The sequence below is a fragment of the Euleptes europaea genome, chromosome 19 (assembly GCF_029931775.1).
Source record: "Euleptes europaea isolate rEulEur1 chromosome 19, rEulEur1.hap1, whole genome shotgun sequence".
NCBI lineage: Eukaryota > Metazoa > Chordata > Lepidosauria > Squamata > Sphaerodactylidae > Euleptes > Euleptes europaea.
In genome coordinates this window covers 17,081,940-17,188,187 of record NC_079330.1, presented here as the reverse complement: position 1 = coordinate 17,188,187, position 106,248 = coordinate 17,081,940, and the positions used below count along the sequence as shown (strand labels likewise).

The following is a 106,248-nucleotide window of genomic DNA, read 5'->3' as shown; positions in this document are numbered from 1 at the left end:
AAGACCTCTGCCTGAGACCCTGGATAGCGACGGAGAGGGGCTGTGGCTCAGTGGCAGAACCTCTGCTTGGCATGCAGAAGGTCCCAGGTTCAATCCCCAGCATCTCCAGGTAAAGGGCCTAGGCAGGTAGGTCATGTGAAAGACTCCCCCTGCCTGAGACCCTGGAGAGCGGCTGCCGGTCTAAGTAGACAATACTGACCTTGATAGACCAATAGTCTGACTCAGAATAAGGTGTGTTCATGTGAGGCTTCACTCAGGCAAAGCAGGGGCTGTCCCGCTGAACCTCATCTTCCTCCCCCCCCCCAAACCTATCCTAGAATCATAGAGTTGGAAGGGACCACCAGGGTCATCTAGTCCAACCCCCTGCACGATGCAGGAAATTCACAACCTCCCCCCCCCACACACACACCCAGTGACCCCTGCTCCATGCCCACAAGATGGGCAACATACCCTCCCTCTCATGAACTGCCTAAGGTCATAGAATCAGCAAGTCCGCCCAGCTGAGCACTGACAGGTGGAGGGGCTTAAGCAGACACACACACACCGCCTGGGATTGAACCCGCGACCTTCTGCATGCCCAGCAGAGGCTGTCTCACTGAGCCTCTTCCCCACCCCAACCTATCCTAATAGGGTCCACCCAGCAGAGCACTGACAGGTGCAGGGGCTTAAGCAGAGATCTGCCTGGGATTGAACCTGGGACCTTCTGCATGCAATGCAGGAGGCTGCACCCGAGTGTGCCTGGTAAGGGTCTTTCTGACACGCCCCAACCCTCACAGTTGGGACTCCCGCCGGGCTCAAACAGGTGACCTCCTGCGTGCAAAGCATAGACCCCACCCCCCAGCTATCCGCGCCCTCATCCTCCAGAAGCTTCCTTGGACATAATGGCAGAGGAGCCTTGCAGAAAGGGCGCCGGGCTGTCCACTCCCGCAGAGAGATGTTGGGGCTGTTCTGACGCCCTCCATTTGCCGAGGGCGTTCATGCCTTTATTTCATCACACGCTTCCGGCATCAGGAGCCCGGGATGCAGAGTTGCCAACCTCCAGGTGAGGCCTGGCGATATCCCAGAATTACAGCACATCTCCAGGAAACAGAGAACAGCTCCCCTGGAGAAAATGGGTGGAGTCTATGGCATGCCCCACAGAGGTCCCTCCCCTCCCGAAATTCCACCTCCAAATCTCCAGGAATTTCCCAAACTGGGGTTAGCAACTCAATCAGGACGGCATGCATGAGTCTCTGCCCTTCCCTTTGAGCCTCACAACAACTCGACAAGATAAGGGTTGGGGGGGGGATAGAGGCTGGTTGGTGATTTCAGGAAGACCTTCCTAGCAACCCTTTAAGGAAGATCAGGACTGTTATCTCCACATTACAGATGGGAAACTGAGGCCCAGAGAAAAATGGCTTGCCTTAGGCCAGTGTTAGGCACAACTAGGACTGCACGCTTACATTAATGTAAGCCCCATTGAATCCAGTGGGTCATACTGCTGCGAAAACATGTGCAAAATCAAGCTCCCCCCCCCCCCAAAAAGCCCCATTCAACTGAGTTGAAATAATTTGCTGGATTGTTCCTACAGCAAGTCTGTGACTCGGGTGAGATTTTAACACCAGATCGGCTTGGCAAAAGCAAGCAGTAATTAGGAAGAGAGAAATAGGCACTTTGTGCATGCTCAGAAAAACTTTTTTTTTTTAATTGCTCCCTGTGTTCTGGAGGAGCTGAGCCCTGGAGGGAGAAGGGCCTTCTGGCAGGATGGGATGACCCTACAGGCCCTTTCAGTGCCCAGAAATTCAGTCCCAAAAAGAGCCATGCAATAATGCATAAATGGTTTGCTTGGGGTGCCATCGGGTACAATTCTAGGTAGAGGCAACCACCTCGACAGGTGCTCATTTCTGCTTGGAGCTGCTTCTCCGGACCCAAAGAATAAGAAGTTGCAGAGAAACAGTATATATAAATGTATATTATCAAAAGTGAATACAAACGAACACTTACATAAAATGCAAAAACAAACTAGGAATGCATGATCAACAAAAGATCTCATACATACATAAAACATCAAAACTGATCAGCAATGCATGACCAGATGCGTTTCGACCATGTCTTCTTCAGCGGTCATCAAACATAGGCCAATATACCAGAAGGAAACATTACAAGGATACAAGAAATATGTACTGAAGTCAAGAGGCAGGGCTGCTCTGCATAGCAATTTGAAAACCTCAAAAAATAATATTTCCCCCAAAAAAATTGTATTTACCAACTAAATACACAGCCAAATAAACAAGCAAATAAAACAAACCAGAATTTAATCAATTACCTCATCTCGGAAGCAATGTCAATATAACAAGTTGCTTCCACTGTGGGGGTGGGGGCAGTTCTTGTTATAACATCCCAAAAATGAGTGTAAAACAATTTAAATAAAATAATTTAATAAAAAATGAAAACCATTAATTAGTTTGATTTTAAAAATTGGTTTTGATTTTTGTTGCAGTTGTTCCTTTTTTTTCTCCCCCTTCAGTGCTGCTTCTCCAAAGACAGACAGTTCTGCTGATGAGCTTTGATCTGGAATGGAAAACGCCGCCCTCCGCCGCCCTCCCACTTTCTCGTTCACAAACTAGGGCAACAAAATTATGATTTGTTAACGTCTGCGGCGCTCACAGAGCTTTCGCTTGGAAGGCCAGATGAGTAGGCTGCCGTTAGTCAGTGGGGAGGAGAAAGCGGTCTGCGTATGCTCAGGGGGCCGTTCCGTTCATCCACTAATGCTCCAGTGTCTGTCCTTGTAGGTGTGAAGTGCCGTTCAGTCACAGCCGACTTATGGCCACCCAGTAGGGTTTTCAAGGCAAGAGACTTAACAGAAGAAGAAGAGTTGGTTTTCATATGCCGACTTTCTCTACCACTTAAGGAAGAATCAAACCGGCTTACAAGCACCTTCCCTTCCCTCCTCACAATAACCCTGTGAGGTAGGTGGGGCTGAGAGCTCTAAGAGTTGTGACTAGCCCAAGGTCACCCAGCAGGCTTCATGTGGAGGAGTGGGGAAACCACAGTGGCAGCCAGATGCCCCAGAAGCTAGGCACAGAAGCCAAAACCTCCCTGTGTAACCTCCAGCAATTGGTATTCAGAGGTATACTGCCTCTGAACCTGGAGGTTCCATTTAGCCATCACGGCATGGTTAGCTGTCTCCTCCACAAATTTGTCTAACCCCTCTTCAAAAGTAGAAAAGAGCAAGGCTCACGAAAGCTCATACCCTACCAGAAATTTCAGTAGTCTTTAAGCTGCTACTAGACTCTTCCTCTTGTCTACTGCTACAGACAAACATGGCTATTCACCGTGATCCGCCTCTTCAAAAGCCATTTTAACTGGTGGCTGTGGCTACATCCTGCGACAAAGGCCATTTATGCACGGGAGGTTTTGCCTTGGTTTTGCCACTCAATAGATGCACATTTTCCTCATCCGAGTTCTCAAAACTCAAGAATAAGCCGCAATGCAGTTTTGAGAATTCGGATGGGGAAAATGTGCATTTAGAGAGCAGCAAATCCAAGGCAAAACCTCCCATGCATAAAAAAAAGATTCCTACAAGACAATTAGGCCTTGTGCAATCCAGCACTTTTGTCTTCTTTCTATTGCCTATCAACAGTGTTGACTGCTTTATTGCAGCCTCCCAGGTGTTCACAACCTTCGCAAACCCCCCCCCCCCATAGTTCTATCATGCCTTTAGGGAACTGCCAGATCCAGTTAGAGGGCTGGGGTCGGCTTGGCGGACAACCCTTCACATAGGCTTACTTTCCTTGTGAACCAAAGGACTGCCTTCCATGTAGGGTGCGCTTGAAGGTTGAGATCTGCACAGAAAGGACATCTCCCAATGCCCCTGGCTTTGGAGAAGAGGCAGGGAACAACCGAGGAGATGGGCGTTTGAGTTGTGGTGACCCATACAGGCAGAAGAGTTGGTTTCTATATGCAGACTTTCTCTACCACTTAAGGAAGAATCAAAACTGGCTTACAATCACCTTCCCCTCCCCACAACAGACACGTTGTGAGGTAGGTGGGGCTGAGAGGGAGTGACTAGCCCAAGGTCACCCAGCTGGCTTCATGTGTAGGAGTGCGGAAACAAATCCAGTTCACCAGATTAGCCTCTGCTGCTCATGTGGTGGAGTGGGGAATCAAACCCAGTTCTCCAGATCAGAGTCCACTGCTCTAGACCACCGCTCTTGGGGAGGGGCCATGGCTCAGTGGTAAAGCACCGGATCGGCATGCAGAAGGTCCCAGGATCGATCCCTGGCCTCTCCAGTTAAAGGGACTAGGCAAGTAGGTGATGTGAAAGACTTTCTCTGCCTGAGAGCCGCTGCCGGTCTGAGTAGACAGTACTGACTTTAATGGACCAAGGGTCTGATTCAGTATAAGGCAGTTTCATATGTTTATGTTCTCTTAACCACTACACTACGCTGGCGATCGCTTCCCTTAACAGATCCAAGATCCATTGCTGTCTTTTCTGAACCAGGAACTCCCCCTGAACTCCAAAGTTGTTGTTGTTAATGGCTGATCGAATCACAGAATCTTAGAGTTGGAAGGGGTCATACAGGTCATCTAGTCCAACCCCCTGCTCAGTGCAGGATCAGCCTAGATTGCTATTGGTTTCCTTGTGCTGCTCCTGGTTTCTAATCATGATTTATTTGTGTTTATTTACTTACTTCATTTATACCCCACTTTTCTCCCCAGTGGAGACCCAAAGTTGTTTACAACCTTCTCCCCTTTTCCATTTAACCCTCACAACAACCCTGTGAGGTAGCTTAGGTTGAGAGTGTGTGACTGGCCAAACTCACCCAGCAAATTTCCATGGCAGAGCAGGGAGTTGAGCCTGGGCATCCCAAATACCATCAAACACTCCAGCCACTAAACCACACTGGCTCAGTGTTTCTTTTCATTGTTAGAACATAAGAAAAGCCCTGCTGGATCAGACCAAGGCACATCAAGTCCAGCAGTCTGTTCACACAGTGGCCAACCAGGAGCCTCTAGGAAGCCCCCAAACAAGACTGCAGCGGCATTATCCTGCCTTAGTTCTACAGCACCTAATATAATAGGCATGCTCCTCTGATCCTGGAGAGAACAGGTATGCATCATGACTAGTATTCATTTTGACTAGTAGCCATGGATAGCCCTATCCTCCATGAACATGTCCACTCCCCTCTTAAAGCCTTCCAAGTTGGCAGCCATAAAAAAAAGCCCTGCTGGATCAGACCAAGGCCTATCAAGTCCAGCAGTCTGTTCACACAGTGGCCAACCAGGTGCCTCTAGGAAGCCCACAAACAAGACGACTGCGGCAGCAACTTCCTGCCTGTGTTCCACGGCACCTAGTACAATGGGCATGCTCCTCTGATACTAGAGAGAATAGTGCTGTTTTATTTCATTGCTTCAAATTGATGTTGGAATTTTTAAAATTTGGAAGTTCTTGTTGGGGTATTGTTGTTGAAGTGAAAATGTGCCCTCTTCAATCATTTAAGTTCTCAAACAACAAGGTTATCATCTTTTCCCTTTGCCAGCTGCTCTGCTTTTAATAGGTGCCCAACACGGTGAAAATTAGCAAGACAGCTTCTTCTCATTTTCTCTCTGACCTAGAAATGGGTGAATATGTATGCCCGTTAGAGTTGCAAACTGATCAGGAGAGAGAGAGAAAAAACACCTGGGCAGATCCTGGGATTTAAGAGCTGCCTTCTGAAACACACATTTTTAGCAGGTGATGCTTTTCCAGCCATGAAGATAAAGCAATAGAAAAAAAGTTCTTATCTGTGTGTCAAGCTGCTGATACAAGGCCCAGGAGCAGGGCCAGATTAATAAAGGTGGCAACCCACCCCACTGCAGTTTCATGGCCAAGGGGACTTCAGTCAGGAGAATCACAAGACCAAAGCCGCAAGGAATACTAGGCCAACGGAAGGAGCTGGCAGTTAGATGCTGCCATAAGTAGGTCATGCTATTTCTAAATGCACATGCAGAGGGGTTGCTTTGAAAACATGACACTTCCTTCCCTCCCCCCAGCTCAACAAAGAAGAAGGGGGGGGAGGCTTTAAATCTGGCATGCAGCATTTGAAAGAGCATACATCACCAGAGCTTTACCTACTTCAGAGAGATTTAATTGCCAATTGGAAGTTTACAGATAGCACCACGATGGGTGTTGTAAAACCAAAATGCCCTGCACTGTAAGGACAGCCATTGCCTTATGACATTTGAACAATAGTGCCAGGCCCGCATGATGCCAACAAAACACCTTGACGGCAGTGTGCTAAAACAGATGACTTGCAGAGAGAAAGCCAAAAAGAGAGAGAGAGAGAGAAGGCACTTGGCCACACCGGAGAGAAAGATCCAGGCTGCTTTCGGGCCCACACACAACTTGTGTGACCCACAGAGCCGAGCGCAGCTTCCCAGCCACGTACTTTGGCCCGCCGAGGACTTGACAACCTGTCCCCCTTCTCACACCATCCCAGGCTGGATGCAAAAACGGAGTTTCTGCACAGAGCTAGGGGTTGCATTCAATTTCAGCTGGGCAAGGAAGATGACTGAGGAAGACACTGGCAAGTGGCAAACCACCCCGTAAACAAAGTCTGCCTAGTAAACGTCGGGATGTGACGTCACCCCATGGGTCAGGAATGACCCGCTGCTTGCACAGGGGGCCTTTACCTTTTTCCTTGTGGGTCGGGGTGCAGTTAGGGTGACCGGATGCTGATGAAGACAGGGGGGAAGGGCGAAGGAGGGTGTCAGCAAATGCAGCTTATCGTACCAAGGAAAGAGCAGCTTGCTAGTCAAAAGACCATCTCCTGTGCTTCTTGGAAGCCTCATGGTCCTCCTTAGCACCCGGAGGGGAATTTCCCACCCATCTCCTACCAATAATCCCCATTCTCTCACCTTGGCAGGTATATTGAGAAAGTCAGCTAGCAATCGCCAGACTAGCGACTGTCTTTAGCAAACACCCCAAGTAATCAAATCAAACAGAGATTACTGCATCCTTCAAGTATGCAGCTTGGCTCTTTTGACTGAGGGCTGCGCCGGCAGAGTCTGGAGGAGGTGTCAAAAGCAGGGCCTGTCGAAGCAACACTAAGTTCCACCAAAGGAAGCCGCTACCTGCAAGTCAAAAGACCTTGCAAAAATCATGCTTCAGATGTACGTATTTGGAGGCTGCGCTGCCCAAAAGACCTCTGTGTCCCCCTCTTCCCAAAACGGATTCTTATTTTTACTCTCAATTAATGTCCCTTATTTTTGTTACAATGGTTTTCACATTGTCTGGCTTCATACTCCTATTTTGGAGTGGCAGATTCTCTCGCTGTCAGCCCCGTTCTCATGAGCGGCCAATGAGGCGGAATAAACGGTTGTAGGGATGTACCATTTCAGAGCACGGGGAGAGGCTCGTGCCTTTATGCCTTATCGACTCCATATAAGCCACCGTTCAGTGCTGGAGCATCTGCCTTCTGAAACACACATTTTTAGCAAGTGATGCTTTTCCAGCCATGAAGATAAAGCAATATATAAAAAAGGCTCTTATCTGTGTGTCAAGCAGCTGTTAAAGGCCCAAGAGCAGGGCCAGATTAATAAAGGTGGCAACCCAGCCCACCGCATCTGCCTGTCATGCAAAAAGTCCCAGGTTCAATCTCCAGTTAAAAGGATTAGGTAGTAGGAGACAACAAAAGACCTTGGCCCGAGACCCTGCTGAGCCACTGCCAAACAACGTAGACAACACGGACCTTGATGGGTCAGTGTTTGGGTTCAGTAGAAGGTGGCTTCATGTGTTCCCTTGCATATGGAAACTACACATTCAGGGAGTATTCTAGCCCAGTACGCTCCCTGGCTTGCTAGCTTTCTGTACGCAAGGAATTCTTTTCTAGGGAACTGGATTCACTCCATCTCCTCAAGTAGTTTTTAAAGACTTCCTCCACTACTTAAGACTACTGATAGATCCAGTTTGAAGAATGTGCCTTTAATATTATAGGATGTGTTTGGGCTTTGATCTAAAAACGATCCTAGCCATTATTCACTAATATTTATGGTTGGCACACAGTCCTGGGCAGCTAAAGGGAGAAGGATGCTTCTCCTTTGCAAACACATTGGCGTGATGTCCGAAAATGAGAAATGTTTGCTGGACAGGGAGGTAGCTAATTTAACAATGTGGAGGTTCTTCTGCCCCATACATGCCAAGGTAGCTCTCCAACATGGAGGGAGGACAGAAGGAAGCGCAGCCTTTGCCTGTCTGAAGAGAAGCGAAGAGTGGCCACAGAGTTACCAGGCTGTCAGCAGAAAGGATTTGTAGTCCCTTTCAGCACTGACTTTCTCAAGGTGGCTCTTGGGAACTGTCCCCGTTTCTTCTCCCCTCTCTTGAAATAGAAGCATGCAATCAGGTCTTCCTCAACGACAGCCTAAGCTAGCCATCTGGAGACAGAAATAGAGAGCGGGCAGGGAAGGGCTTTGGGGCGGATCTAAGCACCCCATGGGAAAGGGGAAATGACTGGGAGAGCTGAACCAGCATCAAAGGCTGGGGTTGGAGCCTCTCCTCTCTCACAGCCTCAATTTGAGCCCTTGGCAATGACCCTCCTAGCCTCGCTGTGTTGTTTGTAAAGTGGAAACAAACGTCATATGCCTACCCACCCCCTGACTAGAGCAACTGCCCTATGAGGAGCGGTTAAAACACTTAGGGCTGTTTAGCTTGGAAAAAAGGCGGCTAAGGGGAGACATGATAGAAGTCTATAAAATTATGCATGGTTTGGAGAGAGTAGACAGGGAGAGGCTTTTCTCCCTCTCTCATAATACTAGAACGCGGGGTCATCTGCTGAAGCTGGAGAGTGATTAAAAACTGATAAAAGGAAGTATTTCTTCATGCAACGCATAGTTAAATTGAGGAACTCCCTGCCCCTGGATGTGGTGGTGACTGCCAACTTAGAAGGGTTTAAGAGGGAAGTGGACATGTTCATGGAGGAGAGGGGTATTCATGGATACTAGTCATGCTGCACACCTATTCTCTCCAGGATCAGAGGAGCATGCCCATTATATTAGGCGCTGTGGCACACAGACATGGTTAAATTGAGGAACTCCCTGCCCCATGATGTGGTGATGGCTACCAACTTGGAAGGCTTGAAGAGGGGAGTGGGCATGTTCATGGAGGAGAGGGGTGTTTATGGCTACTAGTTAAAATGGATACTAGCCATGATGCATACCTATTCTCTCCAGGATCAGAGGAGCATGCCAAATATATTAGGTACTGTGGAACACAGGCAGGATAATGCTGCTGCAGTCGTCTTGTTTGTGGGCTTCCTAGAGGCCCTGGTTGGCCACTGTGCGAACAGACTGCGGGACTTGATGGGCCTTGGCCTGATCCAGCAGGGCTTTTCTTATGTTCTTATGCCTGGACTCTTGCTGAAGTCACATAAAATTCGGAAAGCGCTCAGCAACTCGGGAGTTTTGCATAAATTGCGCTGGTGAACAACCATAATTTGAATCGAAACTGGAACAGATTGGGTACCTTGAGAGCTTGTACAGATGGAGAAAGAGCAAGTCTCCCAAGGGGGGCTGTGCACATGACCACACCAAGACACAGAGCTGCACTGCCCCCTGGTGGCAGTTTGAAATAAGCCTCCAGAGGCAAAAGGCACACACACATTTCTCCCCTCCCCACCAGATCAACCATCAACCCTTATTCTGTTCCCACTCAAACTCTTAGTGCATTATTCAGCATGTGTGAAAGCGCTCTTTCAGTTAACTTTCAATGCACTTTAACGACCGTTTGCAAGTGGATTTTGCTGTTTCACACAGTAAAATCCAGCTGCAAAGTGGATTGAAAGTGCATTCTGAATGTGTTAAGGGTGTTTTCACACATTCTGAATAGTGTTTTAATTAAGTAAATAAGGGTGTTTTCACACATTCAAACAACTCTCTACTGCCCCTTTGTCCCCCAACCTAGATTCCCCAAACCTTTTAGCACCTCTGCACATGGCAGCCCCTACTGAGTGCTAGGATCAGCCTCCCATTGGTGTTCATCTCATGGCCAGTTAGAACTACAGAGGCTAGCCTGCAGAACCGTCAGCCTCTCAGGGTCTCCCAAAGAGCAAGGCGGGGTATCATGCAGAGACCTATTTAAACCTTTTGGGGCCACAGTGTTTGTCTTGCATTTTTTATTTCATACACAGATCTCAGAAGCTAAGCAGGGTATTTGAATGGGAAGCCACCGAGGAAGGCTCTGCAGAGGAAAGCAATGGCAAACCACTTCTGCTTCTCACTTGGGAGAGTCAAGTAAAGCGAGCCCCGTGGCGCGGAGTGGTAAGCTGCAGTACTGCAGTCAAAGCTCTGCTCCCAACTTGAGTTCGATCCCAACGGAAGTTGGCTCAAGGTTGACTCAGCCTTCCATCCTTCCGAAATCGGTACAATGAGTACCCTTGCTGGGAGTAAAGTGTAGACGACGGGAAGGCCGTGGCAAACCACCCTGTAAACATAGTCTGCCTAGTAAACATCAGGATGTGACGTGACCCCATGGTAATTATAGTCCACAGGCTGAGCAGAACCCCCAAACCTTCCAGCGCTAAGTCACGCAGAAGGTAGAAAAACCTGTTAAGAGCAAAAAGCAGATTGCAGTTTTCTGATCCCGTAACACAATTTATTTAAAATATTTATAGAACTTGCTTCTCATCCATTCCCTTGGGAGTTGCTCCTGCTTACAGGCTCTCAAGGAAATCCCTGTCCAGCTCAGCTACCAAGATAGTGATGAGGTCACCCTTTTGAGTCCTTCTCATTCATACCGAGTCCCATTCATAAAATGATCCCCATTTCCGCTCCGTAATGCTAGGGCAGCTCTATGCAACCGTCTCTATGGAAATGGAGGTCTGTGAGGCGCAAGCGTCTTCCTTAGGTCTTGATGGCTGTGTCACGAGACTTGTAGGCCACCCCGCGGCTCTTCAGCTCTCGCACAATTCCTGTAGCAAAGAAAAACAAAACGTTTGTAAGGGGAGGGAAGGAGGGATGAGTGCTGCTGTTAGCCTGTTGCGTGAACAAGAAACAGTTACTTCCAAAGCTTGCCACACTAAGCTCTCGCACTGGTCCAGGATAGCAGTGTGGGCAAGCCAGCACTATGCTGGGTCAGACTAAAAGGTCCCCCTAGTCTAGCACTGTTTCCAGCAGCAGCTCGCCAGCTGGGGAGGGGCCGTGGCTCAGTGGTAGAGCATCCGCTTGGCAGGCAGAAGGTCCCAAGTTCAACCCCTGGCATCTCTAGTTAAAGGGACTAGGCAAGTAGGTGATGTGAAAGACCCCTGCCTGAGACCCTGGAGAGCCAATGCCAGTCTGAGTTGACAATGCTGACTTTGATGGACCAAGTGTCTGATTCAGTGGAAGGCAGCTTCAGGTGTTCAGGTGCCTCCTGGAAGTCCACGAGCGTGGCAAGAAAGCAACAGCCCTCAGCGGATGATTTCCTTCGGCACAAGGTGTCCAGTGGGCTGCTGCCTATGAATAGTGAAGTCCCACTGAAGTATAATGGCTAATAGCCATTGCCAGACCTGTCCCTCCTCCATGAATTCAACACAACCCCTTTTACGGCCATCTAAGGCCATGGCTATCTTGTGCCATAAAATTCTGTATTTTGTTGATCATTGCTACATGTGCTTCCTTTTCCTAAATTGTCATACTGCTTCCCTGCACCCTAAAATACACCCACACTCTACCCTTTCAGGAGTTATACCCCAGCCTTGCCCTGGATCTGTAGCAAATTGGGCCCTGAATGTCCAAGGCCTCTGCTTGTTTATTTGACAGCCAGGCAAGATTTCCCACTCCCTGGCCCTTCCAAAGACAGCCACACAGAATACCTTGGGGCAGACGGCCAGTCACAGACACTGCGTAGACGCCAGGCTTGAAGTTACCTGAGAAGGGAGGACATTTTGAGTTACGGCTGTGAAGCAGGGAGCAACATAACTAGACGGATTGGGTTTTGAAAAGGGCAATCCAGCCATCCGACCCAGCCATGAAGCACCAGAGGCAATCTAACTCACAGGGATGCTGTTATGATAAACGAGAAGCTAAACTTCTTAGAAACAAAAAAAGGCTGCAGAAATGAATAAAGGCAGATAGCCCCCCACACTGAATGGTGTGAAACAGACACAAAGAGGCTGTTTCAAATGCAAACATGAAGCCAAAGATGTAAAAATCAACTCTAAGGTTTAGCAAATACAGGTTGAGTATTGATTATCCAAAATGCTTGGGACCAGAAGTGTTTCAGATTTTTTAATATTTGCATATACATAATGAGGTATCTTAGGGATGGGACCCAAGTCTAAACACAAAATTCATTTATGTTTTATATATGCCTTCTACACATACAGTAAGGTAAAGATCCCCTGTGCAAGCACTGGGTCATTCCTGACCCATGGGGTGACGTCACATCCCGATTTTCAAAGGCAGACTTTGTTTGCGGGGTGGTTTGCCAGTGCCTTCCCCAGTCGTCTTCCCTTTACCCCCAGCAAGCTGGGTACTCATTTCACCGACCTCGGAAGGATGGAAGGCTGAGTCAACCTTGAGCCAACTACCTGAAACCGACTTCCGTCGGGATAGAACTCAGGTCGTGAGCAGAGCTTTTGACTGCAGTACTGCAGCTTAACACTCTGCGCCACGGGGCTCCTTCTACACATAGCCTGAAGGTAATTTTATACAATATTTTAAATAATTTTGTGCATGTGGGGCATTGTGGGGAACCTGCCATTGGGGCAACCAGCTGGCACACGTGCCATTTCATTACCTTTTGTGGGTGCTGAAAAAGTTTTGGATTTTGGATGTCAGATTTTTGAATAAGGGATATTCAGCTTGTCTCTATTAACACAGCATTTCAACAATCACAAGTCCTGCATATGACAAAACGTGCTCAGAAATATGACAGTGTGCATGCATATATACAAACATCTGAGTCCGTGTGTTTCCGTGAAATTTACAAGGAAGTTATGCAGTCACAGGAGCAAGGTGAGCAAGCTGTGAATGCTGAATAAACCTTTTTGATAAAGCAGAAGGAAGACTTGCCACCGAGGAGAGGAACTGCAGAATACTTTCCCAGACAACTACTGAGGCATCCAGAACCGGCCACGATGCCACAAGTTAATACAACCCCTTTGCTCACAAGGGCAAGTGATATGTATTAGGAAAGGCTTGGCTTCCTTCTTAAGAGAACTTCCCAAATAGATAGATAAAAATGGATCCTGAACATAAATTAAAGAGGGGAGGGGACTTACTGATTCGCTGCCATTTGGAGACCCAGCTGTCCTCGGGGCTCATCATCGCAATGATGCTGCAGGAGGACAAAGGACATTCAGGAATGAACATGGGAAATGGTGAATGCGCCCCGATAGTGGCATAATGGTTAGCACTCATGGCTGGAATAAGGACAGTAATCAGTAAATCCTGCCCTTTAGGTCCAGCACTAGCAAAAGACACAAGACCCCTGACTGCGCACTGTAATGCAGACTACGCCAAATATGCTAATGGCCAAGTTGCTCCGGGCACACTTACCCATCGAAGGATGAGCTGGTGCAGTCGTAAACCATCTCACGGTTCCCTTTCATCTGTAGGTAAGAGTCGCAGTTATCACAGCCATCAAACTCAAACTGGTCGATGGTCTGGAGAAGAGGAAGGCAGTGAAGAAGATCAGAAAAGGGAACCAAAATGATAATTAGTTTCTGCTCCCTGCCCATACAGCACAGCAACTGAAAGAAAGAAGACAGCCAAGGAGCAGCCAATCCTATCCCTGCCACACACAACAACTTGAACTGGGCCTGTTCAAAAGTGATAGTTAGTTCTGTTCCTCTCAAAAGGAACTAACCCACTTAATCACACAAGTGTGAAACCAACCCATGGCTTGCACAAGGCTCTCTCTCAGCTCACCATATGCAATGTAAAGCAGATCTTTTAATAAGGGCATTTGAGGGTGGATAGTGGCAGGGTTTATTATTAGTTATTTTATAAGTAACTATTCAATCCTAAGCCTACAGTCTCCTATGACAATAACAATACTAGAAAAACTGTAATTAACATTCCCTGGGTCAAAAATACTTAGTCATATCTTCACTAACTTATATCTTATTTAACAGTAACATCAAAAATGCATGCAACCTAAATGTAAGTCAATATCGTAATTTTAACCCCTTCCTCTGGCTTTCCAATAATTTATAAACAGTCTCCATCTTTACACAAATAAACTCTAAGAATCTGCTTGGTTTTTACAAACAAATTCTGTACCAGCCGTTCCTTAGTCACACTTCTGTAATATCTTTGTTTACATCTTTTCCCTCCTGAAATCAACCAGGCCATTACTATAATGTACCTAACTAACCATGTTTCTAACCTATGCTTTTCCTATTTGGCCAAACAAAATTAACATTTATTTTACATGATACATTGCTCCGCCCAGTCACAATTAAGATATCACTAATCTTTCTGCCAAAAAGGCTTCACAACAGGGCAGCTCCACCACACCTGGTGATAATGTGCAGCTACTGCATTATCATTGTTTTGAAGTCTATTCTGACACTCTTGGTCTCATGGTAGGAGAAAACAGGATTGGAAACATTTTAAATGAATAAATACTTCGAAAGTAGCTCAGGGCAGGAATTCCCCATCCTCATAAGTACATAAGAAAGGCCATGCTGGATCAGACCCAGGCCCATCAAGTCCAGCAGTCTGTTCGCACAGGAGCCAACCAGGTGCCTCTAGGAAGCCCCCAAACAAGATGACTGCAGCAGCGCCATCCTGCCTGCGTTCCACCGCACCCAAAATAATAGGCATGCTCCTCTGATTCTGGGCAGAACAGGTAGGCATCATGACTAGTATTCATTTTTACTAGCAGCCATGGATAACCCTCTCCTCCGTGAACATGTCCACTCCCCTCTTAAAGCCTTCCAAGTTGGCAGCCATAAGAAAAGCCCTGCTGGATCAGACCAAGGCCCATCAAGTCCAGCAGTCTGTTCACACAGTGGCCAACCAGATGCCTCTAGGAAGCCCACAAACAAGAAAGCTGCAGTAGCATTGTCCTGCCTGTGTTCCACAGCACCTAATATAATGGGCATGCTCCTCTGATGCTGGAGGGAATAGGTATGCATTGTGACTACTATCCATTTTTACTAGTAGCCATGGATAGCCATCCTCCATGAACATGTCCACTCCCCTCTTAGAACCTTCCAAGTTGGCAGCCATAAGAAGAGCCATACTGGATCAGACCAAGGCCCATCAGGTCCATCAGTCTATTCACACAGTGGCCAACCAGGTGCCTCTACGAAGCCCCCAAACAAGATGACTGCCTAGGTTCCACAGCACCTAATATAATAGGTGTGCTCCTCTGATCCTGGAGAGAATAGGTTTACATCATGACTAGTATCCATTTTGACTAGTAGCCATGAATACGTCCACTCCCCTCTTAAAGCCCAAGCCAGCAGCAATCACCACATCCTGGGGCAGGGAGTTTCCCCAATTTAACTATGCATTAAGTTTCTTTTTTTTATATAACATTTTTTATTGTTTTTTATATTACAGAAGTTTCCATCATTCATTAAGATAACTATATGATATAAAAATATTTCTGTTCTATACAACTAATTAATTCAAATATTTACGTTGACTTCCCCTCTCTCCTCCTCCATCTTTTTGATAACTTTATTGTCAACTTTGCATTTAATTTCTAATTCAATACTTCATATATAAATCGGATTACAATTCTTAAAATCTAAATCATTAATATTTCTACCTTAATCAATTGAATTAGAGCAAAACATAACCTTCAATACTTCCCAATTTAAATTCATTTTGACAATACGTTGTCCATGCCGCCCATTCTCCCACAAATTCTGTATTCTCCTTTTGATTTACTAACGCCGTAAGTGTAGCCATTTCTGCTAGTTCCAACGTTTTATTTATGCGTTAAGTTTCGCCCTAACAACCACCCTGCAAGATAGTCGCAGCCTCAGAAAGACAGAAGCACTGAGCCTCTCAGGAGTCGGGCGCCTCTTCCATCTCCTCTCGTTGAAGCTCGCTCAACAGCCAGCGCGGTGCCAGACGCTGTACAAACAGGCCCGCCTCGGCCCGTCAGCCACCCTTCCTCCCCTACCTTGACAAGGGAGCAAAGCAAGCAGGCCCGCAAGTGCCGCAGGTCTTTGGGCACGGTCTCCAACGCCATGGCGATCGCGCACCGGCGACACACGACGAGGAGAAAACGCTGCTTTTAAAATAATAATAAAAAAAAAACCCAAAACAACCACCACCACCCTTCCCCTAACGATCACTTCCGGTTCCTTCCCCTGCGACCCAGATTACATCCGGTTCAAAAGCAGCCGCTCGGCCCTTCGCGCCCCTTGCGTCGCTCGCTTCTTCCGCGCTCGTTCGAGCGCCCCGCGCTCAACGCGCATGCGCGCGCCTTCTGGCTCGTGTAGGCCTGCCGGGCGATAAAAGGAGCCTGTTGCCTAGCAACGGCGTGGGATTGTCTGGCGCGGGGGTGTTGCAGGCTCCGCCTCTCCGCAGTTGTTGTTTTTTGGGGGTGGGGGGTTATAATGGGAGTACTTCGCGCCCCCCCCCAAAAAAGAATGAAATCTGGATTAACCTCAGGGTTAAACCGTCGCTTTCCTTCATCAAAAAGCAACGACAACAAAAAGATGGGTCTAAAAAACAAATCAGCGGGTTATAGATCAAATCAAGACTGAACTGACCCTAGAAGCTAAAATGACTAAACTGGGACTGTCGTATTTTGGTCATGTCATGAGACGACAAGAGTCACTGGAAAAGACAGTCATGCTAGGAAAAGTGGAGAGCAGCAGGAAAAGAGGAAGACCCAACAAGAGATGGACTGACTCAATAAAGGAAGCCACAGCCCTCAATTTGCAACATCTGAGCAAGGCTGTCAAAGATAGGACATTTTGGAGGACTTTCATTCATAGGGTCGCCATGAGTTGGAAGCGACTTGATGGCACTTACACACACACAGCAAAAAAAAAAAAATTGGGGGAAAGTGGAAGACCCAACAAGAGATGGATGGACTCAATAAAGGAAGCCACAGCCTTCAATTTGCAAGATCTGAGCAAGGCTGTCAAAGATAGGACATTTTGGAGGACTTTCATTCATAGGGTCGCCATGAGTTGGAAGCCACTTGAAGGCACTTAACACACATAACACACACACAAATTGGGGGAAGACATTTCCAGAATTTAAAAATTATGTTAAACCATTTAAACTTCTTTTTTCTTCTTTTAAACTTCTTTTGTTTTTCTTTTAAAACAAACATCCCCGTTGGTTCAAATTTATACTTTAAAGATCGATTGATAATTGGGGGAGGGGGGGTCCATATGTTTAAATTCTATTTTTATGTCCAAAAGGTTAAAATTGAAACAAAATAGTCGATTCTTCACAATGCAATATGAGTTTCTTCCTGCCCCACCACTGCAGCACTGCAAAGAATCCTGGGATACCCCTCTTGCCCTGTGGGCAACAAAACCATTTGGGGTCAGCCTAGCCTTGGAAGCATTGCAAATCGGAGACTGGCTTTTGGAGGTCGAGCTAAGGTGTTATGTCACTGAGTTAAGATTTGACCATTTGAAATGTTCTGAGCAGATGGTAAACGTATTTGGAATCTTAATCGTTGTGATAATGGTGTGGTGTGAAATGAAATCCTAGTCCTCCCTCAGTAGTAACACTTAACTCCCATTTTATCCTTCCCATTTATTTTTAAAAAAATATCTTCCAGGTTCAAGATGAGAAGGGTCAATCCATCCATTCTTCTGATAAGTAGTCGGCCCACCATAAAGCAAAGGCACATGAGGCTGGGTTTTTGAGTGAACGGTAGCAGCAATAGAGACCAATCCATGTGGTACGATAAGAGGGAAAGGTCTTGTGTGCAAACCTCATTGAGATGGGGAGGGGTGTGTCTATGTAACACTAATAGCAGCCTAATCGTCCAGCCTAGCCTGATCTTGTCCAAGCTTGGAAGCTAAGCTGGTGAGCCATGGTCAGTACTTGGATGGGAGACCACCAAGGATAACTGGGGTTGCTATGCAGAGGAAAGCTATGGCAAACCACCTCTGCTCATCTCTTGCCTTGAAAACCCATGGTAGTGGGGCTGCCAGGAGTTGGTTGCGACTTCATGGCACATCGTAATAATAATAATAATAACTACATAATAATGACATAATAATAATTGCATAATAATATTATTATTACTACATAAGTATTATTATGTAACTCTCCTCCTGCCTTCGAAACCATAAAAAGAGAAGAGACTAGCAACAGGTTGGGGGCGTTCATAGCACTGAAACCCAGGCATCTGGAGAAGGAAACTCCTGTCAATTCTGCCCCACCCCCTAAACCCTAACCCAGCTCCCCTTGACTCCTTTCTCACCTTACCAGCCAATGTACAGAGATTAAAAATAATTTATTTCTGATGAATGAGGAAGAAGCATCTCTTGAGCCTGGGCAGCCAATAACTTTGTACAGAAAACAAAACAGCCACCTTTACACATGGATAAATATATTAGCAAAATAAATAGGTTTTTGAGCATGTGCTCACATTCGGACAATCTCCGTCTCTCAGATATAAATATAGTTTTGCATATGTATATACATAAAGATTATTCTCTTTTTTTTTTAGTTTTCCTTTTTTTTTTTTTGGTTTACAAAAGTACCTAAGTGCCGCCAAAGTAGACTCAGGAAATAAAAAGTACAAAAATAAAATCCTTGTTCACATTTCAAAGGGTTGTCAGGAAGAAGGAGCAGAGAGAGAGAGAGAGAGAGAGAGAGAGAGAGAGAGAGAGAGAGGCACCAGTTGAAGGCATTTGATGGAAAGATGCCAAAGGAAGCAGAGCTGTTACTCATACATTAACATTCAAGCCTTTGACCAAAATGGTTTGCTTGTTGGTCACAAATGTTGCCATTTGGAATAATTTTGGTTGGAACGTAAGTGAATGCATTTGGGGTACTTGGTTCTTGATCCAAGCGCCTTCATTTTCTCCTCTTTTAGTATGAGTTTGTCTGTTTGGACTCCAAGGGAAACAAAGCTGACGCCAGACTCACGCTGTACATTTTCTTTTGAGAGATGATTTTTAAAAAATTGTACTGAGCTCTGCTTTTTTATATTGGCACATATCCCCCTCCTGAAATATTTTCCAGTGCTAGAACTCTGAAAGAAATCAGAACAAGGACATCCTTGCTCTAAATCCCACGCCATTCAACAGATACTACCAGCAGAGCAGAAACTGAAGACACCGTTCCCCGCAGAACCCCTCTACGAAGGCATTGGTTGCACCACGGAAAACATGCCCCATAATTCTAATGCATCCCTTATCTTTGAAATGTCTATCTGGCCACTCTTTTCTCGTCCCGTAACCAAGAGGGCTGGAAGCTTCTGCCAAAATCCATTCAAGGCTTCGTCCCAAGATGTGATGCTTTGACATCTGTCTACTGGAACTGGAAGTACTCCACAGGACTGGGTTCAAAAAGGGCTAGGGCAGTTCTTGTGAAACTGGTCAAAGGCGTGCTTTCTATGTATCTGCAGTTTCAGAATAAGCCGCCACCTAGGAAACCTCATGCCGCACACGATAATGCGCTTTGGGCCAGTACACGCAGTCCATTTCCCCACAATGTTAGCCTGAATAAGGACTGCACGTAGACAGCAGCTATTTTTTATGTCAGCAAATACTTTTTTCCAGCTGCCGCAATCACAGGAATACCAGCAGTTCTCACATATGGTCCAGTTCTTACTGTTTCCCCAGGTTGCTCTGTAATGTCCAAAAGGTCAGGCAGGGGGTATGAGATGTCTAAATTCCAGAGGTGGTCCTAATTCTCACATCTAAGCCTTGCATTATTAAGATATATCTTCGGTCACTCATGGAACGCTTTCTCTGCTTTTTTAAAACATGTACGTGTGTCGGAGTGGGGGAAGAAAACCCTGGGAGCCAGCGTGGTGTAGTGGTTAAGAGTGGCGGACTCTAATCTGGAGAGCTGGGTTTGATTCCCCACTCTTCCACATGAAGCCTGCTGGGTGATTTTGGGCTAGTCACAGTTCTCTCAGAACTCTCTCAGTCCCACCTACCTCACAAGATGTCTGTTATGGGGAGGGGAAGGGAAGGCGATTGTAAGCCAGTTTGAGTCTCCTTAAAAAGGTAGAGAAAACTGGGGTATAAAAACCAACTCTTCTTCTTCAGACTGCTTTTGATTTTCTTTTAATCTGATGCTTGCTCACATGCTTAAGTTGGATCTTTACCTCCTGATTATAGCCCTAAGAAAACTGCATATTTAGGGTTGGATCCAGACTAAATTTGCCATCTACAGAATGGAAACTTTCCGCCCCTTCCTTCTAATGGCTGCCCTCCATGAAATGCTGCTCTTCGGAGATCGGAAACTGTGACGAACAACATGACAGGGTTTGTGGCGGGGGGTGGGGATCAGTCGAAATTGATAATTTTGTTCAGAATCCAGCCCTCCCTTTTTTCACAAGAAACTTTCACCGGTGGGATTAAAGTCCCTGCAATTCTTCAGTGATTAATATTCATTATAGGATCCCCGTGGCGCAGAGCGGTATACTGCAGTCGAAGCTCTGCTCACAACCTAAATTCAATCCTGAGTCGGTTTCAGGTCGCCGGCTCAAGGTTGACTCAGCCTTCCATCCTTCCTAGGTTGGTAAAATGAGTACTTGTCTTGTAGACCACTAGGGAAGGCAATAGCAAACCACCCCATAAATATAGTCTGCCTAGTAAATGTCGTGATGTGACATCATCCCATGGGTCAGTAATGACCCGGTGCTTGCCCAGGTGACTACCTTAACTATGTTCATATTCATTATATATAGGATGAAATTGAAGCCATAGCTACACTACCAGTTTATGAGCATTCTATTGCTATGACTTTCTCCTTCCCAGGGTATCCTGAGAAGACAATTTGGTAAGGGGACTGAGAATTCTGTTCAAAAGCCCAAGCTTCCTCCCCTAACAGACCCACAACCCCCAGGATGACAAAAGAGAACTCAGCATAGACCCATCTGTCCACATGACCTCAACTACACAGGTCATATCTTGTCTACTTTTAGTGGCAGTTTCTCCCAAACTTCTCCTTTAGTGGTCAGGGATACAAGGAACAGCCAGAAGCAGTGCTAGGGTTGACATGACGTTGCGAAGGGAGGAGAAATGGGCTGGCCCGGACGCACTGCATTTCTACCCCTTCTGGAAAAGTTGAACAGTGTTGCTCCTTCCTCCAGGAACAAGAGTAGCAAGCCCCTTGCACCCCAAAAACTGGAACCACCTTCAAGACAACGACTCCTGACAACTGGCAAACAATACTGGCAGCTTGTGTTTGGCACACGAATTACGGGCTGGGCAGGCTGGAAGAGCTCAACGCAGCCATGATGTAACGGCAAGTTTGTGAGGATGAGGCAGGGGTCGACCGGACAGGGTACTTCTTAAGACTGCCTGCCGCCCCATTGGAACAGGATTCATCGATAACTTGCAAGAAAGTCCTTTCTCGTGGGATTTCCAAAGGGCATGAGTCTCTCTCCTGGTCCCAAAGTTCGCTTCCTGTTAAACCGAATGTTCGTATATATCTGGGACAGCCTCTTTCGATCCTGCAATTAGAAGAAGGACAGTTGGTTTTTATAGGCTGACTTTCTCTACCACTTTAGGGAGACTCAAACCAGCTTGCAATCACCTTCCCTTCCCCGCCCCACAACAGACACCCTGTGAGGTAGGTGAGGCTGAGAGAGTGTGACTTGCTCAAGGTCACCCAGCTGGCTCCGTGTGTAGGAGTGGGGAAACAAATCCAGTTCACCAGATTAGCCTCGACCACTCATGTGGAGGAGTGGGGAATCAAACCCGGTTCTCCAGATCAGAGTCCACTGCTCCAAACCACCGTTCTTAACCACTACACCACTACACTCCTTAGAAAAGTAAAGTGAGCAGCCAGGTTTCTATATGAACAGAGGTTTCCGCAATGAGAAGCCATCCTCATCTTTTATAGATCATGTATAAATAGAGTTGCCATGCCCCTCTTTGCCACCGGTGGGAGGTTTTGGGGTCAGAGCCTGAGGAGGGTGGGGTTGAGGAGGGGAGGGACTTCAATGCCATAGAGTCCAATTGCCAAAGCGCCCATTTTCTCCAGGTGAATTGATCTCTATCGGCTGGAGATCAACTGTAGTAACAGGAGATCTCCAACTAGTACCTGGAGGTTGGAAACCCTATGGATAAAACTGCAATGGGGTCATGTTGTCTGCCTTGCAGTTGCCCTGGCGAGGAACCTGACTTTTGTACAATAATGGAGCTATATTATAGAGAATCAAAAAAACAAATCAATGGGTTATAGATCAAATCAATCCTGAACTGACCCTAGAAGCTAAAATAACTAAACGGAGGCTATCGAATTTTGGTCACATTATGAGAAGACGAGTCACTGGAAAAGACAGTCATGCTAGGAAAAGTTGAGGGCAGCAGGAAAAGAGGAAGACCCAACAAGAGATGGATGGACTCAATAAAGGAAGCCACAGCCTTTAGTTTGCAAGATCTGAGCAAGGCTGTCAAAGATAGGACATTTTGGAGGACTTTCATTCATAGGGTCACCATGAGTCGGAAGCGACTTGAAGGCACTTAACACACACACACACACACACATTATAGAGAATAATATTGTTCTCGCTTTAAGAATGGAAAACTGAAGTTGTCGTGACTTGACCAAAGCCAGTCAGTGGGTCTGTACAGAGGTCGGAGCTGAAATCTGATCTCTCAGATCCAAGGCCAACTTTCAATCCACCAGAACCCACATCTATAATTTATATTTAGAGTGAAAGTCCCACTCAATGGCTGCTTTAGATGTTTTTCTGCCCAGTATATCCCAGGAGAAATTTCTTTCCAACTTCAATTAATTTGAGCCACTTCCTGTGTAACAATTGTGTCTCTACTGCAGTTGAACACACATGAACACATGAGGCTGCCTTATATTGAATCAGACCCTGGGTCCATCAAAGTCGGTATTGTCTACTCAGACCAGCAGCAGCTCTCCAGGGTCTCAGGCAGGGGTCTTTCACATCACCTACTCGCCTAGTCCCTTTAACTGGAGATGCCGGGGATCGAACCTGGGACCTTCTGCATGCCAAGCAGATGTCTGCCACTGGAGCAACAGCCCCTTCCCATTGGGCCACATCTTCTTGTAAACATTTGAACGGAATTTGCAAGTTTGAAACCATGCAGTTAGTATGGACCCTGGTGCCAGCTTTCAAATGCACAAATGCTCTGATGTGCTCTGAACAGATCGGAGATGTTCCGCCAGGCCTATGGTTGAGGGCGGCAACGGTATTACATCTTGCCTCCCTACCCATTTACCCCTTATTGCTTTCGTCCCCTTTACCTTTAGCCCTTCTGTCCTCCCTTTTTCCTGGTTGTGTTTTCCTGTCCCTATATCAGTCTGTCTACATCCTTTCTTTTCCCGCACAGATTGCAGTGACATCAACGGTAGGCACCGATACACACCCATCCTCTTTTATGACATCCTTCCGAGGTGAAGTGCTTAGGTGCCATCTGTATAGGCTTATTAAAGTGCTGTTTTTAGATTGGTCAGATCAGGGGTGTCAAACATACGGCCCACGGGCCAAATCCGGCCCCTCGAGAGCTCTTATCCGGCCCACAAGCCAGCCGAGGCAGCCACCACTACCCTGCTCCTGATCTGGGTTGGCGAGCCCACTGCAAGCTCGCCAGCTGAGGCACCACCCCCCCGTCTCGATCTGAGCTGGCGAGCCCACTGCAGCCTCACTAGCTGAGGCAGCCACCCCCACCCCCAGTATTGATCCAGGATGGTGAGTCTGCTGTGGGCTCTCTGAGGCAGCCCCCACCATTACGAGATGTCAATTATCAAAGACTGTTAAAAAAAAAAGAAAATACTGTAAGAGTGTAATAGTTTTAAGCATGTTTGTATTTTCAAGTAAAAATAATATCATTAATTGGCTTTGCCTGTGTCTTATATAAAATTTGTCTCGCCGGTATCTAGCATTAAATGTTGTGGTACACATGGCCCTGCCCGACCAAGTAACATTTATGTCATATCTGGCCCTCATAACAAATGGGTTTGATACACCTGGGTTAAAAGGTAAAGGTAGTCCCCTGTGCAAATGTTATTACTGACCCATAGGGTGACGTCGCATCCCGACGTTTACTAGGCAGACTATGTTTACGGGGTGGTTTGCCAGTGCCTTCCCCAGTCGTCTACACTTTACCCCCAAGCAAGCTAGGTACTCATTTGACCAACCTCAGGAAGGCTGAGTCAACCTTGAGCCAGCTACCTGAAACTGACGTCCGTCGCGATCGAACTCAGATTGTGAGTAGAGCTTGGACTGCAGTACTGCAGCTTAACACACTGCGCCACGGGGTTCTATACCCCGGGTTACATTGTTTTAATTTGTATTTTGTATTTATGTGTATAATCAATTATTGTAAGCCGCCCTGCGCCCAGTTCACCAGGGGAGGGTGGTGTATAAACGAAAATAGTAATAATAATAATCATCATCTTACAGAAAAGACGTGAGCAATGGTGAATGGGAAATGTGTTTTTGCTGTAGAATGACACATACCTGAGATCAAGAACATGAAGCATAACTAAGCCAAATCTCTGAATCTTTTCGAAAGAGCTAATGCACTATAAAACCACTAACGGTTCTTGGTACGGATATGCCCCCAAGCCTCCCCCAAAGTCTACACCATGCGCACACGTGACCAGAGGAAGCCATAAAGATTCACATTAGATTGTCAATGGACCCTAGCAGCTGAGGCTTACCCTGATGGTGTTGTGGAATTTGGCAGCTGAGGTAAAAACTGAGATGGTTCCTTGCGGTGTTGGTCCCCGAACCTTCCGCCAGAAGCGTAGATCCGCAGTCCTGTTCCCCCGTCCTGTTCCCCTGCTCCTGAGGCTCGCCACCGGAATGTGGAGCGAAGCTCTTTGAAACCTGCTGACAACCTGGAAAACGATGTGCGGAGGAACTGCTGGCCACTAGAGGCTGAATCTTTGAGGGGCAGCCGTTCTCAGAGCCGGGGCCACAGCGAGTGGGAGCGCCGCAGTCTGGGGGCACGCTGGGATTCTCTGGCAAAGGGGACTGGGAGGAGACAAGCGGGTGTTTCCATTTCCTCCTGCCGGGATGAAGCTGCAAGCAGGGTTGCTGAGAGGTCTGCGGCCCGCCGGCTCCTGCTTGCCCGCCGGCCGCTGCAGCGAAGTCCAACCTGTCGGGCAAAGAGGGCATGTGTCCTTGAGGCAAACAAGAAGGCTGCCCGAGCAGAGTCGCCTCCTGGGAGTCTGAGCCGCTCTCTGGCAGGCGTACCGTCTCAGTTCTTTTGTGCGCCTGGGCGCTAAGCAACCCGACCTTGGCCCTGGGGTATTTGGCCTTGCGTTGAACGGGCTCGTGGCTCGGCCTGCCCCTCAGACAGTCCGGGGGGCTCCGTCCATAATGGTGGTGCCTGTGATGGTGGTGGTGGTAGTGGACATGGTTACTGGCCAGCTGCTCCCTGCCCTCCCCCGCCGTGTCCGCCAACTGGGGCCTGGGCCGCGGGTCCCTCCAAGAAGGAGGCAGCTCCTGCCCATTCTCCATGGCCGGCGTCTCCGTACCGCAGAAGGCGAAAGGGTCGTAATCGCTGCTCAAGGAGCTGCGGAAAGTGGAGCAGCTGCCATGGATGGCCTGAAGGCTGACATCAGTGCAATTCAACATGGAGTCGCTGGACGAGCCGTGGCAAGGACCCGAACTGGTGTCGCTGCCGGGGCCGTCGGGAAGGTACCCGCTGGGCTCCGTGAGGTAACTCTCCCCTGAGCCACTGCTGTGGTGATGATGCCTCCCATGGCGGATCCCTCTGTGGGGAGGAACGGCACGATTGAGCCTGTCGGAGAGGGGAGGCCTCAGCCCTCCTCGGCAGGGGGGCTGGCGTTGAAGCAGGCAGGGCCTGTGAGGGGCAGGGGCCTGCTCACACAGCAGAGCCTCGTGGGGTTGGGAAACCAATAGTCTTTGGGCGAGAGGTGACTGGTGAGCGCACCAAGGCTCCGAGCCCGTCGGCCCGTAGCGCAGGTAATGCATCGTCCCGAAACCTGACTGGGAAAGACGTGGGGAGTGGAAGAAAGGGTGTTCGTGACAGTTCCTGGGGGGCACCGGGGGTAGAGTCTGTGGGAAGTGGTACAAGGCACGCCCCGGGTGTTGCCGGAAGAAACGGGGCCTTTGCCCAGGCCCTGGCTGACGGACGTCCTCTCGGGAACGCAGGGGTAAAGCAGAGGGATCTTGATCTAGAAAAAAGGAAGAACCCGCTTTGATCAGAGACCCATTAATACTATTCCATGAATATAGTTTCAGGTGAGTATCTGTGTTAGTCTGTAGCAGCAGAAAGAAAAACAAACAAACAAAAATGAGTCCAGTAGCACCTTAGAGACTGACAAAATTTTCCAGGGTATAAGCTTTCGTCAGTCAAAGTTCACTTTGTCAGTCAATCCAAGGTCCGACCTAGACAAGACGTTGTCCGCAAGTTGGGTCAGGGTTCTTCTGACATGACTTGCCTCCCCTACAGTCAGGCGGCAGCTACAAGGAACTTATTTCCCCAAGCACTGCAGGGCCCAATTCAGCTTGGGAACGTGGTATGGGGTGAAGGACGCAGAGGTCTCTTTCCTCCACACACACACTATGGTCCTCATCTGAATTGGTCAGTTCCCCTGGAGAAAGTGGCCATTTTGGCGGGTGGGCTGTGTGGAATTATACCCTGCTGAGGTCCCTCCCCTCCCCAAACCCCTCCCTCCCCAGGCTCCACCCCTCAGTTCTTCAGGTATTTCCCAACCCAGAGCTGGCAACCCTACCTCAGCTGGCAACCCTGAGGCCCAATGGAGAGCCAAGTGCCGTTGCCCACTGGGCCCATGGCAGGCCATCTCCCAGCCTCTCCTCAAAAAAGCTCCTGGGGAAAACAAAATGACAGTCATAAAGGCTGCCCTTCCTGCTGCCCCATTCTTACCCATAGGGCTGCCAGGTCCCCCCTCTCCATTAGCGGGAGTCTTTTTGGGGGCAGAGCCTGAGGAGGGTGGGGTTTGGGGAGGGGAGGGACTTCAATGCCATAGAGTCCAATTGCCAAAATGGCCATTTTCTCCAGGTAAACCAATCTCTATTGGCTGGAGATCAGTTGTAATAACAGGAGCTCTCCAGCTTGGAAGACTTGGAAGCTTGAAAAAATCGTTCTGAAATGGGAATTTTACCGGAAGCCCATTGCATCTTTATTATTCCGTTGCTTTTGTAATACTAAACGCTTTGCGTTTATTATACATTGTGATAATTGACCTGTTGGTCTTGTACCCATTTTTTGTCAACTGTGGTTGTTTACCTCATGGTTGTTTCAATACACTTTGTTAGCAATTTCTCATTTGAGTATTTATGTGCCTTAGTTTGGCTTTTTGTTTTTGTGCTACTTTGTTTGAATTCAACCTCCTATTTAGCACTTGTAGCTTCTCTTGATTAATTACCTGGAGGTTGGCAACCCTACTTACCCATGATGTTGAACATGCACAGAGGACACGTTTGGTGCTGCTGGAGCCAGGGATCGACGCACCACCGATGGAACTCATGGAAGCAGGTGATGATCCGCAGTTCCTGGAAGGAAAGGCAAGATGGTGGGAGGTGGTGGGGCGGATTCAAGCGTGACAGATGCGGGACGGTTCCAATTTTATTTCTTTATTGACTGATTTATTTATACACCACTTTTCTTCCCAATGGGGACTCCAAGCGGTTTACAACATTTCCCCCCATCCTCCGTTATACCCTCACAACCCCATGAAGTAGGTGAGTCTGACAGAGACAGTGACCGGGTCAAGGCGGTGCATTCTCCCCTCTTCCGTGTTATCTCCACAATAACCCTGCGAGGTAGGCCAGACTGAGAGATGGGTTGTTTTTGCATGGGTACTTTCACTCATGTTCGCCCCTGGTCTGTCTCAGTTGTTCCTTGGAGTTATGCATGAGTTTTCCACCATTAGAAATAACCTTGCGGCCAGCCCGCACAAATACTGGGACTTCCTGTTCCTCTATTAACCTAATTCTTTGATCTCTCCTGAGATCATCCCGGGTGAAATCACCATGCAAAAAGCAAAGCGCAGGACACGAAAGCTTGAGGGAGTGACGTTTCTCTCACAGAAAGCACTACAGCCAATTACAAAGCAGTGTGTCAAGGGGCGGGGATTCAAATGCTTCCTGCTTCCTGGGAGTTCTTTCTGAGCAGAAGAAAGGGTTTAAAAAAACAAGGCTTGGGTCCCCCCCCTGTTTCTTTTAGAGAGCTCTGTTTTTTTAAATGTTTTTTTTTTCATGGCACTTGGGTTTCCTCCAGGCGGGGATTTTTCTCGCACGGTAAGCACTACAGCCAATTACAAAGCAGCGTTTCAAGGGGCAGGGAGTCAAATGCCACTGACGGGAGGTTTTTGGGATGGAGCCTGAGGAGGGTGGGGTTTGGGGAGGGACTTCAATGCCATAGAGTCCAATTGCCAAAGTGGCCATTTTCTCCAGGGGAACTGATCTCTATTGGCTGGAGATCAGTTGCAATAGCAGGAGATCTCCAGCTAGAACCTGGAGGTTGGCAACCCTGGTATGCACACATCAGGTTTTAACTGTAGTCGCTTTTCAAAAGGTGCGTATATGCAGGTGATATTTCCCCTCCCCAGGTGAACTGGTTCTGCTTTCTGATTTAAGGAGGCTCGGACATGGAGGAACCAAATCGAAAGGGATTCGTGCTTGGAGCGGGTGAACCGCCAGGATCTGACTCCTACTAAATTGTCTGTCTGCACACGTGCTTGGCCTAGCCAAAGGAAGCCACTAGGTGGGGTTTCTCCGCAGGCAGAAATGCCGAAACCAGTTTGTCACTGATGGAGATCCGGGCCTCCTGTTCCCCCCACCACCACTCCGATGCAATCAGATGGGAGAGCTCACAAGGAGCCCGCAGGCCAATCCGGCATGGTCCTTCATTGCAAGCAGAAGGCATGCTTACCTGGCCCTCACTGAACTCCTCCAGGCAGATGGCGCAGACCGGGGCAGAGCTGCAGGTGCTGGCAGAATCCCCCGTGGGGGCTTGCCGACAGCGGGCATGATACCTCCGGGTGGCCAACCGGTTGATTGCTCGCAGGGTCTCTTCCTGTACATTAGTCTGCGGAAAGGCGGGAAAGTTAAAGGGCCTACAGTGGAGGCAGGGAAGGGGCTGTGGCTCAGTGGTAGAGCATCTGCTTGGCATGCAGAAGGTCCCAGGTTCGATCTCCGGCATCTCCAGTTAAAGGGACTAGGCAGGTAGGTGATGTGAAAGACCCCTGCCTGAGACCCTGGAGGGCCGCTGCCAGTCTGAGTAGACAATACCGACTTTGATGGACCGTGGGTTCAGTTCAGTTCAGTTTATTTACAGTCATTTGACCAGCAAGTATCACTACAAAATTTAAAATTTTAAAACCCTTACTGAGGACTTCCGTATCTTACTGGCTACATAACAGAACTTTGCCACTGAATAAGAGATAAAAGCATCTTTATCTTCTAATTAAAATTTAACAATAAAATCATCCGAATGGCTAACATTTCTAGACAACACAGGTAAAACCAGCTTATTTCTAACCTCCCGATAAAATTTACAGTGTAATAAAATATGTATAATTGACTCAACTGAATTAAAATTACAGGGACATAATCTGTCCTCTACAGGTATATGCTGAAATCTCCCCCTGATGAGGACCTTGATCACATTATATCTCTCCCCTTTTAGCATATAAATCTAATGCCTCTGTCTCTGACATAATGCCTTTTTTTACTAAGTGACAGGGATCCCAAGGCTACATTGTCAGTGGCGAGATTTATTTCAGTCCTTATACCCCTCAAACATTAGATTTACGCTGCTCAAGATCAGTGGATCAAGGAGCTTCTAAGGAAAGGAAAGGAAATCTCCCGCTGAGCATAGCTGACGGAAAGGCGTTAAATTGGGCTCTTGAAAAGGCCCGTCAAAAACTAGAGAATGTAATGGATGTTAAATAAGGATCACTGGACAAACCTTCCCAGCTCTTTAATGATTTATAATGTCTCAGGAGAAAAGTCAACTCATTTTGAAATTTGTGGGTCTGATTCAGTATAAGGCAGCTTCATGTGTTCAGTTGTTGCCAGGCTGCACGGCTGACTTCAGGGCCCGTGGATTTTGCATTTCCTTCAGCACACCAGGGTTGGAAGAAGCAGCCGGCCAACCCTTGCCTAGTTGCTGCTAGTATTTGGAACAGCCCACCCTTCGTCGTCCCATCCCGTCTCACATTGTGCCCAGAATGCCAGGATTTATGCAAAAATTAGTATCTCAGGCTGCTTCCGCATGTCCGGCATCTTTTGAGAACTTCCACACGACTCCATACTCTTTCCAAGTAGGGGAGTGGACTCAGTGGTAGAACATCTGCTTGGCATGCAGAAGGGCCCCGGTTCAATCCCCTGGCATCTCCAGTGAAAAGGACCAGGCAACAGGGGATGTGAAAGACCTCTGCCTGAGACCCCCAGAGAGCCGCTGCCAGTCTGAGTAGACAATACTGACTGATGGGCTAAAGGTCTGATTCAATAGAAGACAGCCTCATGCATTCATAATCACTTTCCCAGGGTTTTCCCCAGGGACTGTGGCTCAGTGGCCAAGCATCTGCTCGGCATGCAGAAGGGAGGGGCTGTGGCTCAGTGGTAGAGCATCTGCTTGGCATGCAGAAGGTCCCAGGTTCAATCCCCGGCATCTCCAGTTAAAGGGAATAGGCAAGTAGGTGATGTGAAAGACCTCTGCCGTCGGAGAAGGGAAGTTAAAGTGACCGGGAGCAAGCTGGCAGTGATGCAGGGCCTGCTTGGCTGCGACGGCACTGGCACTGTCCAGGAGGAGCCACTCTCACGCTGCTCCCATTGCTCATGGCTACTGGGACTGTCCCTATGAGCTGATGGTTAAGGCTTATGGTTCAGGCTAGCAATAGTTCTCCCTATAAATACTGGCCTCCCTAGTTTTTCTCCCCTCCCCCACTGCTGAGCCCTTCCCCCCATTCTGGGGGGGGGGATGGTTAGCTCCATCAAGCCGCAGACAGCTATTTCTGTGATTTTAGCGTCATCGGGGGAGTATTATTCCCCCTATTTATTGAACCGATTGGGTTATTTTTAAAATGTATTTAAATTATACTTTAATGCTTTATTGATTTTATTATTCTGGATTTCTGTCATATAGAGAAGGGCTGTCATATAGAGGAGGGTGCCGAGTTGTTTTCTGCTGCTCCAGAAGGTCGGACCAGAACCAACGGGTTGAAATTAAATCAAAAGGGTTTCCGTCTAGACATTAGGAAGAACTTTCTAACTGTTCGAGCAGTTTCTTAGTGGAACAGGCTTCCTCGGGAGGTGGTGGGCAGTGGAGATTTTTAAGCAGAGGCTAGATGGCCACCTGTCGGCAATGCTGATGCTTTGACCTTAAGCCGATGATGAGAGTTAGGGCATCTTGGCCATCTTCTGGGCATGGAGTAGGGGTCACTGAGGTTGTGTGGGGGAGGTAGTTGTGAATTTCCTGCACTGTGCAGGGGGTTGGACTAGATGACTCTGGTGGTCCCTTCCAACTTTAAGATTCTATGGTTTTGAAAGCTGCCCTGAGCCCGGCCTTTGGGCTGGAGAGGGTGGGGTAAAAATGAAATAAAATAAATACAAATAAAATAAATTAATGGGCCAGTCTGCCGCTGGAACTATCGATGTAAGGAAGGGCTACTGAGATGAGGCCGAGGCCGTATGGAACTGAAGGGTCCTCTGATAATTTCCTACCTGAACATTGCTCGGCTTGCACCAAGAGCGCACGATGAAGATCGAAACAATGACCATGACGGTGCTCACCACAGTGAGGAGTATCCAGACATCATAGTTCGGCTGTTGGAGAGAGACAAGAGGTTAGGAGACAAAAAAATGCTTGAAGCCGCCGTTTTTTGGGGGGGGAGGGGACGTCCCCCATCTGGGACGACATAGTTCTGACCCAGTTTTTTTTGCGTTCCTTTCATTACATTGTAGGACTTTGTTCATTATTAATCACAGGTGGGATTTAGCAACAAGCTGAGCAGAAAAAGACAAAGCCGAGATATATTTTTTGTTTAGACACCAGAAGGAGGGAAACACAGCTCAGCAATATTCAAATGGCAAAGGAGGAGGAAAAGGAAGGTTACATTTAGGTAGAATAGCTAGGGCCATTTATGCAGGGCAGTTTCCCCATGGTCACCCCCGTCAACTGCTTGGGGGCTTCCTTTTGATAACGCATGCCTTTCCCGACCGTCAGAGGTCGCCTTGTGCTCCCCTTGCGTTTCCACGGGCCAGAACCAACGGGTTGAAATTAAATCAAAAGAGTTTCCGTCTAGACATTAGGAAGAATTTTCTAATAGTTAGAGCAGTTCCTCAGTGGGACAGGCTACCTCGGGAGGTGGTAAGCCTGGAGGTTTTGAAGAAGAGATTAGATGGCCATCTGTCAGCAATGCTGATTCTATGACATTAGGCAGATGATGAGAGGGAGGGCATCTTGGCCATCTTCTGGGCATGGAGTAGGGGTCACTGGGAGTGTGTGTGTGGGGGGGAGGAAGTTTGGAATTTCCTGCATTGTGCAGGGGGTTGAACTTAGGGTTGCCATGTCCCTCTTCGCTATCGGTGGGAGGTTTTGGGGCAGAGCCTGAGGAGGGTGGGGTTTGGGGAGGGGAGGGACTTCAATGCCATAGAGTCCAATTGCCAAAGCAGCCATTTTCTCCAGGTGAACTGATCTCTCTCGTCTGGAGATCAGTTGTAATAGCGGGAGATCTCCAGCTACTACCTCGAGGTCGTAGTCAAAAGCAGGCTATTAGTGCTACTGGAAAGTTTTGGCAATTCAAAATAAAAGCACCAGCAAAATTACACACATAGGTAACAATAAAGCCCTAGTTGAAGTAGATGACCCTGGTGGTCCCTTCCAACTCTATGATCCTATTATTTACAGGTATAAATAGTAGACAAACCAAAACTTGGAGGATATCAACAGAAAATGGAAAAGATGGAGGAGGGAAAAAACACCTATGAAGAGTAACTTGAACAAAAAAAAAGTTTGTTTCCTAGGGTAGCAAAGTCAGTCTGCAGTAGACCAGCTAGATTTGAGTCTAAGTAAAGTAAAGGTCCCCTGTGCAAGCACCGGGTCACTCCTGACGCATGGAGTGACGTCACATCTTGACGTTTACTAGGCAGACTTTATTTATGGGGTGGTTTGCCAGTGCCTTCCCCAGTCATCTTCCCTTTACCCCCGACCTCGGAAGGATGGAAGGCGGAGTCAACCTTGAGCCGGCTACCTGAAAACAACTTCCATCGGGATTGAACTCAGGTCGTGAGCAGAGCTTAGACTGAAGTACTGCAGCTTACCACTCTGCACCACGGGGCTCATTTGAGTCTAGTAGAACCTTAAAGACCAACGAGGTTTTTGGGGTATGAGTTTTTGAGAGTCAAAGTGCTGATGAGGGGAACTTTGACTCTCGAAAGCTCATCCCCCCCGCCCCAAATCTTGTTGGTCTCTAAGATGCTACTGGACTCAAATCTAGTTGTAGAAAATGTACACTGAGACAGGATCATCCTCGAGAAAGAACAGGGCAAATGGTTCAGTGAGCAAAAGAACAACTGAAAGTCCATTTTAAAAAAGACAGAGCAAAATAAGAATGGGGTGATTTTAGCTTTAAGAAGATCCTGGGAGATCCAAGCGAGCACAATTTCTGTCGTGAAACAGGTGAAAGGCAGTTTGATAAGAATCTAAGAATTAGATGTCAGGACCTTAAGTCTGCCAGAGGGCCTGACGCTTAAAGCAAGACGGAAGGAGAGGAAGGGGGTGATAATGAGAGGGTAGAACCATTTTCAAAATAACTGCAGAATCGCCCATTTAAATTAGGGTTGCCATCATCCAGGAGGTGGCTGGAGATCTCCCGCTATGACAACTGATCTCCAAGTGATAGAGATCAGTTCCCCTGGAGAAAATGGCCGTTTCGGCCATTGGACTCTATGGCATTGAAGTCCCTCCCCTCTCCAAACCCCCCCTCCTCAGGCTCCACTCCCAAAATCTCCAGGCTATTTTCAACCCAGAGCTGGCAACCCTCGTTTAAATAGAGAAGGAAAGGGGCCAGCAGAAAGGGAGAGATTAAAGGCATCAGTAAGCCCATGAAGCAAGAGATGAAAAGCCAAGCGGAAACTGGATCCAGAGCACAAGTCAAAGCATTAAAGAACTTTATCAAAGAGGCTCCGCTACATGTTCTGTTTTATTTAAAAAAAAAAACATTTTCTTTCTTTGTAAATGCAGCCTACCCTCCCAGATTGTTTACCGAGAAGGAGAATGGCATGAAGAGAGAGAGCTGCTAACCCTTTCCTCCCCTGCTGTTTTCTCACTGACAAAGGATCCCCCCCCCCCACTGCTTTTAGCCCCTTTGGAGAAAACTTAGACATGTATTTTCTCCCCCAGCTAGGGTTGCCAACCTCCAGGTAGTGCAAACACAAGCAATGGATTGGCCTGCTCTAAGGGGAAGTCTAGCAAAATAACAGCAGAAATGGCTCACAAATCACAATATAGCAAGTTATACTTCCAGAGTCTATTGACTGCAAACTAATGTGATCATACAGGTAACATACAAAACATACAATTCATCAATTTTGTGCAAATGTATGCATCAGTCAACTACCATTGGTACAATTGGTATATTCCCAAACATCATATGCTGGGATTATTATGTCCAAATCCATACACACAGTTCCTTGAGACAGACGGGTGAGTAATTCCCGATCTCCACATAGTGTAATCCATGGTGCAGGACTTCAACAATGGACGAAAACGTGGTTTATGAACCCATCGAAAGGACAGGGATCCGGTATTCATCCTGTTTCGGAAATATCTTCTTTGGGGTTCACTACCAAGAATGATCATTTACATCAATGTATCAGGAATATACACAATTATATAAAGGAAGAGATCATGCAACAAACAATACATATTATATATGTATCTCCCAAACCCTTTGATGGAGTCATAAACCACATTTTCATCCATTGTTGAAGTCCTGCACTGTGGATTACACTCGGTGGAGATCGGGAATTACTCACCCGTCTGTCTCAAGGAGCTGTGTGTATGGATTTGGACACAATCCCAGCATATGATGTTTGGGAATATATTAATTGTACTAATTGTAGTTGACTGATGTATACATTTGCACAAAATTGATGAATTGTATGTTTTGTTTGTTACCTGTATGATCACATTAGTTTGCAGTCAATAGACTTTGGAAGTATAACTTGCTATACTGTGATTTGTGAGCCATTTCCGCTGTTATTTTGCTAAACCTCCAGGTCGTAGCAGGAGATCTCCTGCTATTACAACTGATCTCCAGCCGAAAGAGATCAGTTCACCTGGAGGAAATGGCCGCTTTGGCAATTGGACTCTGTAGCATTGAAGTTCCTCCCCTTCCCAAACCTCGCCCTCCTCAGGCTCCGCCCCAAAAACCTCCTGCCGGTGGAGAAGAGGGACCTGGCAACCCTATGTCTAGCGTTCCCTGAGTGACCCCTCTTTCCTGCCCTAGTGCTGTGTTTTTATATATGTATTTCACTTTTGGTTGTAGTTGGTTTTATGATGTGTTTAATAATGTTCTGCTTTTAATTGTTAGTAGCCCTGACTGAGCAGAAAGGCGGAGATACATAAATAAGAAAATGTATCCCAGGTCAGGGATAGAAATGCACTGATCTTCACAAGTGTTTTGGCAACACATTGAGACTCTGGGCTAAACACTCACCCAAGCTGGCATCTCCTTCACCTCAATCTTCACATGGGCTTCTCGGTTATTGTTAACCACCCCCATCAGCAGCTCGGCATCATGGCCCCAGATGAGAACCACGGGGTGACTGAGCCCTCTGGGTTCCTTCAGCTGTGGAGAGACATAAGAACATAAGAAAAGCCCTGCTGGATCAGACCAAGGCCCATCAAGTCCAGCAGTCCGTTCACACAGTGGCCAACCAGGTGCCTCTAAGAAGCCCCCAAACAAGACAACTGCAGCAGCACCATCCTGCCTGTGTTTCACAGCACCCAATATAATAGGCATGCTCCTCTGATCCTGGAGAGAATAGATATGCATCATTACTGGTATCCATTTTTACTAGTAGCCATGAATACCCCTCTCCTCCATTAACATGTCTACTCCCCTCTTAAAGCCTTCCACGTTGGCAGCCATCACCACATCCTGGGGCAGGGAGTTCCACAATTTAACTATGCGTTGTGTGAAGAAATACTTCCTTTAATCTGTTTTGAATCTCTCACTCCAGCTTCAGAAGATGACCCCACGCTCTAGTATTATGAGAGAGGGAGAAAAGCTTCTCCCTGTCCACTCTCTCCAGACCATACGTAATTTTATAGACCTCTATCATGTCTCCCCTTAACTGACTTCTTTCTGAGCTAAACAGCCCTGAGCGTTTTAACCGCTCCTCATAGGGCAGTTGCTCTAGCACTCTATTTTGGTTGCTCTTTTCTGCACCTTCTCAAGCTCTGCAATATCCTTTTTTAAGTGTGGTGAGACAACCTCAGAAGCAGAATGTGCCATTGGAGGCTAGGGAATTATTCTGATCAGCGACTTCATTGATAGCTCGCCTTTCTCACCAAGACACAAGGCGGGTTACAAAATCTGAAAAAGCAACTCAAGTCCGACAGCAAGGGTCTCAATAAACAAGGCCTAGGGGTGCAGAGACTGGAAAACAAAGCAAATGAAAGAGTTGGGTATGAGGGACAAGAGGTTTTCTGGAATCAGTTTCAACTGGGCCTTGGCTCCTCCCCTGCAAGAAGGGCAATAGAATAGCATTTCAATGTGAATCCACTGAGGACCTGGGTTGATGTCCCTTCCGCCACGGTGTTACCCCATGCAGTTTCTCATAGCCACTGACAGACACCTGCAAAAATGGCTTAGTTGTGACGGTGCGACGAGGACTGTGTAGCGCTTTTTGTCCCTGATGGCCCCAAATCCTTTGGGTAGTTGAGGCAGAGATCCAAATGGGACACCCTCCCTATGAACTGAAATGGGATGCATCCCGTCAGGATGTTCTCCGGGTCCTTGAAACCAACGCCTCTGAGCGCGCACAAGGCACCTTCCTCCCCCTACAGAGGCATCGCAACTATTTTTGTATTTAAAAAGTCTAAGGGTGGTTTATGAATAGCCAAGACCTGTGTCATATAGCATATTTTAGATAGCGAGAGTCCACATAAACCCAAAGCAAAGGCCTGTTATCATAAAACATATTTTAGATAGCTAGAGTCCATGTAAACCCAAAGCAGATATCCAGTCTCCACAACCAATATCACCATTGCTAGCAGCATCGTAAACAACAGTTTTTTAAAAAATGCACAGGAATGTCTTCTCCTGTGGATCAACTAGACCCAAGTCTCTTAGCCAAACTCCAGGACATCTGGGTGTGTCCACGTGGATTATTTGCCCCAAGTTCAAGGCCGCTGAGAAGCTGATTTTCCGCTGCTTGCCCACAGCACTGTGGAGCGTTTGTGCACCTATCACGTTGTTCTCCAGTCTGTCCCAAACCTGCTTTGCTCCAAAGTTTCGGGGGGGGGGGGAAATCACAGCACGGCCTGGCTGGCTGGCTGGCACATGGTTGGGAAACTGCCGGCTTTCCCGGTCCTGCCCACACCACAGCCATTTCCCGTGCAACATCCATGTCCTCTCCCTGTCACCAGGGCTTTATCTCGATAAACTGTTATATCTACACAAGCCTGTGCCTGTGTGACAAACTCCCTGATTGCCTGTCTGACCCTCTCTGTAAGGAGGTTCCTATAATAAGTCATCATCATCATCATCATCAAGTCTTTATTGCATTAGCAAAAAAAAAAAAAAAAGCCATAGCAATAATATAGACTAAGGTGGAAATTCCGCCAAAATAAAATCAAGAACATTAAAAAAAAAGTAACATAATTTAACATAGGTTAAAAAAATTAAACATTCCCCATAAAATATTCAAATGCAAATACAAATTCATCATTAAAATATAATAGGAAGGAAAGATCATACGATTCAGAGACAAATAAAAAATGACAAATGACCCAGAGTAGAGCAATTATGGGTCAGAGATATTATGGTCAGCATGTCCCGTCATCTTTTTATGCTTCATGATGGTGGCAGCAAATCTTGCAGTTTGAGAAGTAATGTGTTTCTCTCTGTCCTGCAATAATATGACTAATTTCTCTTCCTGGGAAACAGCATAATATGGTCTGCAAAAATTGGTTACGCTCATCCTCATAGCTAATAAGTCAATAAATATCCCAGTTCACAGGATGCAACAGGCGGCGGGGTGGGGGGTGGGGATAAAACCAGTCAAATTAATTATTTTACAGAACATCGCTAAAATAAAGAAGGGGTCTAGTTACCTGGTCAGCAGCACCCTGGTCATCGGTGATGTCGAAGAGGACGGCCCGTGCCCCTCTCTCCCCTGCCAGTTTGGCCTGTCCAAACAGAACAAAAGGGAAGGTTTTTTAAAAAAGTTTTCATTATTATTTTCAACACTACACATAACAAAATACACAACACTCGTACTTGATACAACACTGAGATGACCATATTCTGCCCTTATTCAGGGCGAGTCTACGATCTGCAGTCATCTGATCTTAGCTTCTATTATTCTTAAAGCTTTTTACACATACAAGGTATAAAATACAGGTAAACCATAGGGGGTGGGACGGGAAAGACTGAATATGGATTCAGACTTATCAGTAATACAGATCACATTATCTATTGTCTATTACCTTATCTATTATCTATTACATTATCTATTGTGATATAATATCGTGTGTATATCATAGGCGTTATATTAAAATGCCACACAACACCTAATTGTATTCTCTCTATTATATTATTAAGTTATATTATAACAAAAGGGACGTTTTCACGAGCACACGTGTATCCTGCTGGTCCCTCTTCTGCAGTTCTGCAGCCTATGCCGGCCGCAGCCCCACTTAACCTCTGCATCAGCCTCACGTTGCTAGTTCTCAGTCTTCCTTCTTTACTAGATCACCTTTCTTGTGGTCTTCATCTCATACTCTTTCTCCTTCTGTCCATCCATAAGGTCATCTGCTGTCCCCCACTCCAATTCTCCTCTCCTGCTCTAATCAATGTATTTACTTAGTTTGTGGGACTCCATTCCCATAAAAAAACAAAAATGGTGGAGAACTGTGAAATGAAAGCTTCGTCCAAAACGGGAAATGGCAATAAAACAATGAAAAGGGATACAATGTATTCAAATGATTATCTGCTGTTGTTTTTTAAACACCTAAATAGCTCATGGCACAAAGTGATAGATTTTTCAGTTTTTGTGTGTTTCGACGGGAGAGTAAAGCAGATGTTTCTCTCATTGAAATGCTGGAGATGTTACAAGACTGGGTTGTATCCTAATATTACTCAAGTGCATGATTTCTGGCTATCAATTACAGTGATATTTCGGAGCCTGAGGAATCAGGGCCTGGGGGGAGGGATTTTGTAGGGTTCTGGAGGTGCTGGCCCTAGAATCTGGGTATCAAATAGTGTGTGGCTGTTTAAGTGCCGTCAAGTCGCTTCCGATTCATGGTGACCCTACGAATTAATGACCTCCTAAACGTCCACTCATTAACAGCCTTGCTCAGGCCTTGCAAACTGAGGGCCGTGTCTTCCTTGATTGAGTCCATCCATCTCATGTTGAGTCTTCCTCTTTTCCTGCTGCCTTCCACTTTCCCTAGCATTATTGTCTTTCCCAGTGACTCTTGTCTTCCAGTGACCAAAGTATGATAGGGCGAAAACGCATGGGAGGTTTTGCCTTGGATTTGCCGCTCTCTAGATACACATTTCCCCCATCTAAATTCTCAAAAGTCTGCCTGGGGGCTTATTTTTGATTTTTGAGAATTTGGCTGGGGGAAAGGTGCATTTAGAAAGCAGCAAATCCAAGGCAAACATGCCCGTGCATCTTCGCCCATGGTCTTGGTTTAAAAGAGCAAGAGTCCAGTAGGCCCTTTAACGAAATTTCTGGCAGGGTATGAGCTTTCGTGAGCCGCAGCTCACTTCTTCAAATAGCCTCCGTTGAGTCATTTTAGCTCCTAGGGAGAGTTCAGGCTGGATTTGACCTGGAACCCCCTGATTTTGTCTTTTTGGCGGTCCACGGTATCCGTAAAACTCTCCTCCTCCACCATCACATGTCAAAGGGATCGACTTTCTTCCTAATTGGCACCCCTCTGGCACTAATGACAAGGGGCACAGCCCACTCAGAAGGGCTGTTGGGCAACTTCACAGGAACAAATGGAAGGTTTCCTCTTCCCGCACTGCTCCTGTAGGGCTTGTTCAGGAAAACACCCTGGCCCGGAGCCCTATGGGACAGATCCATCCATCCGCTCCCCTTAGGGTTGCCAGGTCTCAACCAGCGGGAGGTTTCTGGGACGGAGCCTGAGGAGGGGGGGTTTGGGGAAGGGAGGGACTTCAATGCCTTAGAGTCCAATGGCCAAAGCAGCCATTTTCTCCAGGTGAACTGATCTCTATCGGCTGGAGATCAGTTATAATAGCAGGCAATCTCCAGGTATTACCTGGTAGTTCTTACACATGAATGACAATAACAGAACAAAGTGAAAGGTATACACACAAACGTGAAGAGATATGTACAATATATACAGTGTTGATTTTAAGCAATAAATGCTATATTCTTCAAGATATATATTCTTTTATCTCTTCATACAGTCCATGGTGTGGTACAGTCCCAAAAGAGATGCTTTTTGGGAAATTCTGTTCTGTTATTGTCATTCATGTGTAAGCACTAATAAGAATTTTTTGCTACTTTTGTATTTGGAGACACCGTTGCAGTTTTTCTTAACCTATTGGTATTGGCACGGAGGTGCCTTTTTTGGATTGTAATTATCTGGTAGTTGGCAACCCTAGCTCTCCTGGATGGAACCCAAAAGCCAACTCAGCTGGCCTGCTGTAGCCACTGCTTGCCAGTAGGAAGGCCAGGTCCCTCATCGCCAGCGGTGGGAGGTTTTGGGGCGGAGCCTGAGGAGGACGGGGTTTGGGGAGGGACTTTGATTCATTACTTTATTTATTGTTTCAATTTAATACCCCACTCTCCCTGGCCAAGACCGGGCTCAGAGCGGCTTACAGGGGAATAAAACCCATTTAATTGATAAAACCTTTTAAAACAGCATTTAAAATAGCCCTAAAAGTCTACCCTGACCTGGATGGCCCAGGCTAGCCTGATCTTGTCAGATCTTAGAAGCTAAGCAGGGTCAGCCCTGGTTAGTATTTGGATGGGAGACCACCAAGGAATACCAGGGTTGCTGTGCAGAGGAAGGCACTGGCAAACCACCTCTGTTAGTCTCTTGCCATGAAAACCCCAAAAGGGGTCGCCATAAATCGGCTGCAACTTTACGGCACTTTACACACACAAAAGTCTAAAACCAATCCTAAAACTACTTTGGCGCCTCTAATTGTAAAAAGGTTTAACTAGGCGAGCAGATGGGATTAAAATACTGTGATGGTGAGGGGGTTGGGGAGGCCAGCAATCATAGATATGAAACCAATGCCATACAGTCCAATTGCCAAAGCAGCCATTTTCTATTTTATTTTTTCATTATGGGATACAGAAGGAAAAGTGGAAGGGAAATGCAAAAAGAAAAAGAAGTAAGTGCTCAAGCCACACCACATGCATCTAGCAGGAGATCTCCTGCCACCACCTGGAGGTTGGGGGAGAAAATAGACACCACTGGACTAGTATCAAGAGATTAGGAAATCAGTACAGGAGCAAAGAATACTTATAAGTGCAAAAGCCACCTGGAGGTTGGCAACCCTACTTGTCAGCCCTGTATTTTTTCTGCTGCTGGAGCTGCCGGGATTGGGTCCAAACAGAAATCAATTGGAAATCAAAACAGGGGGGAGAGAGAGAGACTCAAGCCTGCTAGAAGCTGCTCTTAAGAACATAAGAAAGGCCATGCTGGATCAGACTAGGGTTGCCAACTTCCCGGCAGATACTCCCTGCCACTGCAGGAACGGAGTGCGGTGACTTTTAGGGAAGGGGGCAGACCTCAGTGGGGGACACACACTTGGCACATAGAAAGTCCCAGATTCAACCCCGGACCTCTCGTGGATCGAAAGCATTTCAGGTCGCTGGGCAGGGTGACTCCGGTTAAGGCGGCTTGGTTTGTTTGCAGGATTGACTGTCCTCCTCCTCGCTGCATGATTGGGCTGAGCCCCACGGCAACTAATGCATGGCAAAAGAAGCAGAGGAAGCAGTCCTGCTTTGACACTGCAGTGTGTTCAACGCCTGGGAGGGAACAGTGCCGCCTGCCCCTTGTTTCTCTCTGTCTCTCTCTCTCCAGCCAAGGAGCTTTTTGGGCTCCCCAGTCCCCTCCCCTTTGGCCCAGCCCAGCCTGTTGGAACAAGGCCCCGCTGTGTGTTCCCCAGCCGTGCCACCAAAGCCCAGCGATGTGCACGTCCCTTCCCCACCCCCTCCCCCCACCCCCGTCCACCTTAAAATTCCCTTCCCCACCCCTTCCGCCCTGGCCCGCTGGCTCACCTGCCTCCCTCCCCCCCCCCACATCCCATTGGCACTGGAACCCGGCCAGGACCATGCCCCAAAGCCACCCGCTGGCTCCACTTCAAAGGCCTGGATGGGAACCACAGCCCGGCCTCGCCACCGCCGCCTGGGGCAGCCCGAGCTGTTCCACAAGAGCCTCCGGCCTGCTCTGAGCCGCCGCCGCCTGCAGATGCGAGCAGCCTCCTCCTGGCATACGCACGGCTGCCAGTCGAGAGGCAAAGGGGGCACTGGGGTGCCCGGCTGAAATCAAAACAGGGGGGAGAGAGAGAGACTCAAGCCTGCTAGAAGCTGCTCTTAAGAACATAAGAAAGGCCATGCTGGATCAGGCTAGGGTTGCCAACTTCCAGGTAATGGCTGGACCTAATAAACAGCCCGTGGGCTCAAGATCTAAATACAATATTTACAATGCAAAGAAGTAATTATTACAAAAAACCATAAATACATGACGACCAACTGCCAATTGGTCCAGCCTAATAAACAGCACATGGGTTCAAGATCTAAATACAATATTCACAATGCAAAGAAGTAATTATTACAAAAAACCATAAATACATGACGACCAACTGTCATGTATTCATGGTTTTTTGTAATAATTACTTCTTTGCATTGTGAATATTGTATTTAGATCTTGAACCCATGTGCTGTTTATTAGGCTCAGCTGTATTCTATTGCCAGCATAGGTTTCCTTTAATTACTAACTTCCAGGTAATAGCTGGAGATCTCCGGCTATGACAACTGATCTCCAGACGATAGAGATCAGTTCCCCTGGAGAAAATGGCCGCTTTGGCAATTGGACTCTATGGCATTGAAGTCCCTCCCTTCCCCAAACCCCGCCCTCCTCAGGCTCCGCCCCAAAAACCTCCCTTAAGTGATAGAGAAAGTTGGCATACAAAAACCAACTCTTCTTCTAAAAATGCGGTAAAGTCATTTCTTTCTTCTCACTGACAGGCACACGCTGCATTTGTCTAGCAGCGCAAAGGAGGAGGCACACTTCGCACACTTAGAGGTGCAGAGGAGGAACGCACACACAATGCCCATACTCTGCATATGCTCAGAAAACAGAAGCGGGAGGGGGGTCACAAACAGCATGTGCTGCAAAGCATAAAGGAGGCCGGTTCGGCACAAGCTCAGCAGAGGGGAACGCCCTGCGCCTGCCGAAAGGTATCATCCATCCATCACAACTTTTAAATGGGTTTTCTATAGGAAGGTGCCCTCGGCCCATGCTCAGAGCCATTTCTTTCATGGGGGAAGAAACATTTGGCATGTACGGAAATATCTGGTGATTCTCGGGTAGGCATTTGAATCCAGGAATGCCTTTCCCTGAAATGGCTTGAGCCTAGCAAGGTTTCTCCTCCCAGGGACGCTTGGTAAGGCCTCCTCCTCCTCCTCCTCTCCCGCTCCCCCCCCCACTGCCCTGCCAGGGAAATGTAATGGAAAAGCACCCTATAATCATATTCTTCTGCAGGAAAGGGGGAGGTGCAGAGCTGCCTAGCCTGGTTGCTAAGATCTGTTGGCAGAGCCGAGTCTTCCTGCGCCAACCCCATCCAAGCGCCGCATGCCGGCCTCTTTGCCAAAGCCGAGGCTTTGCTTTCTCCTTCCCCTTCGCCAGGATTGCGCTCCCCCTTCGCGACCACCCACCGAGGCGGCAAGACCAGCTTTGCCCGGGAGTCTGGATAGCCCCTCTGGATTTGCGGGCATCCTCCCTCCCTCCTCCTCCCGATTTCTTCTCCCCACCCGCACACCCTGATCCCCTGAAACTCTTCAGCTACAAGGGCTGGGGCAGTGCCAGGATGTATCTCTCTGACGGATTGGCAGCCTCTTTTCCTTCAGGAGCCCACACGCTTAGGGTTGCTGCAGATGCAGAGGGCACATCCGAGGAGTTGGATTCGAGTACAATAGCACCTTAGAGATTGGGTTGCCAACCTCCGGGCGGTGGCTGGAGATCTCCCGCTATTACAACTGATCTCCAGGCGACAGAGGTCAGTTCCCCTGGAGGAAATGGCCGCTTTGGCAATTGGCCTCTATGGCATTGAAGCCCCTCCCCTCCCCAAACCCTGACTTCCTCAGGCTCCACCCTTGGGTTGCCAACCTCCAGGTAGTAGCTGGAGATATCCCACTATTACAACTGATCTCCAGCCAATAGAGATCAGTTCCCCTGGAGAAAATGGCCGCTTTGGCAATTGGACTCTATGGCACTTAAGCTCCTCCCCTCCCAAACCCCACCCTCCTCAGGCTCTACCCCCAAAATCTCCAGGTATTTCCCAACCTGGAGCTGGCAGCCCTACTTAGAGACCAACAAGAGTTTCAGAGAATAAGCTTTTGAGAGTCCCTTCATCAGACACTAGTAGAGTAGTAAATATGGTGGCCAACCTCCCGGTGGTGGCTGGAGATCTCCCGCTATTACAACTGATCTCCAGGCAACAGAGATCAGTTCCTCTGGAGAAAATGGCCGCTTTGGAAGGTGCGCTGTGGCATCATGCCCCACTGAAGTTCCTCCTCTCTCCAAAACCCACCCCCTCAGGCCCCACCCCCAAAATCTCCAGGTATTTCCCAACCCGGAGCTGGCAAGCCTAGGAGCAAAACACATCTGAGCACTGTGCCCCCAGAATCCTCTGCAGCATTACAGAGAATGTTTGAATGCAGCTTTTGGACCTCATGGCTTAGACATTTTGGGGGGGGGGATATCCTGGGCCAGCCCATGTCTTCTTCACACATTACGCAGTGCACAGGTTGGACCTGGGGTCCCCACCCTGTGTCACACACAACCACGTGTGAGTTGTGGACCCTCTTCATTCTCGCACGTGCTGTGCACGTACAAAAGGGACGTCAGCCTTCCCCTCTCCCCACACCATTTTCCCAGCCTGCAACCATCTAAGTTGCACTGAGTGAATGCTGTGGAGTCTGGTGTTTGTCGCCTATCACAAAAGAGGCCAAGCAGATCGCCAAGTTGGCATGTCCGGAGGCGCTGTTGAGCCTGTTGATAAAACCCCATGTGTATCCCTCGGTTTCCCCAAATAGCACCCCCCCCCTTCCTAGGACTGTTCCAAGCTGGGAAAATTACACCTCCGTCCTCATCACAACCGGGCATTGCGCATCCTTTCCTTTATTAATAAACTCCTTTAAAACAAACGTCTTGAGCAAAACCGATAAAAGTAAAATACTATAAACGACAATATTAAACATTAAATGCGAACATGATAGTTTTAAGGACAGACTAAATTAAACCTCGTCGTAAGAATGCTTTAAAGAAACCACCAAAAATTTGGCAGGTTATTAAAGGATTGACATCTGCACGTGTGGGAATGAGGAGAACCAGCAACTCACAGAGGGTTGTGTTACAGCTGACACATGGTCAGGACTTAGGGTTGCCAACCTCCGGGTGGTGGCTGGAGATATCCTGCTATTACAGCTGATCTCCAGACGACCAAGACCAGTTCCACAGGAGCAAATGGCTGCTTTGGAAGGTGGGCTCTAAGGCATAATGTCCTGCCGAGGTCCCTCCCCTCTCCAAACCCCACCCTTCCTAGGCTCCGCCCCCCAAATCTCCAGGTATTTCCCAACCCAGAGCTGGCAGCTCAATCACAACTCTAGAGCCAACCTGGACACTCAGTAGGGTTGCCAGGTCCCTCTTCCCCACCGGCGGGAGGTTTTTGGGGTGGAGCCTGAGTAGGGTGGGATTTGGTGAGGGGAGGGACTTCAACGCCATAATACTATGGAAGGTCGGGGAAAACGCACGGATGGAGAGAGTGAACAAAAGTTTCTGCCAAATGTAGGCTGCCAGCTTCAGAAGGCTCAGAAAATGAGGGCATGCTCTTCATACATTACTTAGTACTAGGGTTGCCGACCTCCAGGTACTAGCTGGAGATCTGCTATTACAACTGATCTCCAACCGATACGAGATCTGGAGAGAATAGCCACTTTGGTTATTGGACTCTATGGCATTGAAGAAGAAGAAGAGTTGGTTTTTATATGCCGACTTTCTCTGCCACTTAAGGGAGAATCAAACCGGCTGACAATCACCTTTCCTTCCCCTCCCCGCAACAGACACCCTGTAAGGTAGGTGGGGCTGAGAGAGCTGTGACTAACCCAATGTCACCCAGCTGGCTTCGTGTGCAGGAGTGGGGAAACAAATCCAGTTCACCAGATTAGCCTCCGCTGCTCATTTGGAGGAGTGGGGGATCAAACCCGGTTCTCCAGATCAGACTCCACCGCTCCAAACCACCGTTCTTAACCACTACACCACGCTGGCTCTCAAGTCCCTCCCCTCCCCAAACCCCACCCTCCTCAGGCTCCACCCCAAAAACCTCCCGCCAGGGACCTGGCAACCCTAGGGAAAACCCTCTTGAGCTCCTTGGAAGAAGGGTGCGATAAAGCTACACGAGGCAGACAGACAGACAGATATTGGGTCACTGGAGTTTTGGCTGCGCCAGTAGCCATTTCAAAAGGTGAAATGGTTGCAAAGCATGAGGAGATGTTTCTGGCTCGATCCCCTGAGGACCTCCCTTCCTGCTGAAATTAAGCCTAAGTTATGTATTAACTGCTTCTGAACACATCCCCCCTCGGTTGCCTCCCTTTCTGAACGTAAGCTCCTTTTGGCAGAAACCTCTTGTTTCTTACATCGCTTCGTAAAGCGCCATGTGCAACAGACATTATTAAAAAATGGCAACTAAGGGCAAGCCCATTTCCACTCTTTTAATTCCTTTGCTGTTTCGGAACGTCCCTCTGTGTGGCTGGCCTTCCACCCAGGTCACGCACAGTTTGCCACAGATTTCAGTTCTTAACCTTCACGGGCACCTTTTCTCTCCCCTGTGTGACTACTGCACATGTGGGCATTGATAACCTACTGCAAAAAAAGAAGAAGTCTTCATCAAATCCTATAGAGTTACCAACCTCCAGGTGGGGGCTGGAAATCTCCCACTATTACAACTGATCTCCAGATGACATGGATAGCTTATTTATTTATTTAAAACATTTATTCCACTTCTCTAGGAGAAAATGGCTGCTTTGGAACTGCCTTATACCCTACTGATAAGGTTGCCAGGTCCGAGTCAGAACAGGGGCAGAGCTGAGGAGGGTGGGGTTTGGGGAGGGGAGGGACTTCAATGCCATAGAGAAGTGGGACTGAAGAAGAATTCAAAACGGCCGAATCCCCTTCTATTTCCAGCATGGAACTCTTCCTAGTGGTACCATTCTTTGGACCATGGTGAAGCTTGAAGATACATACTCAATATAAAAGAACCATAAAGCTACTTTGTAGTTGAACACTAGGATTTACTGTATTGTACTGTATATATTCAAGACTTTCTATTCCTTGGCTCCACCATCAACCAAAAGGGAGACTGCAGCCAAGAAATCAGAAGGAGATTGAGACTGGGAAGGGCAGCCATGAAGGAGCTAGAAAATATTTTGAAGTGTAAGGATGTGTCACTGGCCACCAAGACTAGATTAATTCATGCCATCGTATTCCCTATTACTATGTATGGGTGTGAAAGCTGGACAGTGAAGAAAGCTGATAGGAAGAAAATAGATTCCTTTGAAATGTGGTGTTGGAGGAGAGTGTTACAGATTCTGTGCACTGCCAAAAAAACAAATCAATGGGTTATAGATCAAATCAAGCCTGAACTGACCCTAGAAACTAAATGACTAAACTGAGGCTATCGTATTTTGGTCACGTCATGGGACGACAAGTCACTGGAAAAGACAGTCATACTAGGAAAAGTTGAGGGCAGCAGGAAAAGAGGAAGACCCAACAGGAGATGGATTGACTCAATAAAGGAAGCCACAGCCTTCAATTTGCAAGATCTGGCAAGGCTGTCAAAGATAGGACCTTTCGGAGGACTTTCATTCATAGGGTCGCCATGAGTCGGAAGCGACTTGACGGCACATCTCTGAGCAAGATCTCTGAGCAAGATCTGAGCAAGGCTGTCAAGGATAGGACATTTTGGAGGACTTTCATTCATAGGGTTGCCATGAGTCGGAGGCGACTTGATGGCACTTAACACACACACACACTGTATATATTAGGAGTAGGATAGTGTTGTTATTTATGTAGCTGACATATCATTGACAATTTGTATACTTATCACTGAGGGGAAAACAATGTTGTTGTGGCACTCCATAGATTTTTGCACTTTGTTATACATATTCGCTCCTGTGCTGATTTCCAAACCTACGTGGTATAGGTACAGAGGTGTCCCTTTTCTAGCAACCACCTGGAGGTTGGCAACCCTACCTACTGAGGTCCCTCCCCTCCCCAAACCCTGCTTTCCCCAGCTCCACCCTCAAATCTCCAGGTGTTTCTGAACCTGGCGTTGGCAACCATACCTATGCATGAATGCATCAAGATTCTTTTTATGCTTTGTTGGACTCAAGGGCACATGCACTCCTGTGCATCAGTAAAACACGGCAATAAAAGAACTCTGATATGTCTTGTGTGTGTGTAAAGAGCCATCAAGTTGCAGCCAACTTATGGTGACCCCTTTTGGGGTTTTCAAGGCAAGAGACAGAGGTAATTTGCCAGTGCCTTCCTTTGGATAGCAACCCTGGTATTCCTTACTGGTCTCCCATCCAAATACTAACCAGGGTTGACCCTATCATCCGAGATCATGCTGCCTTCCCTGTCTTGGGTACTACCCAGTGAAGATATAAAGAAGTTGGAGGGGGGAAAGAACCTGAATGATCAGAAGGAACTGAACGATGTAGCAAAATTTGGGAACGGAAAGTGGAATAACAGAGCAAAATAACAGAGTCCAGCGGCGCCTTAAACACTAACCAAATATATTCCTGCCTAAGCTTTCTTGAGTCAGAGCTCACTTTATCACATGCAAAGGAGTGTGTATCCGTTAGGTAGATGCACCTCATGCAATGAGCTCTGACTCATGAAAGCTTATGGTGGAATAAATTTTGTGAGTCTTTAAAGATGCCACTGGACTCTTCTTTCATTTTGTTGGTGCAGACTAATACGGCTTCTTGAAAATCATTTTCTACACGGCGTGCCATCAAGTTACAGCTGACTTATGGCAACCCCATAGGGTTTTCAAGGCAGGAGACGTTCAGAGATGGTTTGCCATTGCTTCTCTCTGCATGGGCTGAGAGAGTTCAGAGAGAACTGTGACTGGCCCAAGGTCACCCAGCAGGCTTCATGTGGAGGAGCGGGGAATTGAACCCGGTTCTCCGGATTAGAGTCCATTCTAACCACTACACCACGCTGGCTCTCTGTTCTGCACTACTGGCACTGAAGCCCTATCACTGAGGGGAAAACAATGTACAGAAATAACCTGAATACACTCTGAAGAACTAACTATACACATTAATGATGTTTTAAGCAATGAACCATCCCACAAAGAAGGTTCCCAGTTGATGCTACTGCAGCAGCTGAAAGGGAAGGTGTGACTCCTCCCTTTGGGGCATGCTCAGGCTAAACTGTGACTGAGGGTGGAGGGGGTGGGTGGGGGGGGAGAGACTTCACACTGAAAAGCTAGCTCCAGAAGTTTCCAAATCTCACTCAGGGAGGCACACACCCCATCTGTGTGAAGCACGGAGACCCCAAAGGAGGATTTCCACTAACACCAAGACCAGGTAATTTGGACCTCCAAAATCTGGGGAGAAGTTCAGTGGAGGAGAATTTTGGAAGCATCCCTCAAATAGGAACAGCCTGGCCACTAAGAAATAGATTACGATGGCAGCTGGCTCCCCCTCTGGAATAATGGCCCTACTAAAAGTCTCATGTGTCTGCACTTTCGCTTTGTCTGCACTGCGGTGGATTCTGATCTGGAGAACCGGGTTCAATTCCCCACTCCTCCACAGCAGCGGCGGAGATTCATCCGGTGAACTGGATTTGTTTTCCCACTCCTACACACGAAGCCAGCTGGGTGACCTGGGGCTAGTCACAGCTCTCTCAGCCTCACCTACCTCACAGGGTGTCTGTTGTGGGGAGGGGAAGGTGATGGTAAGCCGGTTTGAGTCTCCCTTAAGTGGTAGAGAAAGTTGGCATATAAAAAACAACTCTTCTTCTTCTTCTCCTCCTCCTCCTCCTCCTTCTTCTCCTCCTTCTTCTCCTTTTTCTTATCTTCTACTTCTTCTTCTTCTGTCTTGGCCCTCTGAATGCAAACCACAGACCCTTCTAGGTCGGGCCTACTCACCATTTCAGCGTTCCGTACAGCGCCAGAGGAGACGGCTCTGGCGGGGAAGCGGTTAACGCCTCCCTCTTTTGGAAGAAAGGAAGGAAGGAAGGAAGAGAGGAAGTCGGACGAGCAAAGTGCAGAGCTGGAATGATCTTACTCATGCCTGCCGCCGCCTTTGATCTGGGCGTCCTTGGAGAGAGCGTGTGCAAGCAGGTACCTGCCAGGATTGCTCCAGCGGGCGAGCTCTGCAATTACAGAGCCTGCCTCGAGCTGTGGGGGTCAGAGGTCAGAGCCAGAGTTTCCCAGCTGTGAGATCAAAGGCGGCACTGCTCTCAGAGGCTCCGGGGCTGCCCTCAGAGGAGAGCCACCGCCATTGCAAAAGGAGAGAGCTCCAGATGGCTGTCGAGATGGGGCCCTTGGCTGGGCAGCCTGGCCATCTCTCTGTCAATTTCTGAGAATCCCGCAGAAGGAGAATTAAACGCTCACCTGCTGCCCTGAAAATCTCCACTCCCTATTTTCCCCAATATGATCTATTAGAAAACAACGTCCAGCGCTGCTCCTATCGGATACAATAGTTAACTTGTCTGTTAGCATGGCCAGATTTGCTTGGCTTGCAATTAAAATAAGGCAGAGATTGCTTAAGACTCTACAATAGTCAAATTTACTATTTCCTTGACTATTGTAGCGTCTTAAGCGATCTCTGCCTTATTTTAATTGCAAGCCAAGCAAATCTGGCCATGCTAACAGATGAGCTAACTATTGTATCCGATAGGAGCAGCGCTGGACGTCGTATCCTAATGTATCTATATGTATCTATATACATTTTGTTAGTCTTTAAGGTGATGCTGGACTCTTGCTCTTTTCTACTTAGAGTTCAGCTGTCTGGTAATTCGGGTTGCCAACTCTGGCCTGGGAAATTCCTGGAGATTTGGGGGCGGTGCCTGTGGAGGTGGTGGTGGGGAATCTGTGGACTGATTTCACCTAGAATCTATGGTGTGCCATAGAGTTTGCCCTCTGAAGCTGCCAGTTTCTCCAGGGGAACGGATCTCTGCGCTCCAGGGCTCAGCAGTAATTCCAACAGAGCTCCAGGCCCCCAGCTGGAGCTTGGCAACGCCGGCCACGCAAAGGCCGGCCACGCAAGCTCTGCAGTTCGCAGGACTTTGCCAAACCAGTCGCTCTCACACACCTTCTTTTCTCCCTTTGAATCGAAAGGCATGTGAGTTAGCTAAGCAGGAGACGCTGTTTTGGGCCTCCACTCACACGGGGCAATCAGTTTTGTGAAGGATCTGAGCTCCATTGCAAAACGAAAGGTAATTAGCGCTCTCCTTTGATCTAACAAGACCGACTCTTCCACCCGACCAAGAAGAAAGAATCCTTCCTCCTAAGAAGCAGGAGAGCGCCCCTGCAGCGGATGCTTACTCATGTCTGAGTCGGATTTTCTGGCAAGGAACCCTTCTGAGCCAGCAGACCCAACGTTCCCACTAGGGTTGCCAACCTCCAGGTACTAGCTGGAGATCTCCTGCTGTTACAATTGATCTCCAGCCGATAGAGATCGGTTCACCTGGAGAAAATAGCCACTTTGGTAATTGGACTCTATGGCATTGAAGTCCCTCCCCTCCCCAAACCCCGCCCTCCTCAGGCTTCGCCCCAAAACCTCCCTAGGGCTGCCAGGTCCCCCCTCTCCTCCGGTGGGAGGCTTTTGGGGCAGAGCTCAGGGGATCGCACATGCTCCAATGCTCAGATGCGCACGTCACTTCCGTTTGAGTGGTATAAGGCTCCTCGCGAGGCGGCACTTCTGGTTGTAAAACAGAAGTGACGTGCCGCGCTGTTTATGCCTGCCACACTGTTTGCCTGCCGACCCTCAGCTGGTCGGCGGGCAGAGACGTGAATTGCCAGGGGTTTGCCCGCCACCACTGGGCAACCCTAAATCTCCTGCCGGTTGCAAAGAGGGACCTGGCAACCCTAGTTCCCACAAAGGAAGCCTGTTCAAGGCCTCCCGTGGGACTTCTTGGAGGAAGCGAGCCCCTTTTCAGCAAGGTGATCCCAGGACTCCACCAAAGATTTGGTGCAAACTCCACTACCTGTCACCAGGACACAGCCTGGCATGAACACATTCTCCCATAGGTTAATTTCATATCCAATTGACTGAATGGACCGGGACATTTTCCCAAATGGGAGGCAGGGGATTTGGCATATCTGGCTCCAGAGCTTCACACACGTACCTTATTGTCCAACGACAGACAGGGGTGGAGATCCCGCTCGGGACTTTCCAGTTTGATGATGGAGACAAACCCTGGGACGGTGTGTTCGTCTTCACTGGTGTTGCACAGTGACAGGGGGTGGAACTGGGGAGAGAAAGGAAGATTTCCATTCAGAGACATCCGCATTCAGTTGCGATTAAAATACACTTTGAAGGAAAACAACTTTGCAGTATCACAGGGTTGTCACTGTAGTTTTGTCAGTTTTTAGTAAACACCACTTGGGACCTGATTATACAATAGGGTTGCCAGACCCCTCTTTGCCACCGGCGGGAGGTTTTTGGGGCGAAGCCTGAGGAGGGCGGGGTTTGCAGAGGGGAAGGACTTCAATGCAATAGCGCCCAATTGCCGAAGCGGCCATTTTCTCCAGGTGAACTGATCTCTATCGGCTGGAGACCAGTTATAATAGCAGGAGATCTCCAGCTAGTGCCTGGAGGTTGGAAACCCCATTATACAACAACACGGATTCTTTGTTCAGAGAGGTCTGCATCTAAGCCACACCATCGTAAATGCAAGCTTAATAAAAAAATGTCAGAACTGTTTGGATCCGGCCCCCATTCCATCTAGCTGAGCGTTCAGACAATCAGGAGTGGGCAGCTGGTTTCTAGAGAGACCTCTCCAAATAGAGTTGCTAGCCGTCCAGGTGGGGCCTGGAATTCTCCCGGATCTCTAGACTACAGAGATCAGTTCCCCTGCAGGAAACGGAAGCTTTGTGGGGGGGGGGGGCTCATGACATCACATCCTCCCTCCCCAAACTCCGCCCTCCCCAAACCCCACCCCCAGATCTCCAGGAATTTCCCAACCTGGAGTTGGCAAGCCTACTTCCAAAAGACAGGGAGGACCTACTTATTTCGGTCACCTCACAAAGGAACTTTGTGGTTGAGTAATGGCATGGAAAAGGAATCTTGTTTGCCTGCTAATGTCTTCTCTGGAGGCTTTTCTGCGGCTGACCTGACTATTTAAGTTATGGCCTCCTCTGTGGTGGCACCTTGATTCAGAAATGTCCTGCCTTCATCAGGTGCCTTAATGTGCAGCTTGTATAGCATCAGGGACCTTTCTATTTTCCCAAGCATTCTGTTCAATTTTTGTTTTCGGTGCCCCGTCTCTTTGCTTTCAGTATTTTAATTGTTTTTATTCCTTGGCTTTTTGTTTTTATTTTGTTTTAATGCCAGTTCTAAGAGGAAACAATGCAGCCTGTGGCGTTTGATCTTTTCTACGGGTTTATTTTTTAATCTGCTTTGCTGGTATTTTTAAATGTAATTGTATATGTTTTGCAATTACTGTTAGCTGCCTCTTTAACAAAGAATGCTGATTGTATAGTAAATACAGTAAAAATCCAAGTGAAGGCAGAATAGAACAGACCAAAAAAATTAAGTGTCTCTGGCATGAAGAGGACAGTGAGCACGACACGTTTGGGTTAGAGTAAGGGAAAAGATGAATCTCACAGGGAATTTTCCAGTGCTGGAGCTCCTTCCCAGCAAACCCCATTTTGCGTTTGGCCTGCCTGCCCACCTGACTTTGCATCATCTTAAATCAGCTTGGCAAATAAGGTCCTTTAAACCTTTGCTTGTTCACAGCACTTCTGCACTATCCGACCTCCTCACATGCATGCTGAAGGATAAAGATGGCTTACTGTCTTCCGATTTACGAGAACAACCAGGTGAGTGGCTGTTTGCAAGCCATAGGTGACTGTACACCTATGTACAGTTCCAGGTTTCAGGGAGCCCTGCTGTGAGAATGCACAGGGGCCCCCTCTTCTGCTCTGACCCCCACCAGGACCCCCCCACCTATGCCTTCCTTCCAGCTAGGGTTGCCAACCTCCAGGTACTAGCTGGAGATCTCCTGCTATTACAACTGCTCTCCAGCCGATAGAGATCTGTTCCCCTGGAGAAAATGGCCGCTTTGGCAATTGGACTCTATGGCATTGAAGTCCCTCCCCTCCCCAAACCCCACCCTTTTCAGGCTCCGCCCCAAAAACCTCCCGCCAAACAGAAAAGGGACCTGGCAACCCTACTTCCAGCTCACCCACATCTCCATCTGCCTTTGTGTCCTTCCTTCCCTTGCTTGGGATGCCCACTTTGGGTTGGGAAATACCTGGAGGTTTGGGGACGGAGCCTGAGGAGAGTGGGGTTTGGAGAGGGGAGGGACTTCGATGCCATGGAGTCCAACTGCCAAAGCGGCCATTTTCTCCAGGTGAACTGATCTCTATTGGCTGGAGATCAGTTGTAATAGCAGGAGATCTCCAGCCACCACCTGGAGGATGGAAACGCTATTCCCTTGCCCATTCAGGAGCATTCCACTGATCTTATGTTGTTTCCCTGTTGATGCTGAGTGGTGTGTGCAGACAGGAACACCAACACTTCCTGCCAGAAGTGCTACTGTTGTTCACCACCTGCGGGTCCTTCCCTGGGAGAATTTGCTTGGGGGGTTCTGCAGCAGTGGGCGCTGCCCTAAACTCTGGGGCTTGGCAGCTGACCCACCGGGTATGCTGACGCTGGCCCTGCTGTACACAAGGGGTGTCCTGTTCAAGACAAGAGCTCATCTTAACCATTTGAGTTCTTGCTGTGATGCCCACTATAGCTAGAGTTGCCAACTCTGGGTTGGGAAATTCCTGGACATTTGGGAGTGGAGCTGGGGAAGGTGGGGTTTGAGAGGGGATGGACCTCAACAGGGTTTAATGCCATAGGCCATTTATGCAGGGTCGATTCTGCTTCTCGCTCAATGCTGATTTTTTAAATCCGACCTTTAAAATGACTGTTCATGGTCCCGATGCAAGAGGAAAAAGTCAAACAAATTCCATCACCCCCACTCGCCTGCTCCTTCGTTCCTTCATTTGCATAGCCCTTAGCAATAGTCGTTTCCATAGCTAAGCCATGGCTGGGATTCTGCATGCTTCCTTCAGTGAATGCTTTGATGTGGGGGCGGAGCAAATACGAAAGGTCGCGTTAAAGGGGATGTTAAGAAATGCAAAGCAGGTATGTGCCGGCTTCGCAGTGACATCTGGAATGACGGTTCATTGTGAAGAAATAAAAAAAAGATGCGGGGCACTTCAGCCTGGAACGCGCTGCTAATTACCAAGCATAAATGGTCATAGGCCATTTATGCATGGGAGGTTTTGTCTTGGATGTGCCTCTCTCTCGATGCACACTTTCCCCATCTGAATTCTCAAAACTCTGCATTTGGATGGGGGAAATGTGCATCTAGAGAGTGGCAAATGCAAGGCAAAACCTCTCATGCATAAATGGCAATAGAGTCTGCCCTCCAAAGCAGCCATTTTCTCCCAGGGAACTGATCTCTGTAGTCTGGAGGTCAGTTATAATTCCCACTTCATCACTGGGGCATCTTAACATGAAAAACCATCTATGCCGACATGAGCCTCTTTAAGGAAGGTCGAGATAACAATATTATTTCTCTTTTTGGAAAGGAAGACTTGGTAGCCTGGATGATGAAGGGCAACAGAACAAAAACAAACAACAGATTTGTAAATGGGGGGAAAACGTCGCCGTGCCAATCTGTCTCCAACACACACACACATTGCCTGCTGGTCAGGAATCATGTTTGCCGCCAGGCCCTGTTCAGCAGGGGCAGGATCGCCATCTGCGGTGCATCTGCTTCAGCGGGTCGCAACATCTGTTAGACCAAAGGTAAGCACGCACCTGCTGCCCTTGGCAAAGGATCAAGGAATATCTTCACTGGAAGCCTCATAGAATCTCTCCCCCCTCCCCACAATGTGGGTCAAGGGAAAACAGGCACCCTTAGTTTTATAGAGCGGCTCCTTGGATAGGGGGCTCACAGCCAGGCTTGTGGACATAGGTAGGGTTGCCAACCTCCAGGTGGTAATTCAAAATAAAAGGTGCTTTTATTTTGAATTGCCAAAACTTTCCAGTAGCACTAATAGCCTGCTTTTGACTACAACCTCCAGGTGGTGGCTGGAGATCTCCTCCTGTTACAATTGATCTCCGGGCAACAGAAATCAGTTCACCTGGAGAAAATGGCAGCTCTGGAAGTTGTTCTCTATGGCATTATACCCCACTGAAGTCTCCCCTCCCACTCCCTCCTCAGGCTCCGTCCCCAAAATCTCCAGGTATTTCCCAACCTGGAGCCGGCATTATGAGAAGACGAGACACTGGAAAAGACAATCATGCTAGGAAAAGTTGAAGGCAGCAGGAAAAGAGGAAGACCCAACAAGAGATGGATTGACACTATAAAGGAAGCCACAGCCCTCAATTTGCAAGACCTGAGCAAGACTGTTAAAGACAGGATGTTTTGGAGGACATTGATCCATAGGGTCGCCATGAGTTGGAAGCGACTTGACGGCACTTAATGCACACACACTTTCAACGGGGGCAACCGGGGAGGGGGAATATAACCTTCTGATGTGGATAGCTCTTTGTGAATAAGTAACAAAAAGAGGGAATAACGTTTGTGAGAATTTGAGCCACGGCTGACCACACAGAAATACCTGGAAGGGTGCACGCTTTTTACAGACAGGAACCTGTGGATGGGGAAGTTTGCATTACCTAAGGCCAGATGACAAATCCTGGCCTTGGGTGGGAGGGCAGGGGAAAGAGAACAAGCTGTAGGGTCACCATGACCAAACCGCACATGCGCTGAAAAATGACAGGAAGGTTGCACTGGGATTGAGTCTTTTGCGTCCAAACAGATAAGGTGGCATAGAAATGTTTTAAATAAATAAATGGTAAATCCACCTCCTGGCATCGGCTGTCTGTCAATCATTTCTGAAGCCAAATCAAATCAAATTTATTTAATACAGTCTGAAACCAATAAAAATAGAATCAATGCAATAATTCAAACTTCCAGAATATCAATTAACTCATGTTAAAAAAAAATTTTTTTTAAATTGTAGAATCACAGAATTATGCAATATCTTATAAAACATATAGCTAAAAAGCCTATATATGGTTCACCCAAATTTCCTGATCTTGTAGACTAAAAGTTATTGCTAAAAAGCCTATATATGGCTTACCCAAGATTTCCTAATCTTATAGGCTATCCACCAAAATTGGCGACCTTAAAAGTAATCTCTTGATTCTTATCTGCTAACATTAGTGAGAGGAGAGTCCTTCTATTTTTACCGGGATGGCGGCAAATTATGGGGGTAATCAGAGTTTCCCTGGTATGACTATAGATCTTACAATCAAAAAAGATCGTAAATTCATTTAGAACTGCCTCTCTCCCGCTCTCATATCAAGGTGCATTTAGAACTGCCTCTCTGATTTTCACACACATGGAAGGAGATGGATGAAAAGCACTTAAAGGCCTTTTATGCACAGGTTGTTTCTGTTGCGGTCACCCCTACCCCTCCAAACCACTTTGGGGCTTCGTTTTAATTATGCATGCATTTTCCAACCTTCAGAAGTTGCCTCACTCTCCCCTCGGGTTTCCTCTGCATTTTCAGGATTCTGTTTTACCCCAAGTTTAAAGTCTGCCTCGATCTCAAATTGAAAGCTGGTCCTGTGCATACTTGTCACTTTTTCTCCCCATGCCCATTCTCACTTCTCCCTCCCGTGTGTCTGTTCCCCTCATCCAGCCCCTCATCTCGAAGCCATTTGTGAGTGCACTAGCGAGAGAGTAATGCTGGAATACCATTAGGGTGCTTATTTTGGTCAGCTTTACAGTGAGTGTGGGTCAGTTTCAGATTGAACAGTTGAGAGAACGCTGAAATAATCACACATGACCTATGTAGCTGCTTTTGGTCAGTTTCACAGTGAGTGTGGGTCAGTTTCAGTTCTGGCAGGATGGAACAAAGCCTGGCTGATTTGCTGCCCTCCCTTTATATGTGTCCTCTTATAGGCATTAAAGCTTTTTTGTTGTTGTTAATGTTTGCGAGTGCAAGACTACCGATGGGAGGATGAATGCCACAAATGAACATGCGAGTGTTTTGATATTCTGATGACCGCTGCATTGAGTTACACAGAAACAAATTGGTTGGGGGTTGTTGTTGTTGTTGTCCAGACCCTTCACTGCTATGGCTGTAAAATGGCCACTCGGTTCAGATCAAACGAAAGAATCCCCTTTGGGGCTGGTGGGGTATACACCCCAGCCAATTACAAAACAGCATTTTCAGGGGGGGAGGGATTCACTTGTGGTTCAGACGCTCTTCATTTTCGCTGGGGATGCACAATTGATCACAAGGAACTCCTGGAATTTCTTTGGGGCAAAAAGTCCCTGTGCATAGTGTTTTGAGAATTCGACTGCAAATACTGTGCAGTTAGAGAGCAGCAGATCCAGCAGAAACAGACCGTGCATAAAAGGCCAAAGAGGCAGGGGTGGTTTCAGTCTATGAGGGGAAAGCCCCAGAGCGGTTGTCAACGCCCGGGCTCAAAAATGTAAGTTGTACAGAAGAATGCTGGACAAGCATGAAAGATAGGGTTGTGAACCTCCAGGTACTAGCTGGAGATCTCCTGCTATTACAACTGATCTCCGGCTGATAGAGATCAGTTCACCTGGAGATGGCCGCTTTGGCCATTGGACTCTATGGCATTGAAGTCCCTCCCCTCCCCAAACCCCGCCCTCCTCGGGCTCCACCCCAAAAACCTCCCGCTGGTGGTGAAGCGGGACCTGGCAACCCTAGCCAGATATGACATAAATGTCACTTGGTCGGGCCAGGCCAGGCCAGGCCTCACCAGATCAGATTAAGATTGGGGGGCGGGGGGTGGCTGCCTCAGCTGGCCGGATAAGAGCTCTCAAGGGGGAGGATCCAGCCCGCGGGCCTTATGTTTGACACCCCTGCCTTAAAGACTAACATTTCTAGAGTATAAGCATGCCAAAGTCAAAGCTCCCTTCCCTAACTGACAAAAGGAGCTTCGATTTTCAAAAGTTTATATCCGGGAAATCTTTAAAGTGCTACTGGACTCGAATCTAGCTCTTTGACTGTGGACCAAGATGGCTACCCACCAGAAACCATCTGGATGGGTGTATTTCATTTACCAGTTTACACTAATGGTTCTCTGCATACTAAGTAACAGTCAATGGGCTCTTATGGTGGGGGAGGGGAGGCGTCTTTGAGGGTCTGCTACTTCCTGACCTGGATTTGTCAACAAGCTAAGCAAACTATAGTTCAGGGCCTCGGACTAAGGGGCCTCCAAAGGAAAAAAAAATACTAAAAATGATTAAATGACCAAGTTTTGGGTAATGCTATGGAGACTCTTAAACTTGACATAGTTTAGGGCCTCAGCATGTCTTAATATGGCCTGGGCCTTTTCATATCTGCTAGAGTTGCCAACTCCTTTTTAGGAAATTCCTGGAGTTTGGGGAATGAGTTTGGGGAGGGGAGGGAGTTCAGCAGAGATGCCATGCATTGGAATCCATTCTACAAAGCTGCTATTTCCTCCAGGAGAACTGTAGACTGGAGATCAGTTGTAATTCCAGGAGATCTCCAGGCAGGCTGGTAACCCTATCTGCATGTTCTTCTCGTTGCTTCTGTTTTTCCTCTGCTTTCTGTCAAACTGTTGGTTTGTAGACCAGAAACGAAGCAAGACTCTGGTCGGTGCACTTCCTATCCTAGGAATGGCTAAAAAGTTTGGGGTCAGGGAAGGGGGACAAGGTAGAGGTTTATAAAAGGATGTGCGGTGTAGAGAAAGAGGACAGGAACTTCTCTCCGGACGGGGATCCGCCCAACCAAATTGATTCAGGACACAGAAAAGGCAGGGCTTCCTCACACAACACGTACAAGCATACCTCGGCGATATGGCGGGTTCCATTCCAGACCACCACAATAAAGCTAATATCACGATAATGTGAGTCACATGAATTTTTGGTTTCGCGGTGCATATAAAAGTTATGTTTACACTACAATGTAGTCTATATTAAGACATGCTGAGGCCCTAAACTATGTCAAGTTTAAGAGGCTCCATAGCATTATGTCTTAAAAAACAATGTACTGTAATACTAATGGGAAAGTTTGAAATGTTGCGAGAATTACCAAAATGTGACACAGAGACACAAAGTGAACACGTGCTGTTGGGAATCTGGCGCCAATAGACTTGCTCGAAAATGCAATATCTGCAAAGTGCAATAAAGCGAAGAGCGATAAAACAGGGTATGCCTGTAGTCGGCTTGTGGAATTCTCTGCCCCATGTCTGGACATTCCAGATCATGGGGAGGGAGCATGCCCTCAAACATTTCCCTTGCATACAGGTGCTGGGTTCGTGAACTGCCAGTCCCATGGAGGCAAGAGCAGAGCCAGGGCATTCTTGCTTGCTCCCCGCAGGTTGACTGAATGCGGGGAGGGGCCGTGTGTAGAAGGCTCTAGTTTCAAAGGGGATTCAGAACCTCTCTGTCACATTTTGGTTTCAACACGAATGCACATTAAAAAAAAGCAAGCTGTGAAACTGCTCACAAAGTGTCTAAATCTGAGGCTCCCTTTGAGCCTGAGCAGCAGGCCAAACGGCCCTCCTGCCCCTCCTGAGTGGTCCATATTCAGAACATTGTCTCTGAGGACCAGATGCCAAGGCAAAACCAGGCCTTGCTTGTGGACTTCCAGAGGAATTTTGTTGGCTGTTGTGGGAGACAGGAGAGTGAGCAAGACGGCCTCTCGGTCAGGGCTCATGGGAGGTCCTTCATTAGGGTTGCCAGGTCCCTCCTCGCCACCGGCGGGAGGTTTTTTGGGGCAGAGCCTGAAGAGGGCGGGGTTTGGGGAGGGGAGGGACTTCAATGCCACAGAGTCCAATGGCCAAAGCGGCCATTTTCTCCAGGTGGACTGATCTCTATCGGCTGGACATCAGTTGTAATAGCTGGAGATCTCCAGCTAGTTCCTGGAGGGTCGCAACCCTAACCTTCATGTTTGTCCAGCACTCTTCTATACGGCTTCCATTTTTGAGCCCTGGCGTTGACAACCGCTCTGGGGCTGACTCCGTCCCGTCCCCAAAAGGCTAGGCAACGACTCTCCCCGCCAGCCACTCTGGCTCGCTTCCCTCGACCTCGGCCAGGTGCAGAACAAAAGGCACCTCCCGCTTTCGTTCCAGTGCGGCAGCTTTGATGAAGGTCAGTGCTGGCTTGTTGCTTTGTCTGGCCGAGCAGGGCCTGCCTTCCGTCCGCCCTGCCTGCAGGCCCTCAGCGCCCAGCGTTGTGGCAGGAGCAGTCCCTTCGCAAAGGCTGCCTTGGGAGCGGGAAGATGAAAAAAGAGTCGCCCTGCTAATGTAATAGCTGATGGCCTCTCCAGTGCCGTTTGAACTGTTTACAGACTGAGTTAACGATTACAGGCAATGTGTACCTTGGCCGCCTGCCCGAAATTCTTACCCGCCCGTCAGATATTATCAAAGAAACCTTCCTTGCTCGCCTGGAGTCCTTCCAACACACCTCAGAGAGATGCCGACACCAAAGGCGGAGCCAGAGTTGGCACTCGGACTGCGGAGGCCCAAGCAAGAGTGACTCTCTCAGCCAGGGAAGGGAGTCCCACTTGGCTGGCTTGGGGGCTTCCAAGCGGTTCCGGCACACTTAGAAGGTGGAGGGGGTTTGAGATGCCATTCCGAGGCCCAAAGGGGCCTCAGAAGTTGAAAGAGAAGTCGGTGGGAGGAATACCAGTCCGAGCCTGGGTTCAAGTCCTTCTTTGCCTGGTCCTAAGAGGGCTTGAGATGATGACCACGGGCTTAGATGGCTTTCCGAGAAGGGTGGACAACTCTGTGGGGTTCAGTCCATCAGCAGTGGATAGCCACAGCAGCTCAAATAATTCAAAACTGGTCACTGTGTTCATGCGGGGCATAAGGGGATCACGTCTCACAAGAGACCTCCCAGAACCCCTGGGTACCCATCAACACTTAGTAGAGTGGTGGGGGAATAATGGGGGAGGAAATAGGTACCGTAATGTCTCTTCTGGTGCAAACTTGGAAACGACTTCATCACGTTGTTGTGACACTCTAGGATTCCTCGTCACTATGATGTGATGATGTCACTTCCGATTTGTGCCGAAAGTGACATTGCGGCGTTGCCGTGATGCCTATTTCCTACTGCTTGCACGCTTCCATCCCCTAAACCTCCTGCCAGGTTCCAGCACTCGGCTGGTAACCCAAGCTGTTGCAGCAAAATTAAACAGGAGTCTAGAGGCACCTTCATGACTAGCAGGATGTATTCCGATGTAAACTTTCAAAAGTCAGAATTAATATCATCAAACAAACTGATTGTACTGAGTAAATTTGTGTTAGTCTTTAAGATGCCCCTGGACAGTATGGCCTTTTATGCATGGCTATTTCCCTCGTGGTCACCCCTCCAACGACTTCGGGTCTTTGTTTGGATTATGCATGCTGTTTCCGACCATCAGAGGTCGCCTCGCTCTCCCCCTGCATTTCCCAGTGTTTTGCTTGTGTTTTCGAATTCGAGATAAAAGAGGTCCCTGAAAACACGGGGAAAACGCGGGGAAATGCAGGGGGAGAGTGAGGCGACCTCTGACGGTCAGAAACGGCACGCATAACCCAAACAAAGACCCGAAGTCGTCAGAGGGGTGACGGCAAGGGAAACAGCCATGCATAAAAGGCCTGTACTGCTTTCATGCCCTGCTTGTTAGCTTCCCATTGGAACCTCTAGACGGAAATGGGTTGTTGGACCAGGTGGGACTTTTGGTTTGATGCAGCAGACTGCTTCATGATGATGATGATGATGATGATGTAGCAGCATTTCTACAAGAACATTACAGGTGTGCACAATTTTTCTATGCATTGTCTCAGGAACCTTACAGCAACCCTCTAAGGCAGGCATTATTATCGTGGGTGGAAGGGGTGAGGTATTATGCACCTGCTCAGAGACATCTCTCTCTCTCTGTGTTGCCTTTTCCAGAAGCTCGGCCTGGAGACAGGAAACAAATCCCTGGCTGGTCCCAATTAATTTGCCGGGTCATTCTAAGACAGCCCACGCCACTTCATGCAGTTAGCTGGATCTCTTTAAGCAGCCTTTCCTTGCCCAGCGCCAGCCAACCACCGTTGCAATCCCAAGATCACTCACAATGCCGCCAAGGATGCTGAGCCACAATCCAAACATCTTCTTGAATTTGGCAGCGGGATCCTGGGATTGCGCGACTCTTGCCCTCTTGACGCTCCTCCAAATAAAGTTTCTGGGATGGCTCATGAAGCCCCTCTCAGTATCCAACCCCCATTTAAATAAAGCACCTCAAATAAGGTGCAAATATAAATGGCGGCACAGACTGCCTGGCGCAGACTGGCAGAGAAAGGGGGGTGTCTCTGTTAATGTGTGCAGCTTGGATCCGGGGAGGGCAGCTTCCCCCAGCAGGTGCGCTGAGTCGAGCCGACGGTGCTCTCGCTGGAAATCCTGGGAGTCTGCTGTTGGCAGAGGCCCTGAGCCTCCTGTGCCGTGGCTGCGGGCCATTTGCTTGCTTCTTCAGCTCTGGCAGCTTGTACAGACAGGCCTGCCTTGCTCAGAGAGGGAGGAATCAGATTCTCACCCCCAGGGGCTTGCGAAGTAACTCGCCCCGCACTTCAAAGGAGTCCTTTCTTTTGCCTTGGTGATCACACCCTGCAAAAATTTCCCACCGACAAAAGAAATCGTTTTATAGGCAAACGGGGGATTGGAATGTCTCTCCCGCAACCCTGATGGAGAAAGGAAGGCCCAGAGCACGCCCAGAAGGAGCCAGGGAAGGGAGGCCTCCCTCCGTCTCTGCGACAAGAGGTGCTGAGGCACGGGGGCTACCTGTCAGTCACACCTTCTGCCCCTGAAAGCCTTGACCAGATGTATTTCTTCAGAGCGGAGGGGGAGACACTCAGCTCTTCATGGGCTTCAAGGTTCCAGTCTATCGCATTATACGTTTTGGGGACGGCTTCAGAATCCACACCAAGTCCCACTGACTTCGTCAAGTTGAGCTCATTCCAATTGCCTACATGAACACCATGGTTTCTGCACGCAGGGGGAGACAACAGAGATCATAGCCCCTTTTATGCAATTGTGCTTATTTAACAGAGATAGATTACAGTATCTGTTTTGGTATAGGTTAGGGATGCCAGCCTCCAAGTGGGACCTGGGGATCCCCTGGAATTATAGCTAATCTCCAGACTACAGAGATCAGTTCCTTTGGAGGAAATGGATGCTTTGGAGGGTGGACTCTATGTCATTGTACCCCACTAAGGTTTCTGTCCTCCCCAGGTTCCATCCCCAAATCTCCAGGAGTTTCCCAGCCTGGATCTGGCAACCCCCATCCCCTGCTGGTGGCAGGGGGGACCTGGAAACCCTGGTATAGGTTGGTACATGGAATGATCCATGCAGTGCATCCCAGGATCCCTTGCGACAAGCACAGAGCAGTGCCACGGTCACAAGAATCAGGCTGTGGCTGCCTCCTCCAGCCCCCTACCCCAGAGGTCCCTCCAGTTGCCCTTTCTTTTCCTTTTAGACCGACTGGCACCAATGATGGTAAAAGGAAGGTGTGTTTTGCTCTCTGCAGAGTAGCCAGGATTTCTGGAAGAAGTCAGCCACGATTTGAGGGAGAGGTGGTCTTGGCTGGGGAGGAGAAAAGAACTGGAGGTAGGGTTTCCAGCTCTGGGTGGGGAAATAACTGGAGGTTTTGGGGGTGGGGTTTGGGGAGCTCAGCAGGATATAATGCCATAGAATCCACCTTCCAAAACAGCCATTTTCTCCAGGGGAACTGATCTCTGTCCTCTGAAGAGCAACGGTCACAGGAGATCTCCAGGCTCCACCTGGAGGTTGGCAACCCTGGCTGGAGGGGCTGTACCATGATGGGTGTGTGTGTGGATCCTCGTTGTGCCCAAGGGCCCATAAAGATCAAAACTGAATGTTGGCTTACACGCAGCTAGCTGCAGCACAACATCCTCTTGGAAAGTAGAAGGGATCCTGGATTGCACTGCTGGGTGCAGCTGCTTGGCAAAGGGCCTTGGGCAGCCTTCATAGTTCAGGTCTTGCTTCTTTCCATTATCCTGTGACTGGATTTGACCACATGAGCATGCAGTGATTTGCAAAAAAATTGGGAGGTTTTCCTGTGAAAGTTGTGGATTTACCATCAGTTAAGTAACAACTTTAGCATACAAATCTGTTGATGGCCTTCCATCCTCCCCTTTGCTGGTCCTCATTACAGCAGCCCTTTTACAGATAGGGAACTGTGGCTAAGGCGTATGGATGGTCCCAGGTCACTGAGTCTATTACATAAACACATCACTTTCCCAATATACTTCATGCACATCTGGCCTAACTGGCCGAAGCCACAATCGGCTTCCAGCTGAGAAATGCACCACGATGCAATTGCTTGCTGCATTATTTAATATCTGATATTTTAATTGAAACATGACTTTAATTTTTTAAAAACACTCTAGATTGCCTCCAGTCTTTGCCATCATCACAGCAAATTAGCGGAGGAGGAGGGGAGGAGAGAACTATTTTGATTCTGCTTAGAGCATGTGTTCAGAGCTTCTGGGTACCAAAGGATCTATATGGTCCAGCATCCTGCTTCCAGCTATGGTCAGGCAGATGTTCCTAGGAAGCACAGAAGCAGGGCTGTCCACATGAAGGCGTCTCAGATCACTGGTCTGTCAAGGTTTACGTTGCCTGGCAGCGGCTCTCCAGGGTCTCAGGTGTCTTTCACAATGCATATTCCCTGATTCTTCTAGCGGGTGATGCTGGGGATTGAACCTGGGATCTTCTCAGCGACACCACCTTGAGGCATTCCACAAACGCTTTCTGTGAAGTGCGAAGGAGACTGTCCTGAACTGGGTTTCATTGGGTGACCAAATTCTAGCATTCTAAGAGGAGAAAAAGTTCTCCATAGTAAGCACAATTTTAGAATCTCCATTATGTCTCCACGTAGTCGTCTTTTCCCCTAAACTGAGAAGCTCCAAATGCTTCAGTCTTTTGTCACAGTGAAGGTTCAGACATCTTGATCTTTTCGGCTGCCCTTTTCTACATGCCCTCAAAGTCAGTAAAAATCCAACAACATGTTACTTGGACATAGGTCTCCCTGGATTCAGAGGGATTTACATCCCAGTAAGGAGCCCCGTGGCGCAGAGTGTTAAGCTGCAGTACTGCAGTCAAAAGCTCTGCTCACGACCTGAGTTTGATCCTGACGCAAGTCGGTTTCAGGTAGCCGGCTCAAGGTTGACTCAGCCCTTCCATCCTTCCAAGGTCGGTAAAATGAGTACCCAGCTTGCTGGGGGTAAAGGGAAGATGACTGGGGAAGGCACTGGCAAACCACCCCGCAAACAAAGTCTGCCTAGAAAACGTCGGGATGTGACGTCTCCCCATGGGTCAGGAATGACCTGGTGCTTGCACAGGGGACCTTTACCTTTACCTTTTTAAGCCTGCTTAGGAGGAATGAAACCTCACAGGCTGGCCATGTGCATGATCTAAATGAGATTTACTCCCAAGGATGTAGGCACAGGATTGGGAAGCACCATCAAGCCTCAGCCAATTTATGACGACCCCATATGCAAGGGTGTCAAACTCATTTGTTACAAGGGCAGGATATAACATGCCACTTGATTGGGCCAGGCAATGTGTACCATAAAATTTAATGCCCAGATGGGGGTGGGGGTGGGGGGAGGTGGCTGCCTCTGCTGGCTCTCGGGCAGGATAAAAGCTCTCAAGGGGCCAGATCCGGCCCACGGGCCTTATGTTTGACACCCCTGCCCTAGGATTTTGAAGGTAAGAGACAACCAGAGGTGGTTTGCTATTGCCTACCTCCTCAGTTTGCAAGACCTGAGCAAGGACGTTTTGGAGGACATTGTTTCATAGGGTTGCCATGAGTCGGAAGCGACTTGACGGCACTTAACACACACACACACTCCTCCACGTAATTATCTTCGCTGTGCTCAACCTTATGACGGGCAAGGATGTTCAGTTTCTTGCTGATCTTGCAAAACCCAAATGTGCCACTTGTTCAGACATTTTTTTTGCCAGTCAGTTTTTGTGCGCTTTGGTATTTTCAAAACCAACTGGAAAAAATCTAACTTGTAGCTACGGTTCTGGTTTAAAAAGAAGAATTGTTACAGGGGAGCAGAAAAATGCAAGGAATATTTGCACCTGCCCGTTCATGCTCTTCCAGCGGTAACACTCCTTTCCTTTGAAAGCGGGCTCCAGTGTTGTGTGGCGAGGCGTGAGCCACACGCCAGGCCAAAGCTCTCCTCCCGCTGCGCTTTTGGTCGGCTCTCCTGTTTTCCAGCAAGCCGAGGAAGGTCCGAGTGCTTCTGAAGGTTGTTTTATTTTGGATGTGCGTGCAGAGTCGAGGAGCAAACCGGAAGCGGCCAGTCCTGTGCGGCTTTGAACAGCACGAGGCAGGGAGGGAGGCAATGGGCTGCAGTGGAGCTCATGGTATTGTGTGGAAAGCAAAGATAAGGAAATCAGGTCACACATATCTGCGGGTGACGGATGCTTGGTTTTTATGGCCGAGGAGAACGCATTCGGGTGGGTAACAGAAACGCAGGCACACGAGGCAGGCAGCCCAAACTCAACGTCTCTGTTAAGGAGTGCAGGGGCATGATCCACTACAAAGTCCTGTGGCAGGGGACCCCTTGAGCATAACGGTGCTCTTGCTGAGGTCCTGCGCATTGCCAACCGGGAGGATGGGGCCCCACATCTGATGATCTCTAGGGTTGCCAGGTCCTTCTTCGCCATCGGCGGGAGGTTTTTGGGATGGAGCCTGAGGAGGGTGGGGTTTGGGGAGGGGAAGGACTTCAATGCCATAGAGTCCAATGGCCAAAGCGGCCATTTTCTCCAGGTGAACTGATCTCTATCGGCTGAAGATCAGTTGTAATAGCAGGAGATCTCCAGCTACTACCTGGAGGTTGGCAACCCTAATGATCTCCTATATGGCCTTGAATGATGATGCGGATTTTTCGTCGTGTTCATAGCCTCTGAGGAACTCAAGGCGAGGTACGTGGTAGGCATCTGGTTGCACCCCTCACAACAATCCTGAGAGGTAGGTGAGATAGCAACTGTCCTGGGGGCATCTGGCAAGCTACTTGGCTGAGCAAGGATTCAGTCCCTCAGGAGTCCCTGTACAGTACAAATAGCCCTCATGCCACACCTCATGTGTTAACAGATACAGGGTCCCTCATATGGATGGACAGGAACATGAGAAGCCACTGGTTGGCTCCCCAACCCATTTTTAGTGCTCTTACGTGTGCATTAGAGCTCCTGTCTATAGGGCTGAAAGCTCAGTTTTTACCACAGTTTGTGTGTGTGGGGCTTCCTTGAAGACTCTTGATATGATTGTGACCTATGTTATTAAATTAATAAACAAACAAATGAAAGAGGTAAAGGGGATACACAGGTGCACACATGAACACCCAGTAGTAGGGTTGCCGTTGTGTGGGTCTGTTCCCCCCCCCTTGGAATTACAGCTGATCTCCAGAGTGCAGAGATCAGTTCCCTTGGAGGAGATGGCCAATTGGAGGGTGAGCTCTATAGCATTTCATCCCCACAGAGCCCCCTCCCCAGTCTCCAGCCCCAAAGCTCCAGGGCTTTTCCAAGCTGGAGTTGACAGCTCTACACACTAGGCTGGTAAGGAAAAGGTGAAGGTGCAAATGGTTGGGAGTCCAGGGAACAACATAAGAACGTAAGAAAAGCCCTGCTGGATCAGTCCAAGGCCCATTAAGTCCAGCAGTCTGTTCACCCAGTGGCCAACCAGGTGCCTCTAGGAAGCCCCCAAACAAGATGACTGCAGCAGCATTGTCCTGCCTGTGTTCCACAGCACCTAAGATAATGGGCATGCTCCTCTGATCCTGGAGAGAATAGGTATGCATCACGACTAGTATCCATTTTAACTAGTAGCCATGAAGAAAGGGAAAACCTCACATGGGGACCAGGACAGGCCACTCAAAGCCCTGGGCCAAAGCCACCCAATCCCTCTGAGGGGTACAATCTGGCCTTATGGTTCCCAACGTAGAATCAAGAAGAGCTTGTGGAAGAAGGAGGGCCATTGAACCCAGGATTCAAAAGAATGCCATTCCAGGTGGTGCAGAGAACATACTGCCTCCCCCCTCCCTAGTGGTGTACCAGTGACAGTAATTGTTGTCCATCAGTCACCGACAGGTAACAGGGCCTGTGCACTATCACAACAGGAATGAGCAGGCCAAGGAGACCAGAGCAGAGAAAGCAAAGAGAGATCCTAGAGTAGGGTTGCCAACCTCCAGGTGGTGAAATAATACTACTGTATATCGTGCTGTAAATACCTAATATTTAAAAGTGTTGATATTGACCAAACATAACACATGTTATTTTGCGGACTGCTTCTGACATCATTGTATGTTTGATCATGCCTTGTACTTAGACATTGTCTTTGTGTCATCTAGTTGCTATCAGCATTGCTTTATTATTGATGTTTGCTATGTTTGTGACTCTGTCATTGCTGCCAATTGTATTAATATAGGTTTGCACTTGTAAGACTCTATCTTTGGCCTCTGCGCTGCTTTATTTTCTCCAACCTCCAGGTGGTGGCTGGAGATCTCCCGCTATTACAACTGATCTCCAGGCAACAGAGGTTACTTTCCCTACAGAAAATGGCCACTTTGGCAATTGGACTCAATGGAATTGGTCCCTCCCCTCCCCAAACCTCACCCTCTTCAAGCTCCACCCCCAAAATCTCCAGGTATTTCCCAACCCAGAGCTGGCAACCCTATCCTAGAGGCATGCACAGGGTTGTCCAGAAGGGGACCCAACTTTCAAAACTGAATCCTCAAGAGAATTTAGGAGCACGTCTAGTTTAACCTGGGTTGGTGGTGGGGTTGCCAACCTCCAGGTAGAGCCTGGAGATCTCCTGCTATTATAATTGATCTCCAGGCCATAGAGATCCGTCCCCCTGGAGAAAATGGCTGCTTTGGACAGTGGACTCTGTGGCATTGTACCCTGCTGAAGGGTCCCCCTCCCTAAACTCTGCCGCCCCAGGCATCACTCCCAAAATCTCCAGGTTATTTCCCCACCCAGAGATGGCAACCCTAGTTGGTGGTAACAGTGGTATACAATACAACAACCAGGCACAGTTGGTTCTTGCAGAGGAACTGCTGTGTGAAGATCAATTGTAATTCTGGGATAACTCTCTACCTGGAGGTTGGCAACCCTAAGTCCAGGCAGAAAATGAAATGAGAAGTCATGGGGGTGGGGGATGAGTATGGATGTTCCAGGCTGGCACCATAGCATGTCTGAGCCAGGCCTAAAGAGAAGGCAGGACATTGGATTCTGGGCATAATAAAATTCCATCACCTCCCACTTTTTAATTTAACAAATACCAACACTATTGTCATACGTAGCTTTGGATTAAGAGCGCTTAGCCAGGTATCAAGCTCCGAGACCGGCGGAGGCCTCTGTTGTTATGTCAGTGCAACCCGAGAGTGAATGGCAAACCAAAGAAACTCAAAGGGCCATTCTGGTGACCTCTCAAGGACTGCCCTGCTAAATCCCCCCCCCCCAGCAGTTTCACTTTATTTTTAACCCAGTGTTTTTTAAATTTTTCTGTTCACTTCCCCCCTTCTACTCTTGTAGTCCACGTTCTCTTCTTTGCACGACCAGGGGTTCTCTTTGCATCTTCATCTCTCAGTCATTCCCCCTTCCCCATTTCTTCTTTTGAGTTTTTCTTTTCTCCCCTTCTTATTCCTACTTGCCGGATTCTCTAGCGGTAGCAAAAAGCCTCTCACTCTCCCACCAATAGGCACCCTAGGGCATCAGTGCACCATGTACAGTTGCTGAGCAGCTAGGGTTGCCAACCTCCAGGTGCTAGCTGTGGTGTAGTGGTTTAGAGCGGTGGTTTGGAGAGGTGGAGTCTGATCTGGAGAACCGGGTTTGATTCCCCATTCCTCCACATGAGCAGCTGGAGGCTAATCTGGTGAACTGGATTTGTTTCCCCACTCCTACACACAAAGCCAGCTGGGTGACCTTGGGCTAGTCACAGCTCTCTCAGCCCCACCTACCTCACAGGGTGTCTGTTGTGGGGAGGGGAAAGGGAGGTGATTGTAAGCCGGTTTGATTCTCCCTTAAGTGACAGAGAAAGTCGGTATATAAAAACCAACTCTTCTTCTCCTTCTCCTCCTCCTCCTCCTCCTCCTCCTTCTGATCTCCAGCTGATAGAGATCAGTTCAGCTGGAGAAAATGGCCGCTTTGGCAATTGGACTCTATAGCGTTGAAGTCCCTCCCCTCCCCAAACCCTGCCCTCCACAGGCTCTGCCCCAAAAACCTCCCACCTGTGGCGAAGAGGGACCTGGCAACCCTATGAGTGGCTGCAAGAGGTTGCGGGGGGGGGGACGGGTGTCAAAGCTACTGATAGGGTTACCAGGCTGCAGTTGGGGCCTGTTCTCCCAGAATTACAACTCCAAGCTACAGAGATCAATTCCCCTGGAAGAAATGACCGTTTTGGAAGGTGTGTTCTGTGGCTTCACATCCCTGCTGAGCTCCATCCTCTCCTCAAGCACTGCCCCTAAATCTCCAGGAACTTCTTGAGCCAGAGTTGGCAATCCTAGCTACCAAATACCTCTGAATCCAGGGAGCTGAGGAGCATTTGGCCATCCCCACAGCTGATGGGACTGTGAGGGGTGCACATGTCCCCACAAAGAGGAGGGAATGTGCTGTAAATAAGAAGTGACTGAAATCCTCTAGATAGGAGCATGGGTAGTTAGGGGATTGGCTCATGGACTTTACGTTGTATCTTTTCATTAGAAGCTATTATTGCAGAGATTTGACCTGAACTAACCATCATTTCCCCCACCCCTCTGAGGAAAAGAATGAAACTTCATACGGATCAACATTCCAGAGCAGCAAACTGGATCTGGAGCCATGAAGGAAGTAAAGTATTCGCCAGGCGCTTGAATTTCTTGCTAATCATTTCAAACTGGAAGCAAACTTGATCGGATCGAGTGTCTTGCTCTGACCTAAGGTCTGCGGGGTGAGTTGGCAAAGAAGAGCTCTGAAGGATCCACGGACTATTGCAACAGCCCTTGGGCTGAATCCGGACAAGCAGGGAGCTAATGGAAGGCTTGAGCAGGTGCCTGTCGCAAGCCCTGCCTCTTGGGAACAGGCAGAAGGAAACCCAAGGGAGCTGAAGCCTGCACTCTATGACGGATGGGTGTCCTGTGGGGTTGGGATTAGGGTAGCCAACTCCAGGTTGTGGAATACCTGGAGGTTTTTGGGGCGGAGCCTGAGGAAGGCGGGGTTTGGGGAAGGGATGGACTTCAATGCCAGAGAGTTCAATTGCCAAAGTGGCCATTTTCTCCAGGTGAACTGATCTCTATTGGCTGGAGATCAGTTGTGATAGCGGGAGATCTCCAGCTACTACCTTGAAGTTGGCAACTCTAGTTGGGATGCATTTTGCTCTCTCAAGACTCAACACGGAAGTTAAGTAGAGGCTTCTGGGGTGGCAGATCATTCTGGGGCACCAAGTTCTGAGTCTGGGGAAGAGTCTACTTCCCAAGGTGAGAGAGATGTCCCCGTCTCTCAGGGCTCTTCTTGAACATTGATGAAGGGTTCTGAAGGATGCTCTGAGCACCACCTCCTGGGATTGTGCCAGGACTCAAGCCTCCTTCGAGCCTTTAGATTCTTTCTCTGACAAGGGGGAGCCAAAACTGATTCAAATGTACAAAAAGGAGACAGTAGAGTCCTCGGGTGGGGACTGCCACTACCTCAGCGTTTGCTGTTGAAGCCTTCTAATTTTCTCTCTCTCTTTGACATGGTGGTTTTTTTAAAAAAATGTGCGTGTTCAGATTATACACCACCTTTTAAAATGTATACATGAGCATGAACTGTGTTAATTAATTTGTTGGCCCACAGCCACCATTTTGTTTCTCTCGGGGCTCAGCTCAAAAGGCCAAAGAGACCTGTGTGAGAAGAAGTGTTTGGATGTCTCTGCACCACATAAGGGTTCCACCCTGGGCAGACATGCAAGGGATTCTTCGGTGACTGAGCCAATGAGGGACACAAAGACAACAAAGTCCAAGAACTATGGAATGATAGTGTCAGGGTGCTAGCAGGAAGCTGGACTGAGCCCATTCCGCCACAGGGCCAGCACAGGAAAAGCACACCATTTTGGATGGGGAGCAGGATTCCATATCTTGAGGTCCTCAGTAGCCATGTCTCATTCAAGCCTTGGTGACCTAACCAATAAGGCTGTCATAATGAGGCTGAAGATAGGAGGGACTCTTTAGCTGGGCTACGGGTGCCCTGTCTGACTGCTGATGGGAACAACTTGGCGGTATAGATGGGAATAATGTAGGCCGCTTTGGGTCCCCATTGGGGTATAAAGCAAATATATAAATAAATAAATTAATACAAGCTATACGGCGGCCTGGTGGAACGCTCTGTCAAATGGGACCAGGGCCGTGCGGGACCTATCACAATTCCGCAGGATGTGTAAGATGGAGCTGTTCCTCTGGGCCTATAGTTGAGGACAGCCACGGTTCTATCAGCTGGCCTCCCTGTACCATTCTTCTACCATTTTTACCAGTTAACATCTGGTTCCTACCTGAAGATTCCACCACCACTGATACAGAAGACATTTTACAGCCATCTTCATTTAAATTACTTAGTTTGACATTGTTAAACAGGGTGTATTTTAGGGTGTAAATGTTTATTATATTTAGGGTTGCCAACCTCCAAGTACTAACTGGAGATCTCCTGCTATTACAACTGATCTCCAGCCGATAGAGATCAGTTCACCTGGAGAAAATGGCTTCTTTGGCAATTGGACTCTATGACATTGAAGTCCTTCCCCTTCCCAAACCCTGCCCTCCTCAGGCTCCGCCCCAAAAACCTCCCACCGGTGGCGAAAAGGGACCTGGCAACCCTAATTATATTGTATAGTAAGTAATTTAATCTTTTGATGTTTATTGTTGGATGTGAGCCGCCCTGAGCCCTAACCTGGTAGGGAAAGGGCGGGATATGAACCTAATAAAATAAAACATATAGGTATTTATATTTTATAGGGTTTTATGTTATGGAACTGAGGGGGCAGGTATTTTTAAGGTGGAAGGCATTCAACCCAGAGATCAGAACACTGGATGCAATGTCCAAATTTGATCACAGGAAATGTCCTTCAACTGGGGGACAGTGGCTGTAGGGGACACCTGCAACTTAAAAAAAAAAAAGATCCCTTGCCTGCAGAGTAAATGTGTGGTGCCATGTATTCAATGAAAGATTGACTTCAACCCAGGGGTCGTGATCCACACGCGGGTCACAGAGTTCACCTGCTAGGTCACAGCTGCCATATTCCTGCTGTCTTTTAGAAGGTCCTGCTGCTATAGCATCAGCACAGAAAGAAAGACATGAGGCGAGGTCACTTAGGCCCTGTCTGCATCGCTGTTTCCATGAGGTTACCCCGCTGACTACTTTGGGGCTTTGCTTTGATTATGCTTGCATTTTCCGACTGTCAGAGGTCGCCTCGCTCTCCCCGTGAGTTCCCGCAAGTGTTCCCCGAGTTTTCCAGATGCTGGCTAAACACGAATCAGGGTTAAATATAGTTGTCGGGAATTATTAATTATTAATTATTAATACAGCAGAATTGTAAGAGCAAAATATAGAAAGACAGAGGGGAAATAGGGGGTTATATTTAATGTGCTGTCTTCTCAGAAAGATAATAAGTAAAATTGCAAAATGGATTTTTAATGAAAATGTAGAGTGGTATGCAAGCATTTTAAGTTAAGTAATTTAGATTATGGGATGAATGAAATATTTTTATCATGCTCGACTAGCTGAATTGTTTGCATGTATTGTAGTAATTTTAGTTTGATATCAATTCGAAGTGTATGTGGTTTTTCTTTATTTTTTGTATCCTCCTGTATTCTTGTTATATTTTTTATTTTTCTGTATCTTTTATACCTATTATATAATTTAAGATAATAATAATAAAAAGGGAAATGCAAACATAATGAAAGCAAAGCCCTGAAGTAGTCGGCGGGGTGACCGCAAGGAAACAGCCATGCATAAATGGTCTTAGTGGTGCAGGGGATACCTCCACAGCTCTGACCCTTGGGCTCGTTCATCACTTTAGTAAATCCTCCTGAGACATGGCTTGCCTATCCCATCCCCAGCTCTCTTGGTCTCATGGCTTGCCCATGCTCCCGTTCTTGAAACTAGCGAGTTCAGAACTCTGGCTCTCCCTCTTGTAGGGTTGCCAGGTCCCCCTTCGCCACCTGTGGGAGGTTTTTGGGGTGGAGCTTGAGGAGGACAGGGTTTGAGGAGGGGAGGGATGACAACACCATAGAGTCCGATTACCAAAGCAGCCATTTTCTCCAGGGGATCTCTATTGGCTGGAGATCAGTTGCAATAGCAAGAGATCTTCAGCTAGTACCTGGAGGTTGGCAACCCTACCCTCTTGTATCATGTTACTCGAATGCCACATGAGGTTACATGCTCGCAGCTTAGTGGGTCACTGAAGAGTTGGTTTACTTGACAGAGGGCTCGCCCTTTTTTCCTTACCACAATTAAAACTTTCAGAATAATTACCGCCATCCTTGGTTTTATGAATCGCTTGCTCCCATTGAACTCTGTTTTATCACTCCTTTTATTAACACAGCATTTAGATCATGGTTACTTTGATGTTGCGTATCATGAAAATAGTTGATACCACTGGATAAGATCATTGCTATTTTACTTTAAAAAAAATCTTAACTCATAACTTCATTGATTAACAAGGAAAGCCATCCGATGAATGGCTGCTCTTCTGATCATCAACAGATACCATGGGTGAATAAGGCAAGCTTGGGTGAATTTGGCTTTTCCACCACTGGGTCCCTAGGAGTCTGATGTTGCCAGTCTCCAAACCAATGAATGACCTCCCACAGGGGGCCAATTATAGACATTAAACAATACTGGGGGAAACATATGATCTTGTAGAATAATTCCCATCCCAGGCACACAAGACCAGTTAGACAATGCTTTGCTATAGAACGAACCAAATCAAGGGTCAAACTCCCTCTGCTCACTCCTAGATGCATATGGTTGACCAGGAACACCAAACCAAGCCATGATCTAGAATGCTTGGAGCAGATTCACCACTACCACCACCACACACTCAACTATCTTAGAAAGGGTTAAAGGGGCTAAACCTTCGAGCTACCAACTGGAGACTGGGATATCCAGTCCTCCCCTCTGTCTGGTCCGGTGACTGAAGAAGCACAACCCTTTCCATTGGTCAGCCTCGCTTATGGCTGGGGCGTCATTTAGCGTGACACCATAAATAACCATTGAATTTTGATGGTGACGTCAAGACCCACCCCTTCTAGGTCTCTGTTTTACAGACATTCATAGGTATATTCATAACATTAAACAACTGCTAATCACCAATGCTGTTGTAGAAAAGAGGACCTTGTCTACCTATGCCTTTAGCCACACTTCAATAAAAATATGCATTCCTTAAAAAATCCACAAAGTTCCTGATTTTGAACGCTACTGTTCTGGAATACTCTGGTTTTTCCCCCCTTTTAATATGTTTTGACCTGGTTACAAAGTTGGAAGGAACAGCATTCTGATTCATTTTTTTCAAATGGTGCTTTAATAGAGTGTCCTTAACATTTCCTGCAAAAGTAGTGTAGATACTACTAAATCATGGTGAACTCACAATGCTAAGAGAATACCAATTGAGTAGCTGACCTCTGCTGCCACTAAAATTTCATTTGACCTGATATTTAAATACCTCCTGATTGTCCTGAACCCAATGGGTCATAAACTTTTCAATGGATATCTTTCACTTCCCATGTCCATTGTCTGTGTTTCCTTACTGCCAACCTGTATAATTATTAACCCATAAGTGGGTTTTCTGGCACAAAGTACAATTGGCCTTCGGAACCCTTTCAAATGGACATTGTGAAGGCCGGCCAACCGTCCAGCCTTAAACTTGCAGACAGATATTGTATGTGCTAATCCAGCAGAATTACTGAGGCCACACAAAGACTGTGGACTGCAAAGAATAACAGCTATAAAGTGGTCACCTCTATTTACACTGGGAAGCAGGAAAGGGATGTACATTAAAAGTATGGAATTCTGGAAGAGTGTCCTTGAATCATGGCGTGTGGGTGCAAAAGACTGCATGTGTTTCAAGACAGTGGGATAATTTTTATTAATGAGAATGTATTGTTCCTCTGCTGGTTGGGAAACCATGCCACTTATTTGTGGGGCCCATTAGAATCAGGAAGCTCCTCTGCCACCTTTCCCTGCTCCTCAACTCTGAGGAGGAGATTCACATACCAGTGGGAGGCATACAACCTGTGCACTCTGTAATACGTGAATCAGTCTCTCACAGTGGTAGTCTCACTTTTGATGATCAGGTAATATCATCATAAGATCGGTTTTAGATATTGGGAACTGAGTGGCAGTGATTTGCCCAAAGCAACTTCGTGAGTCCATGAGCAAGGATCTAAACCCAGGGCCAACATGTGAACAATCAGATACCACACTGTTACCATGTCCATGATTTATAGAAATCAGCATGAGATATCTATCCAGTACAGATTAACAAGGAAGAACCATGCCAAATGAGATTACAAGAGACAGCTCAGGCGTTTATCTTTTCCATCCTTATCATATTGTCAAATAAAGTCATCTAATATCTGAACCTGTCTTATGCTGAGCTGGTACAGATAGCCCAATATTGTCCACCCTGAGTCCACCCTGACTGAAGTCAGACAACAATTCATCTCACATTCCCTGCTACCTGAGAGCCTTTAAATGGGAAATGCTATGAAAGTTTATTTAATTTTTATTTGTATTTTCTTCATTTGTACCCTGCCTTTCTGCCCAATAGGGACCCAAAGAGGCTCACATCATTCTCCTCGCCTATCCTCACAACAGCCCTTTAAGTAGGCTGAGAGAGTATGGCTGGCCCAAGGTCACCGAGCGAGCTTCCATGGCACAAGTGGGGATTTGAACCTGGGTTTCCCAGTTCCTAGCCCAACACTCTTAGCCACTACACCACACTCTTTGTTCCCAGGAGCCTCTGAAAGCAAAGGGAATGTTCAATCAGTGAGCCATGGCTCCTCCCAAAAAGAAAAGGCCATCAGCAGTGCAACCCTAAGAAGAGCTACACTCTCCTAAATTTAATAAAGTCTCTTTCCCAAGGAGCAGAATACATCCACTTTCTCCTGTTCTTGGCGAGTTGCAGTCTTAGCCCTCCTGCCCCTAGATCCCAATGTTGACCCAGGGGGCCATGCAGCAAGAAGTAAACCCTATGACAAGCATCCTCCCCTCAAATATCTGAGTTGCTCCAAACGAGTTACTATTTCAGTCCAACCAACATGGCTGCTGCAGGCAACTTGCAACCCGAAAAGCGTTCCCAAGCTCAAATTGGTAAAGAAGAGAATGGCATTGATTGGGCTTTGTGTTCCTCGGTTGGGGAACAATTAACTCAAGTCATGTGAGGACCCTGCGAGGTGAGTCACAGGTTGCAAAGCAAGATGGCACATGTAGACAACAGCAGCTGTGCTCGATCACAATAAATGGAACTTCTCAAGAAACGATGAGTGGCATTGGATTACCTGACTGGCTCTTGCTCTTACGGCCTCCCTGTGGGACGCTCCCTGGAGCGATTTTCTCTCTCTCATCTCCACAGTGAAAGACCCCATGACTGAAGTTTATGTCTCATGGAAAGATTGAAAGATACTCGGCCATCAATTTAGGGAATGGCTCTTGGGGTAAACACGAAGCTGCCTTCTACTGAGTCAGACCCTTAGTCTATCAAAGCCAGTTATTGCCTACTCTGACCGGCAGCAGTTCTCCAGGGTCTGAGGCAGAGGTGTTTCACACCACCTACTCCATGACTCTTCTAAATGAAAATGCCAGGGATTGAACCTGGGGACCTTCTGCATGCAAAGCAGATGCTCTGCCACTGAGCCACAGTCTCACAACTTATGTGTATGTGGGACAGGGCATATCAACAAGGTTTGAAGGTGAGCATTTGGGCAGTCTTTATATCTAAAAGAAACCATAGTGAAAAGCGATTTCTGAATATGACAGACACGGAGGGGGACGAAAATAGAGACCAGCAGACAATACCTCAGTTGTTCCTTGCCTTTACACTTAATTCACAGGAAACAAAGTTAACAATCACCTTGGGACCCCCTCTGCCAATTTATACTCGCTTAGCAGTCGCAAGAGGAATAATTTAAAGAGGCAAGGCAAATATTGTAAATACTCTCGGAAACAATCTTGCAAAACAGGCAGGCAGGCTGCCCCCAGAGAAGGAAAGCCCTTCAACATTTAGTTACCCATGTGCACTGGAAAACTGTTGCAATCCGGCAGCCAACCCCCAGAGAGAATCAAGCCTTTCTTACCTGCAGAAGCTTTCCTTCCGCTGGGGTCACATCCGCAACGCTAGCGAAGACTCCTTCCAGCATGAGAGGCTCCAGCTTGAAAGGGATCACCCGAATGATTGCCTTCTGGGCCAGCGATCGGTCGGCTTCCACAGCGGCCGCCAGCGCCAGTCCAGAGTAGCCCAGTCGAATCTGCAGCGTAGCCATAAGCAGCCAAGGCCAGAGGACTGCCAACTGTAGCTGGGGGCCAACACTCATGCTCCCAGCTGCAGCAGTGCGCTCCGGCCACACATACTGCTCAGGAATGCGTCCTCACCCAGACAGCAGGTTACAACAACAGGCAAAAGGGTTGAGGATTAAAGCCCTCCTTGCAAAGGCAGTTAATGGGGCCGATGAGAAGCAGGGGAGAGTCACCTGGAGTCCCTTCCTCCAGGTTCTCCTCTCTTCCCCTCAGTTTGTTTGTGCCACGTGCGAAACCTCCAGATCAGAAGCGAGCCACACCAGATTAGGTCCGTCTCCTCCTCCAGATGAATTCAGACATTGTTAGTGGAACGAAGGGGGCACGAACAGCGTACGGGGCAAAAAGCTGTTTGGTCCTTCGGGGAAGAGTGCCGGAACCGTTCGGCGGGAGACAGTTCCCCATGGAAGACAAACTCTGTTTTCCCCAAGCCACTCCAGTGTTTAAACCCTAGCAGGGTCAGTCCCTGGATTATCAGACTGCCTTTCTGACTTCTGTTCAGTGAGTTGTTGTTCCTTTTTATCCCCCAAAGCCGGAGCTTTTCTGGTAATGCTAACTATTTTCTTTCTTTCTTCTATTGAATCCACATACTAAAATCCATGCTGATTGAGAAGAGAGTCCCATTTAGTAATTATAACAACAGTTTTTCTTTTAAAAAATATTAAACAATAGTCTTCAGATTAAAAAAAAAATCCTGCCCGCCACAAATGCCAATATTACACTCACCTGGTTGCAGACTTTAACATCTATTTTCTAGCCTGGAATTTTCCATCGATGTGTCATTTTTAATACAAGTTGTAACTCCCAAAATTCATTAAACCAACAAGACGGTTCTTAATTATTTTTTTAAAATATCTCTGAAGTTAAAAAGGCCCAAACAGGAAAAACAACTATAGATGTACACCTGTGTGTGTCATTCCTTTCCCATGCAAAACAATGGAATTCATATCTCTGCTTTTAGAGGTGCATGACTGAAAATGTAAACGGAGGGTATCCCAGTCACCCAACAGAAAATACACCTCACAGAGAATTTCCGTAAGTAGAAAAATCACCACCGGTTATCGGCTTAAGTGGTTGTTCAATCAAGGAAGAAAAAGATCATTTTTCAAGTGGCCAGCAAAGCCGCAGTAGGTAGACTGACTGCAAAAAAATCCATAAGGGCTAGTTGAACAGCTGGAAGTTTTCTTGCAGACGCTAGCTAAAACTTTTTTCCAATAATCAATCAAAAGGTGGGCTGAATCTTACCTAGGGGTTACTGGCAGAAGGGGAGAGACTCGCAGGAACCCTCTGTACAGGTAAATATGAAATCCCAGTCTAAATCAGAAAAAAATGTACTCCGGGCTGAAGGCTTGTGGGCCAGGCGTGGCTGAAATCGAGTTTCCCTAAGCAACCTAGAAAGGCTTGCTAGGAATCCCGGAGCTTTGCCGAGAGCTCCTTTCGAGTCGGAGCAGAACGCTCTCCCTTTCTCCCAGCAGAGGCAAGCAGCAAGCCATCTAAGCAGGGAGTGGAAGAGAAGTTGTTTGAAAACCGCAAATCTCCAGCAGCAGCAGCAAACTCAGAAGCAAACCTTGGAAGCCTGCTTCAATAGGGAATGTAACCGTCCTTCAGGGACCAGGGTGCTGAACTGGCCTTGGCAGGTTCTGCAGATGCCGCGGGAGAGCTTTCTTTCCAGAAAAGCACTTCTAGAGCAGCTCCTGGGAGGCGAAAAGAACCCCCCCTCTAAAACCTGTGAGTGGTGGCCGCTTGTGCTCTCTGCCTCCCTCCCCTGGGACTGCAAGCTCTTTCTACCTGCTGACAAAAGTGAGGGTGGAGCTGCCCAAGGCAACCACCCCACCCCCTCAGTCTGGTTCTCAGAGCTCCTAGTCTCCCTCTCCTGAGCCACGGCTAAACTGCATTCAAGAGCAGCCCTCGCTTCACTTCTGCCTTGTACGCAAATCGGGTTCACGCGCGGATCCTGCGAAACAATGGGGGGGGGGTCAGAATGTGGGGAGGGATGGACATGAAAAGCAAAAGAGAGGTGAAGAGGAAAGGAAAACGAGGATCACAGCCTTGGCCTTTGTCCTAGACTGGTGGTGGCACTTTAAGTGGCACGGAGCCAGTGTCTAAAAGTAACTTCCCCACTGGAGCGGGGACTGATTCACTGCTGTGTTATGTCTTGGGCTGCGGGAAGGACGATGTGCCTCCATGGCCTGACTTCAGCTCTTGCTACTTTAGATTTAGGAGGGCTTTCCCCTCCTCCTCGGTAGTGACTGCAAGGAAGATTTCAGGTCAGGCTGATGTCAGAGACCTGGAATTTAAGTATCAATCCTCTTCTGACATCACTTAGGTGAGTAACGCTCTCAGGCCCGACTTCAGAGCAAGCCTGCAAGCTGAAGTCGCAACTTGGCCTGCGGTGGATCGATAACATTTGTATCCCATGCCTTATGTGTGTTTGCTTGAAGTAAGCCCTGCTTACTTCAATGTGTGTTTGCTTGAAGTGTGTTTGCTTGAAGTAAGCCCTGCTTACTTCAATGGGTTTACTCCCAAATAAGTGTGCTTAGGACTGCACCTCAGATTCTTAGCAAGTTCTATGTTCTATGGCAACATCCCAATATTCCAGTAAAATTCAGGTCTTCAGGGGATTGCTTCACCTAGGATAACAGAAGGAATTTGCCATCAAAAACTTGCTAAGCGCCAAACATTCAGCCATCTCCCCTGCACTATGTCAGCGGGTCTTTTCTCAGATATTTATACCATAGCATTGTTAACTATTAAGGCTCTTCCGTTATACCCTCCGTAACTGAAACTGTAGTGCATCTTGTAAAACATTTAAACTTGTTTTGTATATCACTTTGCACTTTCTTTGCTGGAGCAGAAAAACACCAAGCAACACTAACCACAATTTCACTTCAGCAGAACTGCAGCCTGTGTAAATGAAACGCTCCCCTCCAGCCTTGGGATTAACAAAGGAGACAAACAGTGAGCTTGGATGGAGCAGTCTCTTTATTGCGTACTGACTACATACATACATACATCTGGGCTCAAACTGCAGAAACACTAAGAGGGTGCATCCATTTCATGCAATACTGTACAGATTCCTTTAGCCAGTGTGAATGTCTGGTGAATGTCTTTTCCCTTTAGCGCTGTTCTAAATGCTTAAGAGTCAGTAAAGTCGAGTCACTATGGCAGGAGAGCCAGCTCCTTGGCCTCTTATTTTGTGGAAAGCTAATAAATGCTGCCGTTTTCTAATGAAGCTTTAAAACTGCTAGTCCCCAAACTCTTGTTTGTCATTCAGAACGCACTAAATTGGTATAACCCTGTGCAAGTATGACCACAGAGAAACTTCTCTGCATTTCAATTCATGGGGATCATTCTCAGTGATAGGTCGAAACTTTTCACTAACCTATTTTGGGGCAGGACAGCACTCAATCTGAACCTTTCAGAGACCCTGCAAAAGAACATTATCTCTAAATGTGGCAACATTTTTTTAAATTGAGCGCATGCTGAATGCCTTTTCTAGAGGGTCAAACAAAGCCTCAAAAGGTTGACTGAGGATGATCTTATGCTATTTAGCAATCTACAGCAATGCCAGCACTGAGCAAAGTGGTACACCATTAATGTTCTGAGATCTAACAGTGGATTTATGGTCCAGCTCTCCTGCATGGAACTATGGCCAAATTTGCAGATGTGACTTCGGTTCATCCTACCATTTGTGGGTCTATTAGGAAATAATAAATGTAACCGAACTATAAGGTGCAGAAAGATTACAGGGATTATAGATCTGACCCTTCACTTTTGCAAGTGTTCCCTTATCCATTTTTTCCACCCTTGTGGCAATCTGACTCTGAAAAGATGGTTGAGCAAGTTGGAAGCACATTCTCATCATGCTACATCATTCACACATATCCTTACCATACAAATAAATATGAGTATAAAACCATTGTTCTTGAAAAACGATTGTCAATAAATACAGTTATAACAAGTTAAAAGAGCCCGTGAAAACATATTTAAGCTAAGACAGTAAACAACAAGATGCCTTAATATATTATAAAGCATCTCTAGAGTAAGGAAATTATTAAAACACAAGAATGCTCCATTAACGTAAAATATCCAGCAGCTATTTATCATTTTGGGGGAAAAGAATAAATACAAGAAAGAAGCAAACTTTTGGTGTAAGCATCTAGAAAATGAGCTCATCTTTCCCAGGGTGTCTTTCACAGAACCATGACCCATTCAGACCACAGATCTTGTGACCTCCAAATGCATTTGTTTTTGCAAAGATCCTCCTTCAATTGGCCCCCAAATGAACTGTGAACAGTTCCCCATTGCTCGCTGTTGCATGTGGTGCCAAACAAGAAACATCCTGCAGGGGGAACATCTTTCTAACAATGTTAGGATTTCTCTGTTTCCCAGGTTTCCCACTTTTGAATCATTCAGGCAAATTAATTATTATTCTTTGACTAGAAAAAAAGAACACAAACCTATTAAAGAGGAGCAGTAAAAACAATGGGTGGGACTGATTATCGGTGGAACAAAAATGAACAGAGGTGAAGAGCATTTGGTTAACAAGAACTGAACAGTTCCCAGAGTGCTCCTGGCAGGAAAGGCACTGCTCGCTGTTTGCACAGACTGGTCACCAAGTTCTCACTCCCTTAATTCTTCTTCCTTTGGAAAGTGCTCTTGTTTGCAAGCCACATCCACTAGCAGGTGTAGATCTAGGAGGAATGGAAAGGGCATTTCAGTATTTGCCTTTTCCAGGAGGATTTACGGATTTATACCTTACACTGCAGCCACCTGCAACAATAGCAACAACCACTTACCCCCTTGCAAACCACCTTCGGGAAGGGGAGAAGGGATGGGAGGGAAGGGAGCATTGAACCTCTCCCTGGGCTGTCACTTGCCTCCGTGTTATTCTCCTGTAGAATTCCTAGGGTTGCCAGCTCCGGGTTGGGAAACACCTGGAGATTTTTTTTTTGGGGGGGGGGAGCCTGAGGAGGGCAGGGTTTGGGGAGGGGAGGGACTTCAATGCCATAGAATCCAATTGCCAAAGCGGCCATTTTCTCCAGGGAAACTGATCTCTATCGGGTGGAGATCAGTTGTAATAGCAGATCTCCAGCTAGCACCTGGAGGTTGGCAACCCTAAGGATTCCAGACTTACGTTTGTGAAGAGTAATATATTTATTTTATTTATTCAGATATTAGATTAAGATATCTACAGCCTGCTTTCTCCAATGGGGACCAAAAGTGGCTTACAACATTGCTCTCCCTTCCTCCATTGATCATCACAACAACCACCTGGTAAGCAATTGGCACAAGGCCACCTGGCAAGCTTCCGTGGCAGAATAAGGATTTGAACCTGGGTTTCCCAGTTCCAAGTCCAACACTCTAACCACTACACTGTGCGGGTTCTCTACAAGATTTTGGTTGTTTATGCATGGGAGTTTTACCTGAGGTTTGTTGCTTGCTGGACCCACACTTTTCTGTTGGGAGTCTATCCACCAGCAGTCTCCAAGCTCAAATCAGGAAGTATTTGCATCCCCGCCCCTTGAAATGCTGCTTTGTAATTGGCTGTAGTGAGAGAAAAGTTCCCTCCCCCACAAACCCTACTGCCGCATAAAAAAGCATTTTAAGAACATAAAATAAAAAAAGGAGCAATCTGAAAAGAAGGGGGGGGGAATTCAAGCCTGTTTTAAAAAGCCCTTCTTCTGCTCAGAAAGAGCTCAGAGGAAGCAGGAAGTATTTGAATCCCCGCCTCTGGGCATGTTGCTTTGTAATTGGCTGTGAGCGAAACCAAGCTTGCGTGTCCCACACTTTGCCTTATGCACGGGGATTTCATCCGGGCTGAGCTCAGAGGAGAGGGAAGAATCGGGTTAACAGAGGAACGGCAAGGTCCAGGATTTGTGAGGGGTGGCAGCGAGGTAATCTCTAATGGACGGAAAACTCATGCATAACTCCTAGAAACAACCGAGACAGACGGGGGGGTGGGGGGTTGAACATGAGTGAAAATACCCATGCATAAATGACCAAAAATGATCCCTCTCCAGGGAGGAGGAGCAGTGAGATTTTGTTACACATGGCTGCAGTGTCTTGTGTAGCTTGCTACAGTTCTTCACAGTAACCAGACCAATATCCAGAAGTTGACTCACAGGACCAGCAAAGACCCCTTAAGAATGATCACCAGTGGGTCATAAGATCCTCCATTCTCTCTCCTCTGGTCTCCAAATTCTCCCCCAGCCTCCTGTGGTTATGTGCTATGCAGTAATCAGGGGTAACCATGGCTTGCTTTCTAACCTCCATTAATAAACAGCTTCAAACCCCAGTTAGGAATGAGCTCTGGTTAGTGTTAACTGTCATTAACACCATTTGGCTTATTTGGAGTTATTTGCTCAACATTGCAAATCGCTCCAAACAAGCCAAATAACTGGAACCCCACATCCGAATCATCTAATGTCTTTAATTTTAACTGTGCCTGTATTTTTTTTTTTTTGATCAGCAGGGCAATCAGGGCAGTAGGTTCAAGGAAAGATTTAGATTTGGGGAAGCGGTGTGGCAAAAGAGTTTACAACCCCATCCCCCAGCACAATGATCCAGAACCAATTCTGGGACCTCCACAGTTGCTTGTAATTAAAATTAAAGATGCCAAAAGATCTGATTGCACCCTCAGGGCAAACATGCACACTACTGGAGTGTCCAGTATAAATAAATCAGCATTAGCAGACTCAGAAAGCCTTTAAATCTTACCAGGAGATTTGCCCTTCTGCGAGCTGCTTCTTCGTTCTCTGCATTTGCTTTGGATGGAGGAAACTGAATCTTTGACAGATTTGCTGAGGGGACCCACCTCCGAAATGAGGAATCCTATCTGCTCTGAAGACACAACTGTCTCTGATGGACTCGTCTGACACTTGATGTTGGGACTGTCCTTAAAAAACAAACCACAACAGAAATGGATTTTAGTGCAGTGTGTTTATGCAAAGGCCTGCTATTCCTCCGAAGATCTTACTCCACAGTCAAGAATGTCTCTGAGCCAAGTCCAAACTGTGGTCTAAATATGTGACTGGAACCTCATGACGCCAGCTATGAAATATTTAAAACAATGTCTGTACTATTTAAAACTCCTGGAAAGCAACCACTGGACAGTGCCATGAAATATGTTAGTACATCAATGGTGAATTTAATACCAATTTAAACACAGACTTAAAAAAAAAAGAATCTTTAGATGTGGCTTTCCTGGCAGAATGTTTCTGGAGCTACGTATCATCTTACTCTATACCTGCTGCTGATGGAAGGGAAGTTCTTCCTGTACAAACACCATGGATGACTGCGCTGAAGTTTGGTTCAGCTGTTCCTTCAGTTTTACTTGTGTCTGCTGGGTGGCGACAGGTGGAGGCATCATCTGTGCAGAGGCATTCTCCACAGGTTCGGTGGTGTGGATTGTGTAAATAAACTCTGGAGACTGTGGCAGAGAGCAGGCTATCGCTTGATCGGATTCTACCACAAAGGAGGTTATATCGGAGCTCACAGGCGTCAGAGGCTCGAGGTGGCTGGCTTGACTTGTAGGCACCTCGCTGTTCCCTGGACTGATGAGCAACTGTTGGCCTCGGTTGGGCTGTGAGGTAGGACCCTGGTTCTCCACTGGCTCCACCTTTACCATTTCCAGCTTGGGAGATGAATGCATCTCATCCACAATCTGGAAGACGGCCTCCAAGTTGACTTCGGTCTTCTTGGTTTCATCAGAAGGGTTGCAGGGCCAGTTGGAAGGCAAAAATTCAACTGGGTATGAAGACTGCATCGGTGGATTCTGGGGAGGCAAAAGACGGCAGTGTGGAATAACAGTAATAATACTCATTTTGCTCAGTTCTTCAAAGGTCTACATTTTTCCAGTAACCAGTTTCTCTGAGTTGTCCTTGTCCATTCTGGAGCCCCTTACATTGTCACAGTATTAGAGGCAGGCCCTTTTGCTTTTCTTTACTCTAAAACACTCTTTCTGTTGTGTTTTACCCCAACTATGTTTTTTATTAAATAAAACAAGAAGGGGAACCACAAGGACTTGTGAAGTAAGGAAAATCCTATTCCACCCCTCCATTGCCCCATTTCCTCCTCTCTTGCTCTCCCTGTAATTGCACCCCCACATGCCCAGCCATCCAGACATTCAGTTTCCTTCATTCCTCAACTAATCACCAAGGTTCTTGTCCTCTCCTCCTCAATTTCTGCCTTTTCTACCCACTCCCCAGCCCACCCAATCTCCAATTTTCCTCCTCCCTCCGCTTGGCCAATTCCTACCTTTAAAAACATTTCTATTTTCTCTCCCATCTGTGCATGCTCAGGTAGTTTTTTTGTGGATTTCAAGCCTTCAGTGATTTATGAAAATAAATTTTCATACTTTTCTGCAAACCTGGGGATTAACCCAGGATTGCAGAAATATGTGCTCTAGCTCCGGGTGCCTCCCCTGTGGATTTTTTGGTGATCTACATGGAGGGGCCACCCATTGCTATCAGATATGATTCATCGGTTGGGTGGAGGAGACAAGAGGGAATCAAAGGGAGCCTGTGGGGTTCATTTATCAAGATCAGCACTGTTTTGTCTATTAAAGCCGTGAACAAATTTGTTTTCGTACAAGCCTGCATTCTACATTATGTCTACGGCCTTGCTCTTTCAAGGCTTTGCTGAACGATGCCTAATTTTTTTTAATTTAGAAAGGAATATCTTTTATTTTGTTTTCAACTGTGGTTTTCCTTTCAACAGAAAGAAGCACATTGTGTATTAACAATCCCTTAAATTTTGTAACGTTGTCCTTCCCCTGTGATATGAGCATAAATAGAGGTTGTTCATTTGTTTTACTCGTTGCATTTTAATATTAGCTGTGCTACTTCAATCATTAATGCTGTAGCAGAGATTCCATTTAGATAGGACTGTTCCTCTGCCATTTTACTCTCCTGTGAGAGAGTGACAGACACTGTGGCTAAAATGGCTGCCATCGCTCCTGGTGCCCCTTCTTCCCTGTATGGGGTATTTGAAGAGCTCTGATAAATGGCAGTGCAAAGCCGCTGTTGTGAGTGGAAGATCCTTAGCAGCAAGGAATTGTTGGCTGTGCCTGACATTCGGTGAGGCGGTACACGGTGAGCCTTGTGCAGCACTGTGCCTCTTGCACACCAGTGCTGAGGAAACCCTTGGAGAACCTTCTGCCAGGCTCTCCTTTTTTGGAGAACGGTCTGCTTTTCCCCCAGCACTGACAGCTACAACAATCTGAGGAAATGGCATTTTCTTCCCAGCTAGCCACCGCCATTTGTAAACAGAGGGGAGGGGCTGTGGCTCAGTGGTAGAGCACCTGCTTGGCATGCAGAAGGTCCCAGGTTCAATCCCCGGCATCTCCAGTTAAAGGGACTAGGCAACTAGGTGATGTGAAAGACCTCTGCCTGAGACCCTGGAGCCGCTGCCGGTCTGAGTAGACAATACTGACTTTGATGGACCAAGGGTCTGGTGCAGTATAAGGCAGCTTCATGTGTTCAAGTGCAATGTATAATGTGGTTGCGAGATTGTCGCAGACACTTTTTATCAGGATGCCCACCACTTCACCAGGGGCAAGCAGTGTTCACACGCACATACCCCAGTGTAATTTTGTTAATGTTGTGCTTCTTTAGTGGCTGCGCTTCAGTGTGGATGCCTTGAATTTGGCTGAGGCCTTAACTGTAGCCTCCGAGGTGGTGCTTCATTGCTCAGCCATGGGCTTTGTTGGCACCAGGGAGCAACAAGGCAGTGACGCTGAAGCAATATCTCACCTTTTCTCCTAACGAGGGAGGGAAGGAGAGAATCAGAAGAGATGGGAGAATCAGAAGAGATGGGAAGCAGCTGACAAGAAAGTAAGGGTGGGTAGAGAGGGGAGGTAAGGAAGAAATGACATTAGGGAAGTGAGTTTGTTGTTGTGGTCGTTTGCAGGAAAAAAAACCTGGATGGTAAAGGATGAGCCCAAAGAGTTACGGAGGAGTGAGAAGGCTAGTGCTCTGCAGAGCAGGTAGGGAGAAAACAACTGGGAAAGGATTAGTCCTCCAGTAAGAGATAGCCCTCACCTGGATGGCCCAGGCTAGCCTGATCTCGTCAGGTCTCAGAAGCTAAGCAGGGTCAGCCCTGGTTAGTATTTGGATGGGAGACCACCAAGGAATAGCAGGGCTGCTGTGCAGAGGAAGGCACTGGCAAACCACCTCTGTTAGTCTCTTGCCACGAAAACCCCAAAAAGGGGTCGCCATAAGTCGGCTGCAACTTGATGGCACTTTACACACACGAGATTGATTAAAGCTCAGTTAAGAATTTAAAGCCCTGCCTGCCATGAGCGTATGAGTGGAGTAACCTGCATAAAGGACACCTTCCTCCACTGGTGGAGAAGAACTATCTACATTATCTGAATTGTGGGTCTATATGAAATAAAAACTGCAAAACAACCATTCTTTTGCCGTTGCAGATGCGTTAACATTTTTAAATCCTTTTGCCAAAGAAGTATTTTCAGGATCCATTCATGCGGTTCTGTAACTGTCATGCAGGAAAATACAAATGATGACCCTTCCATTCATTGCTTTCCCCCACAGCTCTCAGTAGCCAGTTTCCAATGTATTGGTGCAAATGATGCGAAGGTGAAACTTCTGCCTCATGATCTAAAAGAACTGTGCAGCTTGTTCCATGCGCCAAAGGAAGCTTTGGCCTTATGTTCCTCAATCTGCTCTCCCGCCTTCCATGTCATATGGCAAACTGCTTTTGAATTTGGGAGGAATTTCAAAAATCGTTTGAGATGGCAGCACCCTGTGCTTTTCAAAGGGGAATGATCGTGGCTCAGTGGCAGCGCGTCTGCTTGGCATGCAGAAGGTCCCAGGTTCAATCTCTGGCATCAGGCAGGAGGTGATGCGAAAGATCTCTTGCCTGAGACCCTGGACAGCAGCCACCAGTCTGAATAGACAATACTGATCTTGATGGACCGAGGGTCTGATTCAGTTTAAGGCAGTTTCATGTATGTGTCATGTAAAGGGGAGGAAAATACCCCACTCAGCATATTGAAAAAGGTTGATGGATCCCAGTCTTGGGGTCCACTTACTGGACTCACCTGGAAATAGGTGCAGTGTGTATAGGTCGAGGCTGTAGGGCTGGCACAACCACTTAAGGGATCCATATGGGTAGGCGGAGAGCAGCACTGTAATACAGCTGAAAAGAAAGAAAAAGATTAAAAAGTAAAAGGCCTTCCCACATATAACAAATCTCTGGATTTTGTCTTTAGTGTAGCATGGAATAGGAACAACCCTGCTTGTGATAACTCCTTTAAAAAAAAATCACAGAGATGCATGCCACAACATGGCAGTAAAGGAACTTGCAAAGCAAAAAGCAAAAGGATTTTTAAAATGTTACCAGAGAAAAGGACAGGCTTGTTGGTGTTTGCTACAAAGTTAATTGGTCAAGCACAACCAAGAAGACCCTTTCTGGGTTGCCATTCATGTGGCCTCAGATGGCACCCCCCAAAGATGACCTGAATGGCAGGTAGGTTCCTACCTTAAGGTATACTGGCTCCAAGCCATATAGGGCTTTAAAGGTCAATATCAGCACCTTGAATTGAGCCCAGAAACAAATTTGGAGCCAGTGTAGATGGAACAAGACTGGAGGTTCCTATGACCCACTGCAGTCAACATTCTGGCAGCAGAATTCTGTAGCATTTGTATCTTCTGAACAATCTTCAAGGGCAACCCCATATACAGTGCACTGCAGTAAGCTAATCCAGATGTTACCAGGGCATGAACCACAGTGACCTGATGTTTTCCACCCAGGAAGGGCTGCAGCTGGCTCACCAACTTAAGCTGGTGAAAAGTACTCCTGGCCATCGCTGCCACCTATTTAACCACCACATTCTGAAACCTACCTTTGAGGGAGGACTGAAACCACCGCAAAACAGTGCCTCCCAGTCCCAATTTCAAAAGGCAGCACAGAAGGATACCATGATTGATAGTATCAAAAGCTGTCAAAAAGTCCAGGAGAATTAACAGGGTGTCCATCTCCTGCTGCAGTTCATCCACCAGGATGACCAAGACTGTTTCAGCCCCACAACCAGGCTTGACATGAGATTGTAATGGATCCAAACACTCTGCTTTGTTCAGGAATCCCTGATGTTGCTCAGCTACCACTCCTTTAATCAACTTGCTGAGGAATGGAACATTTGAGACTGGAGGTAGTTATTCAGCTCTCCTGGGTCCAGAGCAGGTTTCTTGAGAAGTGGGTGCACCACTGCTCACTTCAAGGCAGGGGCAACCACGTCCTCTGTCAGGGAGGCATTTATTGTCTCCTGGACCCAGTCCACCAGTTCCCCCCACCAGCAGATTTAAGCAGCCAGGAGATGCAAGGGTCATACAAGCAGATGGTAGGTCTCAAACTTCCAAGAATCCTGTCCATGTCCTCAGACTGGACAAGTTGAAAGGCATCCTACATAAATGGACAAATCAGCATCCTGGGAACATCTGATCCTGCCAGTGCTAATGTAGAGTCCAAGTCAGAGTGGATGCGAGAGATGATATCTACAAAGCGTTTAAGAACATAATTGCAGGGGGTTGCAGAGCAGTCCACCTCCTCCTGTAGACCAATTTCTGCACACAGGATTGAAGCTGAGAGCTAGTAACTCTCAAACCATCTCAGTCGCTGGGTGAGCTGGAATCTGAACCCAGACCAATCTAGTGTACCCTGAAATTTATTTTCCTGATGGACACATGAAAAGCGAAAGAGCCAAGTGTGTGTCCCTCAATGGACACACTTTGGTAAGAGTTCTCAATCCTTCTGCCCTATTTTAAGTGATATTTATCTTTACCAAATTCCTCTTTTGCATCTCTGCCCAGCCAAAGGTCAAGTATCTTACTGCTCATGTGCAACATTATTCATATAGCTCTATTAGCAGTCTGCTTGCTCTCCACATCTTCCGACTCTGGCTGGGCTCTGTCATGATAGGTTCTACCAACGTATCCTGGCATATTTCTCAGTTGTAGCTAGCTTTTCCTCCTGCTGGAGAAGATGTACAAGCACAGGGTCACCTTGCACTAGACAAATTGTGGCAGGCTGGAAATAGGCTTACAGCCAAGAATTTCAGCTTAACTGGGTTCTGAAGACAGCCAAACAGATGCTGCTGGTACACTGTCACCCACTTTTCTCTATCTGCGGTAATTTCTTGCTGGAATGTATGCCGTTAGCAAAGTCCATTGGGGATAGCTTTGTACAGACAAAAACTTGCCCAGAGAAGGGCTTTCCTCCCATTCTCTTTCCCATGAAAAGGTTACTTTACTGCAGTAGACATACAGCAGTCTCATAAGACTAAGGATACAACATCACCTAGGTTTTATAAAAACAGTTAAGATTACAATGATTTAAAACATCAAAACCCTTTAAATAATATATGAAATAGTAAAAAAAAAACACAAACAAAAACAGAGCTGGAGGCAGGGATTAAAAACAAGTCCACACAACTTTTCTCATTCAGAAAAACAGTCTGATTGCATGTTTTCTACTCCTCATCACTAGACTGTATAATTTGTTTGCTTCACAGGTTCTGGGAATAATCGTGTCTACAAGAAAGGATTCCCAGACCAACTCTGAAACCTTTTCACCAGTTGCCTGCTTGGGGGGGGGGGGGGAGAAGAGGAGGAGGAAGAGTTGGTTTTTATATGCCAACTTTCTCTACCGCTTAAGGGAGAATCAAACCGGCTTACAATCACTAACAGAGCGGTTCCTCAGTGGAACAGGCTTCCTCGGGAGGTGGTAACCTCTTCTTCCCTGAAGGTTTTTAAGAAGAGGCTAGATGGCCATCTCTCAGCAATGCTGATTCTATGAACTTGGGCAGTTCATGAGCGGGGGGCATCTTGGCCATCTTCTGGGCACTGGGTGTGTGTGGGAAAGGTAGTTGTGAGTTTCCTGCATTGCGCAGGGGGTTGGATTACATGACCCTGGTTGTCCTTTCCAATTCTATGATTCCCTGCCCTTCCCCACAACAGACACCCTGTGATGTAGGTGGGGATGAGAGTGTGTGACTAGCCCAAGGTCACCCAGCTGGCTTCGTGAGTAGGAGTGGGGAAACTAATCCAGTTCAATCCCTCTGCCGCTCATGTGGAGGAGCGGGGAATCAAACCCGGTTCTCCAGATCAGAGTCCACCACTCCAAACCACCACTCTTAACCACTACACCACGCTGGACTGTGGTAAAATAGCACAGTGTTTGATGCTGGGTTAATGCTTTGTCTATACAGGTTTCTTTGCTAAGGCAAAAGGTCTTAGGATTGTGAATTTAATTAATACATGTGAAAGATCCATGCTGCATACCTGATAAAAGTGACAGTGTTTGAAGTGTATGCATGGTTTTTTCAAAATATATCATGAGCACCAGGGAACCATTCAAGAGTATGCAGGAGCCCACCACTGCTCCCCACACCATGTTTCCACAATGTATGCAAGATTTTTAAAAGGCAACTGCTATGCTTTTACTAGATACACAGTGCAGGGTTGTAAGTGATAATGGAACCGTTCAAACCAGCCCTTAGACATGCACCGTTAGTCTAAGCACAATCATTTTCTTGTACAATTTAACATCATTAAAGGAATGTAGAGGTTTATCAGGGATCATATTCAAGGCCATCTAATTGCAAAGGTGTTCATCTGCAAGTATGTAGCAGCTACCACTGTTACTCTACAATGAAAGGAACATAAACTCCATGGATAGAGTTGGCAGGTCCCTCTTTGCCACCGGCAGGAGATTTTTGGGGCGGAGCCTGAGGAGGGCGGACTTTGGGGAGGGACTTCAATGCCATAGAGTTCAATTGCCAAAGCGGCAATTTTTCTCCAGGTGATCTGATCTCTATCGGCTGGAGATCAGTTGAATTAGCAGGAGATCTCCTGCTACTACCTGGCAGTTGGCAACCCTATCCATGGAGGGGGCGCAGTCCTGTAATAGGACAAGTGCTCTGCCTGCAGAGGACCCCTGGGGCCAATCCCTGGCAGCTCTCTGTTTCAAATAAAGGCTCTCGGGCAGCCTGAGAAAGATCTTTCTCCCAAGCTGTCTGAAACCTTAGAGAGCCATTGCCAAGGCCAGGGAACAATACTGGGCTGGCTGGACAAAGAGCCTGAGTCAGAGTAAGGCAACTTTGTAGCTCCCCATTCAAAAATACAAAATGAAAGCAGTGAGGTATATTACAAATGGAATACAAAAAAACAATCCATTATGAACCAGGCAATTTAACCCAATCTAACAGAAAGCAAACATGCTTAAGATAACTGAAAGCAGTAGGCTTAACTTTTAGATTGTAGCCATAAAGACTTTTGCAAAAACAGTTATTCTTTTTGTCTTGTTCAAACTGGGTATTTGTTTTGGGCTTCAGGCCAGGATGTTAAAGAAGGACACCCTCTTCTCTTTCAAAAGTAATTTTCTTATTGCCATTTACTATCTGTTCAATTAAAAACCACTGTGACCATGGGGATTTTTCTGCTGAAAAATACTGTTACCTGTCGGGTAGTAGGCTTGGGAGTAGGGTGCTGAAGCCGCATAGCTGCCGTATTTCTGAGAAGACGTGGCCATTGTCTGGGGCCCTTGCTGTATGTGCACAGATGTAGCGCTGGGCTGCAGAGTGTAAGTTACCTCTGTCGGAAACCTCTGGAGCACAGGGAATGGAACCCTTTTGTCTGAAAAAGTAGACGCTTCCACCTGCCCTGGGAGCATCCCGAGGGAGTTCGGCCATGTTCTGGGAGGAGGAGGAGTCCGATCTGAACCTTTCAATGGAAAAGTATTTTGGTTGTGCGACGGTGACAGGTAGGAGTATGGAGATAAGCTGTCTCGTCGAAAAGACCGGTGAAACTGCCCTAAAGTCAGTGACGCTGCACAAGGAAACAGAGAGAAGGGGGGAAAGAGATTCAGTTGGCTATTAAACGTAAGGCCAGGGGCATAAAATCAGCATGGTCCCACCACTGGTTCTAAGCACTGCTGCCTGAAGAACAGTGACTTTGTTTCATAGCAAGCAACTCCTAAAAATATAACTTGTTGGTTGTGGGCTGTGAAGGGAAAATTACCCCCTTTGAGTCAGCAAGCACATTCTCCCAAGCTTATGGGCCCTGGTTTAGAATGTCCTTAATTGCCAACCCTTTCTTGGTTTTGGCATCAGATCATCCCCAAGATATAACCACAGAGCTAAGAAAAGTCTCTAGTGGCACACAGCCTGAAATTCCAGTACAGAATCCAACAACGCCATTTGATTGCTAGATCTGTAGAAATACGAAGGAGATCCACCCTGCATCATATTTATGGGGCAAACTCTCTTGAATCACCAGCCAGTGGGCCATGTTCAAATTGATACCAGAAATACCCGGTCAGCCTGGAACTAGGAACTATTGGATCAGTATGCTGTGGATGGAGCATACCACATAAGACGGATTGTGTCCCAAGAGCAAAGGGTCTTTTCAACACAAATCCTTTCTGTGTGGGGAAACTGCTCAGTTTATGCCAAGCATAAGCTATTTTGTCACATTTTCTGGATGCCTGCCAAGGCTCCACGGAGCAAAACAGACATGTCTGCATTTGTCATACATTGCAACATGCATGGAGTTTTCCCACACAAATGTGACATTTGCATAGGAAAATCATCTTATGCGAAGAGTCTCCAAGTAAAGGATTTTGCTTGAGAAGGGCTGGTCAAGGCAAACATGCTGCTTTTCTATGGTGAGGACAGCCTTTCTCTCCCGTTTCAGAGCCAGCTCTGCCAGGCATTGTGGGCATTTCTACCTTGGCTCTCCAACCACATGCAATCAAAGATCAGGGGAAGGGAATATGCTTGGAAAACAGTAAACCAAGTTAGAAGAAGAAGAGTATATGCCGACTTTCTCTACCACTTAAGGGAGACTCAAATCGGCTTAGAATCACCTTCCCTTTCCCTCCCCACGACACACACCCTGTGAGGTGGGTGGGGCTGAGAGAGCTGTGACTAGCCCAAGGTCACCCAGCTGGCTTCGTGTGTAGGAGTGGGGAAACAAATCCAGTTGCCCAGATTAGCCTCTGCCACTCATGTGGAGGAGTGGGGAATCAAACCCGGTTCTCCAGATCAGACTCCACCACTCCAAACCACTGCTCCTAACCACTATACCACGCTGTAGTTACAATGCAGAAAGGGGTTGTGGACCTGCCCTAGTGTTCCTAGCCATTTTCCTTTAGTGTGACTGCCCTGGTGTTATCTGGCATGTGTCTTCCTTACATACAAGCACTTATTTCTCTCAGGATTGTGGACTTTTTTGGGGGGGGGCAGGTAACTACAAAACAGCACTGACGTTTGCATTGACCATTGTGCACCATCCACAAATAGGTGAGTGCAGAAGTGAAAACCTTAAAATCTCACGAGCAGCACTTATTATAGTTGGATTGTGAGCCTTTCAGAAAGACCTGTCCCTTTTAATTATTTTTGTCCAGTGCTGTTGTAGATGCTTTATAGTCAATTAGTATTAATGACTGTTATTGGGACAAGGTGCTGACCAGGACTATTAGACAGTGGGTGGGATAAGAAATCTGTTTATCCAGAGTTGTTTTCTATGAGATTTTGCACGAGAATGCTTCTTCTTTAAAGATGCATTACACTTTTGCCTTGAGGAAAAACCTGCACCAATCAGAGAAAACTGGTGTCTGGGCGATGTTGTAAGATGCCAGTGGAACCACTGGTTTGCAATACATCATGAAGAAAAATGTTGGTGCAGGTATACCCATGACAGAGAAGACAATGTATTTGGGGCACTGCAAATTTCAACTGATTTAACTGTCTCTCTCCAAAAGAATCTTGTGAACTACCATTCTGAGTGGGGATCGCCAGTTCTTCACAAAACTACAATTCCCAGTGTTCTTTGAGAAAGAGAAGGCAGTTTAAACAGGTTGAAAAGGCACTGGGTAGAGATGTCTTATGCAAAGCGATTGGAAGGGCAGCATCAGGAGGTGGTGATTCTGGGCTGGCAGCTCGCTTACTGGAGCAAGTCAGAGATGAAGGGGTGGGGATATGTAAATAGAGGGGAGTCCTGCCTCCTGGTTTCCATGCCAGCGACAGGGATGGAAGAATGGGAGGAGACTGTTAGCCAAGAAACTGCCATGCTTAAGCACAGAGGACAGAAGGGGGAACTGGAGCACCCCTCTACTGCTTTGAGAAACTGCCCTTGGGATAGCCGATGTCTTTATAAACAGCCTTTAGCCTTGTTTTTTGTACACGTGCTTAAAATCACTGAAGGTGATGGTTATTCTGGTTTAATGTGGAGGAAAATTGTATGTTCACGTATATGAAAACTGAAAGCATGCCGTGCGTCTGAATACATTTATTTGTAAAGAGGTTGTGCTGATTTCAGTACAATGTTTTCAGACCACAGCTAATAAACTGGGGATGGGGACTGTGTTGATGGCTGTTATGTGAACATGGGGTGCCAGATGCTTCCTCCAGAGTTGCTTAAGAATGTATGGCAACAGTAGGACTTAATCTGAATGCCTGAACTCAGTATTGGAACATGGGGAGGAGAGGAGCAAGTGCCAGGCAAGATGCCAGGAAAACTACACATCTTAAAAGAACCCAAAAGACCTACCTAAAAAGGGACAATGCAAATTTGCATTGTTGTATGGTCCCTCTGAAAGCTGCTATAATCGTTTGTCCTACTGATATAAGATATTCTTTCTCATCTGTAAATGCATGGACTAGTGGAAATATATGTGCATGCATAAAAGAAAGGAACTGGCAATGAAATGTTTCCTGTACATGTTCAGAGGGCATGTTTATGCAACTATGGCCCCAGTGTTCAGCTCTCTGATTTCATCAGGCTGACCAAGAATCCCTTTTATGTGAATCAAGCAGGCTCACTTCCAGTGCTAATTTCCAAAATGTCAGTGGTCCAGTGATATGCAGAAGGTCCCTGGATGCCAGGCAGGCCTTGGAGAGCTGCAGCTTGTCAAAACAAACAGGCCCAAGCTAGACAGACTAAGAAATACAGGAGAAGACACGGACCACTGCTTAGTAACAGAGCACCTACTTGTACATAGACAATCCCTGGCATCCCCATTTAAGATGATTTCAAACGGGATGGGAAAGCACTCTCTGTACCTAAAATGTTAGAAAGCCACTGCCATTCAGAAGGCAGCCCCAAACCTAGAGGGCCACTGCCACTTGTAGTATGCAGCACTGGGCTGGATGAACCAATAACCTGAACAGTACTAGGCAGCTTCCTGTTTGCGATTCAACTGCCATTGGCCAATGGAAGCATAACTCTATTTTGTTCTTTTCTGCTGGTGATTCATTTCTTCTTAGGGATATTATTGACAGCAAGTGCAGTATAGTGGTTAAGGATACAGAGTGGACTTGGGCTAGGGAGCCTGGGGTTCAAAGGCTTGGAGGGCACTTAGTAAACTTGGGGCAGCCTCTCTGTTCAATAAAACCTACCTCTCAGGGACGTTGTGAAGATTAAATGTAAAAGAAAGGAGACCCATGTACGTGACCTTGAACATTTTGTAGGAAGTTGACCGATGTGACACATATGATAGATTTTCCTTTCCCTAGATTTAACAGCCATTGGCTATTCATATATCATTTCACACTTTAAAAAGGGGGAAATGTACGATAGATTTTTTGCCCTTCTGGATAACCTGTCAGTCACAGGAGCTGCGGTTCAATAGACTAGGCAGTAACCTTCACTAGCTTTGGCTCCTCAACGGCATGTCACTACTCAGTGCATCCTCAGAGGCGCCACTTATGGTTCATACCAGAGGGCAGCAGCACAGACTGCAGGCAGAAAATCTCATTTAAAAAAAAAATACAACAGGAAAACTCCTTGCAAGTAGAAAAGCAGAGCTGCGAGCAAAAAGGGGCCGGCATTTGAGCCCTTCTGCCTCGCACGGAGCTTTCTGTGGCCATTTATGCATGGGAGGTTTTGCCTTGGATTTGCCGCTCTCTGGATGCTCATTTTCCCTATCTGAATGCAGTTTTGAGAATTCGGATGGGGAAAATGTGCATCTATAAAGTGGCAAATTCAAAGCAAAACCTTCCATGAATAAATGGCCTGCATGAGGGCTTATTGGCCATTATGCACAGGAGGTTTTGCCTTGGATTTGCTGCTCTCTAGATGCAAACTTTCCCCATCCAAATTCTCAAAACTCAAAAGTAACCCCCCCCCCCTGTAGAGTTTTGAGAATTCAGATGGGGGAAATGTGCATCTAGAGAGCACCAAAACTCAAAAGTAACCCACCCACCCCTGTAGAGTTTTGAGAATTCAGATGGGGGAAATGTGCATCTAGAGAGCACCAAATCCAAGCCCTGTTGCATTTAAAAAAAAATGATATTTTCTGCCTGCAGTCTGTGCTGCTGCCCTCTGGTATGAACCATAAGTGGCGCCTCTGAGCATGCGCTGAGTAGTGACATGCCGCTGAGGAGCCAAAGCTTGTGAAGGTTACTGCCTAGTCTATTGAACCGCAGCTCCTGTGACTGACAGGTTACCCAGAAGGGCAAAAAATCTATCATACTTTTCTACATGCAAGGGCCATTTCTGCACAGGAGGTTGTGCCTTGGGTTTGCTGCTCTCTAGATGCACATTTTCCCCATCCAAACGCTCAAAACTCAAAAATAAGCCCCTGTGCAGAGTTTTGAGAATTTGGATGGGGAAAATGCGCATCTAGAGAGTAGCAACTCCAAGGCAAAGGGGGTTGTGTGTGTAAAGTGCCGTCAAGTCGCAGCCGACTTATGGCGACCCCTTTTTGGGGTTTTCATGGCAAGAGACTAACAGAGGTGGTTTGCCAGTGCCTTCCTCTGCACAGCAACCCTGGTATTCCTCGGTGGTCTCCCATCCAAATACTAACCAGGGCCGACCCTGCTAGCTTCTGAGATCTGATGAGATCAGGGTAGCCTGGGCCATCCAGGTCAGGGCAAAGGGGGGTTACCGCACTTGTATTCCCAGTGATGTATTAAGAGTTTGAAAACGTTATAAAAAATACTGCTCGCACTTTGTTTGGCCCCTTTAGCTGTGAAGACGTCTTCCAACCATTTATAAGCCGTGGTATCCAAAAACCCTTTTAAAGCGATGTTTTTTTATAACATTTTCAAACTCTTAATACATCGCCGGATCCGGCCAGGAGGCCGCGCCCTGAGAAGACACGTTGAGCGCCAGAGGATATGCCTGTTTTATTGTATCAATACCCAATAACAATAAAACAGTAGGAGGTTGAAGATTCAAAGCAGCTTGTTTTATTGGCCAATACACAAAACGCCTGGTGTGAATTGTCCTGCGCTGTGGGGCAATTTCCACCAGGCGTTTTTGTGTATTGGCCAATAAAACGAACTGCTTTGAATCTTCAGCCTCCTACTGTTTTACTGTTATTGGGTATTGATACAACAAGACAGGTGTACCATCGTGCTGTAACCCCCCCCCCCAATAAAAAAATCCCACGCAAAAACGGCCAAGGCGTTTTCCTGTTGTGTTTTTTTGTTGTTGTGAAAAAAATTTCTGCCTGCGCTTTTGCCCTCTGCCCACGCTCAGAGGCGCCAACCCAGCCGGCTCCTTTTCCGCCTCTCACCGGGCTTGCTGTCGCCGTTTTTGGCCGCGGCCGACGCGGCCGGCTGTCCCTGCGGGGCGGGCTGGGGCTGGTGGGCCAGGAGGGCCTCGCCGCCGCCGCCGCCGCCTCCGCCGTGGAGGGAGGTGCTGAGCAGGCGCTGGAAGCGGTTGGGCGGCCGGCTGGTGACTTCCAGGCCGGCGGCCAGCTTGGCCTTGTTGGCGCTGGTGAGGCGCTTGAGGTGGACCAGCAGGTCGGGCCGGTCGCGGCGGAAGTGGGGGCTGTGGAAGTGGTGGAGGGGCCCGCCGGGGGACGAGGAGGAGGAGGAGGAGGGTGGCGGCGAGGCCCCACCACCGCCGGGCCCGCCTCCTCCTCCTCCGGCTCCGCCTCCCCCGGGCGGGCCCAGCACCACCTTGCGGAAGCCGTAGAGGTTGAGCTGCCGGATGAAGCTGGTGAAGTTGGTGGTCTTGAAGAGCTCCGGCGAGGAGGGGGCCGGCGGCGGCGGCGGCGCCGAGGGGGACGGGGCCGGGACGCCCTCGCCCCCCCCGGGCCCCGCCGCCATCAGGCCTCCCCCGCCGCCCGCGCCCAGCAGCTCGGCCTCGAAGAGGGGCTGGTCGATGAGGAGGCCCTCGCCGCGGGCGTCCCAGCGGATGGAGCGGAAGCGCGGGCTGTTGACCAGGCGCCACAGCTTGGCGGGGAAGTTGTTGGGGTTGATGGGCGCCGCCGACAGGAGCGGGTCCTCCATGGCTGAGGCGAAGCCGGGAGGGGGAGGGGAGCCGGGGGAAGAGGCGCCGCCCCGCCCTCCCCCAACCCAACGGACGCTGGAGGCCGGCCGGCTCTTGTTCCAACGGACGCCGCTGTCAATCACTCGCCGCCGCCCCGGCGCGCGCGCGCTCTTCCGAGGGGTGCCAACCTCCCGGCACCTTTTGTGTCCCTTTGGGGGCGGCTAAACTCGTCCGTGCAGCTGTGAGTTTGATTTGATGTGTCCTGGATGACAGGATATGCAAGTCTGTTCATATTAGCTATGACGGGGCTTTAGAGCAGTGGTTCCCAAACTTTTTTTGACCAGGGACCACTAGGACTTTTTTGTTCAGTGCAGGGACGCCAAGGTTCAAAATAAAAATTCAGAGAATTTGAAAATAAACTTTAATCATAACTGTTAGTTAAACATTAAACTTATAAAAATATATATTCAAATATTATTCTAATAGATAACTTTTAATTGAAAATATTAATTTATTATGGGTTTATAACTTTGTTTTGCGGACCTTAATTTAGTTCTCGCGGACCCCTGGGGGTCCACGGACCCCTGGTTGGGAACCAGTGCTTTAGAGTCAGGGGATCTAAGTGTCAAGCTAAGCTGATGTAATAACCTGGAAAGCCCCTAGAAGGCCTGAGACTGAGTTAATGAGTTGCACCTGGAGGGTGACTCAGCCTGTAACACTAATTGCTGCCTGGAGTTGGCATCTGTATATAAGTATTTGACTCCATGAGTCTAATGTCCGGAGAAAGTGGTGGAAGAGTGTGTGTATAGCACTGTGACTAAATAACCGCATTTTCTATTGGAACCTAATAATTGTCAGTAAACATCAGTTGCGTTTTTCATCCCTATATGCGATTTAAGTATATTTAAACGTCTTGACGTGGAAATACGCATATGAAATGACTTCAATTAAAACGGGGCTGATGAAGAAAAGAAACGATCGTCTCCCTCATCACTCTTCTATGAAGACTTCTTTCCAGTTCTACTTACCTTGAACTTCTGGATATGTGTACCTTCGGGACTATTTAGATATAGTTGTACATATATATTTGTTGTTCTTGGTTATTAACCACCCTAAGCACTTTAATAGATTTTGTTTATCATAGAGCCACTTGCATTTATTTCAGCCGTTCCTGTGCTTATTTCCTAACCTGTGGTAAGAGTACAGGGGTGTTAATTTTGATTGCTTAGCTGGAGATCTCCTGCTGTTTCAACAGGCGATGGAGTTCAGCTCCTCTGGAGAAAAGGGCCGCTTTGGCCATTGTACTCTATGGCATTGGAGTCCCTCCCCAAACCCCGCCCTCCTCAGGCTCCGCCCCAAAAACCTCCCGCCGGTGGCAAAGAGGGACCTGGCAACCCTAGCTCTTTCGCAGGGGGGCGAGAGGAATCATTTTTCCTCTGGTGGAAGCGGAGCCCCCCCCTTTCTCTTGCCAGTCCAGTTCATACACCTTGGACAAAGGAACACATGAAGCTGCCTTATACTGAATCAGACCCTGGGTCCATCAAAGTCAATATTGTCTACTCAGACCGGCAGCGGCTCTCCAGGATCTCAGGCAGGGGTCTTTCACATCACCTACTTGCCTAGTCTCTTTAACTGGAGATGCCGTGGATTGAACCTGGGACCTTCTGCATGCCAAGCAGATGCTCTTCCACTGAGAATACCTTAAACTTTGTGGAACTCCCTGCCCCAGGATGTGGTGATGGCTGCCAACCTGGAAGGCTTTGAGGGGAGTGGACATGTTCATTGAAGATAGGGCTATCCACAGCTATTAGTCAAAATGAACTAGTGGTGATGCATACCTATTCTGTCCATTATCAGAGGAGCAGAGTAGATTCCTTTGAAATGTGGTGTTGGAGGAGAGTGTTACGGATACCGTGGACTGCCAAAAAAACAAATCAATGGGTTATAGATCAAATCAATCCTGAACTGACCCTAGAAGCTAAAATAACTAAACGGAGGCTATCGAATTTTGGTCACATTATGAGAAGACGAGTCACTGGAAAAGACAGTCATGCTAGGAAAAGTTGAGGGCAGCAGGAAAAGAGGAAGACCCAACAAGAGATGGATTGACTCTATAAAGGAAGCCACAGCTCTCAATTTGCAAGATCTGAGCAAGGCTGTCAAAGACAGGACATTTTGGAGGACACTGATTGATAGGGTCGCCATGAGTCGGAAGCGACTTGACAGCACTTAACACACTCATGCCTATTATATTAGGTGCTTTGGAACACAGGCAGGATAATGCTGCTGCAGTTGTCTTGTTTGTGGACTTCCCAGAGGCACCTGGTTGGCCACTTTGTGAACAGACTGCTGGACTTGATGGACCTTAGTCTGATCCAGCATGGCTTTTATGTTCTTAACCTTGGTGGCCATAGAAATATTTACTTTCAGCATCTCTGTTACCAGTAAATGCCGTCAAGTCACTTCCAACTCATGGCAACCCTATGAAATCAGTGTCCCCCCAAAACTTCCTCATTAACAGCCTTGCTCAGGTCTTGCAAACTGAGGGTCGTGGCTTCCTTTATTGTATTTATTTATTCTTTATATTTATAGCCAGCCCTCATTCCCAGCAAGCTGGACTCAGAGCGGGTTACAATATGATCATAAAACATCGGTGAAAACATACTTTAAAACTTTATACTCTATATAAGGCAACCACTCTCCTGCTCCCGATCTGGGCTGGCAAGGCATGGCCCAGCCAACCAAGTGACATGTTGTATCCGGCCCTCATAACAAATGAGTTTGACACCCCTGCTTTAAGGAGTTTTTGGACTGAAGTTTTAGAGTAACAGGGCTACCCCTCTGGAAACATCTCAGAACATTTCCTTTTAATCCTATACCTAGCTAAACAAGAATACGGACACAAACATACTCCTTTATTCGATTATCCCAACAGTGTTGCACGTTGGAAAAAATTTGTAAAGGCATCTCAGAAATAATACTTTCTCCTTTTCACCCATAGATCTTTTTAAAAAACCCAACATCTCCAGCTGCGTAATTACATAAATATTGTTTGACGTTTATGTACATGCTGTTTGATATATAATAAACACATCTCTGAACGCATACATACCATCTTTCCTTTTACCTCCTCAGCACTAAGTGGAAAGTGTAATGGTTCAGCTCACACGTTTTGAAGTGACCTTTATCAAAGCACCATGAAGTGCTTTTTGCAGCGATGTTTCGATACAATTTGGTATAATAAAAAGAGCCCCTGAACCAACTTCCCCTTCTCTTAGTAAGGTTTAAACTAGATAGGACGTTTGGAACTAGATGGGTTCCATGCATGGGACTTGCATGGGCTTACAGTCAAAAAAGGTTTTAAAACCAAGTTTCCAAATGCATGGGTGGGGGGCACTGATCCAAGATGGCTTCAACCTTTCCCCCGTGCTACTTTCCTGGGTTGTACCAGCCCCACAATAGGGCAAATACCCCCCCCCCATCAGTTGCAGCTCAGAAAATGGCATGGGGGGAAAGGCTGACACGCCCTCTCCCCTGGTTCCACAGTTCCTATTTTAGGCTGGTGTGGGTGCAAACTTCAATTAAAGACAATAACGCTTTATGTAAACCCCACACATTTAATACCACTTTCCTTA

General features: G+C 47.5%; 3 protein-coding genes across 3 annotated transcripts; all 3 read right to left on the bottom strand.

The window, feature by feature from the left end:
* Window positions 1-10,824: 10,824 nt before the first annotated feature.
* Window positions 10,825-16,164, bottom strand: SUPT4H1 (SPT4 homolog, DSIF elongation factor subunit). The gene is made up of 5 exons (XM_056865455.1): window positions 16,082-16,164; window positions 13,495-13,601; window positions 13,218-13,273; window positions 11,808-11,861; window positions 10,825-10,925 (listed from the first exon to the last, which is right to left on the bottom strand). The coding sequence occupies exons 1-5, from the start codon at window positions 16,148-16,150 to the stop codon at window positions 10,858-10,860; spliced, it is 354 nt and encodes a 117-aa protein (XP_056721433.1). The 5' UTR covers window positions 16,151-16,164; the 3' UTR covers window positions 10,825-10,857.
* Window positions 16,165-16,283: 119 nt separating this feature from the next.
* Window positions 16,284-80,458, bottom strand: RNF43 (ring finger protein 43). The gene is made up of 9 exons (XM_056865581.1): window positions 80,153-80,458; window positions 52,908-53,030; window positions 38,388-38,462; window positions 35,764-35,895; window positions 31,766-31,867; window positions 28,971-29,126; window positions 27,487-27,589; window positions 24,763-26,247; window positions 16,284-16,405 (listed from the first exon to the last, which is right to left on the bottom strand). The coding sequence occupies exons 1-9, from the start codon at window positions 80,387-80,389 to the stop codon at window positions 16,284-16,286; spliced, it is 2,535 nt and encodes an 844-aa protein (XP_056721559.1). The 5' UTR covers window positions 80,390-80,458.
* Window positions 80,459-84,992: 4,534 nt separating this feature from the next.
* Window positions 84,993-102,633, bottom strand: HSF5 (heat shock transcription factor 5). Its single transcript, XM_056865451.1, has 6 exons — window positions 101,913-102,633; window positions 95,849-96,202; window positions 91,435-91,532; window positions 87,619-88,146; window positions 87,090-87,267; window positions 84,993-85,063 (listed from the first exon to the last, which is right to left on the bottom strand). The coding sequence occupies exons 1-6, from the start codon at window positions 102,631-102,633 to the stop codon at window positions 84,993-84,995; spliced, it is 1,950 nt and encodes a 649-aa protein (XP_056721429.1).
* Window positions 102,634-106,248: the final 3,615 nt, after the last annotated feature.

Bases quoted from the DNA above. Each gene is read 5' to 3' on its own strand.
- SUPT4H1 (XM_056865455.1), bottom strand. From the start codon at position 16,150: ATGGCGTTGGAGACCGTGCCCAAAGACCTGCGGCACTTGCGGGCCTGC. The intron at 13,274-13,494 runs GTAAGTGTGCCC...GTCCTCCTGCAG, and splicing joins ACCAGCTCATCCTTCGATGG to CATCATTGCGATGATGAGCC. The intron at 10,926-11,807 runs GTATTCTGTGTG...TCTTTGCTACAG, and splicing joins GACTGGCCGTCTGCCCCAAG to GAATTGTGCGAGAGCTGAAG.
- RNF43 (XM_056865581.1), bottom strand. From the start codon at position 80,389: ATGAGTGTTGGCCCCCAGCTACAGTTGGCAGTCCTCTGGCCTTGGCTG. The intron at 53,031-80,152 runs GTAAGAAAGGCT...TTCTCTCCCCAG, and splicing joins CGGAAGGAAAGCTTCTGCAG to TTCCACCCCCTGTCACTGTG. The intron at 31,868-35,763 runs GTGAGTGTTTAG...TCTCTCCAACAG, and splicing joins TGAAGGAGATGCCAGCTTGG to CCGAACTATGATGTCTGGAT.
- HSF5 (XM_056865451.1), bottom strand. From the start codon at position 102,633: ATGGAGGACCCGCTCCTGTCGGCGGCGCCCATCAACCCCAACAACTTC. The intron at 91,533-95,848 runs GTAACAGTATTT...CTTTCTTTTCAG, and splicing joins CCAAGCCTACTACCCGACAG to CTGTATTACAGTGCTGCTCT. The intron at 85,064-87,089 runs GTAAGATTTAAA...CATTCCTCCTAG, and splicing joins GCAGAAGGGCAAATCTCCTG to ATCTACACCTGCTAGTGGAT.